Below are 135550 nucleotides of genomic sequence, written 5' to 3' on the forward strand. Positions count from 1 at the left end.
TGTGTTCAAATCGGCCAAAAATGTTTATGCACGTTTGTCATAGTTTTGTCTGCTATTTTGTGCTCCTGCTTAAATATCTAAAACCGACTTTTGGTTTAGAATATTCATAATCACTATAAATCGACCTAAAAACTAGAGTCAGAACTCTACATCTTATTTTTGGAGGTTTAATCCCAGTATTTATAATTTATCATGGCAAACATATCAAACCTTATTGATATGGAAAAGCGAGAGAGATGCTTATTTTCCTTTGATAAGCATGCTGAATATAAAATAAATCCACTTTTCTTCCTTTTTGTCCATGCGTTTAAGCTCCTTTTTTAGTTCAAATAAAATCAGATAAATGCTATGCATAAATGGGGATAAACTTGCAATTTTCCCCTAGGTTCAAAACTACCTCAAAATACCAGCAGCAAATTGTTTCTCTTATGTGTTACAATCATTGGACAAAAAAATATTTTATTGCCATGCTAGAGACAAATTAAAAGCAAATATTGGTATTGGCCAAGCAAAGCCTGATTGGTGCATCTAGTTGTAATGGCATAACATATTACAGTGATTAATGGGAATAACATTTTAATTATGCCAAGGTTTTTATTTTTTGCATTGGAAATATGAACATGACGTGTTGAGTTACGACTTCTCTAAAGTTTGTTTTAGTTGCCAATGGAAAAACCTACACCCAAACAGGTTTAAATTCAATTTATTGAATAAAAAAAAAAAAAAAAAAACAGAAAGCTAAATGCATTTCCTATTATTGAATCACTGCCTGGCTTTAAATGGATTTGTCTGGTTCAGTGTGTGAAGGAGGCTGCTCAGCCAAAAGCCTCCAAAAATGGATTGCATTTCTTAGACTTGGAGGTTTTCATTGCACAGATAAATGTGTAAATACCGTACACGTTTTAACACCTCCCAGCCTCAGTTTATTGTTTCTACATTGGCAATATTTTAAACATACTACCAAAAAATCTGGCCGACAAGAATTTTAACGCCCTCAGATAAACCGGTGATATTCAGGAAACACGGTTATCAGAGACCGACAAATACCCCCTTTATTTATAAACCGATAAATCAGGGGGAAACAGGTACGAGTTGTGAAATAAAGTGCATTTTGTGTCCAATTTCAAAAGCTCTTTTTGGTAAAAGGAAATATTTCCTGGCAGAAACGCCAACCGGTGCAGCGTTACATGAAATATATCAAAATAATCTAAAAAAAATGATTTTATTAATCCGATGGGTTCATTTTGGTGTTTATACGCCATTTTCTCGTTTACCACCCTTCCCCCTTCCTCTGAACTAATCTATAACAGAGATACTTGAGCTTGAGGTGCCAAAGATGCTTTTATGTGTAGATCAAGCGCACATACACATACAAGGGAATCAGTCTTTTGAAATCAGCATTAAACAGCAACTCTACACAAATTCTATTATGCTAAAGTCCCTGCTTTTCACTCTCACGTCCTTCTAAGATTAAATTGTTAGTCTACTACATCCTTTATGGTTCCAGTTGTTATCCATAAGCACAAACACTGCGACTGTACGTCCTGGGACATAACACTTTACATGGGCTGAAGAACACAATCGGCCTTAAAATTTATTTTACCAATATCCACAGGGTTCTACTTTCCTCTTCTCTCACCCAAGATTTTTTATGAAGCCAAGACACATTTTAGCAAACAGGAGGAGCACTGTAAAGGAAGAGCATCAATGAGACTTGCTCAAGCTTTTTGCAAACTGATTTCTATTGAAATTTAATACATGAACCCACAACTTTTTTTTTTTTTAGTTATTTCATATAATTTACACACACTCAAGAGACAATCTTAAAAGTTTTTACTTTATTAGGTTTTGTTTTTAGAACCATGATAATGGTTTGAGACAAAAAAATTGTAAATTCAAATAAAAATCCAATCAGGTATCCTTTTTTTTTTTTTCGTTTTTCTTCCTCCGTTCAAAATGTTGTTCTCATTGGTGGTAGAGACATTAAATTCAGATGATTTGGAAAGATCCCTTCAAATCAAACATCCGGCTAGACAACAACGACGCGTTTCTTAGAGAGGCCGAGCGCCCTGTTTCTCTCTCATCCAGGCGTGGATTCTCTCCTTCAGCTCAGGCACTGCAGAAACAAATTTAGGAGCAGACAAAGAAACAAAGCAGAACATAAATACATTTGAACCGATTTGCCTTAAAAAAAAAAAAAAGAACATTGATTTTTCCTGCCAATGTTGAAGAGGAGTTCTTGGTGTTCATGCATGCCTGACGAAGAGCTATCATAATAGTGTTACCTGACTCCAGCATGCTCTCTGTGAGGGGCTGCCTGTTGAAGGGGTCAGTGGGGGAGTTCAGCAGGTGGCGCAAGATGATGGATCTGTCCATAATGTTCCCCGAGGGCAGAATCACAGGGTCCGTCATCAGTGTGTCCATCAGAGGGTCTAAGGTAATATACGTTTAGGATAGAATTAGGAGGAAAAGACTGCAGAAACATAGCAATAACCATTTAAATTGCAATAAAAAAAAAGCATGTCATGATTTGCAACATAAAAATCAGAGCTTTATTTAAATCTAAGTTTAAATCTAAAGTTAAAGCCTGCTTATTGTTTATAGCAATAAAATTAGTTCACCACTTCAAATTGCATTACAATGATTCATTAAGTTTAGATCAAAAACTTGTCTTACCCATAACACCAAGAAACGAATATAGCTTAATGTAAAGCAAATGCCCGTTTTTAAAAAAAGTGTAAAATCACCCAACAGTCCCGCCTAACCGGTCAAAAAAGGAAGCATCTTTTATATGACAGCAATATTAGGAAAACATATTAACCAAATATCCAATAAAACAAACTTATTGCCTGGTAGTTTTAAATAAAGCGGTCTCCTATACAGTATATATTAAAATGTCACCGAGTTGTTAATGTGGGTCTTGCGGGTTACAAAAATAAAACCTGGCGTGTGATATTGTAACCACTCAGACAGCTGATACCCCCCGCCTCCTGGATGGCACACTCCCGTCAACTGTGGTGGGCTGGCTGGCATATCTGGGAATCAAAGGCGGCATGCAGACCACATTCTCTTTGTGGATTATATTAAGTCTGTGGTTACAGGATAGCTTTGCTCCAAGCTGTCTATATGATCTGTATGAGCTGCCAAGATCTACTGCAAACGTTTGGAATGAAGACCCTCTGTATGAGAGACTGACCTGGGGGCGGGGGTCACGGTGAAGCGGCTGTTTTCACTGAGGGCAAAAGGTTCAGTGACGCTCTGAATATGGGTTAGCTTTCAAGAGTTTTTACCTTATGTAGAATTAAAGGTTAAATATGAATTGCATTAAATCTTTGAACGTGTATATTAGGTTTTGTATTAGGGAATGATTTCATGCTTGAAATAAAAAACAACCCCAGTCATGAGACAGTATCATGACTACGATGATAGATTAAAGTCATTTTCGGTCTCTTTTAGTCTTAAAAAAAAAATAAAGTGTTTCAAAAACATTGACCCCATTACCCTAAGTACTCCCTTTTGACGACTCTTCCCAAGACGCAATGTTTATATAATTGTAAGGTATATATATTAGTAAGTAGATCTTTAGCTAGGGGTTATTAATCTTAGGAGTTGATTGTAAACATGTCTTAATGTTGAGAAACAGCCAGACATTTCCTTGTGCTTTGTTTACTTTATCATCTATGTCTACCTGGACAGGTTATACATTCATCAGTCAGATTGATACACAGAGGGTTTTTTTTTTGTTTTTTTTTTTTTTTACAAATTGTTCAACTGTTTGGGTCATAAGGTTAAGATTTTAATCTAGAATTTAAATAACTTAATCTATGCACCTTAGGATGGTGCACATAACTTCATCTATAGATTCTACATTTTAAACCCTCTGTCAAAACAGACTTGATGAGTACAAAGTGGCTTTCACTGTCAGGTGAGCGACAGCAAGCAAAAGTGGTGCCAATGAGAACGCACCTTAAAGAAAAAAAAACTTTAAAGTGCAAGGAACCAATTACACAGAATGTGAGATGTTACAGTGGAGAGGACTGAGAACACCAGAACTTATTTTACATTGTAGCTGTTACTAAAAGCCAAAATATTAGTTATGTAGATGGGGAAAAACAGACCTTTGAACTCATCAGGTGCATCACTGTAGTCCATCTCTGACTGGGAGTTCCTAGCGACTATTTCTTCCACCTTCTCGGATAGCAGCTTGAATTTCTCAATGGCAATAGAGGACTTAATACCAGCCTTTCGCATCTTGGAAATCACCTCCTCAAAAAGTTCACGGCTGTATGATCGCTGAAAATAAACAGAAACAAACATCCACATCATTAATGCTAATAGCAAAACAGCTTAAAACAATAAATACAAAATAATGTGGAATTAGACCCTAGTCTAATCTAGACTCTGAATCAAAATCTTTGATGAAAAGTAATGTGGTGAGCGCCAACCTGGTCATCTGCAATCGCTTTAGCAAAGCGGGCACAGTCTAGTTGAAGGTAGATGTCAGTGAGTTGGTCTAAGAGCTTTTTGGGCTCAAAGCCATATTTCTCTGGGTTCTCCACCTTCAGGTCCCGACACTTGGGCCCACAGAGCTGCTGAAGGTTAAAGTTCAGCATAGCAGCTAAACGAGGTCCGAGCTCCTGTGGGAAGAAAGGTACCGGCTCTGACCAATCGTCTGGTTCTGGACTTGGCATGAACAGTTCCTTAATTTCACGTATAATAAATAAAAAGGTGCATGTTATAGAACGGGCAAGTGGAAACGGTGACACTCACAGGCCTGAGGAAAGGCTTCTGAACCTGCTTGGTCAAGATGTGGAACATTTCAACCGTTTCTGTAGCCAGCGCCAGATAGGAGCGAGACACTCGCTCATCCTGAGTCAGCTGGGACTGGCGGCTCTGCTGCTGTTCCTGAAAGTTGGAGTGGAAAATTGATGAGATAAACTGTGCCGCCGCCGTTACATCCATAATGTCCGTTGTTATTACTGCATCACGGCATGCAATTTTTTAATTTAAAACAGTGATGAAGACAAAAAGAAAAAAAAACAGTAAAAGCACAGACTCTGGGCAGCTGTTCCCACTGCTCCTTATTTTTCATCTCCTCCTGAACTTCATGGATACGTTTCAGGGACTCAAGGCTCTCATCCAACAGGAAGGTGGTGTCATTAATCAGCATGTTGATGTAGCGCACAAACTGCTTGCCAGAGCTAGTGGAGAGGAGACAACATAGAAAATTGTATGAGATTGGAACTTAAACATCACTGTTTTTTTAAATGTATTAATTTTGTCATCATCAAACTGACTTGAACTCCTCCATGAAGGTGCCATGGTGGGCAATGTTCTGCCAGAGACTCTTGAAGATGGTACTGATATGGTACCGTATAGTGAACTTATCGTAGAACTCGCTGGTAGCTCCAGTGTGCTCCACGTCTAAAGAGAAAAGCACAAGGATTTAAGGATCAAGAATACTGTCATTATGTGACCGTGAGGAAATTTCGGTGGTACAACGGCTGAGAATTCACACAAAACAAGACATAATGTTCACATAGTTGAATGCGCCGACAGCACTTCCTGAGAAGCTAAAACCGTGATAAGATTTACATATTCAAGTAAAAAAAAAAAAAAAACACACAACATGACTTGGTGAAATATTAAAGAAAAACAACTTTGTTTGATGCCTGATAGAAAAGGAACGGTTGTATTTTTAACACAATAAATTACTCTGTTGAATAACTTGCAATATTGTAATGTAGCTCTGGTTTTACGGTTTATGCTCACATTTTTTTTTTTTTAATTATGCTACAAGTTCAAAGAAGTTTTGTTGTAATTACAATGAATTGTAAGAAGAAAAAATAAGAAAAAAAAAACAAAACAAAACAAAACAAAAAAAAAAAACACATCTCAGGGAACATATCCTGGTTTGATTCTTTGAAGTTTCGACCAACAAATAACACAGACACTAATGTAGTTCTAAATAAGGGGGCGCTATTTAATAAAATCTAGATCACTGTAAATAATAAGCATCGTTACACTTTGCAAGTGAGAGAAACACACTTAAGACATCATGCCAAAGTTTTCTTCAAGTGTGGAGTACAGTAACCTGACTCCGCCAGATAGATTTGCTCCGCATATCCATCTGGAAACCTTCCGTTGAAGTAATTTTGGGAAGGGGCGAAAATACTGGTTAGCTGATTGGCCTATGTTGGTGATAGACGGGCCAAATAAACCAATCAGATTCGTCGTCGCTCTGTTACGAGCGACGACGAAAACACAACCACAAGCCAAGCTACTCTTGCTGCTGCAGGTAAAGGCTCGTTAGCTCAGCAAAGAAATACTCTGTAATTCCGATAAAACTTGCTCGATAGCCACGCTAACGCTAGTTTCATCGGCTGAAGCCGCCATGTTCTTTAGACTGAACTGACGCGCTTCTCGTTGCGTCACACCTCAACCCGCCTCAAAGCCAACGCTGATTGGACGTTCGTTTGGTGAACGGCTCCAAATTTTCTTTAACGGAGAGTAGCCAGACTGATCTGCGAATGAAACCTTCAAAGCTCGCGAGATCAGGATGGTCTCACGAGGCTAGGAGTACAGTGCTTTGTAAAAAACACTAAAAGCAGATCATGGTTTCAAACAACCACAAACTTCACTGTCATTTATTTGAATTTTTTGACCAACACAGAGTAGCACATAAATAATGAAATAAAATAAACAACGTTTTCAAACAAAGGGAGGAAGGTTAATAAGTTGATCTTAACGAATAATTGATAAGCCTGTAAGCGGCAATGAGTTTTGTTAAATATTTCTGAAAGTTGTTCTTACGTCTACTAATATAATACTGAATCGTGTAAAACCAGTAGATATTTTATAGGAAGATCAGAAAACTTCCTATACTCTCATCACTTAAGCCTGGTTTATAAAGAATCCGCGGGGTCTGCATGGCGATATTACGTCATTTTGGCTTCCACGCCCCGCGGCCAAAAGTTTCCACTCCATGAACCTAGGAACATTCATAACTAAGCGTGGACAAACAAGTCCTCCTTCTGGAAGAGGTTCGTAAATATAGAAATTTTTATTAGTCGGCCCAAAAAGATCACTGTGATCAACAAATTATTAACAATTCCTGGACAGAAATCGCTGTCACCCTTAGAAGAAAGTGTTTTTTTCTACTTCTACATGTAGTGGACTCTAGTGCGCTTGGTGTAGGAGCGCAACGCTGCTCTCTACAGTTTAGGAGAATAGTGCTACTTCAGAGTAAAAGCCACACAGAGAATAAAAGCTGCAGACGTTGTGCCTGCACACTGCAAAAAGGGAACTAAAAGTAAGTAAAACTTTCTTGAAATTAGTATATTTCCCTTGATTTGAGCAGGTAACTAAGACTATTTGCCAATGGAATAAAATTTTTGCACTTAAAATAAGAACAAATCATCTCCATCATCTTATTTTAAGTGCATGATGTCTAATTATCTTATTTTTGGGGTAAAAATACTCGTTCCATTGACAAATAGTCTTATTTAGCTGCTCAAATCAAGGAAAATATACTGATTTCAAGAAAATTCTACGTACTTTTAGTTCATTTTTGCAGTGCACGTCTCACTCCATCGTGGAACGTACGTGCGTCAAGCAACCTTTAGACAGATGCAGATGTTGCATGGCTTCGATTTGCCACTGTAGTAATTACAGCATCACTAGATGCACTCAAATGGGACAAGTCAGTCAAAAGCTAATTGTTCCAATGTACAGTGGATGAAACTCACCGGTATAAAACTTCATGAGCGCAGGGACCAGGTGTTTGATAGACAACGGGTGGTTCTCCATCATTTCAGAGAATCTCTGAGTACGAGGCTGTACAGCAGGGTTGGTGACAAACAGCACCTCCACCAACTTGGCTATAAGGTAGGGGTTCCTGATGTAGTGCTGACTGCAGATGAACGCCACCAAGAAGGTGACAACATCCTGGACACACGGCTCATATAAAACCTGGGGCGAGTACCTGCGAGAAATAAAGACATAGTAAAGAGGAGCATGCTTTAAAGTATTATGTGCTATAAAATACTAATTATACATAGAGATTAAATAATACTTTGAAAGCCAATGACCTTCTTCGTTATCTAATCTTAACAGGTCTTATTGTGTCTTTTAACATTGTTCACTGTGATGATTCAGCATAGCTGTCAACAAATTAATGACCTTGGACCAATCGAACAAGAGGAGAACTTACTGCACAACAAAAAGCAGAAACTCTGCCACATCCTCAACGTAAAACTCTGGCAGAGCAGCGAAGCTTTTGGGAATCTCAGGGTTCAAAGGAAGGGTAATGCTGAAAGAAAAAAAGGAGAAAGACTTAGTGGCGTAATGCTTTTGCTGTAGGATGACATAACAGACAAAGAAGAAAAAAAAAGGATTATAAAAATCATGTAAGGGGTTCCTTTTGCATCACTGTCATGAGACCAGCATGGTATGCCGACTCACTTGGGGTAGGCGGGGTCCACCATGCGAAGTATGAGCTGAATGACTGTGCTGTAAAACTGCAGACATCTGCGCAGCAGGTTCTCGTCCAGAAGGCCCACGTCAGCGCACGCTTTGGCTCGCACCAGTTTCTGACAGGACAGTCACACACGATGACCGTCACGTCTCAGTAAATACGTTCCCTTGCATAAGCAGTCATGTTTCAGCTTCTCAGCACAGTAAACAAGTACTATAATGTCTAGATGGATCTAATTGTAATACTCTGAAATCTGGTGTGTATGTACCTTTAAGCTGGTCCCTAGCATTGGATCAATAAAGAGAAGACAGACAGTAAGAGCGTCTACCAGGACTGACCTTGAGCTGGGTTTTACATCGTTTCAGCATTTCTCTGTGCCGACTGGCCAGGGGAGAATCTTTCCATTGGCTCTCACTGTTTTTTAGCTCCTCTACAGTCCTAAAAATGTGAAACAAAGTTATTAATAACTCACAATATTTTGAATAAGCTATAACTGCGTGTCGTGCATTTTACCTGTTGAGTTCCCGGATGGCGCGCAACCTGCGGATGTAGCGCCGGCAGCACGGCAGGATGGACAAATGGTGGGTGTGAAGCGTCAAGAAGAAACACTCAGTGGGGAACTTGGGCTCTGAGAACTTTAAGGGATCCTCATCTGATGATGATCAAACATGAGGCGAGGTTAAAGTTTGCACATCACATTATACTTCTAATATTCTTTGTCTTTGCTAATTGATAACTATGTACACTGCAAAGAAATGTGTTCCCTGCATTTAAGTCATCCCTTAGGGAGCAGTGGGCGGCCACTACGTAGCATCCGGAGAGCATTCTGGCGCCTTGCTCAGGGACCCAGAGTCTGTGGGATTTGAACCTGCTCTAAGCCACTAGACCGCCACTCTTCTCTACTTTATTCTGTACCCAAGATATTTGTTTAAGCTGATTAACATACATTCCTGCGAAATTTCCCATTCCAAAATGACTTTAATTTTCTAAACTAAAATTTCTGAATTGCTCTGAAAGTTGTCATAACGTTCTGGACATCCAAGTACAAAATGTTTACGGGTTTTTATATCCAAATGTTCCACACATTTTTACCCAAGAAAATTGTGAAGTTGGTTTTCACGTCAGCAGTGTGATAAAAGGACTCCACTGCAGTTTTGGCAACTAGACCAATTTAGATCAGCCCCATGTCAAACTGTATTACTATTATACTTCAAAACTGAAATAAACTATCCTACGTTAAATATATAACTTCAAACCTTTCTTTGAAGTTATATACACTGGCCATTTTGCCCCCAATTTTTTTTTGTGTTATCCATTTATCATTACCAAGGATTGCTGCTCAATATGTAGTTATATCGATTTTGACCCATACTGCCCAGCCCTAGTAAAAATGATCAATATTTTGATATAATTTATAATAGAAACATAGTTTATAATTCAAAACACCTTAGTGTTTTGAATTATAACCGGTTAGCTTAGCGGCTACTCGTTCATTGTAGCTCTGCTGCAAGATTTTAAACATGGCTGAGAGTCGCAACAACCGAACCGCGTTCATGTTTATGAGACGAAGAGGAAGGCCTCAGTAGAAAGAAATAAGACCAGAGTGGACTTGGGAGATTATTTCATGCGACCTCCCCCAAAGAGCAGAATAGGTAAGACGGTATTGCGCAGTTACTCAAAAAGGGACTTTGGGAAACTTCAGGGAAATAAAATAAACAACAAAAAATATTGCAGACTCTACCTTTAAGCGCACCCTGTGTTTGGGACGTTTTGTGTACTTCCTGTTTACCCGACATATCCTGTAACCACTTCTACATCATGAGGCAGCATCTTGGATACCATGTTACAGTTTGCTAACTCCTAACACAGCTTCCACTGCTAAATTACAAAAAAAATAAAATAAAAATAAAAAAGCGAGTTGTGCTGTATGAATCAACCCAGGAAACCGTCAATCAGCTGATGGCTCAGTTGGCTAATAAATAATGAAGCAAAATAATGAAACAAAGAAACACAGAGCCCCCCTCTTTACTCCTCCGTTTAGTTGTAAAGGCATTGAAGGCTAACAATAAGTTGTGATGTGGAAAAATCAAATATGCAGATCATCAAAAAATATTCATTTTATCTTTAAGATAATGGTTATGGAGTAACAAGTTTAGGAGTATGACATTTTTTTTCTATACTAATTTTTCCCCTAAAAACAAAATAAATAAAAAACTATCCAGACCCATTTGCATCAAATCTATACTTCTCAAGATGACACGGGAACCCGGAGCATATTTTACTAAAAAGATATTGAACCATGACTGATGCTGACAGCAGTTGATTGTATTAGACAAGAAGAAAGCAGATTAAAGAAACAAATTAAGACTTTTAGAAAACGAATCCACGCCATGATATAGATGCCATGTAATTTTAATTTTGATTTGAAAATCAGTTATTTTTATTTACTTTGGCTATACACTAGTGTTTTCCTTTATCTCTACTTACGCAGTTCAGTCATCCAGCTTTTGAGCTCCTCCATGGTGGCTTTCAGGCGAGTCTCTTCCAGGCTAACGACAAGGCGACACCGAGGATGGAAAATGTAGTAGGGGTCCACCGTCTCTAGTTTTATCTTCATGCTCAGCTGCTGCAGCACCCATAAGAAGTTGAGCATGAAGCCATCTGTCGACACCAGCTTGTCATCAGTCTAAAAGAGTGAGAGAGAGAGACAAGAAGTTCTCACAAAACCTGTTGAAATCTTAGCAGAGGCATGCTGTTGGTGCATTCACATAAAAAAAAAAGCTTATCTTTGTGGTACTTCTACACATTTACATTTTCCCATTAAGGCTTCTGCTGCATGAATAAAACGATGGTGTGCCACATACCTGCATCTGAGCTTTCTTCACATTGTAGTTGACAAGAGCTGCCATGTAATTAAGGGCCAACTCGCGCGTTTCTCCATTCAGCAGAATATTATGGAGAATTTTGAAAAGGTCGCCCTGATAAAGTGAAAACAAAAATGATTATAGGAGCTCATGATCAGTGTAAATAAAAACAAGTAGTTAAACAAAACCGCGTCAAGACTCACCCTCGCTGACTCCAGATAGTGCTGCAATGACTGGCTGACAACCCGGGTGTTCTCCGCGGTGATGGCTGGGCCAGAGAAATACTTGTCTCCTACTTTGGTCTGAACGAGAAAACAGGCATTTTGGTTACAAATCCAACTGGTTTCAAGAACAGTAGAAACATTTTTTTATTTTAGATATAAAAAAGGTATTTTTTAAAGAACAGCACGATATTAGGGAAACAGCATTTGAGATAATATTGTTAAATGATGTGATAATGACACAAATAAACCAGTAAGTGTTGATGTCATTCTGCCTTTTCTTCAAAGCAATGACACTCGCACTGTATTGTGCTGAAGGTAGAGAAGCTGAAGGTACAACTTACGTCATCCTCTGCAAATACTGAAAGGCTAAAGAACGCCCCAAGGTAGGACAGTCTCTGAATTTCTCTGCCACTACCAGGGCTCAGAGGTTTGGGACACCACAGAGGAAGCGATGTGGCCTACGCAGAAGAGGAGTGACAGAAATACAAATTACACTAAATTATAGTAAAACGTTTTTTTTCCATGTCCTGTAACTGAATAAACTCAGAAGGAACAATTAAATGCCCTTTAGGAAATTATAGAGTATTTAATTTTATATGCTGGGTTTTTAAATTAGATAAAACGAGTAAAATTGTATTGTTTAGTTATTAGAGAAAACAAAAAACAATGAGACCATCTTAAAGTAGCTCTGGAGATCCATCCATGTACTCACCAAGTTGCACACCGGGTGAGTCTTTCCAAACTTGATTTCACAAAGCTCAGCTAATGCCTGTAAAAAAAAAAATAAACAAAACATTGACTTATTAAAACTTGAAAATAAAACCAAATATTAAAGACCTTTTACATTATAGTCCATCACCTGTCAATAAATGGTAATGTTTCACCAGTACGACTCAAAGGCTATGAAACATTTTTCAGCACACAAGAAGGCAGTGCATCTAGATGATATCTAAATATTATCTGTCAAGTAGAAAAGCTGTCCATCAGGTTTTTTTTCTGCCTTCTTCTGATTACAGCCAGCTGTACTTTTCTAGGTCTTTGAAATGTGACATTTCTCTCTTTCAGCCTCTCTCTGCAGGATTCTGTCTTCTTACCATGAGGGGAAATTTAAAGTTGTCACTGTCGAAGGAACATTCTTTCACTGCCAGGGCGAGCCCGTGGAGAATGGGAATAAAGATCTGGAAGACAGGTTGGCAAACGTTATTCGTAATAATACCAATTCACACTAATTCAGAAGATTGTCTCATTATTTGCATTCATAAACACACAAAGGGATTTTGCGAAAGGAAAAAAAAATTGTGTAGTCTTCTTTGTATTATGGATTTAAATGTAAAAAAAAAAAAAAAAAAAAATTATGATGTGTTGATTTTTATCTAAGCGCTTTTGTGCTTATCAACGTGAAATTCATCTGAAATTTTAAATTGAGTTTGTAAAGAATTATAATTTTTTTCAAGATGTACAGATATAGGCAATATCAGGGAAAGATATAATTGAGAGATTGTTGCTGAATACTACTATAACGATATTAATCATAATTAACCCACATTCTAATATTGCAATATGGCCGTTATGATTGGATAAATTCTGCAGCTCTAATGTGCAGAACGCCCAATTTACCCCCCTTTAGTCAGACATAGATGTCAAACTGATTTACTGTGATCTCTGCTTTACTACTAGTTAATTGATGAAGAAGAGACAATCAAAAATAATGTGAGGTAATCCCTTGTGGTTCAATAATAACAATAACATAATTCCAGTAGAAGCTTTATCTTTGAGTGCTTCAGAGATCCCTGTAGCTGTGTTTTTACTACCCAAACTAGAATGAGTTGGACTTAATTTCCCAGAAGTTTATATTGTATATCGCCAGCTAGTCCTCTGTGGCATCCAGAACAAGCCAGTTTTTCTGATGCTCAGTGAGTCACTCCTTCTACCGTTTTACAGTAAAAAAAAAAACTTGCTACTGTTCTCAAACATAATATCTAAACTCTGAGAAAGCTCTCAACAAGCAAATTAAAGTCACTCCCAACTTTACGGAGGTACACAACTGTTACAGATTGTAGGCGTTCAGCTCTGATAAGGGTGTCTGATTAGCTGCTTGGTGTCTGGGAGACAGTTAAAAGAGAAAGGAACTTCATTCACAAAAACAGATCGCTGGGTTTTACACACACACACACAAGGGAACCTCAATATACAAATGCGTCTGAATACGAATTGTTCTAAATACAAATGTTAAGGACGCAACCACAAGACGGATCCAGGCTTTGTTGTGCAAGTACACTGTATGCACGCTGTGCAGCTGCTTCCTGTGACCTCCTTCTCCTGTTTTCTTTTCTTTGCCGTTTCCAAAAGCAGCAGCGCTCACTTCCAGAGCAAACCAAGGTTTCTGAAAATGTCAAATGCTTCTGTGCACAGCACCCGACACAAGCACCAGTGTTAATGAAGAGTCTTTGTTTCATTGCACACCTGGAGACAGTGAAGAGATTTCTGCCAGCGCTTCTAAGCAGTTAGCACAGAAAGCCAGTGATGGCAAACATTTCCTGTTGGTTGTTGTAAATGTTGGGTTTTGGGCCCAGAGCAGAATCCTCTTGGGTGGAAAGCACACGTGCGCCATGATGCCTTGCCTTTAGTAATAATGGAAGTAGTTTGTCCTTCCGAAAATAAAATTAAAGACTTATGTGTTACGTGTTTTATCATTATTTCATCATACCCTGCTTCTAGCAATATTATAATTAGTGTTGCACCGATACCAGTATTGGACGGGGCCCCGATCCAGCACTGAAATGGTGGTATCGGTATCGGCGAGTACCAACAAATAGGGCACCAATAACATTTTGATGTTTGTATGTCACTTGAACGCAGCCTTCTCTCTCCCGACTAGTATTATACATGTTATATAAGTTCATGAAAGTTGCACTATTTTGGCATTTGAGAGCCAAAACTCAGGGTTTAAAGAGAATATTCAATTATTAATGTAATTTTACTGTCTTACTGTTGCACTACTATTATACATGTAATAATTTCACCAATGTGGCACTATTTTGGCCTTTGAGAGCCAAAAGTTTATTCAACTATTGTCACCCATTCCATGTAGGCAATAAAAAGTTCTACTACCATAAGTAGTATGCAGTTCTTCGTATATGCACACACACACACACACACACACACATCAATTTCAAACAGATGGTATCAGTAAATACTGCACAGCCAGGTATCGGGGCCAAATATTGGCATCGGTGCAACACTAATTATAATATAGGAGGAATTATTCTATTCTGTTGAAAATGATTATAATTTTGAAGGATGGGGGGGACTTGGAGTTAATTATTAAAATTTCTGTTATTTACATGACGGAAACAAATTTCCCAGGTACAAACTGTGTAATGGAACAAATTAAACTTGGATTCAGAGGCTCCGCTGTAAAAGCTCTAATGATTCTGGTCGGGTGTTTGAATTAAAAGTGTAAAGTGGTCAGCGAGAGCGGAAGGACGTGCAGCCCACCTGTCTGAACACCTCCTCCTCCAGATGGGTGATGCGCACCAGCTCCTGAATGAAGCCGTACGGGAGGTTCCGACACAGCATGTAAGGTACCAGCAGAGACTGTTGGAGGGGGCTCCTACATGCAGGCAGGAGACAAAACAGTGGAAAGAAAAACTAACAACGTCCAGCAGCAAGGCGAAAGAGGAGTTTCTATCGGGACAAAACAAACACGGACGACAGGAAAGACGGGGGGGCTGGGGGTTTCTCACCGAGGCTGGGTCAGGGCTCCCTGCAGGACAAGGGCAACATGGGAGATACACTGAGAGCGAATGTTACTGAGAAGCTGGCTGACATTTGGCTGGCTGCACATCTGGGAAAAAGAAAGGAAAGCAGAAGATAAAACACTTCTCCGGTTTTAAAATGGGAATGAGAATGTGGATTTCATTGACTAAGTTTGAGCAAATAGATTAAACTGTCGCTAATGTAAAGTAATGTCATTACATCACACCAACTAATAAAACAATCCCAAACTAAACAATGCTTTGATTTATCCACCAAAATTATTTTTTTTTTATTCATCTGGAGAATGAGGAATGTTCTCTTGCAGACAGTCGCCCACCTTGGGAGCTTTCCTCTCCTCCATGCCAACACTGTCAAAACGCTCAATGAGGTAGTTCAGCATCTCTGTCTCTTTGCACGCTTCAATGGTGAAACGGTCACTGGCGGAATCGCATGACATCCCCCCTCCACAGGCGCCCAGACTGCAAACACACACAAAAAAAAAAAAAAAAAAAAAAAAGGATAGTTAGATTACAGAATAAAACACGGCTTTGTTAGGAGGAGGTTCCATCGCATCAAATATGATCATGTTTAAGCTGTTGAGCTTAAAACTCTGGAGGATGCTGCAAGAAAACAAGCACGCTTAAAAAAAAAAAAAAAAAAAAAAGCATGGTATGCATCAGCAGAGGGCTTTAAGACTATTTACATCCAATCCTTACAGGCAAAACTCACCTTTATGCATTTATTTATACCCAAACAATGTAGAGATAAGAGCTCAAACTGCTGTTAGTGGTCAGCTGCAACACAGTACAAGTGGCTTCCAAGTTCAAAACCTAGTTGGTGTTATACTAAAGTGGGTTATTAGCATGCAATGCTGCAATGTCGCCACTGCTCTCAAATAAAAAAATAAAACACAGACTTTTCAGTTTCCTGAGAAAAGTGACTTGTTTAATTTAAAAACAACAGCAATTCAGGGATGTTTTCGGTCAAATCAAAAGATACTATATAGATCTATTAGTCAAAGACACAGAAAAGTAATGCAGCACAATAAGCTTCAACATATTTCCCTGAAATGAACGCACAGACTAATTTCTCCAACAGTCACAAAAATGTCAAATTCAATACTCATCTCCTGCTTGCAAAAACAAAACAAAACAATTGTTTAATGATCGTCCAGTGGTTAGAAAGTTGGGTGTACAGTAGTTTCTTTTTTTGTGACAACCCTACTGGTAAGCCTGTTGGAGCCACGTCAATGTGCAAAGCGTGCACAAACGCATCAACACACACCGAGCACTGGTGTACCTGGACCCAAACTGAACCTGTGAAAAATCCTCTTCCTCCTCAGACTCTTCGTCACTGCTGTCTTGAGGCATGTCAGAAAGGGCAAAAAACAGGAACGACAAGGGGCTAACAGGACAAGAAAAAGGAAGAGGTGAGAGAAAGAACCGATGGATAGGACGAGACAAAACAAATCTAGAAAAAGGTAAAAAGAAATGAAAGAAAAACACAGAGGGAAGTAGGACGAAGAGATCTAACAGCTTTAGAGATGTATTTATCAGATCCAAGCCAAACGATCGGCTACAGATCAACGCTTTTAAAGTGAACAGAATCAGGGTCTGTTACTACATTAAACTCCCGTGTGTGATTTTACATCAGCCTAACCACAAGTGAGCCAATCAGGGAGCCTATTCCTAAAAATCACTGCAGCCAGCATAGTTAAAGACTTCAGTATCAAAAATGGGACGGCATAAAGGGTCCCAAGGGAAACATTACTTTTAGCAATAATAATGCATTTGCTGCTGGACACAGGGACTTCTTTATCAACTAGTTATTCCTCAATTTGGTAGAAAACTAAGCGCTTTTGTGTATAATTACAATAACAAGACCACGTGAGCAGACGTACGGTATTGCACATGAGCGCAATGATAAAACAAGGAGACGCAACGTAGGGCTGGGCGATATGGATTAAAAAAATAAATCTCCAATTTTATCATACCAGGTCAAATTCAAAGTGCAACTAAAAACAAGCTGTGAAACATGCTTGTAAAACAAGATGGCAGCCGTGCCATTATAAACAATGAAAATATAACAAAATATTTGCTGCTAGTGGTATTACACATTGAGCTAAGAACAGGCTTCACGGCACTTGTGAACTTCAAACTAAGTTAAAAAAAAAAAGTAAATAAGTAAATGAAGTACCTCGTATTATGGTAAAAAAACGTTTCCACTTAACAATATTTTGACAATACATTTGCCTAAACATATATTCAGCATCACATGCTGTTCTCTTCATGGAAACCAATGAGTGTATTGGCAAAATAAAATCCAGATTTTCCAAAAATGAAATCTTAAAGAATTGTAAATTCGAATGAATCGATTAAATCAATTTATTGCCCAGCCCTAACGCAACGGAGCTGAGAGAGTCAGCAACGTCCAGCGGAGGTGAAGTAACCCAACCCTGTAGATCTGGTTGGTCTTTGACCACGCTGAGGCGCCAATTTACTGCGAGGCGGTGCGGGACGTTCTGCTGGCTCCTACAGCAGCTGCATCAATCGTCGCCATCTTGCTTTCTGACAGCTCCGCGGTGTTGCTGGCAGACGGCTCAACAACGTTTATGTCTGCTGATGGCACCTGGTGCAAAGCTCATTTCAGACTCAAAAAGGACGAGTAAACACTATCAGGACGAACGCTTGGCGTGTATTGTTTTATTTGAACATGAATATATGGTTTCTTGTGTTTCCTTTTTGTGGTCAAAATACGTGACAAGGCCCCTTTAAAAAAAAAAATCAAGGGGTTCACAAAAAGGTTTAATTATCTTTTATATGTTCACTGACTAGCTCACAAACACACACACAAATGACAGATGAGATACCTAGATGATGGGATCCTGTCAGCAAAGGCGGCCTGCCGAGCGCTCGGTCTGGGAGAAGAAGGCACCACAGGAAGGGTTGTGGGAGGGGGGTGGGTACCAGACCTAGGCGAGGTCAACGTAAGGGACTGGGGGCTTAAAGGTGTAGCTGGAACCGGGGTGTTTGGAGGAACAGAGGGCCCGGCTGGACTGGAAGAAAGACCAGGGAAGCTATATCCTCTCTGGACTGGGCTTAGCGGGGTAGAAGCTGCCCAGGGAGCGGCGACAGAGTAGGGCCGATATCGCTGAGAGATGGGCATGGGGGCGGATGAAGGAGTGAGGGAGTTCCTGGTGGGGGCAGGTGGGCTGGGGGGAACTACAAACTGAGGCGTGGAGGTTGGAGCAGGAACAGTGGATGTTGTGGGGGTAGAGAGAGATGGGCAAGTCCTCTCTGCTGCATTCAAAGCCATTGGATGAGGACTATCGCATCCATATAAACTGTGAATAGCATTGACAACAAGATCACCATTGGCAAAAAGGGTCTGTCGACAATGAAAGCAGGACAAAGAAAGCCACAAAAGAACTTCACGGTAAAAATTATAAAAAGGAAAAGTTTAGATTACAACCACCACACAGCCTAATAGTGTTTCTGAAATTCACACAATTCGTGTGCAAAACCCTGAGTCTGGCTAATTACCTGGACAGAGAGCTGGCTCCAAAGGACCCGGCACTGGGGCCCATTGGGCTGCCACCTTGGCTGGAGGGCTTCACCAGCGTCAGGCGGTGGTCGGGGGATTTCGCTGCTGCGATGGGCTGAGAGGTGGCGGTCAAGCTGGCGAAGGGGTTGTGGACATTTGACTGGGACGACATCATTAAGACCTCCATGAGAATCTGGCTGATGAGGTCTTTGAAGTCCGAGTACACTGCAAGATTCACGCAATTTAAACAAGAAGTTTATTCTTTTCAATATAACCAAAACTGATCATTACAGTTTTATAACTGCAATGTAAAGACAGTTGTAATGGTGAAAGAGAGGGGGGGAAAAAAGAAGGAAAATATACCATCTTTAGGGTTTAGGTGAAAATCTGCAGCTAATGAAGGGAGAAAGATGACGTCTCTGTCCTGTTCCTTCCACGATACGCGGAGGATCTTACACATCAGGTGCAGCGCCTGATCTTCAGAGACGTCGGAGTTTGCAGAGGTTTCCTTAAAAAAAGAAAACGGAGCAAGAGCTTTTAAATAATAATAAATAAATAACGTTAAACTCGACTTTTTGATTAATGCAGCCGTGTACCTTCTCAGTCAGGTTTCTCTTCTCCCTGCGGTCACTCTCCTCCACCTCCATGTTCTCAATCCCTGAGTCCACATCCACCTGGGACATGCTGAGCACAGGAACAGGCCAAGCGTGAGTTGTACAAACATTTTGGGCTAAATAGTTTATTCTAATAGTCTCACTTTGCATCCAGCAAACAACAATGGATCAATGTTGTAAGTTAACCACTGTCTGTTCTCTTGGATGAGGAACAAAATGTTTTTTTACGGCTATTTTCATATCATAAGCGAACAGAATCCTATAGGATTACTTGACTGCAAAGCAACAAAAAATAAAAAGACTTTACCTCTTTTCACAGGAGGCAGGGTCAATGTCCATGCTCTGCGATCGAGACAAACTCTGAGACTGTGTCTCGAGGCTGTTGGAGGGGGAGCTGGAGAGGGAGCTTACACCTTCGCTGCTCTGACTACCGTACGCCACCCCTGCAGGAAGACAATTAAAGCCCCAGATTATGCCAACATCTGGCTCATTTAAATGTGAAATTATCACAACAATATGTTTTTGAGGCATATATCAAACAACGTTAAAAAAGGAGTAACAGTTTTGACAAACAACTGACCTGTTTATATTTACAATCTATTAAAAAATGGTGTCTTGAAAAATATCGATACCCTTCTTGATTACCAAAGATCTTTGTTGGCAAATATCCAACTCTTTGCATGTTTCCTCTGGTATTTAGACTATTTATCCTTGGTGTTAAAGGCCAAGTTTCTGAAGACGGAAGGCCACATAGTTATCACCCTAATCCTCGGCTCCCTCCACAGATTCTTTATCAGACTGAAGTCAGGACTTTGGCTGGATTGCCATCAGGTTTTATTAGTACTTCCAGACAAAGGAAACATGGTGGTAACATTTCAAAGATTACCAAAAATCTAATCAGGGAGAGGAATCGTGTTGGGCTTATCTAGATTTAAATATCTTTGAGGCGCAAAAACAAAATGCTCTTTAATAGACTGACATTTTTGTTAATGATTTTACTTTTTTACCTTTATGTCGAAGCGTATGAGAACAAACCAGTGATAAACAACACCTTTACATCCAGCGTATGACTTGACAAGCAAACTGCTGGAGCTAAACAACCCTGAAACCACAAACGACAGCCAAGCTTGGCACTCTGCTTTTCAGATTTCCTCTGTTTGCCATACGGTTGCAGGCCAGGATTACACTAAAGATGTGTGACGGTTGCTTGGAGGTCGGAATTATGTTAACAATATTTACTGAGCATTTAGGCTACATTCCATGATAGCAAAATAGGACAAGAAGCTATATTAAGACGTAATATTGGCCCCTTTAAGTTATGATTATATAGCAGAAAGCACACCAGTGGATACAAAGAAAATGCCTGGAAAGTCAATATGTGCCTCTATAGTGCAGAAAATGGAGCAAAGCCTCAATTCCCCCCTCTGCCCTGTCGTGTCTTCCCAGGGTGTTAGACTGGTACACTGGCCGGTTGTTTTAAAATGTAAATTTTTCTAATTCTCATTTCCATCACATCTAAAGACTGCAATCATAAAGATTCCTTACAGAGTTTTGCTCAAACAACCAGTTTATGTTTGTTTTTTTATACCGTGGCTTACAGAAAACATCCCCTACGCCAATTCAAGATGAATCCAGAGTCAGGTAAAAGCTCACAAAATACGTTGATAGAGATTTTTAATGTTTGACCTAAAGGCTTGCTGGTACTTAAAGTAATCACAGTATGCCGTGTAACCAGTTGACTTTGATTACTCACCAGAGGTGCCCATAGGGGATGTGGCAGGGGTACCACTGTGGACATTGAGACCCAATGATTGAGAGGCAGCTGGTGGTACAGGTTGGGGTGAGACACCTGAGGGGCCAGGGAGGGGTCCAGGCGGAGTCTCTCTCTGTGGGGATGTGAGGGGGGTACTGAGGGGGGTGCTGGGTTGTGATGTCTGTCCTCCTGCCAGCCGTGCCAGCCGCCTTCTGCGAATCTTTAATTGAAAAAAATTATAATAATGTATTTATTTATTTTTTCAGTAAAGGTCAAGCAGATATGAGCAAGTATCAAGCAGTTACCCATTCATTGCATCATTATTTACTTTAACACCTTCAAGAACGCTGGAAATAAAAGACAATAAACTCAATGAAGATATTATATTTGACAGGTGTCCAAACAAATAATTGACGGTGATTTTTCTTTTACCACTTATCTTTTAAGGCTTTTAAATGTCAATTAAATGGTCAAATATTTTTTAAGAACAAGGAAAGTCAGTCTTTCTCTGCAGCTTTTATGTTTTTACAATCACAGAAATAGCAGGTTACATAGACTTTATATAGTATTGTTGCTGATATATGATTATCGTAGGACGTGCCTGAAGCTGAAGAAACAAAGAGTTGAATTTTATTAGGCGGCTGTAATAAGATAGGCAAACTGCCCAAGGTTCTGGAAGCATTGAGCAATGCCTTTAATGAGCAATGACCTTAAAGTAAAGACGATAATTAAGGTTTTATCTTCAGTCTCCCCTTTGGCAGTGATAACTTTGGTTGGAAGTAACAGACTTAGAAATTCAAGAAACAACAGAAGTCCAGCTTCTTCCTGCTGAAGCACTTAGCCAAGTGCCTGAGTGTTTAAACTTCATCAAAATTGCACCATTTGGGGAATAAAAAATATTAAATCAAACTCCACTCTAAATGATTTTTTGATTTACAACAGTTTAAATATTGAACACGCCTCTAATAAAATGTTTTCAGCTTGTTCCTTCCGCTTATCAGAGTTCGGATCGCAGGGGCAACAGGAGAGCAACTCAAGAAATTTGGGGGATCTCAAGGAGTTTCCAGGCCAGTCAGGATATATAGTCCCTCCAGCAGGCTCTGTATCTTTCCGTCTCCCAATGAGACGTGCCCGGAAAACCTGAGGCGTCCAGGGAGCATCCTGATCAGATGCCCAAACCAACCTCAACTGACTCCTTTAGCTCTTATTTTGAGGCGATAAATCAAGAACTTTGCTTTTTGGCTCAACTCTTTCTCCACCACAACTGACCAGAGCCCACATTACTGCAGAGGAAGCCCCAATCCGTCTGATCATCCCTCGTTCATCCTACCATCACTGGTAAAGAAGACACTAAGATGTTTAAACTTCGAAGCTCGAGAAAGCGACTGAGCCCCAATAGGGAGTCCACCTTTTCCCGGTCTAGGGCCATGGCCTCCGACTGACTCATCTCGGCTGGTTCAAACGCTGCTATGCACGCTGACAGTCATGACCCGAGAGAGCAATCAGAACCGCATCATCCGCAAAAAGCAATGTTATCCTGTGGTTCCCAAACCAGACACCCTCCTCTCAACAACTACGACTTGACGCCCTGTCCATGAACACCGCAGTATTTCAGCAGATTACCAGAAACTGCAGTAAACATGCACCAGTTCCATTTACATCTGACAATACTGTAGTTTTTTTATGCTAACCCTACTGGAAGTTTAAAAAAACTTTTCCATAAACTACACATGTCAACATTTTTCTGTGATCAATTTTCTTATTTTTCCCCCCAATACTTATCCAAACAGGACAAATGATGTATTAAATATTAGACTTTTAAGACTACATAGCCCTCATCGTTTTCACTGATATTCACTGTGTAAACTTAAACTGGCTGATTTGACCTGAAACGCAATTATATTTTAATAATTTTATTTTAATTCAGATCCCACTTCTCCATAAGTTAACGCATCCACTAAAAACACAATCCTGCTGAACCCTTTATGCCCAAAATAGGCAAAATGTAACAAAAAATAAAATAAAAAACATTTTAAGCACAGCCAAAATGCAAGGCTAGGAGGCTGACAGTAAATGTACAGCCTAATAAACTAAGGTCAGAAAAAAAAACGGCGTGCTTGTTGTGTTTAAAGGTTTAAAAAGGAACTGCCCCGTCAACTCTCCTATGGTGGTCCACTGTTTTTATGCTTGCTTGACCCCGTTCTGCTGAGTCGCTTCGCAAACATTGCTAGCAAGCCAACGTTAGCAACAGCGAGAAATGCTGCCGTTAAAAGACTCGAAATATAACAAAACGTAAAATTAAAAAAATTAAAAAACAGACAAGTAGCCACACTGCCGGCAAAAAAAAACGACCGACTGGATAAAACAGTCTCACGTCGCGTTTGTCGAAAAACACCGTTGAGCACAGATTGTATGGCTAACGTTAACGAGTTAGCGCTCTGGCTAAATGACACGGCACAGGCAATTACGATACTCTCATCGGATTCCTTCCAAATTACAGTTCAAATATGATTTTATTTTGTTCAAAACATCGAGGGACCGAGCTGCCCGACTCAGACATAACCCCTCTTGTCGACGAGAGGCGTGTAGAATTGAGCCAGCGAGTGATTGCTTTCTTTGACGTTGAGCTAACATCTCTGCTAGCTTTTGTAGCAACCAGGCTCGCTCTAACTAAGACACCCCGATGGCCCATGGGAAGAAATGGCAGGACTGCAAACGGTAACGGCAGCGTAACGACTCTTTCCTCCATAATTATTAAGTACGTTCGCCCCGTGTCACCTTACCTCATCTGCGCTCAACTCCTCCATCCCCGGCAGCTAAGTCAGCTAGCTATTTCACTTTCGGTTGCTTCGGAGTGCCAGCCAGAGCCAGCTAGCTAGCTTCGATTAGGACCGAATATGCATAGTTTCACTCGTTCAACGAATAGGTGTCAGTCGCGATTGTCCCCGGGATAAAAACTAGGACACCGGTATGTGGTAGATGGCGCGACGCGGGTCTTCCAAAGTGTCTCTCGTTTGGCAGTTTTTCTACCGAGGAGCAAACAAAAAGAAAAGTAGCTAGCTATTATATACGTCAAAATACAACAGCGGCCATTTTGGCTCTACTCCACGTCACGTGACCTCGGAGCGCTCAGGAGGAGTGTTGCGTCACTGCGTCGAAAAGATTCTCTGTGCAGAGGCGAGCCCGACGTTTATGGAGGACCAACCCAGTAATTCCTTTATAGAGCTGTTTGTTTATTTCCTTATGTGCTCGTCCTCAATAAACACGCTCCCAGAAGATGTAATTATCCTATATTATATTATCCACCTGCTCTGTCCCATCCGTTTTTATTCAGAGTTAAACTTGAGTTATAGGGCGTTAATAATAAGATGAAAATTAATTTTTACCAAAAAAAATAAGGTATTTAAGATGAACACGGATGATACACATTTTCTCCCAATCTGCAAAGAAACAGTTTTCCATTTTTATGCTGACATTTCAGGTTTTATTCATGCTAAAATGTGTTTAAATGCTTGCATTGGTTATGTCATAAAAGTAATATCTCATTTTCATACTGAAATCGTCTGGTTTGTATATTGGCTTTAGTTAATTTTTATCTATTTATTTCTGATGGAAGCAAGAAACCATGGTGCCTCAATTCAGCATCAACAACACCTCTAATGTTTTGAAATAATTGGATTTTATTTGACTGTTAGGGAATCTCAAAATGACAGAAACTGAGATGCTCCCTGACTTGTGAAAAACTAAAAAGGAGGAGTTGTCGATGTTTGTGTAAACTATTGCAAAAGTATTCATACTACTTTTTTTTATTCTTTGTTACATTACTGATTCCAATGTATTTATTAGGTTTTTGTGCACAAAAGATTGCATAATTGGGAATTTTGAAGATAACACACACACACACACACACACACACACACACACACACACACACACACACATACATACATATATATATATATATATATATATATATATATATATATATATATATATATATATATATATATATATGAAGGGTGTGGTCTGCATTTGAGGTCATCCCCCACTGAATCAATATTTAGTACAACCTCCTCATCATCAGAGATGAATGGATAAATGGTCAAATACCAGAAGAACCATCAAAAAGCTGCTCAGCATTTATGGTTTGATTGCTGTAATGATCATAAAGAGTTTTAGGTTGATTATTGCGAAGGATATAAATATTTTTTAACAAGCTTATTTTAAAATATTTTTGCAATAACATGTATTTTTTTCTGAAATCGATTATCTTATGACTTTATCTTTAAATGCCTGTCTCGTTTCGTATCAGAAACAAACTACTTGGTTGAATGGATATCATTTAAAATCTACATCTGCTAGGGCTTCCAATGATTTTGGTCTCGACTATGTCGAAATAAGATTTACGTTTTTATTCAATCCGCAATCCCCCCTTTGACTTTACTTCGGTCTGCAAATGGCCCAAATTAAAGACTGAATGGAGACTTGTTTATAAAACAAATTTATGTGACAAAATTGAAATCGTACAAAAGCAATCATATTTTTTCCAAAAGTATTTTACATTTGCTCTCAAAACAGCATGCATGGAAATTTACAGCAAGCACAAACAATTCACACTGAACTCTAGGAGCCTCAAGGAAGTATTACGAATAAAAGGAAAACTAAAAGTAGCGTTATGTTTAGTGTTCATCTTATTATCGTCAAAGCAGCTTCACCAAGTAAAAAAGAAGTGCAAGGATGCCTCCTAGTGGCGTAAATTTACACCCTAAAAAAGCTCCACACTCTCTAAAATGATGTGGGTCTTCTTCAGGGTCAGCCGTGGTGGACCAGGCGTCCTCCATCACCGGGTGAAGAGTCCTAGAACGTCTCCTACATTCCTCTTCACTCATTCCTCTTAAACACCTGCTTGCACACTTCTCCTTCACAGTACAGCTCCTGAGGTGGGAAAAGCGTAACAGAAATGTTTAATGAAGACATTTTTTTTTTTTATGAAATGTGTGAAATTTGTTTGATTTGTTTGTCGTTTGGTTCCTACCAGATGGAGCTTGTCGTCTTCCACCCAGTGAGCCCAGCCTCGGCTCTTCTTCTCTCCAGTCTGCTCACACGTCAGCTTACTTCCCTGCCATGTCACCGTCGACTGCACAGATGGCAGACAGGAAAAAAACAGAGAGAGAGAGAGAGAGAGAGAGGGTTGATCAGAAAGGCAACTCAAAACTGGGTCGGCACACGCACACTGGGAGCCGTACGCTCCCCCACATCCATCCTCACCTTGATGTGCCTGTTGTCCAGTCCCTTTGTGAACTCCCCAAACTCCTGGTCGATTTTGAAGGAGATGGTGTAGTTTTTGAAGGTGCTGAGAGTTTTGACGAGGTACTGGTCTCCCTGCTGCTCAATCACCTTCCTCAGCTTCAGCTTCAGAGCAATTTTTCTCAAACAAGCACTGATACCTGCAATAGCAGAGGAGCGCATCAGTATAGCAGTCTCACGTCTACCATAATAACACTGCTGAAGCAGTCCAGATAAATGCGACATTTTTCTTTGCATGTTTATTTTTTAACGTTGCAAGCAGAAGCAGATGTTTCAGAATTGCCATTCAGGCTGGACTATTTTTTGGATTAAAACTCACCAAGTGCTCTCATGTAGCCCTCAAAGTTGACATTGCTGATCATGTCCCATGTTCCACACAGACTGGTAGGCATGATGATTCCTCTTAGTTGCCTTCTTCGGTTTTACTCAAACCGCTGATGTGAAGCAGAGCTTTTGGGACAAGCCTCAATAAGAGCTGTTTTCAAAAACTCCCTGTGACACAATGGTGGGTGTGCCAAACCAGCCTTTTGTTAAGATCATGTGAGCAGGCAGGCGGTTATGGACAGCCAAACGTGCGGGGCAGGTTAACCGTCAGCCAGCTTTTCAAGTTATTCCTCTGATGTTAAAATGAAAGAAAAAACATTGACCTTACAGTTTACAGTAACAATAAAAATCCACTAATATTTCGCAAGCGTTTGCAGTTCGCAAGAAGATAAACATCTTTTTTGTAGACGCTAACCGGCCCACCAAAGTTTTCCTGGGTAAACTGTATCAGAGGAACGTGCTGCTGAGCTGTTGGTTCTATGAAATGGGATTTTTCCACAGCTTGATTGTTCACAATGATCTCCAGGAGAGAGAGCAGGCTTTTGATGCAAGCTTGGATCTCAAACATTAATGCAAAGTTAATCACTTTCTTCTGTGGAGTTAATCCTTTCGTTTTTATCAAGTGATATTGAAAAAGTTAAATTGTTTGTGTGATGGCATGCTAGCTTTTCTCTAATCAAAGATTTTAAGAGGCTAAAATTCATTAAATCAAACCTCGGGTGTAGAGAAACAGAAATGAATTACACATGTCATTATTTTAATTACTATACAGTTAAAACCAGATAATTACTAGGGGTGTAAATCACCAGCTTTATCATAATTTGATATTTTGTCCATTGGTTTGGTCGCGGTACGATTCCGATTAAATCTAACTAAGTTTGCGATCGGCATGATGCAATATCATCCACCCATTAAGCACCATTATTTACATTAATATCAGCTCACAAAACAAAATCTGATTTGAGCATCGGGCATTTAATTCAAATACAGCATTCTTCTAATTCTATAATAATAACAATAATAATAATAGTCCACCTGCTCACTATAGCGTCATGCCTTGTGAATTTCAAATTAAGTGTTTCTTAAAAATGATGTTTTCATTCTGCACCGATGTAACTGTATCGTTAATCATTTAATCAACATATCGATTTGGATCGATGTATAATTACACCCCTAATATTTACACGCACAATCTTTTTTCCCTACTGTCTGACAATGAATCAGAACATCTTTGTTTAGTTAAGTTAGGATCACCAATGTTATTCTGTTTGCTAACTAGCATAAAAAAAAGCCTACACAGCCTTACCATAGCCCTAAACAATTTGGGAAAGTCCAGACGATGGCGACATGTCTTTACAAGCTTTGGTTAAATGGAGGCACGCCTGCTGATGCTATGGGGCGAGGCCTAAAAAGAACAGCTTTCAAAAATGACCTCATGGAAACATTAAAAGAAGGCAGGTGCCTGAAGGTGCCACTTTATACGCTCCAAAAAGGATTAACCCGAGTCAATCTTCGCTGTTAATGTTGTGGTGTTAAATTTGCGACTTAAACCCAGAACTAAAGCAAAATACCACGATGATGGTACCAGCTGGTAGTCAGAATCCACAACATGACAGATTGCTGCTTAGAAATGTAATCAGGAGCAATACCTTCATTTTCAAAGACACGTTCTGATGAAATACAGTATTGTTTGGCCATGCTGTCCGTTTAGGTAAAGGGTGTGAAGCATACAAGCCTGAATACACCATCCCAAGGGTGAAGTACGAGGCTGGCACCATCATGCTGTGTGGATGTCCAGTTCCAGAAGGGATGGACGCATCTCACAAAATAGTTTACCGTCACAAGGGAAAAACTTTATACAGACCAACATCGAAGCAACATCCCAAGAGTTCAGTGAAGAAGTTAAAGCTTTGGAACAATTGGGTCTTCTTAATGGGTAATGGCCCCAAGGGTACAGCTAAACTTGTTAGTTCAGGTTTACTGTGGTCATCATAACAATCTCAGTCCAAGCAAGGCGGCCAACAAAATCCAAAATGTCTGACCCAAGTCATACAGTTTGATTAAAGGGGACACTACTAAAAACGAACTAAATGTTCGTAAAGCTCTATGTTAAAACATTCTCTAAAAATACAGTTAAATCCTTCAGTTAATCATACCTGGTGTAAAAAAGGAACATTTCAGTCTGCTGTAATATCAGTGAGAACTTTTGTTTTACTATATGTATATATACAGGACGGGGCTGCACAGTGGGGAAAGTGGGTAGCACTGTTGCCTTGCAGCAAGAAGATCCTGGGTTCAAGTCCACCATGGAGTTTGCATGTTCTCCCTGTGCATGCGTGGGTTCTCTCCTGGTACTCTGGCTTCCTCCCACAGTCCAAAAACATGATTGTTAGGTTAAGTGGCCTCTGTAAATTCTCCTTAGGTGTGAGTGTGTGTATGGTTGTTTGTCTCTGTGTTGCCCTGCAATAGACTGGTGACCTGTCCAGGGTGTACCCCGCATCTCACCCATTGACAGAGATAGGCACCAGCACCCCTTGTGACCCCACAAGGGATAAGCGAGTAGGAAAATAGATGGATATATACAGGATATGGGATGTGAATATATGTTTACAACTTACAAAGATGTGTTACATCCACAGGTGTAACACATCTTTACATCACCACTCAACAAGACTCCAATGAGTTGCTGGTTATGAACCATGTGAACCCCTCCCGTCCTTGGAGTCCTGTTTCAGTCCTGTCTCATAACAAACGGGATTCAGCCTCTAGTTTCTATCCTCCTCTGGAACAAACCTCCTGAAAGCCACAAACTGTTGCCCACTTTAAATCAGTGGCTTACTGCAGTTCTCCCTTAAAAGGTCAAAGCTAATTTATATTTGTTTGTTTGAAATTCCCATTTTTAGCTTCCATTATACGTTTAGAGCCATTTTTGTTTCTGTTATTTTTTTCATTATCCTGTAAAGCACCTTGAATTTCTTGTGCATGAATGGTCTTACACAAACAAAGTAGTTTTGCTTCAGGCAAAACTAAGCACAACCCAGAAACCCCAGAGACGGAAACTACACAAGACCCTGACCAGGACTGTATCCAACTAAGGATTATCTGGATAATAAGGATAAGGATATTTCCCCCCCCCCAATCTCAGTTACATTAGCATTACAAGATTAAAAAGAGGATGGCCAATGTAGAAAACAAAGAAACCAGTTTATTATTAGTACAATACAAGTGATTTCAGCTTGTGAGGGGGGGGGTGAGTGTGCGGAAAATTCCTGCTTTGTGAGAAAAAAATAAAATCATGAGCTGACAAAGGTAAAGTTGTCTCAGTTTCAAATATAGTTTTATTCAATAAAAAAATTATCCAAAGGCTTTTTGTAAAAAATACAAAATCTTTAAACCTAGTGTTTGTAGTTGAATACTTTGTTTCGAATACTTTGTTTATTTGACTCGTGCAAAAATCAACGTGAATTCTTTCAGCCAGCGAAGTTGGACAATTTCCCCAAGAAACTCATCAGGAAGAACGGAGAGCATCAATCAACAGCTCGATGGGTTTAAAACCCACAGCAAACCGGTTTTCTGTTTTCTTGTAAACATGGCGGCACAGTTTAAAAACTTCATCAGCTCGTGGAGGCGTCGCAGTATTTCTGAAAGGGTGCGAGAATCACATCGGCGTTCTTCTGCTCGCTCTCGGCGCTGTACAGGCTGTGCTCCTGAATGTAGCGGATGACGGCGTCGGGCAGCAGGTATCTGACGCTTCGGCCTCGACGCAGCGACCGGCGGACGTGGGTGGCGGAGATCTCGTTGGTCACCCATTCGTGGACGACGTGGATGTTCTTTCGGTGGCGCCACAGCTCGTCCGACTGGTTGATGAACTTGTAGGGGTCGCTGCCGCTGCGGGTGACGCAGACCACCCCGTAGCGTCCCGCGAGCTCGGCGATGTCCTCCTGCTTCCACAGATTGGGAACGCCGAAGGATTCCAGGACGTCGGCCCCACAGAGCAGCATCAGCCGAGGCCCGTCTGAGATACAGAGACAAGGAGTTCAGCTCTAATGGAACCAAGGTTTTATTTTAGGGCGCCATGGATGAGTGAATATGGATGTAGGGCAGGAAACAGATTTAAAAAATGCTTTTATATACTTTCTATGGCGTAAACTTGTCCAGTGCTGAGAAATGAACAAATCATATACCAGACTGTTTATCACTTTACTTGGATTTATATATATATATATATATATATATATATATATATATATATATATACATATATATATATATATATAAATGTGTGTATATCTGGAGCATGTAACAAAAGTAATTTCCATCTGGGATTATTAAAGTATGTCTGATTCTGATTCCGTGTACGAATGCTGTGAAAAAGTCCTTTAAAGTCTTTAAAACCTCAGAGTAGGCTACCTTAGGGGTATGGATTTAGATTTTTTTTTTTTTATGTGAAAGGTTGATTTAATGGAAAAGATCAAATCCAGGACATTATGTTTTTTTTTTACCTGCCCAGCTCTTGTTTTGCTGTCTTGTGCGATCCAGCGGGATGCATCAAATTCAATCTGTTTCTAACACCTTTTCCCCCGGGAGACGAATGTCCCACCGTCTCACCTTGACAACTAATTCAGCCTTATGGACTGTACTCTCTAACTCCAGCAGAATGCAGTAAATCGTAAATAAAAACACAATATTTGTATAATATAGATATATAGTTTACCTAATTTTCTGTGATGATCTGAACTCTCAAAGGAGTTCTCCTCTATGCGTCTCTTCTTTGCACACTTGACCGTGTCCACGTCGTCCTTGTTGTGTTCTGCAGCAAGCAGCTCCTCCTGGTGATGCCTGTGTGAAAGCAGGTAAAGCAACCCTGTCGTCAGAAGCATTCATTCAAATCCCACAATCCATTTTTCTCTCAAGACGAAAACAAAATCAAATACCATTACTGTTTGGAGCAGGCTTTAAGCAGGTAAATCCTATAAATCCTATAAAAGCATAGCCTATGAGCCAAAAACATCGCCGATAATGTATGTCAGGTTTTCAGAAGTCCGGCGCACAGAAAAAAGAGAAGAGAAAAAGAGAAGATGACTCCAAAGGCTTGAGGGATTTTATGAGTAAATACTTTAAAAAAAACTGAGGATTAGTCAGGAACAGGTCCAGGGACAGAAATGCAGAGGAATGACGCCCATCCAGAGCCTGGTAAGAAGCAATGAGTTTATCAATGTGGTTTTAAAGTATAGCATCTGCTGGCTAGTGTAAGGGGGAAAACAAACTTTTATTTTACAGAAATACTTGAGCTTAGCGCCAAAAGAGCAGAAAGCAAAGAGAGGGCAGAGGTCCAGGTACAGTCTGAAAGAGCCAGCTGAGGCGGGGAGCTTGGTGGACAGAGAGAAAGGAGGACAACGTAGCAGTTCGCCCGTCACAACATGTGACTTCGGGGGGGGAGAGACCATGTGTTTGAGGAGGAGGCAGAGAGAGCCATCCCTACTGATAACAGAGACAGAGCAGGTGGAGGGGCTTGCTGCCCGATCGGAGAGTCTGAGCACGCCGTTAATTTCAATGATCCCGTGTTATGGCCAACAAAAATGACTGATTCTGATCGGGTGAATGTTGTGCGTTTAATGGCAAAAAGGAAGCCTTTCTCAGAGATGGCAAATGAACTGCCAGCAGATTCAGAGGGTCTAACCACATTTATGAAGTCAAGTCATCTAAGACTTGTTTGGAGGACAAAAATAATATTTCTGTAAACAGCAGATTATTGAATAACATAAAAGGAATATGAGAATGAAGTATACAGTTAAGTTGACTTTTTTTTGGTGTGTGTGTGTGTGTGTGTGTGTGTGTGTGTGTGTGTGGTGTGGTGGCGGCAGATGTAGAGGGGGTGGCCCAAAAAGACTGTGTTGTCCCGGGCCCTAGCAAAGCTGTCAGCTGGCCTGCAGTAGTCAACTGGATCACTACATTTAAAAATGTCTTTGTAAATAAACTGACAGACCGGCTGCCATCACTATAGTGGTTTTGTGAATGCCATAGAACCAACACAATAAAAAATAAGACGAGAAAAATTAATTAATCCAAGACAAAAAACAAAAAAAACAAACAAACTCTGAAACAACACATGACAGCAACTGTAAACTTACCGAACTACTTTAACCGTCTCCACCCACTCTGACTGCTGACTTTCCCAGGAGTCTACTGTGATCCATCCTGAGCTTTCTGTGGCCAGTCTGGCCATCTCCACCCGGTGACAGGCCTCGACCAAACCCTTCTTTTTATAGCCATCGCCCACTGGCGAGATGATTCCTTTTGTTACGCTGTACTGACCTTTAAACACAAAGACAAAGGCAGCAAAGTAGATGTGGTTCAGTGTTTAACTCATAGTAGGACTGTGATGCCAGTTTTATCTGTGCAAAAGTAATCGTCATGACAATGCAGCGCAATTCTAATTTCCGCGATCTACTGCATCGATTCTTGACGGCAAGTATTTATTTTTTTATTTTATTTTTTTCCCAATGTCCTGTCTAGCAATGTGGCATTAAGAATTGATGTCTTAATGCCAAATACAGCTCAACAGATTGTACTTTCACAAGTGGAGCAATTAATTAAAAAAAATGAATAGCATGACGTCACGAGCTACATCCGCGCTACACCCGGGTCCCGTTGGTAGGCAAACACAGTACTGTTCTCGTCTACTACCATGACAAAACGGGTGAATTCGAGCGTACTGTTAGTTTATTTTTGCAATCTAAACAATGCCTACGACTTGTTGTGCTCCCGGTTGCACACAGAGGCATTCCAAATCGTCGGATGTACGTTTCTTTCGTTTACCGAAGGACGAAGAAAGACGAAAGAAATGGATATTTTCCATGAAAAGGACGCAGGCAGACAATCCCAATCGACTGTGGGAGCCATCATACCACGACAGAATTTGCAGTCTACACTTCATCTCCGATAAATACAACTTAATTTTGCACTGGTTATTGTTCTACTTAAATATTTATACAAATAAAAAATTAGGATATATATTTAAGTCAAGACGTAAACGTTCGTTTCGTAATAATATACGTACATGCACAATGTATGCAAACCCTCTGGCATGAGTCTGTGAAAAGGATTAATAAGACAAAAACACCAAAATAATCCTTTGTGAACAATGTTTTTTCTAACTTAGCGGTGGCGGGTCTTCCTCTTTGCTGAGGCGCTGTCTGTGTCCAACTCCGCTTTCGTATGTTACCCAAACATTTCTGAACATGTCCCGATATGAAATAATTGTAGCCGTCCAGTGGTTTCAGGGGCTTTCGTGCTCTCTCGTCTGTACTGGCCTGCGTGTTTATGAGGTAGCTGTATACGTCGCGGTCCAGAACACTTGGCCAGCATTTCACCGACTCGCTCCGTCCCTTCAGGCTTTTTCTGTGTGGATCTGGCAATCTGATACCATCAACCATCAACTTACTCTTAAAACGATCTTGTGATACGTTATCTAAAGAAGAAAAATACCTGGAGAACTCGTTGTGTCCTTTGTTTGCGTCTGCCATTGTGTTCGCCTTTTGCCTGCCAGTCAAGCGCGCATGCGCAAAAAACCCGAATCAAAACAATAACAATGAACTGGGCTATAAATAAAATTGCATGAATGGTTGGCGAACATCAGCCAAAAACAAGTGGAATACAACTTCATTGGTTTAAAGGACCACTGAGGCCATGTAAACGGCACTGATTATCCTTATTTTGTTATTTTAAGTTTTATAATCCTAAGCACTTTTTGTTAGTGTGTCCACTCCAGAAACAGTAATATTTGTTTTCATGGCAATACCTCCAAAAGTCGTTTCAATAAATGCAGCTATGTATGAATTCAGTTTCTTTCATTTATGTATTAATTGAAGACAATATCCAGATCATACACAGCCAGTCAGCCACTGGTAATGGCTGTATATTTTTCTAACAGTGTTCAGTGTAAATATCACAATGCATCGCAATAATTCAAGTATCGTGATGCATCGTGATAGAATCGGATCATGGCATGTGAATCGTGATTCGAATCGTGACTTCTTTGGCAATACCCACCCCTATGCCGTTAGTTTCTCGCCTGGTTCAAAAACGCAGCTGCACGATTTATAACAAGTGGAAGTGTCTCACACAAGTTTTTGCCTTGCTTCACCAACTTCCAGTTAATTTTAAGATACATTTTTTTGGTTTTACATATTCTAACAGCCTGGCTCCTTTGCATCTCTGTGAAATATGAATGTTCTGGTCCGTTGCTCAGATCAGTAGATTAGATCAGATCAGTCCCTCAAGGTGCGCTGCAAAAGAGGTATGACAGTAGCAAATTTAAAACTAGATTTGCTTTACTTATATGGATAAGGCTGGTGTCAACACTGTATTAAAAACTCAGTTTCTATTCTCTGGCCTTTAACATGGAGAAATATGTTTAAATGAATCTACCTTTTTTTCATTGGTTTTACTACTATCAGTTTAATAATGGTTTTGTGCTGCCCTTAAATTTTGGAAATGTATTTTTTCTACACAGCTCTTTGGTCAACCGTAACCTTGTTAGTATTGGTATTAGAGATGTCTAACCCTACAGAGAGTTATTCAGGTATGTGAGCTGCTCCTCTCATAAATTGCCCAGCCCACTGTCATTAACAGTGACACAGTTTCGCAGATGGACGCAGAATAGTTGAGCGAAGACTCTTGACGGCGCTTCCACCTGTGTCTTCCAGATGATCGCGGGCCAGCTCAAACATCCTCATGTGCATGTTGGTGATGGGGTTGAAGGAGCCGCAGGCCAGCAGGACCACTTTGGAGACGCCGGGATTGTCCATCACTCATTCTGCAGCAGGATGGAGCCTGGAGCAGACACGGCAGCTGGTGTTACTGAAATGCGATGCAACGTGGTCCCTTTAAACTCAGAAAGGATTAAAAAAAAAACCCTTAAATTTAAAGCAATCAGAAGGTTGTGGGTTCGATTCCAGCTTCCCCTTGCCACATGTCGATGTGCCCCTGTGCAAGGTACTTAACCCCAAATTGCCTACCAAGCTGCGTCTTGGTGTATGGGTAGTGTTGGCCTAGTGGTTAGAGCAGTGTGCTTGCGCTCAGAGAAGGATGCAAGTACCCGGTTCGATCCCCAGCGCCTGCACTCTGGGTCCCTGAGCAAGACCCTTAACCCCAGATTGCTCCCTGGGCGCCGCACATGGCAGCCCACTGCTCCCCAAGGGTGATGGGTTAAAAGCAGAGAGCAAATTTCGTTGTAATGTATGTTTCAATGACAATAAAGATGACATTGCTAAGCTAAGTTATTGCTAATATGTGTTAGCATCGTTAAAGTGGGACGGGCCATCGTAGTTTAGATCGTTAGCGCTATTTATTAGCGCAACCACGATTATTCAACAAAAAAGGATAATTAAACCGCGGGTTAGCAACGTATTGTCCGTTTTCCTACCCAAAATAACACAATGACGTTTACCCTGCTCTCCTGCACGAACAGATGCTACTTCCTGTACGTAACGCACGTCGAGGGCTACGTAAACATCGTCAAATCTGATTGGACAGAATCCACGAGAGCCGCACCCACGTTGTGAAGTTGGGGCATACCGTGAGCACCTTAAATCAGTCCTTAGTGGGTTTTCATGCCGTGGGTCGGTTCGCTGTTTATGGTTCTCCCCGTCAGCCTGAAGCAAAAGTCCCACGTTCCTTACGACGCGTTTATTACTGTTTATTACAAAGGCAGCGCCCGGTAAGATGCTTTGCCTTTAGCATGCTAGCTTGCCTGTTAGTGTCACTGTTATGGTCATTATAGGCGCTTTCAGTTTACTGTGTAAAAATGATTATGTGTCGTGACCAAACTTGGGTCCCACAGTACATCCAAGCTTTCGGTCGGCCTGTTTGTGGCCAGATGATCAATGTCAGCCATTCTGCTCTGGCGGCTTGTTGTTTAATTTGCTTCCTCATATCTGTCCTCGGGAGTCTGGGAGCAGGGTCGTGACAGAGAATGGCTTCGCGGGGGAAATCAGAAACCAGCAAACTGAAGCAGAACATGGAGGAACAGCTGGACAGACTGATGCAGCAGCTGCAGGACCTGGAGGAATGCAGGTGCACTAGACACGGATCAATAAACCCAGGTCTGTCTGAGCTGCCTTTATCTTCCGCTGGGCTCTTATCGCCCCCTTTTCGGTCTCTTCCAGAGAAGATCTGGACGAGGAGGAGTACGAGGAGACAAAGAAAGAGACCTTGGAACAGCTGGAGGAGTTCAACGACTCCCTGAAGAAGATATTGACAGGAGACATGACGCTGGTGGATGAACTGGGTGGGATGCAGCTGGTAGGGACCTTTAATCATGTGGAGACGTTTCTTCTTAGAGATCATTAATTGATGGCCACTCCTACTTCACCTGATGGAAAAAAAAAATATATATATATATATTTGTATTTCATCTCTTAGGCATCTGAAACATAAAAATACAGCATCAAACAATATCTTCAATCTCTACATATATTCTGTCTGAGAGGTTCTTATTATAGTTTTTATCATCTCTAAAGGGGCACAAACATTGTGCTGGAAAGGTTAACATGGCTAGCACTCCATAATCATGAACACTGGTACACCACAGGGCTGAGTGCCCAGTCTGATCCTCTTCACCCAGGACTGGGATGCCATCCACCCGTCCGACACTGTGGTTAAGTTCGCAGATCGCACCACGGTGGTGGGTCTCTTTACCGGCCATAACGAGTCAGGATGACCAAGATCTGGTGAAGTGGCGTGCACACAACGACCCGCTCCTCCACAGCACCAAAAACAGAACAGCTCATAGTATTTGGGACCACCAGGGCCAGCTTCAGCTTCAGCGCCCCCTCTCTGCGTCAGCGGTGAGGAAGTAGGGAGAGTAGAGTTACCATACCGGCTTTATTTATAGAGCACTTTAAACACCCACAGGACCAATGTGCTGTACACAGAGTAAATAAACAGCAGTCATATGAAAGCATTAATCCAATAATAAAATCATTACGACCTGAATAAATAAAACAGCCCTATGATGAAATAATGGATTAAACATAGAATCACTAAAACAAAGTCAAAAGAAAAGAACTAGGCTGAAAAAGTAGTAGAAAAACACATTGAACAATTTTAAAAGTCAACATCTCTGATGCCGTCGAAGGCCAAAGAGAAGAGCCGGGGTTTAAGCAGGGATTTAAAGTCAGAAAGTGTAGAGGCCTGTCTGATTGATCAAGGTGATTAGGAGCTGCTGCCGCAAAAGCACGGTTTGCTCAGAGCCTGCGCTTCGTCTCTGGTACATTCAGACGCAGCGGATAACCAGACCTTTTTCTTTTTTTTTTTGCTTCCTATATAGCGCCAATTCATGACACATTTCATCTCAAGGCACTTTCCAAAGTCAAAATTCAATCAGATTATACAGATTGGTAAAAAAAAAAATAAAAGTCCTGTCTAAGGGAACCCAGTAGATTGTATGAAAGTCCCGACAAGCAGCATTTATTCCTCCTGAAGAAGCGTAGAGCCACAGGGAGAGTCGTCTGCATTGTACCTGGCTTTGCAGCAATCCCTCATACTGAGCAAGCATAAAGCGACAGTGGAAAGGAAAACTCCCCTTTAACGTGAAGGTAAAACCTCCAGCAGAATCAGGCTCAGTGTGAACGATCATCTGCCTCAAACAACTAGGGGTTAAAGAAGACAGAGCAGAGACACAATAAGAGAGAGAAACAAGCACAGAAGCACACATTGATCCAGTAATCTGTTCTACATTAGATGGTAGTAGCGGGTGATCCGTCTTCCCTGGATGATGTCACAGTTAACAGAACGCCAGACCAGGTATACCTACTATGAAGAGAAAAAAAATGACAGAAAACAAAAAGTTAAAGGCTGAAATGACAAAAAGCAATGCAGATTGGAGAACAGTAGGAGAACTCAGCAGAGTGAGAGAAATAGGTCCTGATGGAACCGGCCTGAGGGAGCGGGTGGGTGTGTGTGGGGATGGAGCAGCTCGGATAGACAGAGCAGGCCAAGGCCTCTTAGGGCTTTAAAAGCTAAAAATGTACAGGCAACAAGTGCAAAGAGGCTAAAATAGGGGAATACAGTCAAACATAGAATCCTTGACACCTACGTCACCAAGAACCTGACATGGTGACTAAACACAGCTGACTTGGTTAGAAGGGATGTTCTACCTGAGAAAGCTGCAGCAGGCAGGGCTGGCTCCACGGCTGCTTAAAAGCAACACGGAGAGCATCCTCTGTCAGAGCTGCCTGGCAGAAAACAGGGAAGATGTCCCCGTGTGATGAAGACCGCACAGAAGATTGTTGAATCTGAGGTACCGGACCTGGACTCTGTGCATGCTGAGTCCGAATACACACACTCAGGTAGTAACTTCCACAGCCCAGAGGTTTTCTAGACGAGCGTTCTTCATTTGGGCCTCTGATACGAGTATGTTCTGATGATACAGTTGTTTCTATGGCTGGTAAACCTGTGAGGCAGTAGCATACAAGCTAAATTCAGTCTTAAGAGAAGGGTTGAACCTGGTTTTATGCCTGAATGCTAAGAAATTGAAGTGTATTATTATTATTTTTGTTAGAAAAACAACTTTCTGCTGCAGGATCACTCCGGGTGAGAAAGTAAACATGTTACATAAGAGAAATGGAGATTAGATTCCCAGAGACCGTTTGAAAGTCATATTAGATTTTTAGATTAGATTCAACTTTATTGTCATTACACAGGTACAGGTACAAGGCAACGAAATGCAGCTCAGGTGTAACCAAAAGTGCAATAGCAGCAAGTGCAGGATAAACAATGGTTCCATAAGTACAGGACATGGGTTATTACTGAATAAATATAGAGGTGTATACTATTATAAACAGAAATTTACTGATAGATTTGTCCTATGAATATAATATATAGGTAACTAGTATTGTGAACTAAATTTACAGCTGGATATGTACCGAATATAATATACAGGTGGATATTACTATAGAGTTTTACAGATATGTACAATAGCATAATATACAGATGATTATTATAACAGCATTTACATGTACTATGAATATATGTACAGATGGCTATTACTATAGGCAGAATTGTGAGCATAATATACAGGTAGCTATTACTATAAAATGAATAAATAAAGTTTGGACAGAAGCTATTTAAATTAAAGTGCAGTGGAAGGTAATTGCATATTACAGTTAAAGTATGGTATTGCAAATGTATATGTCAACAATTGGTACTGTGAATAAACGGTCAGCAGTGCAAATCAATATTCAGTCATGGTGAGTAGTGCAAGATGCATGTAAACAGTTGTTACATAGAGTAGTGCAAGATGCATGTAAACAGTTGTTACATATGAGGATGCTTTCTAAAATGCCAGAATGAGACTTAACAATTTTACGATGATTAAAAACAAGCGCAAAACCTAAAAAAAGCCTTTTTTTAGTGAACGATGAAACCTCTTTAAGAGACAAGAGAAGAAGCCCAGCTGCCTTTATTCAAGCGCTAATAAATGTCGTGTCCTGGATGACTGAGAATCAGCACGGATTAAAGAAGTAAACTTTGTTGTTTATCTTTTTAATAGCTGGTAATAAGAAGTTTTTGTTCAGGTTAAAGCCTTGTTTGTAATATTGACATATCAAACATGATTGAATAATCAAATTAATTAATAGTAATGAAATAGCCTTGTGTCTATTATGAGATTCTATCAAATCATGTTAAAATCTTGTAATTATGAGACACAAGATAGGATCTTATGATAATATCTCTGAATATTGACTCACCTAATTATGAGAAGCTCTCATAACAACGGCTCAGCTATCGCGTAATTGCGTTTCAGCTTCTGACATATAGTTATGAGATTTGATCTAATCATAACCAAAAGGTATTCCTAAATCTGGCCTTCAGTCTCATTATTGTGAGATACAAAACATTTTTCAGCTCAGCGGCAGCCGTGGCCTTGCCTAGACGCATCATGAAGGGAAAGTAACGAAATGTCATGACGGTTTGTCTGATGTTAGACTTGTTATCTCTGTCTCCATCAGGCGATCCAAGCTGCCATCAGCCAGGCGTTCAAAACCCCCGAGGTGATCCGGCTCTTTGCCAAGAAGCAGCCAGGACAGCTGAGGACCAGACTCGCCGAGGTTTGAGCCGCAGCTTCGAACGCGCACCGATCAGTGACCGAACCCATCAGAACCTTCTGCTGATAACGCTTTTACCTGTGGAGGCACCTCTCAACTCTCAGTGCCCTCCATTACCAGAGAGCGAGTAGTCGAGGTTTATCCAGCCCCACACACAGCCGTGGATTCGCTTGCTTTGGTGAAAATCAGACTAGGGCTGGACGATGTAGAAAAAAATAATAATTGATAAAATATAAATCATATACATCAATATTGATAATAATCAACAAATTCAAAACATATATTTTAAGTGCAACCCTGGTCATTTTAGATCTTAGATGCTTAGAGACCTATTTTTAGATCCAGAACACACAAACGCTGAATTCAAACTCACCTCTTTATTCAACCAACGTTTTACCAAAACTGCAAGTATTTCAATAGAAGGCGTGTTCGCTGAACACTTTGAAGGGGGCGGAGCTTAGTGACGGAGCGTTCCTGGTTCTGCATTTGTGATTGGTTGGGAGGATGTAGTGACTGTAATATTAACCTACATGATAGGCTAGAATGTAAACGTAAGGAAAACTGTTATTCTATTGAACTTTTTATTGACCCTTTTTTTTTCTATCATCGATATACGTCTGTTGATCGATATATGTTGTTATTGAATTATCGTCCAGCCCTAAATCAGACCGCCAAAACCCAGATCAGACCCTGGGTCAGATGAGCCGTGCTGTTAGACAGGTGGGGAACAGGACAGGTTGCATGATATGAGATGTTAGGAGAAAGCCATGAAAGATCACACATTTTCTCACAATTTTATTTTCTCTGAATCGTTCCCTCAAACTCCCACAGTGTGTTTTTAACGCACTGAGCTGTGCTACCGCTGCTCGTGAACCCCGCCCAGCCGAAAGCTTCTCGGGGGCCTTCTGGCAGGAACTGCTTCGCGTTTTGCGCCGCCGAATCGCCGACCGAGCTCAATGACTCACTGCATGGTGTGTTTGTGTTTGCATCGCCTCGTTGTCCCTGAAAACTGTCCAACCTGCGCCGCGCGACGCTCCGGGCAGATGGACCGAGACGTGATGGTGGGCAAGATGTCTCGGGACGTGCACACGCAGCAGAAGATGGAGATCCTGACGGCCCTGAGGAAGCTGGGGGAAAAGGTGACGAGCCTCACACCGCGCAGCGCCGCGTCGTTCACTGGCTTTCTGCCCAAGTGTCCGCGCAAAAGCCCCGCTGCGCTTTATTTAGGGCGGCATGACGGCGACAGAAGGATCTTTAAAAACATTGTGAATGATTTTTGTTTTTCCCGACAGCTCACTCCAGAGGACGAGACGTTCCTCGCTGAAAACGCCACGGCTACTCTGAGTCAGTTCGAAAAAGTCACCGCTAACCTCGGTAAACGCAAAACACGATTCTTTTTCCAGGGACATTCTAAAACGCTTAACGTTGAAAAAGCTTAACGTTGCTTAAGGTGGGAAAACAACGAGGAATCATCACCAAATTTCGCATGGCCATATCTTGTCATGAAGACTTAAGCCTGTCAAAAAAAAAAATAAATAAACTGAAATCCAACGATTATAGAAGATATCTCACATTAACATTTTCTTCTTCATTGGCGCCTATGGCGAGAAAAAGGCTTAACGTGGTTTAACGTACCTAATCAACGATCAATGATCACCAAATTTCTCTTTCATATTGCTCCTAATAAGCACATAAAACTGTCAAAATGTCAAACCCAAAGTCCAATTATTATGGACGTTATCTGACATTCATTGAGGCCTATATTAAAAGAAAAAAGCTTAACGTGGTTCAATGTAGCCTACCTAAACAACGCTCAGTGATCACCAAATGTCTCTCTCATATTTCTCATCATGTCCACGTAAAACTATAAAAAATATCGAACCCACGTTAAGCCTTTTTCTCGCCATAGGCGCCAATGAAGAAGAAAATGTTAATGTGAGTTATCTTCTATAATCGTTGGATTTCAGTTTATTTATTTTTTTTGACAGGCTTAAGTCTTCATGACAAGATATGGCCATGCGAAATTTGGTGATGATTCCTCGTTGTTTTCCTACCTTAAGCCACGTTAAGCTTTTTCACGTTAAGCGTTTTTTACGTTAAGCGTTTTAGAATTTTTCCACACGTTGTTCCGTTTTGTTCCAACGTCAACCTTCATCCTTGTTTTTCCTCCCTTTTGTTTTTCAGGCTCAGAAGACAAAATCATGGCTTTAGCTAGTTCTGGGGTGAAAACCAAAGTATAGACGGCGTACGAAATGATCATTTTAAGTCATTGTTGTTCTTAGTGAAAAAAGAGATGTGCCAATTTATCAGGTTTTGTATGAAAATCGGTGCACGTTTTAGTGTTTCTATAGAGGCTAACGTTTGTTTGTTTGTTTTTTCTAACTTTTGTAAATGTCTTTTATTTGTCCAAGTCTGTAAAGTTGTAATATAACAGGTACGAACGTGTGATTTGCTAAAACCCGAACACCTGCAGATGAATGTAGAGGGTGATTTGGGCCGTGTTGGGTTTGCTGTGTGCCGTCTTAAGGAGGCGATTTAACCACGAAATGTTCACGACGCAGCTTTTAATTAAACCGCCTGAAGTTCTCTGGATGAAACAGAAACACTTGATGAACCTGGTCTTTTATTTCGGTTCCACCAACTCGTCATGAGGATGAATATCATGAGTGTTAATGATTGTTTTGAACTGTTCTTTGAGTGGAATGACACAAGGGCTGGGATCACAAGTTTGACTTTATTGTGACTTTGTTCACACCTACATGTGGTTCAGGTTTCTAATATTTACATTCATACTTATATTGGTGACATGTTAGTCGGAAGTGGCGCTGGTTCTTTGGGCAGAGTGCGTGGAATAACGAAGCAGGGTGACTACTACTAACTACCTCTTCAACTATAGCTCAAATCAGCAGCTGGATGATTGAAATAAGATAAGATAAGATAGGCTTTATTGATCTCACATTGGAGAAATTCACGTCATGTCGGCTCAGAATCAGTAATCATAAGAAGGAGGAGTCAAGTAGGACGAGGTGCATCATATATATATACAGTGTGTCCTCGTTATACCATGGATTCCCTTTATGATTTATAAAGTGTTTACAGAATTTGGAAAAAGTTGGGTGTTCCGGCAAAACGATCTTCCCAAACACACATTCAAACGGGATTTGGAGACTATAGAGCCCATTAATGAACAAAAGCCAGGAAACCAGCCGGGTTAAATGAACTCTGCCAATTCTAGAAGATTTGATCAATGTAGCCGGCCAGAGTTATGCTGGAAGCTTGTTGGTGGCTACAAAAAGGATGAGGTATATGTTTCTTATGGGGCATTTATCTAAGTGGAGGTGCATGTGAATATTTCAACCTGTATTCATATGGACAATTTTGACCCATTTTGGATTATTCAAAAGAGACTAATTTTAAATGTATGAACCAAATTCTTATTTAAAAAAAAAAAAGAAAAAAAAAAAAAAGAAATCACAGAGCTTTTGTGTTGTTTGATTATTCCATGTTGGAAAAAGAATGAATCCCTAAAAACCTCAAATCAAAAGCGTATGTAAACGCCTGACTTGTAATGCACATATATTATAAAAGGGAGCGTTTGCTGTGAGAAGCACAAAGCAGTGCAGAGCCAATCAGCTGCATATCGATCATGTGTGAATTATTATGCATTACACATCTAAAAGCACAAGTATTACACACTGGATTATACATGTTCTCCCCGTGCGTGGGTGGGTTCTCTCCGACTTCCACGATCCAAAAACATGGCTGCTAGGCTAATTATCTCTAAACCGACCTTGTGTTGCCCAGTGATGGACCGCTGACCCTGCTTCTCTCCCAATGACCCCTTCACAATAAGGCTCCCTTTATAGAGGCTTATAAATGGTTTGTAGACATAATTTAATCTGTAAACACTTTAGAAATCATTGATAACTGTTTATTCTGCATTAATAAAGGGCAAGAAAGACTGACCGGCTCCTTGCCAAATAGTGAGGCAAATCCAAATGTAATATATTTTATCTAGAGTTCCTTGACTATATATTTAAGTCTAAAGTACAACCTCGTAAGCCCAATAAGCCTTTGGAAACATAATTCTGTACCATTAATACTTTGTGTCATGGTAACACAAAGGCTCCCTTTGATAGTTGTGGATGTTTATAATGTAGTGATAAAGTATAATATTACATGATACAGAATTATGTTTACAAAGGCTTATTGAGCGTACAGGGTTGTAGACTGAAATATTTAGTATAGCAAATGTAGATTAAATATATAGAATTTAAAACATTTGGCCAAATATAGATTTGGCTCAATATTATGCAAGAAACTGGTCAGTAATGTCTCTTTCCCACCCTTTAATAATGCATAATAAACAGTTATTAATGATTTTTAAAGTGTTAACAGTTGATTTAATAACATATCTACAAACCATTTATAAGCCTTTATAAAGGGAGCCTTATTGTAATGTGGTACCGGAAAGGAAACCCTTTATTTCTTCTAATCATTAACCACAAAAGTTTTTTAACAACTTCCAGCATCTTTATACTGAGTGTCCAAGAAGAGTATTTCCTGTAGTCTTTTAAAATACTCAGTCTTCTTGATGCCGCTTGTTCACTGATCTTCTCTGAGGCCTTCACAGAACAGCTGGATTTCTACTGAGGTCTAATCACTCACAGATGGACTCCGTTTACCAACCAGGCGACCTCTGGAGGCACCTGCTTGCACTGGATTTCATTTAGGGGTGTCAAAGTAAACAAGGCATGCCACACTTTTCAGATTACTTGTACATCATTTTTGAAGACTATGTGAAATTTCCTCCCACTTCATAAATATAAATTCAGCCCGATAGCAAACAGGTTTATCACCATTTACCTACTTTGTAGGTTTGTCAACTAGTAACTAAAGTGTCATTGCTCATCTCTGAGGAGATTTTTTAGGGCTGCATAATATTTTGCGGATATATCGTCATCATAACATCAGTGTGAGCAATATTAATTCAGCAAAAGACGGTTTGGAGGGCAGTAATTGGTGGCTAATGTATTTTAAGTGTTATGACCATGTATTTTACAGGCTAACATAATGTTTAGCCAGTTGGACAGTCTCATGGCAGCAGATACTCACACCGGACACAAAGGACATTGGGTCAGAGTGATGGAAGCACAGGTGAGACATGGAGGAAAGAAGAAAACTGATATCGCAATATTTTCCAACATCGTTCAGCCCTATTTTTTTTTTTAAGTATTAACCTGCAGTTTTCTCTTTTATTTATCAATCTTGCACTATTTTTACTCAACACCAGGGGGCAGCCTTGCCCAAGGCGTTCTGCAGCAACACGGCAGGGTGTGTTTCTCACCGGTGGCGCATTTACTGTAACAACGCAAATGAAAACAAGAGGAGAAAGTGTTTCCATCCCATCAGTTCATCCTTTATTGTGTTTCAGAGCATAAGCATCAACTCCGCTACAATCCGCCTTTTCCGACCGGTAGGAGAGTCAGAGCAGCTCCGACAAAGCACAAAGGAAGCATCCAACATTTCTGCAGACATCACAACCGTTCGTCCATTTGAGCAACATTTTAAAGAAAACAGAACAAAAAGAAAAACAAAACCCAAAAAAAAAAACAACAATGATCTGGTTGTGGAGTGTGATGGATGTGTGAAACAGACAATCTTGAGTATCGGTCGTGCATCACAGCTCCTCTCTCCGTCTCATCCCCCTCACGGGACATTCACAAACGTGTGGCTCATGCAAAGTTGATTCCTAGTGGCGGCGTTACGTCTCTGGCTGCGTTTTATGGTAAGAGGCGACTCAAGAGTCATCGTGGAGGGCCTGTGACCTTGGAACTGGACTCTGAACTGCGACACGTTTTTGACACGATGAAGATTGTGAGGGATTTCGGAGCCGGCGGGCGTTACTGCGGTTTGCGTGAATTTCATGCTGCCCTCAGAATCACTTCTCAATAACTCGAGCAATAGGACGCTGTTCAGAAAAGAAAACAAACAAAAAAAAAAACAAAAAAAATCACCTTCCACTGTACACCGACTAGTACGCCCACGTTATGCTGCCAAAGCGATTTCTTTATGTACTGTACATCGTTTAAAGGTGGATTCAGTACAATATCTATAGAAGATACGATATGGATCTACTTTCTCTACACATCAACAAGGACACATGGTTTCTATGTAGAATGTCTGTACTTTCAATAAAACTAGCGATGGACTACTGTCACTACGAGCTGAAAAAACCCCCAACATCTTCTCAGCTTTGTAAGAAATCTAGCATCAAACAATAAAAATAAAGAAAATGCCACAAAATAATAGAGCGTGGATAAGCAAATTATCTTTTTTTTTTTTTTTTAACTGTTAGACCTGCTAATTCTGCAATGATTGGCGAAAAGGCACTCCCATCTCAGCTGGCTCAGACCTGGCCCCGTGCTTTACGTGTCATCAGGGAAGGGAGACTGGTCGATGGACAATTAACTGGAGATTTAAAAATAATAATAATAATAATAATAATAACAATAATAAATCAACCCTTTAAAAGAAGCTCCGTCTCCATGAAGAAAATCAGATTTGGCCTCTGAAAACAGACTCATGCAAAAATATGTAAAATAGCCAAAGTCCAGCCTCGGATGCTTTTGGTAGACGCCTCGTCTGCACCATGCAATGCCCCAAATCTGGTAGTAAATAATGCAACTTTTAGTACCTCGCACTCGAATAAAGCGTCAAAAGTTTGCCAACATCTGCTTTTTGACAGACAATAATAATACATATATCCTTTTTTTTTTTTTTTTTTTTTTTTTTTATACACAGTGACGGACAACTGTTTCTGAGAGGAGACACGCTGGACACGTTTTCCCAATCGATCGTGTAAGTTTTAGTCTTAACTCCAGCCGGAAAATAAGTTTACCAAATGTAAACAAATATGTTGGAGCAGCTCTTCCAGTACGGTTCCATATACAATAAAAACCTAGTGGTCTACGGTGAACACAGAAGAGTGAAACAAAAGGTATTTTTAAAGTGTTTTCCTGCTGAAATACAGTCGAATCTGCGGTGCGTTTGGAGCAGGAGAACAAGTTAAAAAAAAAAAGAAAAAGCATCAAACGTAGAAATAACTCGAAGCTTAAACAGCCGTACCGTGAAGCAGAAATTCTCGCTGCGCTCCAAAAAAACCCAAAAAACGACCCAACCCCAGTAAAGCTCGGCGGGTTCAAAGGATTGTCGCTCCTTTTTCCTTCGGGACTCAGAGAGAGCAGCTTGAAAGCAGCTGAGCGGACCTCTGCTGGCAGGAAGTTCAGCACCTACGTTTGAAAATCTAGTTCGCAAAAAGTACCAAATGCTGCGAGCGTAGTGTAATTGATCTAAAAAAAACGATCAAGAGAAGGTTCCTTCTGTACAACAGCGAGCTCTACCGGGAACATAACAACGTGAACGCCACAAGTCGAGCATCGCCGCCTGTGCAAGCAAGGCGAAGCGAAGCGAGGGACGTACCGAGGGCCAAAAATGCCGCAATGCAATAAATAGGTCGTTAAACAAATATTTATTTATGTGATCTGTTCAACAATATTCAAGGAATTAATTTAGCTGGAATTATTTACCGCTTTCAATATTGCATGAAATATGTAATTGAATGTGGGAATGGTTAATTAAAAGGTGACTTTTTTGTTAAAAACATGAATTATTACTGTATTTGTTTCAATATTTAATAGCCCTGTGTTTTTTTCTATCAGTCTGACCCATCAAAGTCAGTAGGCGGAGCTAACATGATGTAAGGCCGAGGTGATTGGTCTGGAGGAACCCCACGACGGCGAACGCTACGAGACACTTTTACCTCCTTAAGACAGCGGAGGTTTTTCTCAAAAGCTTGTTTTCTATTCTTGGTGAATGATTTAACTCTGACGTGGAAAAACAAAATAAAACTGTCATGTAAATTTATCAGCTGTGATACTTAAGGTATATTTTACAACTTTAATTGCTTTAGTTGCATTTTTGGTTGGACAAATATGATAACTACACCTTACCATAAACCAGAAATGCCTAATGTATCAATTATGATACAAACATAATAAATTCTAGTCCTATTAATTTGTTTTAACAATTTCAAGTATATTTTATTGTTCTTTAGTTGTTTTTCTAGTGAATTTCTGCGTTTGTTTTAAAAGGCTTATAATCAAAAACCTTTTGGTTGGGAAAGTCCTGTTCAAATTCAATTATTAAGTCAAATGAAATCAAAAATCTTAAATAAATGCCCACTAACTCCTAATTGGTCAGTTATGATACAAATTGCTGTTAAATCCGCTGGATATTTAAAGACGCATCTGATAAACAGGTACATTTTTAAAATACTTTTCTGACTTTTATTTCGTGTTTTAGGCGTTAAATGGTTTTAAACTGTGATGCAGACACAACAGGTTTCATGATGGCAGGAAGTCTGAAACAATAAAATAAATAGGAAAAAAATTGTCTATGAATTTAACATTTAACATTTTATGTTTAAAATGTAGAATTTTCACATCAAATTCTGTAATGCATAAAATTATTGACATATGTATGCGTAAATCAATTCATTCTTCGTCCATTAAGTATCACAGAAATAAACATTTATTTGTCAAATGATTTATTTTTGGGACTGGGGTCCTTGATAGTAGCGGAGCGGAAACTGTCAAGCCGTTCTGCTCACAAAAGCAAAAGAACCGACTTCACTCTGCAGAAAATAACGAAATAAAAAGAAAAAAACGGACGCCACTTAGTCATGGAAACCTCCGCGCAACAGTCCTGGGTTTCTCATCGCGAGGCAGACTTTAAAAAAAAAAAAAAAAAAAAAAAAGCACGTTGGAACCGCTTCAGCAGAAATTCAGCGACATGCTACAGCCGGCGGCGACACAAATATTCTACATGACGTACTGCGTAATATCGGACCCTGCTGAGCGGGCTTTCACTAACACGCCGACTAATTACATCGTTGTTTTTATATTTACAAAAAACAAAAAAAATCTTCAAAAAGCGATTCGTTTCTCTACACGTAAGACTTCCCGAGTTTCCTCATGCACTAAAACAAGGAAAATAATAATAGTAAAAAAAAAAAAAGAGAGAGCGAGACTGCAGGCGGGCTACCTTGTTAAAACTTGCTCCACTGTGGACCACGATCCGAGAAAACTGAAGTCAGCGGCAAGCGACCCTAAAAGCTGAAGCCAAAAAGGGACAAAACGTGGGGAAATCTAGATGGGATCTCCTCGTGAAAGCCCAACTGAGAACACAAAGTGCAAGGGCTGGCTTCCTCACGCACTCCACAAGAAATGTAGGCCAAGTTTTCAAGGGAATCCAAAGAATAATAAATAAAAACGAGAAGTAGAAATCAGCAATCCGGTGATGACTACACTACACTGAGTACCACCACGAAGATAACAACAGGAAAGCCTTGACCATATACGCTGAAGGACTTTTTTTATACTTTTTTTTTGTCCGTTTTATTTGATTTTTTTTTTTATATCATGGCTCCTAGACATGAAACTGCATGGAGGGGTGCGTAAAGCGGTGACTGTGGCTTGGTTACGTGTGTTTCAGAGCATGTGTGTGTGGGGGGCTTGGTGTGTCAGTAGGTGAGAGTGGAGTCGTCCCACTCCAGCTGCTGCTGTCTGCTGGTCCCCTGCTGGTCCTCTGGCTCCCCGCCCTCCTCGTCCTCGCTGCTCTCCGACTCGGCGCTCGTGATGTCGTCTTCCTCCTCGCCGTCCTCGCTCTCCTCCTCCTCTTCCTCCTCCTCCTCGCTGCTGTGCTGGTCCTCGTACGTCTGCGTGAAAAAAGGGGGCTTTTAGTCGCCGGCGCTGGTTATTTTCCACCCCTTACTTTTCGTCTCCTCTCGTTCCCCGACAAGGCATGAAATGCGGAGTTGGCCTGAAAGCTATTTTGAGCGTTAAGAGGAGGGGAAATGGCAAATGGGTGCAAAAAAAAAAAAAAAAACGCTAAGATGCCGTCTGGATTGCAGCTGGCAATGCCTTTATTCAGTCTTCAGGCAACGTACCCTTTCCTGACGACTAACAGGGGGGTTTCACACCCGGCGCTGCTGCAGCCATTAATCCAAAGTGCCTCTGGTACAGCATGGGCGTTTGGAACGTTGCATAATTGATTAAAACTTAACAGGCTTTGCTAATCCATTGGAATTGCATAAAAAACGGGTCAATATTTAGTAATTTGTTCACATAGACTGCAGCATCGTCCAGTGTGAGATATTCCTATTTACGGGGTGCTTGCTCTTTTTCCAAATTAAAATTCCAGACTTTTTCCAGACTGATATTTTTTTCCCCCCCAAGACCTTAACTTTATGTACTTGTATACTTGTGTGCCTACTGCCTACTTCATTGGTTGAGATTGTACAAACTGTTTATTAGAAATGTTCATTTTTATAGGCTAGTATTCAATGAACAAATGCATTATTCACAGTAAATTATGCTTTTACTGATGAAAACGTTTCAAAACATGAAAATCACAAGTAGTGATTGATTCCATTAGGCTAATACAGTACGTGACCAGTTAGTAAAATTATAGTTTTATAGCCTACCTTCCTATTTCTCATTTCACAATGCCTTTGAGCATACTGTAAAATTCTACCACACATTTTTTTCCCCATACTTTATTAAGACATTCACACAAAATTCAAGACTTTTCAAGGTCTGGAAAACAGTGTTTCAAAATTCCATACTTATTAAGACTTTCAAGACTTGAGCAAGAACCCTGTATTTAGTTGAATACCAGAGTAGAGGGCTCCCCTATTTTTGAAGATAGTTTGATGATGTTGTTCTTTTTCACATTTTGTTAAAGTAAAAGCACAGACCTGAGGTTATTTAATTGGGATTTAATGGGAAACATCAACAGAGTATTGCAGAATTGTGTAGTTGGGTTTTCAAGAAATCATGGAGGGCATTTGTGTTCAACTAAAGGTTGCGTTCAGAGCTGCGGGTCTTTTAGGGCGTCTCTTAAAAGGTTTGCACCAGTAGAGACTCAAATGTGTGTTGGACGTCTGTCAGGTTAAGTTTCATGCATTTAGGGTTGTATTTTTTAGGGTTCACAGCTTCTCATATGTATGCTAATTAATCTACAAATTCAAAACGATCTACTAATCCTAAAGGAAGGGTTTTCATTGGCTGTAGGCAGACAGTGATCATAATTAACAGAAATAAATGCGTGTAATTAATCAATATAACCTGATTTTTGAGGGCGACAGTGGCGCAGGAGCATATATCTGTCTGGACTTGATGAAGCGTCATACAAGTACAGCTCATTTACCATTTTTACCACATCACAGAGTGGACCGAGTTCCTGAAAGAAATGACATTATCAGTGGTGTATTCCTTCTATTCAGGACTTTGGACTTGTTTATTTTTTAAGCTTCTCTTTCTTTATTAAATATATTTATTTTAGCTTCTATTCTGCCTTCAGCTGCCTACATTTGGTCCTCCTTAAACTCCTGATTATCAGTTTTATAGAGGTGAAGCTGGTGAAGCTAAATGAAGCGTTTGAAGATTGTCTCAAACCCTTTTAAACTCAACATCACGTCGCTTCGAAGTGTCAATCCAGAGCAAATCGACTTTAATTAGACGACTCGGCTTCCTGCGCCATTAAACTGCGAATAAAGCTGCAGAGTCCCAGTATCGTCTGGCCCATGACAACAACCTCCAAGTCTCGCCTCAGATGCTAAACCAGACGACTGGACTTTGACTAGGCCATTGTAACGCTTGAATTTGCTTCAACCTCATGTGTTCGGAGTCGCTCTGCTGGGAGGTGACGCTCCGCCCAAGCCGCCAGACTTCCTACAGCTGTTTTTCTTCTTGTCACTCTTCAAAACAGTCAATTTCACACTGCAAATAGGGAACTAAAATGAAGTAAAAATTTCTTGAAATTAGTGTATTTTTCCTTGATATGAGGAGCCAAATAAGACTATTTGCCAATGGAATGAGTATTCTTACCCCTAAAGTAAGATAATTAGATTTACTGCACTTGAAATAAGATGATGGAGATGAATTGTTCCTATTTTTAGTGCAAAAATCTCATTCTATTGGCAAATAGTCCTATTTACCTGCTCTAATCAAAGAAAAATACACTGATTTCAAGAAAATTTCACTTACTTTTAGTTCCCTTTTTGCAGTGCATTAATTCATTACCGGAATCTGAAGACGACTGGTTGCGCATTGCCATTTATTTGGGAGTACTGGAATAAAATGGCCTGAGTACAAACGAAGGCAGCACTTCAGATTTTTAGTCGTTGCTCCTTCCTCTCTTAATTTTGCCCAGTTTTCAGCATTTTGTTTCATAGAAACGTCTGAGGTGCAATTTTTCTTGATATTTGTGCACCACGGCTCTATTTTTGGGTCTAAACAACATAAGCTACAGCAGATGGCTTCAGTTGCATAAACGAATGAACGGGCAGGAAAAAAAAATGGAGATAAAATAATGTCTTTGCTAATCTTTCGGAGAGTTCAGATTACATTTATGTTCAGCCGATAAAAGACGCTGAATCAATAAATGGTCATTTTATCCTTTAGGTTTTTATTTATTTATTTAATAGAAACAGGCTTCATGAAGCCGATTTGCCCAGAATGTGATTCCATTTTATTTTTACCTATATTTATTTATAGCTGCCAACACACTGACTCAAGATTCTGTCGCCTGCAGCAAAAGCAACAAAATGGTCACCAAACATAAAGCAATGATGGTTTCATTCCTGTTTCAAATGTGACTTCATACATCTGCAACTATGCCCCCCCCCCTTCCATCCCCACAGGACTGTCAATTATCAGGGCTTAGATAAAAACTAGGACACAGTCACAGCCTCACACAGAATAACTGAGCAAGTCTGAAGCTGTCTGCTGCAGCTGAAGCCTCTTTTGTTACAGAGTGACACATTTTGTTTCATTTTGCTTGGCTGCACATTTATTTTTTCCTGCTTCTTTTGTGCCTTTACCTCCATGGGGTTGACCGTGATGGTCAGGGCCGAGTCGTCCCAGTCCATCTCGTTCTCCTTGCCGCTCTCCTGGTCCCTGACGGAGCGCTGGTGCGCGGCTCGGATGCGGAACACGCCCATGAAGATCATCAACACCAGGAAGCTCACGCACACCACGATGACAATGGTGGCAGCGCTGGGCACCACTGCAAGGGGAACACGAACGCAGCACCGATCAGAAAGCAAGCAGGTTAGCTCTCCGGTCTGATGCAGGGAAAGGTGGAAGAACGTTTCAAGGACAGCGGCAGCGCCAGGCTGCGTCAGAGCTGCACATGACTGTGTTTTACGGGCTCAAGGTGTTTGTGCGTTTTCTTTAAATAGCTTTTGCCGTCTCCACTTTCCCCAAAGCGATTCAGAGATGTATTCTGGACCCAGAATATTTGTCAGTGCAGAGGATGACAGAGGCCAGAATAAAAGGTTGAGCTGAGAACATGGCCTGTGCAGATGTCACGGACTGAGCTCAAGTGTAATCCCTTAAAGCAGCGCCATAAAATAAAACTAAACTCGTATTTCAAGCACGCCCTACTTTGGCTAAATACGCTGTAATCCATCTACAGCGACGCCTGCCCCTTAACAGACCAGACACTTTTCAGGAGACTGAATTATGCAGATTTGATTTCACCATTTAGCATCAATACCATTTGAGAAAAAAAAAAAAAAAAAGCTAAAACAGCTTGTGCAATATGTTTAACACAGTCCTTGGGAAGCAGTGTTGATATAACCATCAATTTAATCTAAAATCAAAAGTATAAAATCTTTAATCAAAGTACAGAGCCTTGCAAAAACATTCACCCCGGCTGAACTTTTTTCTACTTTTTCACTTAACTATAAACTTCAACGTGAATTTTAAGGGACAGTCCAACACAGTAGTGCATAAATCTGATGGAAGGACAAGGATACGCGGTTTTCAAACTGAACCGACTCTTCGTAGAACCGCCTCTCACTGCAACGATAGCTGCAGGTCTTCTGGGGTACGTCTCCACCAGCTTAGCGCATCTTTTTTTTTTTTTTTCTCTTTTTTTTTTTTTCTTCTTTTTGGGTTTTCTTGGTGTTTTGTGCGAGGTGTTGGGAGGTGGTGGTGAGGGGTGTTGTTGTGGGGGCGAAGGGGGGGAGTATGGTTTTGGTTGTTGCTTTTCTTTTTTTTCGTTTTTTAGTTTTTTTTTCTCTTTTTTTTCCCTTTTTTTTCTTTTTTTTTTTTCTTTCTTCTTTTTTTCTTTCTTTTTTTTCTCTCCTTTTTTTCCCTTTTTTTCTTTCTTTTTTTTCTTCCTTTTTTTTTCTTTTTTCTTTTTTTTTCTCTTTTTTTTTTTCTTCTTTTTTTCTTCTTAGCGCATCTAAATATTTCCCAATTTCTCTTTGCAAAACAGTTCAAGCTCAGTGAGATTTGATGGAAAGCCTCCCCGAAGCATAATGCTGCCACCACCATGCTCAGCTTGATGTGCAGCGTTATCCATCGCAATTTGGCAAAACGTTACATTTTTAGTCTCTTTCAAGCAGAACACCTTCCACATGTTGTTTCCTTCCCCATCCACTTCACAACTGTACGCTACTTTGTGTTGGCTTGTCACCTAAAATGCCTTATAGAATATACTTGGAATGTGACAAAATGGGAAAAGTTCAAGTAGTGTAAATAGTTTCTTAAGGCAAAGCCATATATTAAAAAATATAGTGGTCCTGAATAACATTTGTCTAACTTGAATCTTTGTGATTTAGCCTTTTTTTATTGAACTGCATGTAATTTATTCTCTTGTTCTGCTTCTTTCTCACTTAAAAAATTTATAAATGCTGCACTGGATATAATCAATGTATCCTCTTTTGACAGCAGAAGTCAGAGGGCCTGTGCTGTTTATCTTCACAAACCCAGATTCAGATGAAAAACGAGATTAAATCCATCAGAAGGACAAAATCTCTAAGGACGGCTAGTTTGAAGAAAGGAACATTTTGCTGTTTTTTAGCAAACACAGCAGGTAATCGTTAATTTTAGGTTTATACCTGTACTACGCTATACTAGCCTTCAATATATTGTGTTATTGAGAATCTTGACGTTATTTAGGGGGGATAATGTTCCTCTCAAAATGTGAGTCGGGGTGTAGGGAGTAACTGTAATCAAATAGGGTCTCCGGTTAATACCAATCCCAAGAAAATACGCTTTTAGACCAAACACATCATCATTAACACGGTTTTAGCTATTAACACATTTCATGTCCTGCTCATAGTCGAGTACCTGAGGCCTGGTGAGCGTTGGCCAAGTTGTGACCGGACAGATCCCCCGAGGCGTGATGGACAGGGTTGATGAAGCTGGGCGCCACCATGGCGTTGTTGACATGCTCTACGGGATTGGCTGTGTGGATCACATTCACCTGAGGAGAGGAGAAAACCCGCTCGTAAACTGTCCTCATTTTGAGATGACCCTCGTTTATAAAAATGATGGTGGCGTGCCGTTAAAGGTCCGTAATCCTACCTCAACCTTGAAGTCGTTGCTGATATAGCGGCCGTTGAGCTCAGAGCAGACCAGCTTGAACTTCCTGTCAAAGAGCGCTTCGGTGTGCCAGTTCTTGTAGCGGATAAGGTGCAGCACCTGCTCGTAGTTGGCCATAGTGTTCACGCCTGGAAGACACAGAGGAGCTGCTGTAAACAAAAGCTCACTGCTGCGTAAAGCTTCGGCAAACTGTAACTACGTTCTAGTTGGTGTATTACTGGTCGGGTTCTGCCATTTGTACCATTTATCACGAGGCCCAGGTTGGATGAGCTCATCTCCAGGGCGCGCTGCTGCAGCTGCGAAACGTCCACCTCCAGGCTCTCGTGCTCGCTGTCCAGCTCGTCTCCCTCCACAGAGACTTCACACGAGTCCAAGTTGTGCATGATCTCCTCCGACACAACCGTCTCTTGAACTGAAAGAAACACAAGGAACAGGGAAAAACACCGTTACGTCTCTATACCAAGAACCTGACACTACGCTTTAGTTAAAAAGTTCATTAGGTTGAGCTGGAAATAGTCACCAAAAGTAAGAAATGCTGGTCGGTTGCTAAGGCTCAACAGGCGCTGGTAAATGTGCAAACTGAATCCCTAATGACCAGCTGACCATTTTAGGATGAAAGTTCACACCGCCCAGGAAGGATCCTAAGCAGTCGACTAATAATTAACGGGTTCGGTCCAAAAATATCACTAGGCTCGCTGCTGTGTCCGCCACCCCGAGCACTTTGGGATGTCAGGATGAGGGAATATTCATCAGTGCAGATTGAGCGTATGCATAGTGTACCATTAGATTAGGCGGTGTCATTATTAGATCCTTGCTGGGAAATTTAAGTCCCGCTTGTGTAGATTTTGTAAACCTGATGCATATGTGCACCATTAATTTTTCCTCTGTGGTTCGATGCTGAAGTATTTTGTAACGTTCTGCGTCGGGGTCTTTAAGCCGGATTCCAAATTGGATTTTCTACAGTACCAGATGAGGAGATATAAGCGATTCTGGTTGTTTGCATCTTTCGGAGTATCATCACATGTCAAAAAAAAAAAAAAAAAAAAGGTAGAAGCTCAACAGTGTTATGGGGATAACTGGGAATGTTTGTGTTATTTATTGCATAAATCGGTCATGACCTGTCATCTCCTTTTTAGTGGCCTAGTTTCATAGCTTTAAATGCACTCCATATTCTCTGTACTTTTTTTTGCAGCAAATAATTTTCTCTGGCAAATAGAATTAAACATCTATTGTGACCTGGTTTGCTGTCTGGTCATGAGAGGTGGGTCAGATTAAAGCAGGTAAGAGCAACTGATCTTACTAAGCCCTTCTGTCCCATATGGCGCGCTGCTCACAGCAGCACATTGCATCTCAGTGTATCTGTGTCGACTAGGGAGCATGTCTATTGTCCTTCCTCGTCTTAACTCATGTGGAAGCCTAACAGATGGCCCGTCTGATCACTAACCACACCCAGAAATAAACAACTTATCTCTTCCATCAGTCGCTCCGTCTCTTTGTGTCGGTGTAATTCCCTCATCCTCCAGGCAAAAATCATTAACTATACCAGCTACAATGCATCTAGAGGGCTAGAAACTGCTCCTGGAGGCCCTTTCAGCCTCTGAGGTTATTTATTTAAGAAGAAAACAAAACTACATACGAAGGAAGACTATAGATCACAGCTCAGATCCAGACATTCAGTCTATATAATAAACAGCTTAAACTACACCAACATCACGGTTAAAAATACATACCTACAGTCACGGTTAAAAGAAAGTTTCAGTCGAGACGTATAAAACATAAGTACTATACAAAGAATAAGCCAAAGTGGAAATATTAGTGAAAAATTAAGTAAACCCCCCAAAAATCTGGATAAATTCTAGACTCTGCAAAATACTAAATGTTTGTCTCTACCTATAAAACTGTAAGGCGGCATCTAAAAGCGTCTCTCACCTGTGGGGTCATCGTCGGTACCCTCTGCTGCTTCGGACTCGGCGTCGACCTCCATTTCACGGGTGATTGTGCTCACGATGCGAAGCTCGGGGAACAGAGTCACTCCTTCCTGGCTCTCGAATTCAGCGGCGCTGCGAGCGAAGTGGTCGATGCCGCTCAGGCTGATCTTCGGCTCCTCGGGCTGCATCACCATCACGTAACCTTCGGCGTCTGGCACTCCCACGCAGGCGTCCTCGTTCAAACACCTGGGGAGGATTGAGTAAATAACCACAAATAAGGGAAGGACACCAGGGCAGTCAAACTTTTATACAGTAGCAGGCCACACACTATCAAGTAGGAGGGTGCACTCATGCCGGTGCCTGAGCCCCGGAGGGGAGAATTTTGAAAAATAGTCTCCCTGATGTATTTTGGAAGCTTTCAAGACAGGTGATTATTTAAAGAATAGAGTCAGAGTGCATGTTTTAAATTGAATAAAAGGCAAAAAAAGAAGTGAATGATCAATTCTTCAAAAACAACCTTTGTTTTTTTATTATTATTCTTAAAACATTATTTTTTCACATGATGTTATCATCATGTTTTAACAAGGTAAGGTAATCTCCATTTGCATAAAATTAGTTTAATTTGAATTACTAGCACCACATAAAACAGATCAGATCAGGTGAGGTCTATTCATCTTATTATTATTATTCACAGTTCTGTTCTAAAAACAATCGTAACATATCTTCACGAACCAAGTCGAATTTTTATGATAAAAATACAGGGTTGGAATTTAAAATTGAATTTACATGTTGAATTTATTTCAGTCATATTGCTCTTTCGAAATCTCTTATCTCAGTTTAATTTCACTTGCACTCATCACACACACATGATTTCATATCATCTACGAGGATTCTAGAGACGAACACAAAATGCATCCCTTGAAAAACTTCGATAATTTGCTGCTGTAATATTATATTATATGTAATATTATAGATTTTTCAGAATAAAAAGCTAACAGATGTGCATAATCAAAAAATATCAGAAATACAATTAAAGAGCATTAAGTATTGTAAGAAAGCCCATGCTGTTTCTGGATAAATACATTACTGTATGAGTTAAGTTCTATTCCGTTTTATGCCTCTTTCCTTGTAAGTTTGAAATGTCCCATGCTCCTAAATGCACCATAGCTTTCTGACGCTCGTGAATGCATCACACTGGTCTATGAACGCGGTGCTGTGCACGATTGATCTTCCGCTTAAAAAGCTTTGCAGTTTCAAAATTCACGTCGGCTCTCACGGTTTTATTGCACTTTTCGGCATTACACCGGTTTGTGTTTTGATCGGAAAAGTAGCATCTCGGTTGGAACAAGGAACCCAATCACTCGTTAATGTTGCTCTCAGCGGAGACAGATGCAAAGGTGATTTTTGGGATGTATAATCGGGGAAAAGTAGGCGGCGGCAGGAGCTGCTATAGACGGCGATTTGCCGCCGTTGACCGGCTACTTTTGACTGCCCTGGGACACATATTCTCTAATCTAATAAAGACATGTCCAGTCACAGAACGGCTAAGATTACAAGAGGACAAGACGAATGACGACTCTGGAGTGTGGAGAACATTTGAGGCCCCCCTTGTGTTTGTGAAAAAGCTACGACCAGCATAGAAGTCCAGCATTAACACATAACGGTTTACTGGTTGAGGTAAATAAAGTGTTGCCTCTGTTACTTACTTGACAGTGGTGGAGATGCGAAGGTGCCTGATGCCTGGGGTTGGGAACTGCCGGGAGTTTAAGTAGGAGATGTGCTGCATGACTTTCTCAAAGGCACTGATGTCTTCACCTTCCACAGTCAGAGAGGACTGGTTGGGGTTGAAATCAACCTAAGAGAAGGAAACGAAGTAAAGGTTTGCTTAATTTGGCCCCAAAAGTTCATTTATTCATCTAAATAGATCTTCCCAGGGTAAAACTAAATCTCTGGAAGCTGAATCGTAACAAGCAGTGCAGTTTTTGATTCGCTTTTACGTAACGTGCAGACAAACTGGGGTAAAGGTTACTGCAAAGGATTATGAGACGATTAGAACATTGTTTGCTCCTTTTCAGTCTGCTTTTTAGCATAAATAAACTTCCTAATCATTTCCTCCTCTTCTTACAATTCACACATAAAGGCATCTTGTGACAGAAGCTCAATAGAAATGCAACAAGAAATGGGCAGGTGACCACAATGGGACAGCGTATGGGGATTTTCAGCCTGACTCAAACTCCAAAAGCTAAACTATAGCCAACACTCTTTAGTGTGGAAGTTGTTACTGACGGAACAGAAGACTTGCTTTTCAGATATTTCAAGCATCATTGTGGTGTTTGAAACAAAGTCAGAGGATGCACAGAGAGGTATGAAGCTCCTTAAAAGGAACCTATTTTTGATGACATATTCTCACATTTCTGTTTCATTCAGGCCACAGATAGAGGAAGAGAGCAAGGCTTTTCATTGTGCTCTGCACAACATTCGCATATTTGCACATTTTGCATCATTGCATCTCCATTTAGCATTACAAATGCTGTCGAACTCTTAGTTTTTAAATGCATTTTTGCACAAATGCCCTTTGCACAATCAATTCTGTACATACAAATGGTTTTTAAAAATACTCACCTGTACACTGTGACTTCTCCTGCATTGCCTACATTTAAATTGTTTACTTTTAAATCACTGCTGCACCTTATACTGTAATTTAATTTTTACTGCAATTTACAAGCTGTATGCAACAACATTTTATTACGTATGCACTCTGTGCATACAAAATGACAAATAAAGTTGTCTAAGTCTAAGTCTAAGATAACAGGAAGGCTGAACAAAGGACAGTTATATATAAGTTACAGTATATACAGTTATAATACTGCACAGTTCATTATTTCATCCATTTGAAATGGATGTGAAGCCTACTGGATTTTGTAATGTTGGCAGCCTGAGTCAAGGTAAGGATCTAGATTCTCTAGGGAATATGGTTGATGTAATGCTAGCCACTCCGTCCAAACTAGCCACATCCTAAACTGTTAACTTTGTAATATTTTTTGTCCTATAAGGTAAGAAAAACCTTGTTTGACAGCAACTGCTGTTTAAGTCGACTGCTCTCACACACAATGTGATGTTGTCTCTGCTCTGCTCGACATGGAAAGGTGAGACAAAACATATTTGTAGTGCTGTTCTGTCGTCTTCCTATATTATAGTTCTTACAAATTACACGTTATGTAATATATTATACAGAAAAAGGCACGGTAGAAAAAAGCGACAAAGAAAATCACCAGTAACACGCTACAAAATTCAGCATCTCTTTAAAAACCAAGCGTGTTTAACTGAACAGACCCGCCTGCATGAGTCACTCTGCTCCCTCACCTTCACCGCTGAAGCTACTTCCTCAGGCAGCTGAACGTCGAGTCCTTCTTTGCAGGTGTACAAACAGTCGATCACCTTCTTGTTCTCCAGTTTGCCGGAGCGGATGATCAGGCCTGCGAGGTTCCCTCGGAAAAACTGAGCCATCCGGGCATTCCCGCCTTGTTGCATCAGTTAAAAGGATGGGAGAAAGGGCACAGCAGAAACGAAAAAAAAAAAAAAAAAAAACGAGTGAGTTACTCAGGGAGGGAATCAGCAGATTTCACGTGTCAGGGCTGATGATGCAAGCATGCTGTCTGGGTGAGCAAAGCTGGCATGAATGAAGTTCATGCAAGTTAGTGTATGTTGCCCCTTAAAGGCCTGAGGCCCAGAGGATGAGGCAGGCTGATGATGGATGAGCTCATGTATGCCATCAGCACATGCAGCATGTAAATCAATGAAGTGGCTTAAAGTGCTAAGACACTTTAAGGAGAGGAAAATAAAATAACCTAGCTAAAATGTCAATGAGATTGGTCAAATAAAATCTGCAGCACTGAGCCTTTATATCTGTTTTCATGTTTATCGCTGATCAATGAGGGCGATTAATTCAGGGTTAGCCCCAAACTGTCCATCCTAAGGTCAGACAAACAGTGGGCGATGTACTTCTAGTCTCCTTCAGGTTTGTCATCTGATACGTAGGAGTTTGGACAAGGTCGCACTTTGACTAGAAAAGTCAGCATGGACAAAAACATGCAGCCAGGCAGGCCAGAGTTTGACGTGTTTTTGTTTTGTCCTTATTATGTTTCTATTACTGTTCTGCTGCTGACAGCGCATCGGCCTAAATAAAGGAGAAACCTATGGGCCGATCAACATCTACATAAATGATTAGAAAGAGGAGGGAAATGAAAGAAATAAAACAGGTAGGACCGCATCACAGAAACGTATACATGCTGCAAAGACGACTGATAAACAAGGACAATCGGCGATCTTTCTAGAATGTTTCTGTCATTCTAGTTGAAATGGTGTGAAGATGCACTTTAGCTGTTAGCATGGTGGGGGACATTGTGGACACATGGACATTCATCTGAGGAGGAAGGGAAAGACTTAAGCAACCTGAGGTGGTCTCAGGGCCTGTCTCAGTGTCATTGTCATGTCCTGAGTTCTCTGTAAGGGATGGAAACGAGAGAGCAGGGAAAGAGAGAGGGAGGAAGATTGAGGGTCTGCAGGAGAGATTCAGATGCTGCAGAATAAGGTCACGGCGCATCGACAGACATTCCCCGGGAGAGCAAAAACAACATTTCTAGACTAAACATAATATAAAACAGACTGGTTCATATTTCCCCCAGAAAAAGCTGATTAAATACCACTGCTAGAGTATATTTTGACTATTTTATTATCAAAAACTGTGTGATACACAAAAACATAAACTACAGCTCCCTGTAAAAGTATTCACACCCCTCGAACGTGTTGTAAATCCACTCACAAGCGCAAACTTTAAGGTGTTCATAAGCAGGTTAGAGTCCAAATTTCTAAAGGAGTAACATGTTGAAAAGTGTGCGTGTATTTTTATTCAGCTCCCACTGCCCATGCACCCTGGCAGCATTATGCTTTGTAATTAGGGCTGGGTGATGTGGACCAAAAAAAAAAAAAAAAGATCTCAATATTTTCTAGGCTTAAATTTATCTCAATATGATTTTCTTATCATAAAGTAATTGTAAAAACGCATTTCTGAATCAAAGCTTTATCCCAAATGTCTCACAGGCTCATTTTCTAACAAACAGCTGGAAATAAATATGAGAAATGGCTGAAAAATAACCTACAGGAATACATAGAAGTATAATTGTAACGCAACGCAGACCATCTCGATATAAACGATATAGTCTGATCTTTTATCTGTTTTTTAATCTCGATATTTTTAAAATCTCTATATATTGCCCAGCCCTAACGGCAATGCTTTACTCCAGCAGGGGCAGGAAAGATGATCAGAGTTGATGGGAAGATGAATGTAGCTAAAAAGAGGGCAGCCCAGGAAGAAAATGTGTTACAGGCTCCTAAAGACTGGGCTTGACTAGAACTGAGGTTCACCTTCCAGCTGAAGAACAACCCCAAACATACGGCCTGAGCTAAAGTGTGTTAGATCGGCCCAGACCTAAACCTATCAGAGAATCTGTGGTAAGACTTGAGAATTAATGTTAACAGATGATCTCCACCTAATCTGACTGAGGCCTAGTCCACACATAGCAGAGTTTAAAAAAAAAAGACAAATCTCCCCTACACCGTGTTTAAAAATAATACCAGTTTTTAGAAAGGTTTTCTAAGTTTTTAGAAAGGTTTTCATCCACACCAACCTGCAGAAATATGCCACTGAGCGTTTTTTTAATATAAAATATGACAGATGCATACGGGGCAGGGTACCGCAAAACTAAAACTTATGTCAGCCAATCAGAATCCTTCCTATTAGGAATGAATCATGGCGCCAGGATGTTCGATCTATGCTGATAGACAGATAAAGAAGTTGAGCTTCTTTTAAACACCATATTAGAATATAAAGTTAATAAAACTGATCCAAAACCGGTGGTGGCAGCGTTGAACAGCATTGTGCCTCTGTAGTGGGAGGGAGAAATGCAGCTGATCTCAGAGCCCTCTTTCTCCTCTGCCCCTCACTGTAGTGCAGCAGTGGGGCTTGTGACCAGATACAAACATAAAGTGTCTGAAACGATGTAAAAATCAGCACTTCTCTGACAAAATTCATTTCTAACTCCACCGTATGGCCAAGTGTGTAAGCAAAGGTCACACAAGTGTGACGCAACGCAGCAACAGCCCATGATGCACCGGACATTAATATCCATCTTTTCACGTACACAGGCAGGCTAAAAATTTATAAATCTCCACTTTGGCCGGAGTTTTTAGGATCATTCGTTTTATGGGATGTATAACGCCATTTATGTGGGGCTGAAAGATCTAGCTGCATAAAAATTTCTATTTTTTCCCAGATATCCTGCTACGTGTGGACTAGCCTTGAGGTCGAGCCAGTTCACAAAAATGCAAGTCACTACACGTACAACGCTGGAAGATGTAATTGTAGCAAAATGTGATTAAAAAAAACAACTTTCTTTCAAGGGGGGGCTGAACACAAACAGAAACGTATCATTTTGCTTAGACTAAAATATGTGCTACTTTGTGTTGCTGTATCACAAAGTAATCATCTCTGAAGCTTGTGGCTGTAATATAACATGTGACAAACGTTCAGGGAGTATGGATACTTTCCTAACACCCTGTGAGCCACACAAAAATGAGCTTGTCCATTTATAAAAGGTAAATCTTTAGCTGCTGTCCTTCAGAGTCTCACAGTCCTGCCCTCCTAGATGCATCCCTGCTCCAACACACTTCAACCAAAAAGGGGGGATTAACTTGTCAGCACGTCGTCAAGTTCTGCAGAAACTAGGCAAACTAGGTTCATTTGATTAAGGCGTGTCAGAATGGAGGTTTATCTAAGGCTACGTTCACACTGCAGGTCTTAATGCTCAATTCCGTTTTTTTTTGTGAAATCTGATTTTTTTGCGTGTCCGTTCACATTTCCAAATATATGCGACTTGTATGTGATCTCCTGTGTGAACTGAATTCGTTCAACCTAAGTGTCCCGCATGCAACACTCGAGGACGCGATGACGTCACACGTAGCAAGCGTCCTCAGTGTTTGTGGAAGTAAACATGGATTATAATGCTGACGCGCATTTTGCGGCCATTAATTTATTTTCTAACTGGAGCTTTCCCTCCATTGACTGGTCTCCTCATTGTAGTCCGCTATGGGTGTCGTCTTTCTTCCCGCTTCTGCATAGCAGGACGCAGAATAGTGACGTTTGTCGAGTATCGGTGACGTTCAGGTCGGATAAATGCGACCCGGCCGTACAGACACAGGTCACATTTGAAAAAATCAGATATGTATCGGATTCAGGACCACATATCCAAGTGGCCTGGGTCGCATTTGAAAAAATACGATCTGGGTTGTTCAGACTGTCATAAAAAGATCAGATACAGGTCACATATGGGCAAAAAAATCAGAATTGGGTCACTTCAGGCTGCAGTGTGAACGTAGCCTAAAAGTTGCAGGACAGTGGCTCTCGAGGACTGGAGTTGAAGACCCCCGATATAAGCCAGGAAGGCATGATGAATGAGAACATCTACCCTGCCAGCAGGCACCGACGGTGAGCTGCGTCTCGATCTTAGAGGGGTGCAGTGGGTAGTCCTCTGTGACCATGAAGGGCTCGAAGGCAGTCCCATCAGCAAACAGGGAGACGGTGGGGAACTCCACGTTGAGCACGTAATGATGCCACTCTTTGTCGCACACCTGTAAACACGCCGGCGACAGCACATGTAAGCACAACGGATGCGTCTCTGAAGCGGCACACAAGGCTTGGCCTGAGAGGGCGGCTGACCTGGTCAAGTTTCCAGTGGAACTCTGCTGGCTTGTAGTTCTCTGCCTCCGACGGATCCTGGCGCAGGAGAAGGATTAGCCTGCAGTTGTGGACGTAGAGGGAGTAGTGGTGTCTGTTCATATCTGCAGGCGGGAAGAAAAGGGAGAAGATCACGTTCAGATCCGACTCCCTATCTAACCTCTTTAAAATGCAACCGCAGCTTAATTAAACTTTTTAAAAAAAAGCAGTTTTCACGTGATCTGCTCTTCTACTAAGCTGTATATTCTGGGGGACCCATCACTACATGATTACCTCTCATTATATAGTCGAGTACTTATCACACTGCAAGAAGGGAACTAAAAGTAAGTCATGCTTTCTAGAAATTAGTGTATTTTTCCTTGGTAAATAAGATGATCTGCCAATGGAATAAGATTTTTGCACTTAAAATAGGAGCAACTAATCTCCATCATCTTATTTCACGTGCAATATATCTAATGATCTTATTTTAGGGGTCAAAATACTCATTCCATTGGCACATCATCTTATTTACCTGCTGAAATCAAGGACAAATACACAAATTTCAAGAAGATTAGACTTAGTTTTAGTTCCCTTTTTTGCAGTGTATAGTTGTTCTTTCCTCTCTGTTTGCTGGAGTGCAAGCTCTTTACAATATAGATCATGTGTTTACTTCCTGAATACAAGCCTTAACACTAATTGTTGCATAACCATTATTTCCCACATGTATACTTGCAATGTGTGACATGTACAAAAAACCCTAATGAAGCATTAATCTTTAAGAAAACAGCAATTTTGTACTAACGCTGCTTGCAAATACTTGCGTTTGCTGCTTTTGCTCTCATTAGTGCGGCGATATTTAACGTGTGGTGAACCATAAAAGTGGGATTCACGCTTTCATGACTCGGTGCTAAACGGAGGTCACGAGTACGAGAGCATCCTGTCCAGGGCGCAGCCGCTCTGATGTAATCCTTCTTATATAAGCAGCCGAACTGAAGCCGCCTGCTTCCCCTCATCGCAACGCAGACTTTACAGCGGATAAGATCAAGGCGGCTTTTGACTGGACATATAACCTCTAACAGAAAACAACGTGAGGTGAGAGAGGGAATCCAAAAAAAAAAAGAAAAAAAAAAGATGAGTGTTTATGCGCGCTGGGCGGTCAGCTCAACACAAACACTGATTATAGCTGCAGTCTGAGCCAGAGATACAATGGCTATTTTAATCCGATGAACCAGCAGACCCCGCGTGTGCAGCAGTCATGAGATACCAAGAGAACCTGTCGCAAGTTTGACCTCTTTAATAGCCCCCAGATATCTGTACATTTGTTCTCAGATGCATTTTGTAATTCTCAACAGAGAAGAGCTGTTTTTTTGTTTTAGTTTTTTTTGGCAGATGTTCAGGCAGTGAACAACACTTCTTAGACCTTTACCCGTTTTGTCAGAGTTACAGAGGATAGTCTCCTTTTCGTGGGAGCCGGGTCCATGTCTCATCCACACGGAGATGGTGAAGGGCTCCTTCAGGTTGGTGTTCACCAACCCATCAGGCACCTTGATGGCCTGGGTCCCATTGAACTCGAACACCTGGTCGCTGTCGTGGCCGTTATCTGTGGGCAGTCCCACCGTCCAGTTGGCGGAGCTGCTGGGTGCAGGAAGGAGCTCCACGGTGCCGGAGCTGGCTCCTAAAATACAAGGAAAAGTAGTTAAAGTGCCGCTTGTCTGCTTTCCTGAAAAATCCTGTTTACCCTATTAGTCAGTTTTGATGGACATCCATTTCTTTGCAGGTTTGCATATTCTTTCAGAACATGGATTGAATAGAGCTCTGTGAGTTGTACAAATCTTGGGATATTGTCTTTTAAAGTAACCCTGCTTCAAACTCAGCTCCTTGGTCTTCATGTTTGTTCACTAGGAAACCTTTGAACCATTTAAATCAGGGATGGGCAACTTCCGTGATAAAGAGGGCCACATTTTTTTCAGCACGACCATTGGAGGGCCACATGACCACCCACTTCAAATAATTGGATATGAAAGACGCTACAAATTATTCTCAATAAGAACAAATTTTAGATGAATTTATATCTGTATGTTTACTGCACCAACATGTAACTATTTTCTGCATATAAATGCATTTTAAGCAAAAGACAAACCATTTGCTTTAAAAAAAAAATTGAAAAAAAGGAATTTAAACTCCATATTAATGCATTCAGGAGCATGGGTCATTTCAAATTTACAAGAAAAGAGGCATAAAACGGCACAGAACTTAACTCAAACAATAATGTGTCTATCCAGAAACTGTGTGGGCTTTCTTACAATATTGAATGCTCTATAATTGTATTTCTGTTGCTTTTTGATTATGCACATCTGTTAGCTTTTTATTCTGAAAAATCTAATGTCCCATGCTCCTGAATGCACCATAGCTTTCTGACGCTCACGAATGCATCACACTGGTCTGTGAACGCGGTGCTGCACGTTTGATCTTCTGCTTAAGACAAAGCTTTGCAGTTTCAAAACTCACGTCGGCTCTCACAGTTTATGTTGTGTGTGAATGACAAGAGACCAAAAAAAAAAAAAAAATTACCCATGTCCATACTTCTTCCCATTTTGTCTGAAAAATGTGACTTTCTCGTCAAGTTTTCCCTTTATTCCACTGCTAGTGGCCAGGGCTCTTGACTTTCTTCCTAGCTGTTGCAAAGCGGCCCGTGCCCGCTATTGTTGGGTACGCCCCCCTATCGGTCAAAAGTATAATTACATTTTTAATTTTTTTTTATCATTATTAAATTATTATTGATCAATTCGCGGGTCGCACTGAGTGATGACGAGGGCCGTGTGCAGCCCCCGGGCCGCCAGTTGCCCATCCCTGATTTAAAGCATGCAGTTAATTTTGAAGGGAAATTGGTTGCGCTGGTTTTTATTAAAGGGATGGTGATAAACACTTTTGAGTTTCTCGGGTGTAAAAAAACACAATTTCTTTCCAGTTCGCACAACAAATCCACAACTTTGTGCTGGACTATTACGTGAAATGCCAACAAAATGCGTTGGAAGTTTTGTGAAATGTAGAAAAGTGCAAGCAAAGCTCTGCACAAAGGCAAGAGTCTAATTTTAAACGCTAATCCTAAACATTTCCAGCAGAGGATTTATTTACCGCACAGCTTGTGCAGAGACTTCTCGGAGTAGGTATCGCGGTCGCAGCCCTTTCCAATGTGGTTGGTTTCCAGTTCAATACTGGCCCGGATGGAGGTGATCGGCACATCGCACGTCTCCAAGTGCATGCTGGGGAAAAGGGCCAGGCTACCTGTGCCCGGTTCATACTCAGTCCTCTTATTGAAACCTGAAAAACAGGAAAGAAGAAGAAAAGAATTAAGAGACCTTCCTCAAAAGAGCTGATTTTTGGTGAGCTACCAACACAAGGTTCATGTATTAATCAATGACGAAGGAGTTTTATAACAGTGATAAACTGTGTAGACTGTGTCATGAAGTCACTTTGGGTCAGCAAAGACACCCCAGAAGAAGTTTTGCTTTGATACCTTGCCAGCTGGGTTTGCAGGTGGGCTTTATGCTGATTTTGACCAACACGTCCTCAGAAGCTCGGTTCTTTCCGCAGTCGTAGGCCGTCACGGTCAACTTGTACATGTGCTCTTTGCCGTAGCTCAGCTTCTCGGTGTTCTTAATAAAACCTGATAAAGACAATAACAAAGGGGAAGAATTCTGTATTCTGACCACTTTCTGATTAAACTAAAATTTGACTAAACTTAAAAAATACAGCAGATAAATTACATTAAAACAGCAAACATATATAATTTGTTTGGTTAAAAGCCAAAAATACTCTTTGGTGGCTACAGAAGCCTAACTTTGTTTTTTTTTAACATGCTACACTAATTTAGATCATTCAAACAAGCCACTGCAAACGTAAAGGGTTTAGGGCAGGGGTCTGCAACCTTTGGCTCTGGAGCCGCAAGTGGCTCTTTGGACCTTTCCATATTTTTATTATAATGTTGATATGATATGTGTATATATATATATATATATATATATATATATATATATATATATATATATATATATATATATATATATATAAAATGATAATAATAATGTAATAAATGCAGGTTTTAGCAGTTTTCTTTCTTGGAATAATTGCTTTTAATTTTCACAACAGAATGATGCTGAAAGTGGCCGTACTATTTAATTTTTTCATTATGTTGGAAATTATGATTTTTTTTTTTTTTTTTACATCATTATCCACATATATTAACATCCCGTCCATCCTCTTTTTTTAAACCTCAAAACAGACAAAATGGGCATTTCTGTACCGATGACAACATATTTCCCACAGGAGATGTTTATCAAGAATTATAACTTGCCTTTTTTCAAAAGGCCAGGCAACGTTTGGGGCTCTGAACGAGTATAATTCAAGTGGACTGTAGGCAAAATGTCTCTTTAGACTGTAAAGGATGCAGCCCCCTGGTCTAGGGCAACAGCTGATTCCCACAAATCTTTCATGATCAAATTCCAACTTTTTCCAGACTCAAATTTTCAGAGCTCTCAGTCCACTTTGGACTTGTTTCTAAACCATGAATGCAAAACTTCACAATGAACTACATATCTGTATGGACTCTGCATGGCAAATATGTTTCTCTTTTTATCTGACAGATCTCTATTGTGTTCTCTTTTTCCACATAAAAATATGAGTAATAGACACAATCAGAGATTACCGATCCGTGTGGATGTTTATCTCTAGAAGCCACTCATTATATGTCCTAAATGAAAACCTTAAATGAATAGGCACTGTGATCTTTGTCAACACAATTCATCCTCTCAGCTGTTTGCTAATCCTTTTCCCAAGCAGGCAAAGGGACGAGGATGCTCCATGAAGGTCCTCACCATCTTTGTCAATGGTAAAGGGCACATCTGGTGTCACTATTTCATAGCTGCAGATTTGGCTGAACTGGAAGGAGCAGTCAGCATCCACCGCCTCCACCTTCAGGATGCTGTCGTATTTCTTCCCCTCGATCACGGTGGCTTTGTATGTTTTCTCCTTGAACACCGGAGCGTATTCGTTGATGTCGTTCACCTGGATGTGGACAGTGGCCCTGAGAGGAACAGGAACACAGTTGGGACATCAGCTAGATATTCAACAATGAAAAGGACATATTTCTCTAATTATTCTCTATGAGCTTATATTTGTCTCCTTAATACCAGGAGTTTAACTCTAAATAAAAAGGCTTATCAGTTTCATTTTTGGTTGTATTTGGATTGTTTTGTTTTTCTATAACAGACTGTTAACAGAAAGCAGTTGGCCTCAAGAGCAGGAAACTAATTAGCTCTTATTCTGGATTAAACATCGTCATCCGACTTCATCCGGGACCTGGAGGACACTCGAGGGCATCAGCTGGTTTCAAGTCAAGCAGCGCTTAATAAAATCTGTTGATTTATTGTCTGCTAGTAAAAAAAAAAAACACTTCATTCACCAAGTCATATATACCAGACAACAATTAGATCCTAACAAGCACTCAAGAAAGCATCTAATTCAAATGATTATTTTAACACTGTCTCCCTTTAAAATGTTACATTTGGCTGGTTACTACAATTTAATGGGGTTTAAAGTAACTCTAAATCTGCTATGAACCTAAAGTCAAAAAACATTAAATGTTGTTTAATCACATCTGCAGCATAATGAAGAAATAAATGTACACACTGAGAAAATACCCAGAAGTTTTAGTAAAGATGATCTCAGACAAGCAACACACACCATACCAGAAAAAATTCAACAATAAGCACAAGCAGTTCATTTAGGCATTTGATCTGATTTTAGAAACCAGAGCTGCACAACTTATTAAACTGCAATACCTATTGCACCTTAAATATGTGCAACATCACAATCAAAAAGTACTGATTAGATGCAATAATTTGCAGGCTACAACATTTAGGATGCAATTTACCCCGGCTCTGCTTGCTATCAATATGCAATTGAAACCACATTTACATACACTGAAAAAGAAAAACCTTTTCCTTAACAGGAAAGAAGACTAAAATGATTTATATTTGTCAATTAATAAAGAATAACTTTTCGCCTATTTTTGTCAAAATTAGAACTTTTTGTGAGCTTCTACCATTTGGCAGATTGAGATGTTTCTTCAGTATTTACACATAATTTAAATACTTGGGATTTGTTTTAGCTGGGTAATTTGTGTGCATACATTTTCCACGCTGAAAAGTAGCAAAAACTGCATTTAAATCAGCCTAATGTCATAAGGGGATGTTGTGAAGAAAACTGCACTACATCTCCAATCCAGTGGGTGGCAGTATTAAGAAAACAGAGACCTAACAAGCTAAACCTGACCGATAATCCTGTTTCCTGCCATCTGCTCACAAAACAAGAAGGAGAATGCACAACTTTTGTAGGTCCTCTAGCTTTTGTACATTTTCTATCACAAAAGTGTGCTTAAATATACATCTCATTTAAAGCAGAAAACAACATCAAGAACATTAACAGAAGTCACAAGATTGCAAGAGTGTCCACAAATCTTCATTGCTAAGCACATAAATCCATCCCTCAACAATCCAAGGGTAATCTGAAAGGCCTACCCCCAATCAAAGGGTTTTTATGCAAGAAAGTGTGGACTGGGAAAATTAAAAGTACAGTATTTTTCAGACTATAAGTCGCATCAGTCAAAAAATGCGTCATAAAGAGGAAAAGTTGCACCAGACTATACATATTTATTTATAAATTAGTTTTACACAATCCCAACACTAAAACCTGACTTTTAAACTGAAAGTTGTCAAAATTACGCTGAAATTAGACGATGAGCGTAACGGTGCTACCTGTTAAGCTAACAGCATGACACGGATGTTTCAGAGCAACATAAAGCTCACGTGCATCAGCAAAGTTGTACGCCGCCCAGACAACAGACCTGTAAGCTAGCGCTAGTTGTTAGCTTCACGCTCAGCCTAATAACAGGGTTCTGTCTCGGTCTTTGTTGTCTATAAATTCATGTTTTAATTAACTTTTAAGTGGTACAGGAGCAGCATATACTAGAGAGCCCTATAGCAGTAAAGTTCACTCGTTGGTTCATGGTCAATTTGAATTACCATTCTAAATTGATATATAAGTTGCAACTGACTATAGGTCACAGGATCGGCCAAACTATTAAAAAAGGGAGCGCCTTTTAGTCCGAAAAATACAGTACTCGGGTAAAATTGTGTCAAAATGCTTGGAGGGCTTTTTAAAATCCCGGGTAATGGCTGAAAGTCCCTGCAATGCAAAAGGAGACATGGTGTCCTTTTATTGTGATACATCTACCCTGTGAAGTGCAACAGTCTCTCCTACAGCAAAACACCCACAACATGACGCTGCCACCCCCAGACTTCACAGTTGAGATGGAGTCCCCAGGGTTGAAAACTTTCTCCTCCAAATGTAATAATGCTCACTGTGGGCAAACACTTCAATTTAACTTTCATCAGACCATGGGACATGTCTTCACAAATTAAGGCTTTTTGCCATGAATGAATTTGCAAACTGGAATTTGGCTTTCATGTGGCTCTTCGAGTAATGGCCTCTTCCTCACTGGGTGGCCTTTCAGCCCATGTTGGTGCAGAACTTGTTTAATTATACTCTTACACCAGCTTCAGACAGCCAATTCTCATCTCCCCATGGTATTTCACTTCTGTTCAGGGACGACGAGCACATTTCTAACCAGACTTGTGGAGGTTCACAATTTTATTCCTGATATCTTAGCAGGTTTTCCCCAAAATCCCACACAGCAAAGCAGTGTGTTTTTGGTGTGCCTTAAAGTATAGCCCCATGTTACTTTATTTAATGCAAACGTTCTGACATTAAAGTCATAAACATCTTTCGGTCAGTATTCTGGCACTAATGTAAGTATCTGGTTTCAACTGTAAATATTTATTATATTAACCATGTTAAAGTCCTAATGCTGGTGAAGATTCTCAGTCATCCAGGTCATGGTCATTCCAAAAAAGTAAAAAACAAAGCAACTGGACTTGTTTCCGTAGTTCAAGACGTTTCGCTTCCTCCCCAGATAAAGATGCAGAAGTGAATTTCTCCATTGTGAGATCAATAAAGTTCAATTATTATTATTATTATTATTATTATTATTAAGACAGGCCAACAACAACCCTAACAACTCCTCGTTACAGAGGAGTGGACCAGTTTCGGTTAAATCTGCTGCCTTAATGTCTTTAACGACCGTCCATTACTAAGGGGTGGTCCTGTTTCCGTTTAATTTGCATGTTATCTAAGACATTACAAGGCCTGTGTTTGGCAGTAGTATAAAGCTTGGTACACCACATTACTCCAGACTTTTTGAAATGAGAAAGCTTCCTGGAGAGGAGGCAAAACGTCTTCAACTACGGAAAACAAGTCCAGTTGCTTTGTTTTTTACTTTTCTTTTGGAATTAAAGCCCTAATATAAACAGTCTATTATAACAAGTCACATATCAGTTAAATCAAATAAAGGATCCTCTGAACGGGCTAAGTTTGACTCACTTGTGTGATTTCTTCATGTTGGCTCCATCGGGACCCTCTCCACAGTCGTAGGCCTGGATGGTGAAGGTGTGCTCCTTTTGCAGCTCACAGTCAAGCTTCTCCTTGGTCCTGATGACCCCCTCGCCAGTGGACTTGTCCAGGACCACTGCTTCAAAGGGGACGTTCTGCCCGTGGATCCTGAAGCCGCAAATCTCACCTGAACACGTTGAGAGTCAAAAGACAGCTCGCTCAGAACAGCTGGTAAGAGCGGCATTTGAATTTTTTTTAGATAAAACTAAAAAAAAGAAACAAAAAAAAAATAAAGGGACTGTGTTATCTGGAGGATAAAAAAAAAATCGGATACATCCACGCAAAATAAAATGAGCAGCCACAGATTTTGGGAACCGAGGGAGGGTTGTAGGCTGAGGTGCATGGAGTCTGTGGAGGAAGTCAAACTGCAGATCATGTGGGTGAGTAGTGGGGAGAGGGTTTATCGTTTTATTTTAATTTCCAAGCCACTCGAAAACCAGTGCATCCAGTCATGCAGGCAGAAACTGAAAAAAAAAAAAAAACATGGACAGGCATTTCACAGGAGTACTCAGGATGTTGTAATAAACCAAAGTTGTGGGGGGAAAAAAAAAGCTTAATAAGTACAAAGATAAAGGCATTGAAAGTAAGTAGAACTAGGTTACAACTTACACTACGGATAAACAATATTAACTAAAAATTAAACATAAAGGTGATACAACACCAATACATCAATCAACACCCCCCCACCTCCCAATAAAATCTGTAAAAGAAATATAATTTCAGAAAACACTTCCAGTAAATAGTCTTCCTGTGTAATTCTGCCTGCCTCTCATCCAAAAACAAATCCAGAAATCATACAGAACTAAACCAGCACAACAACAGGATCTGAACAAAAAGCTCTGGATGAGAACTGGGGTTAGAAATATCAACTTGCTCGACATCCACATCAAATGACTGCAGCCATGCTAATGGTGGGGGATTAGTGGCGGAGAGTTAACTCAAAGGAGATCCACCGAAGCGAAGGGATGCAAAAAACAGAAGCTTTGCAGCAGAGAGAGAGAGAGAGAGAGAGTTTGCATTGGTTAACAATCTCAGCAAATTCACAGAAGTCTGCAGGAGTTACTCTCAAGCAACGTAGGAGAGAAACAGTCCAAATCAATAATCTATTAATAATCTATTTTTTGCTTTTATTGGTTGTCTTCATAATTTGGAGTCAACATCCGCTAGGATTGGATTTCTCCATGAACACTTTAAAAAGCTGCCATGTTGCTTTGACTGAATGCGCTGGAAAAATTGCAACAGAATGACAGAGAACTCCTGTTTTCAAGGCGAGCTTTGTTCTCCAGGTGACAGCTGATAAACTGTTAGGGTCTGCAAACTGCAATGGATGTCTCATGCACAGATATTTCTAAGAACAGTCAGCCCCACATCACACTTTTCATCCAGCTTTTTTCAGCTCTTTTAAAAAAACAAAAAAAAAACAACCCCAAGGTGAGGAGAACGAAAACAGCAAAAAAAAAAGAAACCAAACAAACGAGGAGGTCAATTACAGAGCATGAGAGGAGTTTCTGTGTAAAAAGTGGGGATGCTGCTTTTATGTTAGTGGGTTAATAGTAAAAAAAAATAAAAAAAATAAGCACAAGGCAGAAGAAAAAAAAAGCCCACGATCACCTTCTTTAGTGAGGGTCACCTCAAAACTCTCTACATGGAGGGGAGAGGAGATAAACCCAGATAAGAAGAGAGTTAGAAGACACGTTGAGGAAAAGAAGAGACATACTTGAGCTGCAGACTGACACCAAGAAAAGCTCATGATAAGCAGAAGGGTCTCTCCAAATTAAAACCAGCAAGGACCTGTTATTTTATCTTAGTGCGTGATCTTTTTTTTTTAACCTGGAGATGACAATAAGATGACAAACATTATTAGAACAGAGAAGAATCCCACTTTCCAGTAACTGTACGTTCAGAGTCATTGAGGAAAACCTGTCCTTCACACTTTTATATTATATGCAGCAGGCAAGAACAATTTGTTTCTGCTTGTAATAGACAGTCCAGACGATCCTCCACATTCTCAGGGGGGCTGGATCTGATTTTCACCCTCTGGGGAACATATTTCACCTTAGGAAGGACGAGCGGGCTCAGCTAATAGATGGATTGCACATTTGAGGCGTATGCGACGACGCAGCAAGCATGGCCTCTGTGGAAATGGCAGCCCTGCTGTTTAAAACCTGAGAATTTGAAAAACCTCTCAGCAGGGATCTGAGGAGCCATAACGCACTTTAAGAGGAAACGCATCTAGAACTCAAAGTTTATTCACAACTATATACAGGACTGTCTCAGAAAATTTGAATATTGTGATAAAGTTCTTTATTTTCTGTAATGCAATTAAAAAACATGAAATGTCATACATTCTGGATTCATTACTAATCAACTGAAATATCGCAAGCCTTTTATTGTTTTAATATTGCTGATTATGGCGTACAGCTTAAGAAACCCAAATATCCTATCTCAAAATATTAGAATATCGTGAAAAAGTATACTAGTAGGCTATTCAACTAATCACTTGAATCGTCTAATTAACTTGAAACACTGCAGGGTTTCCTGAGCCTTGAAAAACACTCAGCTTGGTTCAGTAAACTAAATCACAAGTATGGTAGTGGTTAAGAGACGACATAAGATTCTCACAGTAACTGGTGTACTGACCATGGCATTACTGTCCTTGATTGGCCTGCCAATTCCCCTGACCTGAACCCCATAGAGAATTTGTGGGGTATTGTGAAGAAGAAGCTGAAAGACACCAGAGCCAACAATGCAAATGAGCTAAAGGCCGCTATTGAAGCATCCTGGGCATCCATAACACCTCAGCAATGCCACAGGCTGATTGCCTCCATGCCACGCCGCATTGATGCAGTAATCTGTGCAAAAGGATTCCCAACCAAGTACTGAGTGCATTCATGGACATTTTCAAATGTTTGATTTTGTTTTGCTGTTATAATTTTTTTACTTGGTCTGAGGAAATATTCTAATATTTTGATATAGGATTTTTGAGTTTTATTCAGCTGTACGCCATAATCAGCGATATTAAAACAATAAAACAATAAAAATGCGATATTTCAGTTGATTTGTAATGAATCCAGAATGTATGACATTTCATGTTTTTTAATTGCATTACAGAAAATAAAGAACTTTATCACAATATTCTAATTTTCTGAGACAGTCCTGTAAATATTCATACCGTGACGGTCAGTGCCAATGTTTATGTTCGCTAAAACCTAATATGCAAACCCGTAAGCAACTTCTCCCCTGCTCAGTATCCCTTAAATCAGTGCCTCAAGTGCTCCTGTCCTGCATGCTTTAGGCGTCTCCTTGCTGCCACGCAGCGGACCTAAACGACTGGATGACTAAAAGGCTTCTGCAGCACTTGATGGAGGTCAGGCAGTCATTTGAATCAGGCGAGCTGGAACAGAGACATCTAAAAACATGCAGGACAGGGGGACATGAGGGCCAGGGCTGGGAAGCACTGCTTTAGAGAAGCAGGGAGATCTAAAGCGTTACCGTCTTGTGTTAGAGCACGACTCAGATGTTTTATTGGATTTCTGTCTGGATCATGGCAGCACGTGAATATGCTTTCATATAAAGCATTACGTTGCAGTTCTGGCTGTTGGATCGTTGTGCTGCTGGAAGGCAGGTCTTGTGCAGCCTCTCGAGGACAGCCCGTTATAAAGCTCATTAGCTTCTCGTAGCAGGATGATCCCGCCACTTCCAGATGTTTGCCATGTCCCCTACTTTTTGCTTGTAGCTGTAAACAGGACGTCTGGGATCTTTTTTCCAACCATGGCTTCCTTCTTTGCCAGAGAGATTTGTGCAGAGCACCGCCAGTAGTCGTCCTGTCGTCAGCTTCTGCTAGCTTAGCCGTGGATCTCTGCAGCTGCCTCTTGGCTTCTTTTCAGTGAGCAGCCATGTTGACGTGCACAAAATGTCACGATCGGACAGAAATGTATGCGGAATAAAAAACAAAAAAAATAAATCGGACTGTACCGTTTAAATGGGAACGTAATCAATTAACCCGATCATAATGTGCGTGTAAATGCACCTGGCTTTATTCGGACTAGAACCAACCTGACATGCGCAGTTATCAAATTTCCCTGAAAAAAAAAAACACAGAAGAAGAACTTCCCTCTTTGCTGAGCGACACAAAATAGCAAACAAAGCAGAATTACACGGGTTTGTTTGAGTGCCCAGGTTGAGCTTGTAAGAGGTTCTAATTATGGTTGAGTTGTTACTAAATAAATAATAATTATGAGCTTTTTTAATGTTTTAAACATAAAGGTTTTATCGACAGTTTTGCTTCCCGACTTATTTCCGCCGCTCAACAAAGCGGAAATACGTCACATTTACGCCGGGCGCACATGCGGATTTGGGTCAGTTTGCCAAATTCTGAATAACTTGATCCTGACCAGCGTTTATATGCATGTTGGTCGGATTATCATTATCATATCAGCATAAACCATTCGGAATACAATTTTATCCTATTGAGCTTAATCCATTCAAAATGTTCCGATTGCCGTGTTTATATGACGCGTTTTTACTCTGATCGGCCCTTTATTCCACTACTTTTGCCCATGTAAACATAGTTAGTGAGCTCCATCCATGTCTTGCAACTGTTTCCACCTCTTTTCATTTGTGATGAATATACTGAACCATTAACAGTTGAAAGCTTAGTATTCATTGTTTTAAAACTCAACGCTGCTTTAAATCTCTCTTCACAAATTCAATGCATGTTTGCGGTTTTCAACCCGGCTAAACGTGGAACAATTCGTGGAGTATGAATGTTTTCATAAGGCGCTGTGTAACCCATACAGCGGCTCTTCTTCTATGGTAAACACCGATTTATTCACTGTGATCTGGCTTGTGCATGTATTTGATTGGGCCTCTGAAAAGCCCGTGGGTCGGCTTAACAGGGAACCCTCTTAGTTGGCACAGATGGAGGGAATCTGGCACGATGGAGCGGCTCACCCCTGCTTCCACGTGAAGCCAGACCGCTCGCTCTATCTCCACACAGAGAGAGAGAGACGGTTCACGGGGACACGCAGTCCGTTCATAAACGCTGCTCATCAAAAGGGGTGCCCCAGTTAAAAGAGGTGGGTGCACCAAGCTGTGCATTCATCGCTAATTTGCTGTGAAGGGAGACGAACATCATGCAGAGAAAACGAGTATTTTATTCTGCTGCTCTCGAGGCTTTTTGTCGAAGCCGGCCATCTTTAAAACGGCAACAACGAGGAGGTCCGCTTCAGAGGAGCTATCCCCTTCATGCTTCCTTTTTTAGGAGAGACTGATGTCAGAAACTAACTCGGGACAAGTAAATGTGAGATTAAAACGATCGTATGAAGAGCAACAAGAGCGGTGATCACAGTGAGCAGCGGATAAAAGACTGTTAGATCATGTGGGGCTTTCAATCCTGACCAAAGTCAACGCTGATGTGATTAAAAACACAGGAGCAAACGCTTTTCTCATTACATCAAACTCGTAAAACTGTGGCTTACCACTGGGAAGAACAAAAAAACACATTTAGATCCGATCAATCAGAAGGGCCAATCTGGTAGTATGGCAGCCAGATGCCCATCAGTATAAAAGGCGAGTCGTTAAAATCCTCTGCTTATGGATGCCTTTGAGTTACCCGTGCGTGCTACCACAGAGTCTTAGACCACAATTAAACCAACGAGGTGAAGCCGAACAGGTCCTGACCTCCTCACTGCTGAGTCAGCTGCTCTTTAAGACGTAAAAATAAATAAATAAATCACACAGTTTATCTCAGATACAATCCTATCACGGGAAGAATTAAAACTTATACATATTGAAACAAGCTGCAGGGAGAAAGGACCTTCATAAATTAACCATGACGCGCTTGAGATTTCAAAGCCGGCCGTCTTTCCCTTTTTTTTATTCGGTGAGAATAATGAGTCTGACGTATGAATAATTCATCGTCTGTCTTTATTTATTAAAACACCGCTGTCTATGACTCACGCGGCAACGGAGGAACGTTGCTTTCTCTTTCGTTCGATCTGAAAGTGACCGGAAAGTGAGCTCAGCTACTGGCGAAGGAGCAGCGGCTTTCTCTCTCACCTGCGTAGCGTAAGGGGGCGTCTTTGTCCAGCGCAATCAGGGGCGGGTCCAGGACGACCTTGTCGTCGTTCTCCGTCACGATCCCGTGGTACGTCGTCTCGATCCAGGGTTTGTGCTTGTTGACTGTGGGGAAGCAGAGAGAGAGAGAAAAGGTCGTCTGAGAACTAAACAAGCAGAGCATCGCTTTGCCTTGGTGGAACATATGCAGATTTATGTGGGGGATCTTTCTTTTTTTTTTTCGTTATCTTCTAAGTTTTCTCTCATGCTGGTGTGACTTTTATCTCCTCCCTCCCCCCTGTGCTGTTCGGATACATTTTTAATGAGGCTGGGGATGCTTTTAATGTTATTTTTAGATGCTCTACAGATGGAGACACAACCTGCAGCAGAAACCACGGACCAATGAGGCTCACTGCAGAACAATTAAAGCAAAACCCCGTCTCCACTTCTATCCTCATCTGCATTACCGCTCAACCCCAAATTGGAGACCACATTATTTCAAGCAGATAACAGCAAAAAGAGTGTCTATTTTAATTTTTTCTACCTGTGTAATGTTCAGACACAGGTCAGCTGACACAGTGCTATCGGATAGATGATCAGGAAGCGGTCAGGCTAATTTGTGCTACAGGAGTCGGGCCGGTTTGGGGTCCCTGTCCGATCCTGCTGCAGCTGGCGGCAGCAGGAAGCGCCGCAGTGAGTGACATATTTGGGCCGGCTTCAGAGAACAGCGGTGATGCAGGAGAAACGCAGCTCTCTTACAGCCATCGGGCGCTCCCTCCACCACGAGGCGGAACGACGGCGTCAATGTGCCGCCTATCTGCAAACGTGACGCTAACGCTGGCTGACAACAGACTGGCAGGGAGAGCTGCGATGACTGAGCTAATCCAGACAGCACAATATTAGGCAAATATGCAATTGTGATAACGCTGTTGTTGAATATTGTGAGGACAATTATTAGAAATCTAAAAAACTGTGTGGGTTTTCCCCCACTTTTTGCGGTCCTGATCCAGTTCCAGTTTGGTTCCTCGGGAAACAACCGCAGCTGCGGCTGCGGAAACACTGCCAGCAAGAACAGAAGTTTGTGTGATCCTTTCTGTTGCTATCCCTCATAAATGATTCAAATACAGCCATGGCTTTCAGTTTTTGACGGTTTATTTGGGCGTTATTCTATTCCATCCTCAAAAAGCTCCTCTGGTTCCTCGTGTTTCTGAGTCGGCATTTTGTTCGCACCAGTCAACCTAGCTAAACTGTTGTGGTGATTTTATTGTGAAATTCACCAGCACTTTATCCTGTCTAGAGCCCGACGTTTCCTGTTTGGCTCGTGATATTCAGGAGCTTGATCCGGGGTCCGCTGCGGCGTTCAGTCAAACTTCCTTCTTGCGGACCCGTAGTCGAATGCGACTGACGTGAGTGCACACACGGATTTTTAATTATTTGGGTTCCTTGCAGCGGCACAGCCGTATCAGGACCACATTCAATCTGAGCCCGGGGTAAATTATTGCAGAAAGGAGTGGATAGGCTGTAAATAAAGAGCCTGCAAAAACTAGACTGTAAGGATGGATGGACAGAAAGATGGCAGGATGATGGATAAACTAATGGATGGACTGAAAAACAAGGAATGTTGTAGAATTTGTGAAGTTGACCAAAGCTGGATCACCATTTTATGCTTCATCCAGACCTTCTGTAATATTCTGAGTTCTGTTCTGGTTTATGTTAGTTTTTAGTTTTCCTTCTCTCTCCTGTCTTTTATTATCTGGCTGTTTTTGAGTTCTGTCTTGTCTGGATTCTTGTTTAGATTCTTGTTTACTGTTTTAGTTTATCCTGTTATGTCTTTAGAAGCTTCTTAGTTTAGCTTTGTTTTTTTTTTTGTTCTGTTCTTGTTTTGAGCCTCAGCACTGATGTCTGGTCTAATTACTTACTCTGCACACCTGCCTAACTCCACCCCTGCTGCAATCACCTCTCACCGGCTTCACCTGATTCCACCTCCATATAAACTGCTGAGACCAGACATCAGTGCCAGGTCGTCTTGTTGAGTGTAGGTGAGTCTCCTCTTGCAAGTTTTGTTATGTTTTGCTTTGGATTTTGAACCACCTTATCTCCAGAAACCTGTGCCATCCCGTTCTGTCTGTTCCTGCCTGGTCTGCCCCGAGAATCCGTCCGCTTCAGTGCCGTCTTTTGGATTGACGGTCCTTTTTTTTTTTTTTCCCCTGTTTTGCTTTTTGTTAATAAAAGAAGATCAAACTGAACCTCTACTGGTCTGGCTGAATTCTGGGTCCGCTTTCTCTGTTCATTACACCTTCACAGTAAAAGACGGGCCTTATTGGCTCCATTGTCTGCCTATATGACCAGACTTGAGCACATCATGGTGCTGTAACATTGAGCATAAAGAAGTAGGACTTCCAAAGCAACACGCTCAGTTTTCAAAGCGGGGTGGCTGGGTTGGGATGACTCTGTCTGGACCCCAGTCACTGAAACATTACGAGCCAAATCAACGAGGCTATTGTTAGCATGTCACAGATCCACCTGGCAAAGACTGTTAGAAATTCACACTTTGTAAAATGGTTATAGCAAATATTTGTTTTAGGTGAAATGATTTCAGAAGATTAGTCGTTTTGTCGGGCCCACGGTTTCTATTTTCCATATCGGACAATTTCTTTACTGAATTAAAACTTGGGCGGGGGTGGGAGACATTATTTTTCCCCATGCATCCAGATCAGATCAACAAAACACCAACTAGAACTACAAGCTACTCGGATCAGGAATAACACAAAAGTCTGCTTCACTCTTTAGAATATTACATTAAAAAATAACTAGCACTAGAAGCTATTTAATTTAAGCCAGAGAAGAACGCTGACCGGTCCTACTGAATTCATGGAGCACGCGATGTTCCCCTTTGAAATGATTCAATGTGACTCAACCAGCCATTGATGGCAACAACCTGCTGCTGCAGCCGACACAATCAATGGCAGGAAGTGATCGACCGCAGCACAATGTTGCCAAATGTTACGTCGGCTGCAGCTCCGTGACATAATCCATCCCAAGTTCAAAATGTCTTTCATTATCTACCAGAAGTTAAATCTTTTTCATCAAGCGAAAAGATGCTTGGGCTCCGAGATGTTCTGAAGTGCCTTTCAAAGACTTTTTTCTTGCAGATAAGAAATCAGAACGATAACTTGACAAACGACTTAAGCATCAATTATTACATTCATGAGTCCCCCCCCCATTATAGATGGCTTATATAAAGAGTTTATTGTTATTCTGAGGATCAGGAAAGCTACTTAAAACCATGTTTCAATAACGGCTCCGTCCACAGAGGAAGACGAGCTGTAACAACACGTCCCAGAACGTTCAAACTTCATTTATCGTGACCTTAAGAGTTTTTATCACACAAGCTGCTACGTTTGTTGCCAGCAGCGAAGCCGTAGGTCCGTTAGCCACTTTTTCTGAGGCTGTCGGATTAAACAAAGGAACCAGAAGCTTTTGCTGTTGAGCGTGTCATCTGTTAAAGTTATGTACTCTGACATATCAAAAAGGATTGGATTCGTTTTCTTTCTTCAAGTGATCAAGTAGCTCAATTTCACTTTCTTTCCTCTCTCATTTTTTTTTTTTTTTTTACAAGTGCGTGTCTTTACTCAACCCAGCCCGCTGTAAACTAACTAAAACAAAGACTCTGTGAGGGTCAGAGAGGTTAATCCAAACTGAATAACTCTTTTTGTTTCTTTTGGTGAGTGCCTCATTTTGCAACGAGTGCACACGCATTGAATAACAAGACATTTTAAGTCCTATGGCCTAAATCTTTGCTGCACATTGGGCTTCAAACACAAAGAAGGTCGTAGAAACAACTATGCATTTAGGAAGGATGCAGATGTTCTCGGATGGCATCAAACATCCCCTTGGATCGACCGCAGTTGTGTGATCACATAATGCGGTGTGATTATCAATGATTGCACCATCAGTGAAAGTCAATTACAACGTACTTGAAATGGATTGGCACGAGCCACACCTGACAATGAAACTGCATCATGAAGATGAGAGAAAGCAGTTACAAGGCGATTGAAACTAGCAGGTACTCTCTGCTTTTTATTTTTTACACTGTAATAATAAAGAACCTGCAAAATAACATATTGACATCACACAGTTGGGTTGCAAAATAAAAAGGACATACTAGACAAAAGAGGAGCGCCCGAAAGCCTGTGGCAGTCAAACTAGAAAGATTATCTAATCGCTGAATAATCGACTTAAAACCATTGTGATCAAACTAGTTTTCACTTCATGTCAGACAATATTAAAAACACACACTTCAGAGCCAAATTGAGACTTTATTATTTTTATGACAGGTCTGCTTAAATCCCAAAGACAGGATTCAAACAGGCAGGATTTAAATATCAGGGGCGCTTAATATGAAAATGTTGTGGTGCTTGCGAGTGATTTGGAATTGATCAAGTCCAATAAATGACTTTGCTAAGTGACTCGTGAGCTGAAGTGAGGTGGATGTGCTTAGACAGCTTGCCTGGGCCAGACCGCTGCACTAATCAGCTTTAGTTTGCACAGTTCCCCTGAGCTGGGTCACATGTGGGCCTCTGGTTGGACCACGAGTCGCGCGTGGCTTTCATCTTCAAGCTTTGGAGAAGCGGGACTGCTCCTGAAGAGCGGTTACTGCACATTTTTAGTAAAGTATTTACTGCTGGTGTTTCTATTGAGATCGTGCTTTAAATATATGGCAGTATATATGGATGGATGGATTGAAGAAAGGTTCACTGACCAAATCAGGGGTGTTTTCAGGGTCACTGGGCCCAAAGCTGTTTCATTTTCAGGAGACAGCAACCCAGCTTTTAAGGAATCTAAAAATGAAAATGATATTGAACATGCCGTACCAGTTCTCTGTCTTGGCTGGGTTTTGATCAACGTACATTATTGTGAATAACAAAAAAAAGAGGTTTACAACAATTTTACTTGGTTTTCATTTTTTTGTTCGATGAAATAACATTTTTGCTGGGAAGGATAATGAGAGTTTATGGAAAATCCTTAATCTGAATTTCTGCTCCTTCCGTCTGGCAAAAGTTGTTCTTAAACTCAGAGAAACTATGTTTACTATGGTTGACATTTCAAAAAGTAGAACCTGGTATAAAGTGGATTTTCTTAAATCTCAGACAAATGGTAAGATCGTACAAATACATTTATTCGATTTAATCATGATGAGAGCTTTCCGAACAGTTGAATAAAACGGACTCTAAATATGTTCAGGCCTTCATGAGCCTGTTTTACTGCAGATCTTTCCAGCCCTTCATTCCTCCTGTGAAGAAACTGTTTTCATTTGGCGGCCTAATCAAAATAGTTAATAAATAAAACAGTCTGTTGTTCTCTACTGGACATGTGCAGCCTTGAATACTGAACATTTTCTGTAGAGAAAAAGCTGTTTTAACTTGTGGGATTAAAATATAACCAAACGCCTCGTCCTGAAGCTTTCTTGGACCCTCATTTTGTTTCCTGTTATCACTGATAACATTTTAGTTATTAAGAAGTGTATGCATAAAACGGTATCCTTGTTTAATAACTTAGGTTTATATATTACATATTAAACATATCATTCAAAAAAATAAAACTGTAAACCAATTAATCCTACACTTATAATTAGTTGTTATGATCTATTATTAGCACTGCACCTTTAAGACATGCCTGTTTATAATCAGGGAGGGTCACTTTTTTATTAAGAATTTGACCAGCGGCAGGAATAAGAAACGTTGTGATCTGAAAGTCCTGTCAATGTCTTTAGCTTATTTTTAGGAATAAATGCTTTCATTTTCACTGAACTGAGGACCATATGGCCTATTTTTGATGCAAATCCAGCTAGAAGCTCAGAGAAGTGGTTCCTACTGGTTTGTATATCACAGCCAGAGCATTTTAAGTCCAGCTGAAAGTCCCTCTGCTCTCCGTTCCTCATCATGACCCTGGTGATGCTCATCAGAGTTAACCTCCACCTCATGTCCTGCTGGTTGGATACAAGTGATTAGCAGTAGGTTACATTTAGTCCAGGTTTCCCCTCTGACTTCAGCCTAGAGCTGGGTATCATCTAGGATGAGCCGATTCCATAAGATTCTCATTATAGCTCAGCTTGATTTGATTTGATTCCAATATCAATATTTATTCCTTTCAAACTAATGCTCAAAGTCATTCAATCAACAAAACCAGCCAAATATTATATTTATGTTCAATTTATTGAACTTGTTATATTAACAGGAAAATAAAGTGCATTTGGTTGAATGCATTTAACGTATCACAGAAACCAAAAATGTGCCCAAAGGTCTGATTTTAGGGACAAATGCGCTTCTAATATCCTGTCGGCCGTTCCGCAAATTTGTCTCACTTGCACTTCCTCGCTGTGAACAGTAATGGCGCGATGTAATACCGCCCCCTAGTGGTTGGGAGATATATCGATGTTGAAAGCCATAATATCCATAAATTGTTTTTAAAAATATCAATATTAATGTTTGTATCGATTTTTATGCACGGGCCTACTTCAGCCTGGGTTATGACTCCCACTTGTTCCTGCGCGCGGTGCACCAGGCTCACTGTGACCGCCAGTCCGTCCACGCCTGTGCCCAAATAAATTATGGTAGCGACTATATAGAACACAATAACTAATCTGATAGTTGTTAAATAAAATAATTAAATCTAATGCCCCATTTTTTGGTCTTTTTAACAGGCATATATATGTCTTGTGTCGTTAGATCCTGGGAGAAGCACAAACATCAGCCCAGTTCTAACGATGGGGCTGGAGCAAAGATCTTAAAGCCCAAACCTAAACGAAGGAATCTTCCATCAACTTAGCTTTGTGAGGCAAGCAAAGTCTGACACACGTGACTAGTTCCCAACAATGGCCTGAGATCGGCAGCCCAGATCCACTGAAACAAGAGTCAGCGCAGCTCCGTTCACAGATGGCGAAACTGTGGGAGAATGTGAAGCAAGCAAGCGTCAGCAGGAGAAACAAAAGAGGCGAACCCACACAACAAGTGACACATCCAAAAGCTCAGCTACAGCGCTGCCGCGCGCTGCTGGTGACATCCCAAAGCCTGCCTCCCTCCTGTGCGTACGGTAAATAAAATGAATCCTGCAACATTTCTTCTAAAGCGTGGAAGTCATTGTTGTGAAATGACCAACTCTGACGAGACAGCTTCATGACAGCAAGCCTCCAGTGAATAGAGAAAACGTTGGTTGTTATTGCTCGTTCACACGTAAAAAACAAAAGATGCAGTTTATTTAGATATTATTCTGTGTCTCCTATAAATCCTATTTAAGTCATTACATGTGAGCAAAAGGGAGGGAACAGTCATACAGAAGGGTAATACTTATGAAGTAAGCATGAATTAAGATTAGAGAAGACAGTTTTGAAGCAATGCACTCTGGGAGGGAACTACATTTCACTTGGAGGAATCCAGCACTCAGAAACTAAGTGTAAAAACCCAATGTGACCCAGCTTGTAATACCGTCGTTACCGAAACCTGCAAATTAGGATGCATTCACATCGGTGGGCTACTGAGTCCTGCACCAGAGTCCTGGCCAATCGTGTTACCCAGCAAACGACGCCAGCAGCATTTAACCCTAAAACAAATGCCGCTTCATCCACTCGCAGGGAGGCGAACAACGGCCAGCACACAAAACAAGGGAGCCCCCTGCCAGGTTTTTATTGTACGCACGCGGGGGGAGAAGGTTTGATAATAAAACAAGCGTACAAAAGCACGCCGACATGATAAACAAATGTTGACTTTAGGAGGCTTAAACCTGCTTCAAAGAGAGGAGGAGCTTTAACAGCTGGTAAAGTGCCTTGCCTGTGAGTGTTGGTGCCAAAGTGACCAGCTCTGCCATCTGGAGACGGCCCTTTTCACGACAGGGCGGCTTTTTATGAGATTCCTCCTGTGTGCGACAAATGACTCGCCCACTATAAACACTCTGACTGTGATTAGTGATGCCCTGATCCGTGGGACGGGGGTCGAAATCGGGCGGATCTGATCGGCGCCGGTCAGATAGAGCAACATCAGATTATTGTTTGTTCATTAAATGCATCAAAACTGACAACCTGGACTTCTTCTGGCCTGTAAATGCATCGACCACCAGCATGTGCTTTGATGCTTCCTTTTTGAGTTTAATTTAATAAATAAAAGAAGGATTCCCTCCATCAGTGTACCCACAGGACATTTTGTTCGACTGGGGTCAATATTTGTTGCATTTAATTATTCAGTTTTTAAAGTTGGACTTTTTTTTTAAGGTTTATGAGTAAAATATACTCAGCCTGATTTTTACAGTGAGATTTGGTGACTTTACTTGCAAAGTCTAACCATAAATAAGCAACTCTGCAGATTAGTCAACGTTGCTAAATTTGAATTGTTTGAATTGTAAACAAGGATTCAATGATGGACTGACTGAATTATTTGGAGATTTTATACTAATTAGTTTGTATGCATGAAAGCCTCAATTTACAGAATAAATAACGAGACCATATTTCCAAAGCTTCTGTCAATAATCTATACTTTGCCAGGACGGGCTGTCTAGATCTTTCTGAAAGCTTTAATTAAATTCTGCATGACAGCTAATTACAAAACCTTTACAAAGAAAATTCCTGCGCTTTAAATCTTTACCGATCGACACTTGTCAAACAGGGACTGCAATACCCTATCACAGTTTGCAATCTCTGATACTATGTGAAAAAGGCAAAGTGCACTTTGCAGTGAATGTAGTAATGCTCCAAACATTCACACGGACACAAAGGGAGAGCGCCTTGTCCGTCACTCAACGCTAACCTATACAGTTTGACCTATTAACCGTGTGAAACGCTTCCTGTGACAATGTTAAAGACACAATAGGTCTTGGTAATCCTGAGATTCAAAAGGCCGCCGGCTCAGTGACTCCCCGTCTAAACCACTGCTGTGTACCTCTGTGCCGTGGAGCACAGACAGAGGCCTGCAAAGTCCTTTAGCTTATTTCATGATGGATCAGCACAGAATTAGGTGTTGGTGATGTAAATATATTACAAAAGAATAAAAAAAAAAGAAACTGAAGAAGACTGGTATGTGCATATGCATCCACCACCTATGCTATGAGGCCCCATAATTAGTCATATAAAGTCCACCTGTGTGCGATCTAAGCACCACATGGTCTGCTGATATAAACAGGACTTTTCTGAAAGACCCCAGAAGCTGCAGCACCACGAAGCCAGAGGCATCCCACCATGGAGACCAAGGAGCTCTACAAACAAGTCAGGGACAAAGATGCTGAGAAGAACAAGTCAGGGTGGAGTCATAGAAGATATCCAAATATTTGATGTTCCCTCGGAGCACCATCAGATCTATCATGTTTGAATGTAAAGCGCCTGGTACTGCAACAAACCTGAAGAGCCCTACTGCAGAGACTGGAGGGTCTGTCCATGGGACCACAATAAGCCGTACACGCCTTAGAGCTGGTCCTTTATGGAAGAGAGAAGCCAGAGAAAGCATCACTAAAACTAAAGTGTGCCTGCAGATGTTCTCGGATGGCATCAAACATCCCCTTGGATCGACCGCAGTTGTGTGAATCACATAATGCAGAGTAATTATCAATGATTGCACCATCAGTGAAAGTCAATTACAACATACTTGAAATGGATTGGCACGAGCCACACCTGACAATGAAACTGCATCGTGAAGATGAGAGAAAGCAGTTGAGAAGCTATTGAAACTAGCAGGTACTCTCTGCTTTTTTATAATAATGTTAAAGTACATATAGCAGGGTGCTTGCTCTTTTTCCAAATTAAAATTCCAGACTTTTTCCAGACTTTTTTAAAACTGATATTTTTTTTCTCAAGACCTTAACTTTATGTACTTGTATACTTGTGTGCCTGCTGCCTACTTCATTGGTTGAGATTGTACAAACTGTTTATTAGAAATGTTAATTTTTATAGGCTAGTATTCAATGAACAAATGCATTATTCACAGTAAATTATGCTTTTACTGATGAAAACGTTTCAAAACATGAAAAATCACAAGTACATGAATTTCACATCAAACAAGTGTTTGATTCCATTAGGCTAATACAGTACGTGACCAGTTAGTAAAATTATAGTTTTATAGCCTACCTTCCTATTTCTCATTTCACAATGCCTTTAAGCATTCTGTAAAATTTTACCATACATTTTTTCCCCATACTTTATTAAGACTTTCACACAAAATTCAAGACTTTTCAAGGTCTGGAAAACAGTGTTTCAAAATTCCATACTTAAGACTTTCAAGACTTGAGCAAGAACCCTGTATAGGCAACCTTTATTTAAAGGCGTTGGAATGGCCTAGTCAAAGTCCAGATCCCAAGTCAACTGAGAATGTGAGGTTAGACTTGAAAAACGTTGTTCACAAGCGAAAAGCATTCACCATGAAGGACCTGGAGCGGTTTTACCTTGAAGAATGAGCAAAAAACCCCAGTGGCAAGATGTGGCACAAAAGCTGTATGTAAATGAAACGGTGCAAACTCTCAAATCAGTTTTAATCTCAGCTCGTGGGGCAATAAAAGGCAGGAAAAAAAAATGTCAAGGGGAACGATTACTTCTGCAAGGCCCTGTATCATTAAACAACAACTCCAATAACACGTGGCAGAACATTAGGACCATTTCCCTAAGAGACAATAAACAAAGGCCTTATCCTGAGCTAAAGGGTTTTCCACACATCCATTAGCAGCGTGAGCCCGAGCGCTCGTCCTGATGAATAAAACACGTCACATCAGTCGGGCCGCGGGGCTGCAGTTCGCTCAGGAGAAATAACCCAGCCGTCCACGCCGCAGCAGTGGCCTGTGATTATCTGATGAGGGTTTATGATACCAGCAAACCACAGAGGGCTTGTTGTGTGATAATGATGCTGCAGTCCCGTGGTCTCGGCTGCGCTGCGGCTCCGCTTCGTTAGTTTAGCCCAAGGGTTACGGCAGCGGTCCGCGAATCATCACAACACAGGTACAGCTCTAACGCATGTTATATGAGGAGCCCGCACAGCGATCTGGTGGAAAGGAACGAACAAGCGGCGCTCTGAGTTTTTGCTCGCAGCGGTCGTGGCTGTTTCGATTGAATTTTACCCTGTGATTGAGGGAAAGTCCCGCTGACAGCAGGCAGAGAAAATGCATGTCTGCGAGGCCAAACGGCGGCTCTCTGGGGTACACACACACGTAGGAAACTTAAAATGACAAACTTCCTCGTGTTTTAGGTGATAGACAAACTTTAAGGAAGCCCATTATTGTGAGGTAGAAGGCAAACTTTACATGGATCTTCATTTATTTTAGAGATTAAAAAGAACAAACACCTACATGTTGTGTTTCAACCGGCTTTGCACAAGTATGGACCACCGATCCTACCGTCCACTGCCACAGATCGCGTTGCGCGTTGTCCTGCTGGAAGGCGCACCTCAGCTGCAGGGCCAAGTCTTTCCCAGCCTCTGGCAGGTCTTCCCTCCCTGACAATCGCTTCGTCTACCCTCCCATCAACTCTGACCTGCTCGGGGAAAAGCATCCCTACAAGATGATGCAGCCGCCATCATGTTCGGGAGGCTGATGAAACCCCAATGATTAGAGTTTGTGGTTGTTACTGGTGTTGCACCGATACCGATACCAGTATCGGCCGGGGCGCCGATCCCGCACTAAAATGGTGGTATCGGTATCGGCGAGTACCAACAAATAGGTCACAGATACCATTTTGATGTTTGTATGTCACTTGAACGCAGCCTTCTCTCTCCCGACACTCACTAGTTCTACTTGATTCACTTTGTATTAGTCTTTTTCCTGCTTTAATAAGGTAGCAGCTTGACAAAGCCATGATAGCAATTATTTTACGTCCAAGTAGTATGCTGTTCTTCATATATACACACACATAAATTTCAAAGTAATGGTATCGGTATCGGCCGATACTGCACAGCCAGGTATCGTATCGGGGCCAGAAAAATGGCATCGGCGCAACACTAGTTGTTACTGAACAAAAACTGAAAAAAAGTAAGAATTACAAACATTCAGTGTTGTAGTACTCAAGTCCGAGACTCGAACTCGAGTCCGAGTCATTAGCTAAATTTAGAGACTCGTGACTTGACTTGGACTTGAGCACTGATGACTCAAACTTGGACTCGGACTCCTACATTCAGATCATTCTGACTCGGAAATTGAGAAAAAGACTCGACTTTTTTTTTTATATCATTAGGCTATAATTTTAATATGTCATTAGAATATTATATGCTGTTTTTTTTTTAGTTTAAAAACATGTAGGCTATGCTTACATTAGTGTGGAACTTGGACTCAACTTGATCAATAAGGACTTGACTCGGACTCGACTCGGATTTTCTTTTAATGACTTGGACTTGACTCGGACTTGAACACTGGAGACTCGAACCTGGACTCGGACTCGAGGCATAGTGACTTGACTACAACACTGCAAACATTTAAGGGTTGTGAAGGCCTTGTGTTTTACTGTTTCAGTATATAATAAGCCCTAATGTGTGCAGCTAAACTTACATCAAACATCCTGAATAATCATTTTATTCTCTGAGGTAAATGTTTGATTACAAGCATTGTTAATAAATGAAGGAGTAGCATTAAAAACGGCTAAGTGAAGGCAGTGTTAGTGGCAGCGGGCTCTCCAGAGTAGGCTGACAGCCTCATGGTTTGAGGCTAAATAAAGCCCCTCTGTTGCCTGGTTGTTCATACTTGTCTTATTAGCTGGAGCGGCACACTCAGCAGCCCGGGTTTATCGGCGCTCAGACTAAAAACGTCAGACTTTCAAGTGTTTCCAGGGCTGTCTGGGACATTTTGAGTGCAAAAAAATAAAGCTAAAAAAGGAAAGCGAAGGACTCTTGAATATTTAAGAACGGGGTTTAGCGGGAGCAAACAGGTGTACTTTCAACAAGAACAGCACGATGCCTTCTGGCCTCTTTTTTTTTAAGTCAGCAAAGACAAACGGGTGCTGCGGCTGAAATGGTGAAGGTCTGCGGCACGTGTAAATTTGTTGAAAAAAATTAAATTATGCAGAGAAGCCGGAGCAGGAATGAATCGATGAACAATCTGCTCCGGGTCCCAAACAGCAGGCACACCTCTCCGTTTGTCAGCTCGTTGACGCCAGTCGCTTCCATCACAGACCGGGGACTGTTCTCCGAGGCCCAAGAGCCCCGAAAGAGGAAAGCCGGGGGGCAACGGGGGGCCCACACTCCCAAAACACACAACTCAAGACAGGAAAAGCTTCCCAGTTCCCCTGCCAGGCAACAACATCTGCTTGTCCGCTGTGCAGTCTCAGCCGCCCAACGGCGACAGCATGCCGTGGACGACCGCAGAGCTCTCCTGGAGAGGGGGGGGGGGGGTAACACAACTCAATCAGCTCTCTGTGTGCGACGAGGACCACAAGACGACGAAGGCCCGGAGTGGCTGGCCTGCAGCAGGTAGCTGGCTCTCTGGTTACCCGTTTCCCATGGAGCCTGAGTGAGAACGGCTCCGCTGTGGCTCTCTTCTTTCTCCTGGAAACAACAGGACTCAGGGGGGAGGCAGCTACTCTGCTACCTGAATTATGATACTGTTTGACTCGCAGCAAAATAACTCAACGCGGGGTTCCTGCACACCTTGCGTTTACATCAAAAACATTAGAAAGACATAAAAGTCCACCAAGCTTTATTGACAGACATCACCTTTGCATATTGTCACTTACTCACGAGGTAAGAAGTTCCACTTAACTCGTTAATTTAATCATTGTACTTGGTAAAAGGTTTATTTTTAATGCCAAAAATAGTTTTTCACTTTAGTGTTAATTTCTTTAAAACATTTACCGATAATGAAGCCAGAAAACATAAAAATAGATGGGAACTTGTCAAATGTTTATCCTGAAAATGTAATTTGTGCATGAATGATTTCATTCAATGTGAGTGAATGTGTGTGGGGGGTGGGGGCGTGGGAGTGTGGGAGGGAGGTTTTTGGGTTGGTACATTGACTGTGTAAATCTATTCTGTGCTGTGATTTATGTTGATTTAATGAAAAAAAAAAAAAAAAAGAATTTCGACTTTAATTGAAATCATTTACAAAATTATATTTTTGCTTTAAGATTTTATTTTTTTATGGAATTACCCCCCTACACTGATGTTTTCCCACACACACACACAAAAAAAACAGCTTAACTAAGCACTAAACTGAAGGCATGCCCCTTTTCTTGGTGACTGACAACTTCCAAGTCATCCGGCCAACTTAATATTCACAACTCAGCGACCCTTTCTCTACGGTTCACCGCCTCCATTCAGCTGCTAAAGCGACCAACGAGCGGAAAGTCACCGCCCGAAACCCAGAGAGGGGTCCGGCAGGTCTCAGACCCTCACAGGCAAATTAGCAAATCAGAACGCCTCGGCATTTTAGCAGCCGGGGATTATCCAATGCGTGCATTCTTGAGGGGTTTTGGGTTGTGACGTCCCAGACAGTGAGCACACTGTGGCGTGCCGCCCCGCCCTGACAGCCTTTCACTGTGAGAAAACTCCCCGAGAACACGCTGGAGAACATGGACGAGCCTCTCTGGTTGGTAAACAATCTGGCACACCACAACCAAAAGGCTTCTGATCAGTTTACACACGTCTGCAGCTTTTATGTCTGAGCAAATATACAACAGATTTGAACAGAGTTGCATTTAAACCATCAACCAACGGTCCTGTAATTGCATTTGAACATTGACCCAACCTGACAGGCTGCTATTCTAAAAGTGATTTCTGTCTGTTAGAGTCAGCGCCACTTTCTTATTCCCTTTATTTATAACTTATTATATTTTGCCAGCATTGACTTCATCAAGCAATCACAGAGAAAAAAGTCAGATTCCCGAGCTCAAACTTGCTATTCAGCTTTCTGTGCTGTTTTCTCACTGAACTCAGTTTGACTTCTCCTCCACCTCCAGATACACACGGTATGTTTGAGCTGCGCAGGGACCGACATTCTTGTTCAATGATTGCTACTAGCTACCTTTTGCAGGTAGAAATGCGGTGTTACTAAATGTCTGTGAGAAATGAATGAGATTAAAAGGCCGTGGTTTTCACTAGGCGTAGGGCGTTCTCTACTTACTGTTATCATGACACGAATTTGAGTTTATCTCGCGATAAAATCCAATTAGTGGTTTTTGAAAAACCCCAAAAAAACTGCCAGGATTGTCATTTTTGCTATTTTGTCCTGTTGGTTCCTTGAGAGCGTCGGCAAATAGACATACATTCAAAAATATAATTAAATGCAGTCACTGTGTACAGTTTAGTGATAACAATAATGCTTCTTTATGTATTTGGAATTTTGTTTTAATGCGTTAGAAGTGCCATTATTCAATGTCTCTTTTTAAGGACAGCATTTGTGTTTATTGGGATTTAATTGACATGCGGTCACAGCCACACCTAAAAGAAGACCACGCGAGTATTTTATCATCATTTCTATGGTTATCACAACAACGGCACAATATATCGTGATAAAGCTTAAAATCCACATCGCCCACCGCTAGTTTTTACTGCATTGACACATATAATATGAGCTAGCTAGCTGTGTTTAAAACAAAAAAGCAGTAGTTCTACCCAGTGCCGCTAAAATATGTCTATGTTTCTAAGGATTTTTTCAAAAAAGATCACAGTTTTGTTCCGCTTTGCCTTCCTTAAAAACCACACATTCCTTCATTTACCTTTCGTTTGTACATTAATGTCAGCGGAGCGTTCCTGAGCAAAAGCAAAACTTGCGAACAAAATAAAATAATCCTGTTATTGCCCCTAAGTGGGGAAATAATGCTACGTCAGCAGCAAGTAAGGGGAACAGTCTAATGTTACTAACAATGGCATGGTCAGATTAAATGAAATGTGCAACTTAGAGCTGCGAACCCTAATGTGCCCAAGGCGTGCATGCAAAATTGTGCATAAAAAAAAAAGCAGAATACCAAGAAACAAAACGTAATAAACTGCAGCGATGTAAACAACTTCTTGAGCTTGTTAGTAGCGGTGACGGTTATAAAGTCCAACAGCTGCTCTGCGATAAGGCTTCTCCGTGCACCCATAGGCTGCAGCAGGCTTTAGAAAGCCCTCCTTCACACTCATACCCTGCCTTTAAGCCTTAAGCCATTATCGTCTTGACATCTAACATCGTCATTGTAGAGGACGAGCGAGTATGTAAACCGATGCAAAAATGACAGCACACCTCATTGTCCCCGGAGTGGCATGAGAGGGGCGAACAACGCAGGCATTGTCAGCCGAGTGTATTCGCATAGTTTCTAATTGCCGCGACACAGAGCCGTGACTTACAGATCAGGCTTAGAGTGGCCTTAAGTGAAAACACGGGAAATATGAGCTCCCTCCGCTTCTAAAGGGGCTGTTCAGGTTGGTGGTGGGCTGTTTATCTTGTTCCCGGGATTTTCCGACCGATTGAGAATCAGGGTGTGCAAAACAGAAATAAAAGTAGGTGGGATGGTAAGGATTACAGTATTTCTTTTAGCAAAGGAGTATCTTGATGGTCACGCATGGAGGTCCACCGATCGTGCTTTTCATGGCCGACACTGATTTCCCTGAGAGTCTTTATCCTCAGGGGATATGACAGAAAACCAGCTGCTGCTTCTTTCTAAGAGATGCCAGTTATGAATACAGCGGAAAATGAAATCTGGTATTTTAAATCCCCATTTTTCTATTAAGGACATTTCCACTAACCTGACTCTAGCCAGATGCATGTCTCGCTCCTCCTAGCTTCACTCACATCCATCTGGGACATCTCCCATAGAAAGTGATTTCTCCAACCAATTTTATTGTCTAGCCAATCAGGACGCAGGGCTGGAGTTTCATAGACGTGACGTAGTGGAGAAGCGACCGTGACGTGAGACTGATTCAGATAGCAATGGCAGCTCACATCGAGGAAGCAAGCGTTAACATTGATGCTGCTATTTCTTCCGTGTTGTCCAATCTACCTAATATTGTTTCATTAAAAGAACATCAGAGAACGGCTCTGAAGGCTTTTTGTTGGTGGAAATGATGTTTTCGCCCTTCTCCCGACCGGCATTTGGCAGGTTTTGTTTTCCGGGGCGCGTCCGTGGAGCGGTTAGCGGTTAGCGTGAAACCATGTTAGGAGGCCTTTAGTCCTCAACGCGGTCGGGCCCGGGATCGACTCCGACCCGCAGCGCTTTGCCGCCTGTCTTCCCCCCTCTTCCTGTCAGCTCACTGTCAATAAAATGCGAAACACTAGAGCCGCAAACACATTAAAAATAAAAAAAAGTTTTGCTTTTTCCTGTGTCGCTCTCACAGCGTCACGGGTTAGCTTCAGTGTGAGTGGTTGAAATAGCATGTCTGTAAAGATGACAGACAAGTGGCTTATCCAATCATATGCAAGGATTTTTAATAAGGCCCAGCCTTCAATAAAGGCAATTCCTATGGAGATGTCCCAGATGGATGTGAGTGAAGCTAGGCGGAGCGAAATCCATCTGGCTAGGGTCAGGTTACATTTCCATAACCTTAATCTGATTTTTAGTAAACTATTAACGGTGTATTAAAGTACATGAAGGCCAATAATGGCAGAAAGTGTCCTTGCACTTAATGCGTAGGAAAAACAAAAATCAGCTTTTTTTTCAGCATTTGTCCCGTCAAACGTCAAACTTGCCAAAGTCGACGCAAGGGAAATAGGCCGACTTTTGATACGGCAATGCAATATTTTTAGTCTTTTAATGAGAAAAGTTGATGAAGTTATTTCCTCTTCCCGTAAAGATGCATTAAAGCACACACATGTGCGGAGGCTCGGACTGAAACCCAATCGTGTGACTTGGGCTCGGAACAAGCGTCAACAATGCGAGGGGAGCCTGACAAAGCAGGCTGTCCAATTTGTTCGACTCGAATTGACTTCATTCAGTGATGAATGAGCCACGAAACTTCCCAGCAGCCCCCCCCCCACCCCCCTGCAGCCACTCCCTCTGTGGGGCTGCCTGCACAGAAGACGCTGACGTTGCATTGCAGCAGACCCCACGACTGACTCGGGAACACGGGGACGAACCCGGCAGCTGCTGGAGGGGTACAGCAAAAAAAAAAAAAAAAAGAAGAAGAAGAAGAAATAAATTCATTACAAGGGTGACATCTGGAAAAGAAGCGAGAGTTTTTCAACGCCGCAGCACAAGACGGATTCATCCCCCGCTCTGAAATGATGCGCGCTCTCTAAACGAGAACCCCGATGTTAACCAGCACGTCTGGACTGAACCTTCAGCTCCGTCTGTTTTCTACAGAGCCGGCATGCAGTCGTCTCCTAACAAGCTCTCAATACCGAGAAACACACAGAGGAGGAGGAGGGGGAGGAGGGGGACAAACCGTTGGGAGTATTTGGCTTCTTCGTCTCTCTGCCAGATGGCCTGTAATAAAAATAAGATAGGCAGGTAACCTTTGGTTAGTAAAAGATAAGCCCTCCGCTGAGAGTCGCTCCAACAGGTTTTCCTTCCTGATAGGAGCGGGGAACGGCAGCAGGTGCATCCTGGGACGCTGCCGCGTCTCCCCACAGCACTGAGCAACGCCGGCCTTCTTGTCCTTTTGATTGATGACAAAGCCGGTGAAGTTACTGCGGAGCATTCTCAGCTGCTTGGCGTGGAAAACTTGGAAAAATAAATAGAAACGGGCACGGATAGAGGTTAATCTGTTCCCTGTTCAGTCGGGCCTTTCCTTTCGTGAAGCTTGACGCAGAGCCTTGGCACCAGCATGCTGGGGGATACGCGCGATTAATTCGAATTTACAATTCTTAAGGATTTCATTTTTGGAAATTCTGGATTTTATTTTGCCAATACACTCATTGGGTTTCCATGAAGAGAACAGCATGTGATGCTGAATATATGTTTAGGCATAATTATTGTCAAAATATTGTTAAGTGGAAACTTTTTTTTACCATAATACGAGGTACTTCATTTACTTATTTACTTTTTTTTAACTTAGTTTGATGTTCACAAGTGCAGTGAAGCCTGTTCTTAGCTCAGTGTGTAATACCACTAGCAGCAAATGTTTTGTTATATTTTCATTGTTTATGATGGCACGGTTTCCATCTTGTTTTGCAAGCATGTTTCACAGCTTGTTTTTAGTTGCACTTTGAATTCAGGTCAACTCCCTGACGAAATGCTTGACATAAAAAGCAAGGTTTTAAAATAATTTCTTTAATTTCTTTTTATGAAACAAAAAGGAGGAAAAAAATCTATTAATCAGATTTGGTATGATAAAATCGGAGATTTATTTTTTAATCCATATCGCCCAGCCCTATGAAGTCCGCCAGGTTTTGCGTCTGTTTGGTCAGCACACGGTCGAGAGGCATCAAATTGTCTTTAGAAAACATGGAATAAATCAAGAAAACATGAAGAACTTAATGGATAAAAATACAGAAATGAATATCACACCTTGGATATAGAGTAAATGCTCAGAGGAGCAAACTCTAGAATGATTTACCGCTGCATATCAGGCAGGCTTCTCCTTTGACCATTTTTAAATCTCTTTTAAAGACTCATCTTTTTTCACTTTGGCTTTTAATACGCTCTTAGTTTTTAAATTCTGTACATACAAATGGTTTTCTTTTTTAAAAATATTCACCTGTACACTGTGACTTTCTCCTGCATTGTTTACATTTCCATTGTTTTACTTTTAAATCAGTGCTGCACCTTATACTGTATTTTAAATCTACGGTAAATTACAAGCTGTATTCTTGCAAAAATGCCATTGCACAATCAATTCTGCACATAGAAATGATTTTAAAATACTCTCCTGCATTGTCTACATTTAAATCACTGCTGCACCTTATACTGTATTTCAATTTTTACTGCAATTTTACAAGCTATATGCAACGAAATTTCATTCTATACGCACTCTGTGCATACAAAATAACAAATAAAGTGGTCTAAGTCTGTCTACACAAGAGGATGTTGGTGTTTGTTGATTTGATGCCAGTTTTTTTCTGTTTATTTTCCTATATTGTTTGTTTTTTTAATCAATGCTACTGAATTTTATGCTGTTTATATTTGTGCTTTATGCACAGCACTTTGGTCTCTGCGTGTTTAAAGGACTTTATGAATAAAGTTGGACTGGATTGGAAAGATGTAACATACCAGGGGGTTTGGCTTTAAAAGGCAGAATTAAAGGGAGACGTTAAAGGACCTGTGTGGTTTGTCAGGAAAAGAAAAGATACATCCTCATGGTTCCGGAAACATTTTCTACTTAGAAATCCCCTATTTTTTTTTCAGAAGTCTTAGATTAGCACAATTTCAGATATGGAAAGCCCAGAAGGGATCATCCTGAATTAATCACGGATTCTTGAAAACACCGTTAGTGACCTCTGTCCTTACATCTAAGCCAGACCCGGGTGAAGAACCTCAGGTCAAGTTTAACACCCTGATCTATGAGGGGCTGGAGTGAATCAATGAGTATAAATCAATAGAAGCACTCTATAGTTCATTTGATTCTAGATTTTATCTTTTAGATGTTGAAATCGGTCAAATCTGGTAATTCAAAAATGTCTTCAAGCTCAATTTTCTCTTCTCTTTTTGCCTTGTTACTTATCCTGAGTGAAGCGATCAAACCAGACTTTTCAAGGCTGCTGTCATAATCAGCGCAAACAGACACAAGTCTCCCTGAGCATGGGGGTAAAATGTGGGTAAATAGGACTGGAAAATAACCTGCTAATTGGTGCAAAGCACCGCCGACACACGTGTACCACTGGGTCCCTGTGGACTTTTATTTCTACGATGGTACCAGGAAGAATCTGCACAGCAACTGCTAAGGAGAGACCTGAACGTTAGCAACTAGACTTTGTTTTTGTTGTTGTTTTTTTTACAGCAAATCTGGACCCGATCAAAGAAGCAATCCCTAGAAGACATTGGCGTCAGAAAAACAAATACTCTCCAGCCTGAATCATTAATGGTCCTTTAGAATTTCCTCCAACATACATGGACTTTGTTGTCTCTTTCTTATTAAAAAGGGAGCTCTGGTTGCCTCTTGGTTGAAGAAAAGGTTACTGCACATTTAAAAAAAGAATCAAAATCAAATTTAATGGGTTAGCATCCCCTCTCAGCCCAGCTTGAGAATGCACGCCCAATATTCCCATTTCTGACACATGGATCTACGCCCCAACAACAAAAGGCCGGAGGTGGAAGCTGCCCAGGCTTGCTGATACATCCACACCTGCTTTCTTACACACACCCTGGATCAGGAAGCTCACTCTGGAGATCCAGAGGATTGAGCTTAAGGATAAAAAGAAAACAACGCACACAGTATATAAAACCACGCAGTAGAAGCAGAGAGGGTTTATCTCTGAAAAGGGAGGAGCAGGGAGGAGGAGGAGGGAGGAAGGAGGGAGGACCTCCCTGCAGCAAATAAAGACATGCTGCAAAAGAAGGCAGCAGCAGCAGCAGCAACACTCTCTGGACTTTCTGCACACTTTCTGCTCACAAGCAGGCGCAGATCTTCCTGCTGAAGCTCCACGGCGCATGCATATTTTAAATCCACCGACAAAAAAATGCAACAAGGACATGTGAGCGGAGAGATCTGCAGTGCGCCGCCGACCAGACGCCCATCACGATGGGACACACAAACCCATTCATTCGGCCCCCCTGCTGGGGGGGGAAGAAAAAAAACAAAAACACAACAAAACAAAACACGGAATTCGATATAATGAGTTGCAAACATAATATTCGCACTTTTTGTTAAGGAGCTGTACATGGAGTACCTGCAAGGAGCGAGTAATAATGATGTATAAACTCTGCGGAGGGGAGGGGAGAGAGGCTTGCGTTATTCCTCATTTAAAGAGGCGAAGCGACTAGAAAAAGAGCCCAAAAATAGAAACAAATGCAGATGAGAGAAAGAGGTTGGAGAGGGGGGCGTCTTTATTTTATTTAATCTGATTAAATTCAAGATGAAAAACAAATGTTACAACGTGATTATACGCGTTGTCGTGGTTGAGGTTACAGCGGGGCTCGCACTTGCCACCCGCCGGCCACATCCATCCGCTGCGGCGCCGCACCGGACCCGCCACCATCCCTGAACAGGTTAGCGGACCTGGCATCCCGGCTAAAGCTCCCCTCTTTCACCTTCACGGCCCCCCCTCCGACCAGAACCAGGAGGCTCCGCGGAGACGAGCCTCCAGCCCGAAAGCTGGCGCGAGCCTGTCAGGGAGGCTCGCGCGCAACAACAGAGACAAACCACGGAGACGCTGCGGGGATGAATCCCAGCTTTAGTTACCTTTAGCTGCCTCCACCGCGCATAGTAGTCCGAGGACCAGTCCGACCGCGGATGCGAATCGTTTATTCCCTCGGAACCGCATCCTGACTTCGAGTTCAGCCGCGGGGAAGTCGAACACAGCCTTCTTCGGTGCTCTTCAGTCAGGCGGAGCGTTTGCGCTGAACAGGAAAAAATAAAAATCCCGGGGATGAGTGTCGGTTACCAGGGCAGCTCTAAAATGGCCGTCGTCGCTACCGCCGCTCCGCTCTCTCCTCAATCACTGCTTCTCTCGCAGTTTTCTGCCGGCTGCGTTCACGGACCGCCGGAAATCACGCCGACGTGTCCCGAACAAGCGCAGTTCACGTTTACACGAGCGAGATGCTAAGCTTTTATTGCAGAGAAAATATAAAAAACTCTTAAGAAAATACACAAGTGTTATGTAGACAAAAGAGTGTCAATAATAGATAATTCCCAAAACTGGTGTTTGATATTTTTATTTGATTGAAATAGCAGTAAATCCTCACTTTAGTTTTTTTTTTCCGAACCCCCAAATACTCACAGTAACCAGGGGAAATCATTATTTTTAAATTAAAGGAGGGATTTCATTGCTGAAGAATTTTCCAAAAGCAAACATGCACCATTATTTGTTATATGTAAAATAACATTCTAGTCTTTATGATTCAACTTGCAAGCAAAAATATGGGCGGATACATTATGGAGCTCTTTGGTAGATGGCCGTTAAAAAAGATTCCCTGTTATTAGATTTCTTCAGATTTTCCTTTTTGTTCATGTTAGTATTAGAAATAAAAGTAGGTCTTTTAAATCTAACATGAGTAAATATAAATAGCAGTTTTCAAACAAATATTTATTTCAAGAGGAAAAAGGACTTAGGATAAAAAAAGTAATTGCTCCCCCAAACCTAATAACCCGTTGTGCAACCCATGGAGGTTTCAGGTGTCATAAAGTATTTGCAGTGTGCCGCAATGAGTCTTTTAAATAATTGTGGATGAATTCTGGTCCACTTTTCTTTCCAGAATGTTTAAATTCAGCCCAATTTGATGATCATCAAAGGCCTGTTTAAGGTTTAGTATTGGTTTTAAGTCCAGACTTTGAGCAGGCCACTCCAGGCCTTCATTTTGGGTTTTTGTTAGTTTTACCATTCGGAAGTGAACTTAATGGTTTGCTCATTGTTGACCATTGTCCTGCTGGATAACCAAAGAGCTCTTGAGCTTAACAAACTGATGGCCCGTCATTCTTGTTGACTATTTGCTGGTGCAGAATTCATGGCTCAATCAGTCGCTGCCAGTTATCCATCCCATAAAGCAGCAAAGCAGTCCCAGACCTTCACACATGATGTTCTTTTTCTGAAATACTGTGCTGGCTTTACACAGTATGTATGTCTTGGGGATCTTTAAGATTTCATGGAAACATTCAGAAGCAGAAAGCCTGGGGGCACGGTGTAAAATCAAAGCAACGAAAATACAGTATGTAGAGGAAAAGTTTGAGTGTCATTCCCGAGGAGTGAGAGTTTGCAACACTGTCTATTGTTCAAATATGTGCTGTTTTTAGTAAAAACCTGTAAAAATGTACATCTTAGGTCACACAAAAAAGGTGTGGAGAAATACGTTTTCATTGTATAGAATCTACGCTTTTTTATTAATTAGTATGCTTAATAAATAAATACTGCATTGGGGAATCTGGGAACCAAGCCCCCAATATTGACTTACTTTAACAAAGAAAATAGAATGGAAATGCAATACAAGGCGAAGAAATAAGTAGACTAAAAATACAAGATTAAAAGTAAACATAAAGTGAGACAAGAACAGCACACAGGTACTGATATGCACGGCACTGACCTGACAACTGGGTCACAAGGTACAAAGAGATGAGCAATCACCCCCCAAAAAAACTAACAAAGGGGCAAAACTGTTGACTGTTGGAAAATTTTCACATTAAGGAGAAACACGTGAATGTCCAACTGGAGATACATATAAGTTTAAAACTGTGTGAGTGATTTGTGACGGATCAGCATTTCTTTGGGGTCTTGGTTGACAAGCATAGAAGAGATACATCTTTCCTGAGCTTTTACTATCAAAGACTCAATGACAAGCCCCTAAATAGTGTGCTTCAGCTTTCCTTGTGTTTATTCGTCTTTCAGTCTTTGAAACACATCAGCGGACGAAACTGTTCACTGTTGATTTGCCGGTTTTGACTAAATAGGAATTGGTCATGCGTTTTTACCCAAATTTTTTAAACCAACCATTGAATGCAGACCGTGCTGGTGGATACAATTTATATATTATATTGTTCAGGCTGTGTTAATAACTGTGCAAAGCTTTAAAACATGCAACAACCTAAAGGTGAAACAAAAAAACAACAACCTGAATGTGATTTGTTGACGTCTCTTCTACCTGTGTGTAATGTTTACGCCGCCACTTTAACAAAAATTTCCTCTGTCTAAAACAATGTATGTTCCTAAGCATGCTTTGCATGTTTTGCTTCCAAATATCTGCCGAAGCGGCTGAGAAAACTACCAGCTGTCATCTCGCTGTCTGACTGACTGAGTGTGCAATGATGCAACATGTGCTTAAAGTTTTAGACCACAGCTCGTGGTGAGGAAGCCTCCTGTTGTTTGTCTGGATAATAAAAGCTCTTTTGTGTTTTATTATTACCCAGAATTATGCTATACACAGATAAACTGAAGCATTACAGCTAAATATAAGATATAAATCATTAAAGACAAAGATAAACTCGGCTTTAATCAAGATGCTTCTCTTCAGAACAACACTGCTCATGAGCTGCTTGCGCTGTTTTGTGTATAAAGCAGCAAACAGGGGTATAGTTTCTGTGACAAGACCGAACGCGTTCACATTTACTGAATGGATTGGGAACAACATTGGCCTTCGTCCTGTTATGTATTTTAAATGTCTAGGGCGCTGTTTGTATTTCTGCCCAAGTCTGGGGGTGGGAATATATGTGCAAAAATGTCCACTTAAAGACATAGATACCAGTAGTCCAAATCCCGAGTTTGAGCTTTGAGATTGAAGGCATCACAAGTCCGAAGGTGGCCAGTGACGTCAGTGGCAGTGCTGCTGTTATTGTGGGAACATGCAGCCAATTTAGCACAGACGGCTAAACTGAGAGCAAGGGCTGGGGCCAAACGCCTCCTCCAATACAATCCAGTTATCATCTTACTGCAAAGTGCCTGGCTGCATGAAACACAGCGTTCTACAGAGGAGGATCGGGCCGCAGCCTGGTTTTACATCTGGTTGAGTACTGCTGCCTGACAATTTGGCTGTGATCGAGAGATATAAAATAAAATTGAATTAAATACAGGACTGTAAAAAAAATTTGGTAGATTTTCCACACACAAATGCTTCACATTATCAAACAAATGTTAACATCAGCCAAAAACAACCTGAGTTAACACTGTAACCGCAGTTTTCTGAGCTTAAGAGAAGAATATCCGAATCAACCTACCAAAACAAATTAACTGGGATTAACTGCATTTCTTGGAAAGCTCGATTATCAGACACAGGTTACTGCCAGAGCTGTGGAATAAAGAAATTACTAAACTAGAACTTGCTTAGCAACATGAAGTAGGATAAAAGAGCCAAAAGACAAACATGTAATCTAAAGAAATGAAAGAATAGATTTTGAAAAAAGTTATTGACATATTTCAGTCTGAAATAGATCAGGAGCTTTAAATTGGGACTCCAGCAAACCACATTCAACGCTATTATACACAAATAACAAATAAATTAAACAGGAATGAACCTCCTGAGAGTGACTGGCCATCCTAAGGGACTCATTTAAGCCTCAATCCCAGAAAGACAGAGAACAGAACGAGACTGGACAAAAACAGCATCAATGAGAGGCTGCTGCTGCTGACCAAAAAGAGCACAAAGGTCCGCCTCGATGTTCTTACTTTTGGAAAAAGTTCTATGCACATCTGGCATAAAACTATCAAAGCATTTCAGAAGAAAAACAATGACATTGTACAGACAGGGAAACACGGTGGTGGAAGTGTGATGCTCCTGGGCTGCTCATGCTGCCTCCAAACCGGGTCAGTTGCTGGAACCACTGAGTCCGCTCTCTGCCTGAAAATCCAAAAAGGAAAATGCTGGCCCTCTAGTGTGTGAATTTCTCCTAATAAATTAAATCGTCAGGTAAAGAACACATTTTCTATTTACTCAGGTTACCTTGGGCTTATATTAAAGCACGTTTGATGATCTGAATTACGTGAATATGACAACAAAAAAAAGCAGAGTTAGTCCGTAACGTGGCTTTAATTTTTCACAGCCATGCAAATTCTTACAGGAAAGATGGAAGGTGTGAATCTAAAGGACCCTGGGGCTTATATTTGCTCCCCAACTCACCCCACGGAGGGGCACTGACAAAAAAAAAAAGCCCACAGTGGAAGATCACTTCCAACCATCTTTCTCGCTGTAACACTACTACAACACATGCATAGCGATGTGAGAACGGCGGCTTCCTGAATTGCAAATTGGGAGCTACTTTTTAATCAACACCATCCGAAAGGGATAGCACCCCTAACGAGAAGACGCCGAGCAATCACCGAGTTACTTCGGCACATACGTCGCTAAATCTACATCACACCAAGCGACGTTAACATGCATTCTGCTCGTGCAAATGCAGCCTTGTTTTTACGCCATCACAACTCATAGAGAAGCACACAAAAACATTGTCTTAGCGAAAACCTTGTTGTGAGTTGAAGCATATTCATTCGGTGCGCCCAGCAGCCGTAACAGCGTAAAAGCATTTTTCTTTTCATTTACCTCAAATTCAAAACAATAATAACATAAAATAGCGTAAATCCAACCAATACAATCCTTGAACGTGTCCAGCAGGGTGAACACTGATGCTCCACGGGCCTGACAGCTGCAATCGTCACATGTTAAGAGCTGAGGAGGATCACAGTGTTGTGAAACCACAATTAAGCGACGGGTCTATAAACAGAGAGAGAGTCGACGGATTTCAGCGCAGCAACAGAACTGAAGAACAGAGCTTTGTTTGTTCCCGGCTTGGCACCACATGAAGTGGTGGTGTGGGGGGGGGAAAGCGAACATTTCCTTCTCTCACAGATGTCCAGCACTCCAGGGAAGAGATAGTGGTCATTGTCATGTCTTTGGGGAACAATGCTAAGCAGTAAAAAGGTTTGGTGGAAAGGTGTGAGACATCAGTGAATAATCAGAACGGTGTTACTTCCACTAGAACATCTCACACTTGGCTAAAAGCGCCCAGTGTTCAAGGATTGCCCTGCCTGTCGATCCATTGTTGTCTGTGCTTAGTGTAAGCTCTCTGGCGGTCCTTTTGTACTGTGAAGAAGGTGTAAAAAGCTTTTATTTCCATATAACTTTAATGCACGCTGGATAATTTAGGGAATTAAATTAATTAGGATTTTTCCCCCATCTTCTTTTAGCTTTATGTATATTGTTTACAGAAACATTTATTATATACAGAGAAATCGCATCTCTTGTGTGTGAAAACACAAGTGTCCACATCCTTTAAATGTTTCATACCAAAAGGAAAATACATTTATCCACCACTTTTTTTTAAAAAAAAAGATGGAAGACCTACATTTCAGCATTTGAAAGTTTATCCTACGTGCTAGTAATAAACGTCAGTGCACTGCTGTATGATAGTGCTGCTGTCTCACAGCAAAATGTTCCTGGGTTAAAGTCCAGCTTTTCTGTTTGGAGTTTTCCTGTCATCTATGTATGAGTACAGGGTTCTTTAGTTATTACAGGTTCCTCCCACTTTTCAAAAACAGGTAATTTAGGTAATTAGTCACTTTAAAATTACCTGGGTGTGTTGCTCTGTGATGAACCGCCTGTTTAAAATTTACCTCGATTTTTGTACAAGTGGCTTCTGGAGATCGGCTCCAGCCACCTTAGACTGTGCACAGTTCAAGCGGTGATAGAAGAAGAATGCTTCTATGCCTCATTAACCAATGAAAAGGGCCTCATACAGGTGTTTTTTTTTTTTACTCTTGGCGGTGTTTACACAGCCGGCAAAGATTTTCAAAAGCTTTTTTCTGTTTTATATGTTGTATATAAAACAGAGCAGTGCAGAAAATAAATACCAGAACAGTGTAGTTAAGTATAGAAGAGCATGGCTTAGTATAGTATAGTATAGTATAGCATAGTATAGTATAGTATAGTATAGTATAGTATAGCATAGCATAGTATAGTATAGCATAGCATAGTATAGTATAGTATAGTATAGTATAGTATAGTATAGTATAGTATAGTATGGCATGGTATAGTATAGTATAGTATAGCATATTATAGTATGGTATAGTATAGTATAGTATTGCATGGTATAGTATAGTACAGTATAGTATAGTATGGTATAGTATAATATAGTATAGTATGGTATGGTATAGTATAGTATAGTATAGTATAGTATAGTATAGTATAGTGTTGTGAATTGTAGAATAGTATAATATAGTATAGTACACCATAGAGGAGTGTAGCAGCATAGCATAGCATAGCATGGCATAGCAAAAGTATAGTAAAATAAATACCATCTACTGTGGTAAGAAGACTTTTGTATTTCATTTAAGTATTGATCATATTTTGCACCTTTTCCTTTTAAAATAACAAAAAAAAACAGTTAATGATTTAGAAGATTAAAAATGACATGTTATTATGATGGAAAATGGTTAAAAACACCTACTGTGTCATATCAGCAGGGTTGTATGACGTTTTTTGTCTGTGCATTACCGCTGCCTTCCAAGGTGCGACTTAGTAAGGTCACTGGCAGGTGTGCTCTGGTCGCTGCCCCTTGGATCTGCCACCTGGACCTCCACATGCCATGCGTTACACACCAACGATCCACCTTGTTCTTATTCCTCCTAGAACAAGACGACTAACATCATCAACAACCCGGTCCATGCATCTCACCCTCTCAACCTCAACCCTTGTAGATGTACTCATCTTTGTGTCGAGATCTCTCTCTCCATCTCTGACAACAGTGAGCCTCCATCTTCTTTCAGTCCACATCACAATATTTGAGGCTCCATCTCCTGCAAGAACCACCTACCTCTTCTCAGCGCTCTCCTGGAACCATCTCCAGATTTATTGTATCAATAATATCATCCATAGTTATTGCCTGGGCAAGGGTCTCATTAACAAACACCATGACACTTCGGCTGGCTGCTAAACTTATTCTAAGCTCTTCCAACTCTTTTTTATTCTTTAAGTCATTTTAAGTTCCTCACTGCAGTAATTACTTTATCAGAAACATTAAAGCGAGCTGCACTTACAGGGCGGGTTGGCAGCAAACAGAGCGAGGATAAGGCTCTGCTTTTATCATGAGAATGAAAGAAGTGAGCACTGCACACACAGCTGTTAAATACTGTATTTCCTCTCCTTATTTCCAGATTCCAGTTTGAGATGTGAAGAAAGGCTTTTCCCTCCCAAAAGATGAAAAAATAAAGAAATCTTCTACTTTATGAATCAGAATCAGAAATACTTTAATAATCCCAGAGGGAAATTACAGTCTTTCCTATTTCTAAAAGTAAATTTTCTGCCAGAGATTAACTCTGATATTAGAATGTTATAAAACCAAAATCCTCAGTGTTATACAATTACTTCCTAATGACTGCCATAACTTTAGTTTTGTGTTAATGTTGTATATAAACCAAATCAGTATAATGGAGCATCTTTTACAAAGAAAGAGCTTACTTTTGAGAGGAATCCAAGTATTTAATGGTTAGAGGTAAGAGTTCAAATAGGTTATATAAAAGGATTATAGCTGTTCATCTGCCTTCTTTATATTCCACATTTGATACACAAAACGGGAACTCTACTGTTTACTGCCTGATAAATGTATTGTTTGTTTTTGGAAACATTCATTTTTGTTGAGCCATGCATTTAATAGGATGCTGATCTGATTTTGAGTATTTTATGTACGGAAAGAATTAAAGGCTGAGATTCCTTTCAAACTTCAACAGAGGAATGTGAGTCTTACTAGAAGTTTTAGATGTTATCAAATACTTAGAAATAAATTGTTTATAAGCCAATGTGCGCAGGGGTCTGCAAGCCGCACAAAAAACTGCAGTGATGCATCTCTGTCATCCAATTCTCAAAATTTTCCACAGACATTCCTCATTGCAAAGAGTTGTATTTTTTATTGCGTGGTGAGTGAGAGTGTGTGTACTGGGTCCCTTTTTTATGGGTAAGAGTGTTTGCATGTGGGGGCACTAGGGTGGGAACGTGTGACTGTGTACCTGGTTTTCTGTCTTTTTGTCAGGTTGGGTTTGAACTGTCCCCTCTCATGGGACATCTCAGGTCTTCACTAAGTGTGGAGCCCATCTCCTCCCAACCTGCTCTCCTCTGTTGGTGGCACCTTGACCCGCTGATGCATCGGTGGTCCTCGGTGTCCGGGGCTGGGGGCGCAGGTGTCAGCCTGACAGCTGCTTCATGGGGCCTGGTCCGCGTAGCTATGTTGATGCCCCGCTGGAGGGCGGGGAACCCCTGGGCGTTGGGTCTCTGGGCCCATGGCTGGATCTGCTCTGGCGTAGCTGGCTGCCAGTGGAACCCATGGGCGCATCGTCGCAGCTCCCGGGGGCTTCGGCACTGTGGCTGTTGGGGGGTTTCTTGGGGCTCCTCTCTGCTCTTCCCTGGGATGAGGGAGTCAGCTCTTCCTGTGTTGGTCCCTCTTGGGCACCTTTGCTCTGGGGTCCCTTTGGGTGTCAGGAGATCTGGTTTTCCCGGCGTCTGCCTCTGCGTTCTGGGGGGCGAGTCTTTGGCTCCTCACAGCCACTATTAAGCATTTTTCTAATGGATAAACCTTACATACACAAGTGCAATCTCACAAACACCAACAAGTGCTTAGAGTCAGGTGCTTACAGATCAACTTATATACAGAAAACCCCTATTATTATCTTTAGCTGTTTATACATCACGTATTAAATAATACTGTGTATTTTTCAGTGATGGTATCAAGATGTTGGTTGTTTGTGCCTGTAATACTTTATCGGTTTGTTTTGCCATTCTTTTTATATCTCTCTTTGCAGGTGTAGAAGCAGACTCAGTAAATGTTATATTGCTCTTATACTTTCCTCCCCTCTTTCTTTTTTCTTTCTTTCCTCCCTTTTAGCATTTTGTCTCATCTTTTTCTCATCTTTTTTTCTCTCCTGCCTTCCTGTTTAGTGTCCATTTAACATGAAATTGTCCCAGTATAAAATCTAATAAAGCTTCTTGCATATATAAATCAAGCTCAGCACTATGGCGAAAGCAGTAAGGCTCCACTTGTGAAAATGTGTTGGGCTCTCTTCGGCATTAACACAGCAATTCTTAATTCTACACTGCCAGACAGGGTATGTAAATAAATAAATGATTGCATTTTTAAATTTTTGCGGGCAAAGAAAAGAAACCAGTTTGAAGCCGTCAATGTTGTTTTAAGAATGAGAAAGAGAACTGCTGCTGGAGACGGCACACTGAGCACAAAGCTGGAGTGAGTGGGAATCAGCAGATGGGGGCTCGATAACCCTCGCCGGATCCTTCAGTCCTCTTCATCGGGTCTCAAGGATCCTGCAGATTAGGCTGTCTGTAAACGTCGTGATCCACACTTATGAGACCTGTACGTCAGTCGAATCACTGGAATGTGACGCTAAACATTTTGATTTTATTTGCTTTTATAACAGATCTGAACAAAATAACTTCTCTTGCCACATTGCTGATGTGAGTGTGTTGCAGTTTCCAGATGGGGATCCGGTTGCTTGGAGTGCTGTGTGTGTGGGTGCCACGAGTTTGAGCTTATTGTTTTTAGGAGCTTGGCCCTTGAACCCAACAGAAGGTCACCCCTGACACTCTGTTGGAAAGGTTCACGCTGCGGGTCAGCACGGCGACACACTCTCACCTCCTTGGCTTTATTGCCTCCAAGTATTTAGGGAGGGGAGACTGTCATGGCTGTCACTATATGTCCAATCAGTCATCAGATGTGGAACGGTCCTCCTGGCTCCCTGGAGTCGTGCATTATGAGCAGAGAAAATTAAAAGCCTTGCGGACGGCAGCTGATGAATTTCGACATGAAGGACTTTGTAAAGCTGGACTGTTCAAATGTAAATTAGTGGGTGGTAGCAACTGCAATGTCTGTAAACATGTGTTTTGAAAGAATCCCTTTAACTCTTCAGCGTGCTCTTGCCTTCACTACACGAAAGTTGCTAAGCAGCTGAGCAACAATACCTGAAGCATGGCTCTGGTCCACTGCCAGCTCACTCCTCCGTTTTTATACCCATTGTCACTTCCTATACCCATTTTGTACCAATAAACAGTTTCAAGCCCGGATGCCTAGTTTAGTTTTCTTTCAAGTTTAGCATTTTCATGAATTATGGAAACAAGCAGTCAAAAAAGTATGATGTATTTCTAGTAATATAAAAGCACCATATTTCTATTTATTTTGGCACTGATACTATATAACCAAGCTGACTTATTTAAATTACGAGAGATAATCAGCCTTGATAAAACTAAAAATAATACGACAGGACAAAATTCAAGGTTGTGAAAGTAGGTAGGAAACGTCCTCCAGAAAGTTACAAACTGATTTCTGAAACATCTCATGACAGACAGCTCCATTACATACCTGAAAAAGGCAGAATGCACAAAAAAAATGCAAAGGTATCAATCAACAGGGTGGCGAGTAGACCAACATCCCTGAAATACTTGACAGAGAGGAAAGACAGGCTAAGAAAGGACCTAAAATAGTGTACAGATGTGGCATTGTGCTAAAGTTTCAAACTCCATCACTAAATTCTTCTTAAATGGTAAATGGCCTGGACTTGCATGGCACGTTATCAAATCCGAGGACTCCAAAGCTCTTTACACTACAATCAGTCATCCATTCATTCATTCATACATTATTATAATCAGTACTGAGCTACATTGTAGATTATAATTTGGTTTCAGCGAGGCAGACCTTTTTGCCGAACATTTTAATGTAGTCTTGGTTATTGTTCTTTCCAGACTTTCTAAGACTTTTCTAAAATATTAATTCTTTGGGCTATGAAGGTCTTCTTGAAAGCAAAAAAGGAACAACAAGGTTGGCTGTCCACACTTTCTGCTGTGATTTTAACTATCAGAGCTGTCAGTCCCTGTGTTTTTCACTTCAAACAGTAACTGAAGCCAACAGTGTCAGGTCAAAATAGATTGATGTTACACTCCTCACTGTAAATCAGATGAAAAGATATGGACAGCCAAATATAATGTTTTTTTTTTCTCTTTTTCTTACAAGAAAAAATAGGGAGGTTTCTAAAAAACATAAATACAACTTTCAATTGAAAATGTTCAATTTCATATTTCACTTGAGAAAGTCTGAGGTTCTATATCTATACTCTATATAAAAACCAGTATCAAGATCAATACAACTGTCTAAAGAACACTTGACAGCCAGATTATCCAGATTAATACTATGTTCATTTGCACCAATCCAATCCTCTTTTGTTAAAATGTATATATTCATATTCTCAAGAACAATATTTCTGTTGACCTTTGCTGTTTATTGTGCTTGAATGTCTTCATTGGGAGCAAAGTGGAACTAAAGTCAAATTTTTAATGCATAAAGCAATTTGAGGATTAAAGCTGATCCCAATTGTGTTAATTTTCTCTTCCTTACAAAATTCTGCCTATTTTCCTGTCCTCAAAAGACTTTACAAACCCATTGCGTAATAGCATTAAAAAAGTACCACAGGAAGGCTGTTACATTTTAAAATGTATATATCTAGCCTCAATATACATGCATTTACCCAAATGTATCATTGGTGAAGTGGCCCTTGGCAGGTTGCAGAGACATGACTCTAACTAAACATATCCCATCAGTTCATCTTAATTCAATTCAGTTCAATTGAATTTTATTTATATAGCGCCAATTCATGAAACATGTCATCTCAAGGCACTTTCCAAAGTCAAATTCAATCAGATTATACAGATTGGGTCAGATTATACAGAATGGTAAAAAAAAAAAATCCTATTTTAGTTTATTTATATATTGCAAATTCACAACAATTGTCATCTCAACGCACTTTGCAAGATAGACACATTTAAACGAGCTATAAGAAAGATATTTTCTGCAAAATCAACCTAAATCATTCTCATTTCTCACCTGGGATGGAAGTAACATTTCCTATAAACAATTGGTCCTTTCCATCAACAATGTTTTAGTCACTTTTTTCTCTTTTCAAACCTAGAGGAACTATTTTAGTTCAGAGTGTAGCCCGTGTCTACTTCCTGGTTCCTGATCCAATCATAGGAGAGGTCCCAGGGTTCCCAATACAGAGAACAGCATTTGGTATTTTATTTTGGCTAAAGAGCAGCAACCTGCAAACATGGAAGCCAGTAAGAGAAGCAGACCAGAAACAGAACAAAATACAACATCATATACATGTCCGGTGGAAATAAAAAATCAGTGGCATTTCACAGCAACAACGGACCGCTGAGTAAAAGGCTGGTCTCCGTGAAAGATATTGTGTATGTGTTGTTCGTATTTTAATCACTAAGTGCCATTATTACTTATAGCTCCTTTAATTCATATCCAGAAATAGGTAAGCTATCAATTGAATACAACACAGTGATGTAGGCAAATTCAAATTCAGTTATGTGTGTTACTAATACAGTGCAGTCAGATTTAGTTAACGATAAAATGTCCCCTGATAAAGCATTTTGTATCTAAGGAAGCCCAACTATTTCAGTCATTTGATATGGTAGCAATCCCACCCCAACAAGCGTGGATATTTCAGGATAAATGCACTCGCCTTGTCAGAATTGTCAGAGCTCAGTTAAATTGGTTGGTTTTCTGGTGCTGACTCGTTTTTTTTAGATGTATGCGTTGCTTCATTATCCAGCTGGAACACTGAGTCATGTCAAGGTTTCTCTGATATGATCCAAACCGTTACTCCCAGATGAAAGGAAGTTGATTAAGATGTACAAAAAGCCCTGAGCAACCAAAGCTCCAGCCTGTCAGGAAGTAGAAGATGCTGGACAAACAGTGTCGCTATTCTTATAGTAATATCATCTTTATTGTCATTAAAACATACATTACAACGAAATTAGTTCTCTGCTTTTAACCCATCACCTTTGGGGAGCAGTGGGCTGCCACTGTGCGGCGCCCGGGGAGCAATCTGGGGTTAAGGGTCTTGCTCAGGGACCCAGAGTGCAGGCGCTGGGGATCGAACCGGGTACTTGCATCCTTCTCTGAAGTGTTTTTGTGACACTTGTGGATCACTTTTTGCAATGTAGGCTTACAGGAAAGGGTGTTTGAGAGAGGGAGAAAGACATGCAGCAAAGGACCTCAGGCCAGAATCGAACTCGGGTCGACCACGGCGATGACTAAGGCCGTATCTGGGTTGTGCTCACTACCCCTGTGCCATCGGAGCACGGTGCAAGGAAAATAGTTTAACACCAAAACCAGCCCGGAGAAACTCTTGCTTTAAAATAAAACCTGATTAAATCTCATTTGAACAACCTAAATTTTTTATTTGATTTTTACCTCAAATGAATAGTGACTGAAATCTTAATGTATGCTTTGTGTTCTCTGGGCACACTTGGCCCATCTTGTCCCCGTCATTACCGGGGTTCCCCATGTCTTACCCTTGTTTTGTATTACATTGTACTACTCTTAATTTTCAGGATTTGAAATTAACAACCTTTATTCAACCTAAGCCGACTGTGAACAAGGTCTTATTTACTATAACAACCTGGCAGAGATGCAGCAGTGATGGCCAGTAATAAAAGCATATTGCCCTAAAACTGTATTTTATACTGTATTTTAAATCTACTGTAAATTACAAGCTGTATTCTTGCACAAATGCCCTTGCACAATCAATTCTGCACATACAAATGGTTTTTCAAAAAATACTCACCTGTACACTGTGACTTCTCCTGCATTGTCTACATTTACTTTTAAATCACTGCTGCACCTTATACTGTAATTTAATTTTACTGCAATTTACAAGCTGTATGCAACGAAATTTCGTTCTGTACGCACTCTGTGCATACAAAATGGCAAATAAAGTTGTCTTGTCTGTCTAAAACACGTTTAATAAAACTCATTTGTTAGATCAGAACATGCCTCAAACAAAATAATGCCTGTCAGCGCACATTAAACGTCTGTCCATGCAGATGCATAAAAAAATTGACATAAAAGTAAAAATAGACATTTATTATGAAAAATTATGGTGGAGACATGTAATTATGATTGTAATTATCACCTGGTTTTGTATAAAAAATGTGTCATGCTTGTTATTTGCAAAGTTGATAAAGTGGTAGTCCTGCAAACCCAACGTCTAATCTCTCTGCAAATCCTTCAGTGATTTTGATCCCTATTATTTCGTCCAAGCTCATAATTAGCCTGTGGTCACCCACACAGTGGATGGAGTTAATAACACAGGTGCAGAAGCAGGACATACAGCCCACCCACTGTAACAGCCCCCGATGCGAGACACGTCCTGTGATTAAAATCTGTGTCCCAGTGTTTCTGTGCTAGGAAAGTCTGGTGTCCAGACACGAGGAAGTCAGCAGTTTGCTCCTTCATTACCCTTAAAGAAGGTTCCTATGGTGAGTGGGTCATATGAGAGCGTGAGAGGAAAGAAAGGCTTTTAAATCAGTGTCTGGGCCAGCTCCATTGCCATGAAGCGATCTTACAGGCATCACGGAACAACAAAATGATACAATAAACTACATAAAAAATTCCTATTTTAGTTAAGATCACCTGCTCACTTACCCACATGCTTTGATTCACTTAACAAGGCAGAAATATTCCTCCTCAGATTGGGGTTCATCGGTTTAGCTACTGAAACACTGCAATCTGTTCCTGGGACAGGATATCATGATTATCAAAGGTAATCGCTTGCATATCTGAGGGTCTCCAGTCAGATTGGTGATGTTGAGGCACGGGTCCCTTTGCTGTGTTTCCGGCTTGCATTCAAGCTGTTTCTAATTAAGCTGTTACCCAGCTATTAACTAAAATTAGGGACGACCACTTTATCAGGTCACTGCCCCAGACAGAGAGCAACTAAACAGTCAGTCTGCCGCTTGTTTTTTTTTTTTTTTTTTTAGAGGACTTGTAGGCTGTTAAAACTAAAGTTTGCTGCTGAGCTCTTCAGAATCAGCTCATCAGCAACGCGCAGGCCGCTCCCAGTGCACCAGTTTGGTTAATTATGTTTATTTGTTACAGATTTTTGTTGAGCTTGTGCTTTTCATCTGAATCCCGTCCAAGTTAAAAGGCCAGTAATGCAATTACTGATCATGCTGGACGGCTCCCTGTGCTCCCTGTTGATTGAATTTATTTGATGAGTAAAAACCTTCAGCTTCACTGATGTGATGCAAACAGAGGGGGCAGAAACCCCCTCCCCTCCTCTCCTCCCCCCCCCCCAGTCCTGCCTGGCTCCAGGAAGTTCTCCCTGCCTCCCGCTCTGGGGGATTCCCTGGATTATTCCTGGGCCAACCGCGGGGTACAGTTGAGTCATGGGTCAGCCATGACTGGTCATTTTCTATAATAGGGGCATTTACAGGTGATAATTATCAGGCACCAAAACCTCAGATGGATAATTTTGTCCTGGAGGAGTTCAATTCGGAGCTCCGGTCCCATTTTGGAAAGATAGAACTGGTCCATCCTGCTAAAAGATTTACATTTGAGTATGGAAACCATTCAGCGGTCATCTGTTTAGGAAGGTCCAAACACACAGACACTGGAAACTCAAGAAGAGGCTTGACACTGTGTCCTTTTGGTGTCCACAGTAGCTACACCAAAAGGTTTAGATACGGTCAGTTGATCTCGCCATTCTTTCGTAAAAACAGTTTGGGAAGATGCTGAGATTCTTTATAACCTCCACCCAAGAAAAACAGCCATGTCATTATTTTCTGTGAATAAATTCAAGGATGCTGACCCATAACCTTGGTGCTACTGAGGACTCCATGAATTACAGCCAGAACACACTCAGTCACACAGCCGTATAGTGAGCACTGAAGGTACCACTGGGATGGCCTACACTACAAGGAGCCGAAAAACACTTGCAGATCACTGTACTAGTAATATAGCCACCAAAAGCACCTCGATCACCATGTCCCAGTGGGAGGGAGACATCTAGGCAGACCCAGGACGCCGTTAGGAGCCACATTGGGATCACCCAGGGTGAGATGCACAGTTCCATCTCAAAGTTCAAAATATTTGTTTAGGACCGGCCCGTGCTCTCCAGAAGACCTTTGTTTCCTCAGCAGGCAAACTGCTGTGATCCTTCACGTGAAGAACATCCGTGCTGTGGCTCCAGGCCAGTTTGATGTTCAGAGGAACACCCAGGTACTTAAGAGTAACCTTGCCTGTCTCACGGTATTTGTGTGTTCACAAACACAAGAACCCCTCTTGCACCGCCCCGGTTTCAACCGTTTAGGTTCAAACCAGAAATGGTTCGGGCCAATCACGTAGCAGTGTTGTGGTTTGAGGTGGGACATACCGGTGCAACAAAAGCAGTAGCTACCGAGCCCACAGCTGAACCGGCGGCACAGGAGAATGCACACGTAGCTCCTGCTATCACCTCTGTTCCCTCACAGTTTCATCTTTGAAAGAAGAACAGCAAGAAGTGCCATGACTGGCTTACGTTGTTGTGGTTTTTCATGACGCCTGCTGCTCACATTTTCATTCGATGCCGTGATTGGCTTAATAAAAAAAAAATATATATTGGTAGGCGGGCACTAGGTGTCGCTTTGCCCAGTCATCTAGTAAAGTTCTGCTGAATGTCCCTCCTTTTCCCACACAGATTCAATAGAAGCAGTCCAAGATTGATAATGTGCAGAACGCAGAGTGCTACACATTATCAGCCTCTTAACTTAAGAGTCCCCTATCTCAATTCCTGTTGCCTCCATGTTCAGCAGTGTCAGTGTGATCAGCACCGGCGGAAAATCCACCACAGGCTTCTTAGATTTCCCTGCATTGATCTGTAGTCGGTTGCACGGTGAATCAAATCACAGCCAGCCTTCAGCTGTGTGAAGAAAAAGGTAAACAGGGGTGTTAACTGTTTATTGTGCAGCACCAAGGGAATGCTTTATGTAGATCTAACTACACAGTTAACACTACACGCTACAGCGTGTTTGTAAATATATCCTTGTTCATGGGGTAAGATATGAGTTTGTCAGTGACTAAATCTCTTAACAGATTGGTTTTGGCACTCCCTGTCCCTTCCTGTGATGAAATAGGGGCCAGTTTTGGTTTCCTATTTGCTGAAGACGTTACACAGTCACGTATTCCTCTGTCTTTTTTCATGACCTTTTAATCATTGATTTTTAAATCCTTCAACATTGTTTCTCCTTCTCTTCCCAATGCTACCTCTCCCAATCTTGTTTTTAATTTCAGTTATTTATTTATTTTTTGCTCCCAGCACAAACTCCATTAGAACACAAACACTTTGTGCATTCACAATCACTCCTCGTTGTTTTTCCTCTCTACCGCTCCTCTCCTACCTTGTCTACGTTTCAAAATGCGTCACTGCAGGTTATGAGCTGGGGTGTCAGTAGGGGGGGGGTGAGGAGCATAATTCATGCCCAACTGTCACCGCTGCTTGGAGGTGAGTAAGCACACCTTTCCCCCAGTGGGATAGTCGGATCCATCTATAATCCAGCATTAACGTCAGCCTCGCACATACTTCAACCGGCTGCACCTTTAGCATTTTACCATATTTAACTTCGAGTCTAGACAAAGATGAATTAGAGATCTCTCAAACTGTGTTACATGAAGCAGAACGCACCTTTAGATAGAGATGTCAATGAGTAATAATACTTGGAAGAAAACTAATTTCTCAGAGACGACAGTGACACGGGCTTCAACGCCCGGAGGTTTGGGTGTATTTTCCACAGAGGGTACAGTAAACTTGGGATACTTCTGGAAAGAGGCGTTTATAACTCTCATTGTGGCTATTTCACTGAATATACAGGACTGTCTCAGAAAATTAGAATATTGTGATAAAGTTCTTTATTTTCTGTAATGCAATTAAAAAACATGAAATGTCATACATTCTGGATTCATTACAAATCAACTGAAATATCGCAAGCCTTTTGTTGTTTTAATATCGCTGATTATGGCGTACAGCTGAAGAAAATTAAAAAAATCCTATCTCAAAATATTAGAATATTTCCTCAGACCAAATAAAAAAAAAAATTATAACAGCAAAACAAAATCAAACATTTGAAAATGCCCATTAATGTACTCAGTACTTGGTTGGCTTCATGTCCTCAGAAAAGAGGACATGAAGCCACGGCCAAGTTCAAACTTTAAATGGAAGGCCATGAATTCCTTTATGTAAGCATATGAAGTTCTGATCCTTTCTTTCATTTATTTATTTTTGTCTACTTTATGTCATCAGACAGCCTCTTTTGAAGGGATTTCTTTATTCCAAGGCTCAGACAGTAATAAGGCCAGGGTGTGGCTTGTGAATGTGAACTCAGCTTTTCCCAAAAAAAAAACAAAAAAAAAAAACATTTACATAATTGCAGTTCATTCACCATTAAACAGCAATTACTTTTCTACGCGGAGCCAGGCTGAGTCGGCTATTTTTTCCTTTGATATTTGAAATGTCTCTTATTCATCCTGTTTTTTATGTTTTTAGCTTTGTATCACTCTGCATGCTCCGACTTGCCCGTCAGCTATGGCTGCTGATGCACCTGAATTTCCAAACCTAGGGACAATAAAAGATATTTCTGTTGAGCTCAATTATTTGAAAAGTGCTTTGGTTTTTTACTGAAGTTATTTATGTATTTGCTCGACAGTGGAAAGCAGTTAGAAGTGGGGGGGAAAGCACAAACTGAAGAACCCTGTAAGAGGGCAAATACTTTTTCACAGCACTATATACCTTAACTCCTAACCTCTGACCGGCCCACGACCCGGGGTAAAATTAGCCCGGACAGAAGATGCAGCAGCACAGGAGGTGAAGTGTGACGCCTTCCCTTTGGCAGATTCATTTCATAACACAAACAAACCAAACTCGCCTTCCCCCGGCCCACCGATACGTTTCAAAACAGATATTTCTGTATGGCTGAGTTAAATAAGTGGCTCCCGGCACCGTTCCCCCCGCCTTGCGTCAACCCCCGCGGATAAATCCGTCCGGGATATTTCAGGAATCTGTCTCAGGAAAAGATGATCCTGGGACAGCTGCCCATCTAATTTTGAGTGCAGGTCAGCAGGATACGGGTGTCTCAGCCATGGATGGCCGAGAGACGGCTGAAAATGAAAGATAGTAAAAAAATAAAATAAAATAAAAAAAAAGCAAACAGAACGGTGCATTTTTTGCAACTGCTGGGCACGCTTTTCTCAAGGGACCTGGAGGAGGTCAGGACCCGATCCTGACACTCAGCTCGTGATCCACTCTGGCGGTTTCATCCTCTGTTGCCGTGGCAACCGCACCTGTGCTCAGGTAAAGAGCACCAGACAGTGGCACCTTTCTTCTGCGATGAGACGGTGGAGATACGCGAGCACCTCCGTGCGTGTGCGTGTGTGTGGCAGCAGCTCGGCTCGTAAAACAGCCTTCAGCTATGCGATGCTCGGATGCAAACAGGTGCTGTCAGAGGCGCTGGTGCTGCTGCTGCATCAGCTGTCACTAATGGTGTCCCATAAAGCTGAGCTGGATCATTACAGCGCATCAGCATCAGAACGACGCTGATGTACGGAAATGCATTGGCCGTCTTGCTCCTCTGCTGTTTATTTCCATAAATCTGTGGGAGTGAGCGTGTGCTGTGTGGCTGTTGCATATACTGTAGGGATGTGCCAGTACCAGATTTCTTCAAACCAAGTACGATTACAAGTGCTTCAACTTCAGTACTTACCGATACCGAGTGCCGATACGAGTACTAATAAATGCCATTAACTCTTCAGAATAAATGTTCAAATTAATTCTGAGGCCATGAGAGAACTCTTTGTATTCGGCGTTGTGTTGTGTCTTAAAATGCTTTATCAGGTTACTTGTGTTGTAACTGCCAGGGTTTGTTCCTCCTCTTGATAACTTTGGTTAACATATTTTGCAAATAGCCTTACTTTTGTCGTCCTCGTTTACTTGAAAATACTTCCAAATAGCGGACATGGCTAACTCCTTCACCTTTTTTGTGTTTACTCCCTTCTTCTCTACGCTCTGGCTGGCAGGTTCTCTTCTTCTCTGTTTTCTTCTTCAGTTTGATTTTCTTTTATCTTGTTTTATAGCTGCTTGTAGTATCTGATCGCAAACTAATGCTTTCTGTTAAAGAGAAAGGTATGCTAGTATCCGGTCCTGTAGTATCGGCACACATTTAGAGATACAAGTACGAGTACAAACACGCGGTATCGGTATCGGTAACGGTACATCCTTAGTTGCAAACCAGTATTAACTTCAGATTGTCTTGTGATCTTTCTTAGTGGTCTTGGCTCGCAGCTTTAAAGGATTTTTTTTTTTTAGACATCTATCAAAAGGTTTCTTTGGACCAAGGCTACTTTTCAGTCGTGTTCAGTCCAAATCATGCCAGCAAGTTGTTGTGCTGCTAAAAAAAAATGGACGAAAACGGATAAGCGTAGGATAATAAAAGAAGAACCAGTTCTAAAACCTAACTACAGTAGATGGAAGTCATGTCTTTAAGAAAAAGTGAAATAGTTAGAACAGTCTAGTCCTCACTATTTTGAGGATTGTATCAACATCAGAACAAAAGCAAAAGACCTTGTTAAGGTCCTGGCTTTAACCGGTAATAGAGCGTCATTATCCACAGATTAACTAGTTCTCTCCTAGAAAGAAACGACACAAGCCATCACTTCAAAAGCAACGCAAAGACCAAGACTACCGTGACAAAGACTTTAACTTTGGGGGCCTCCTCCCACGGTCTGATGAAACTAAAATCTAAAAGTTGGGCCACATTGATCATTGTTATCTTTGGTCAAAAATGGAGAGGTGCGCCACCTGGGAACACCAGGCAGCGCACCCTAATGTCAGAGACTTTTAACCCATTTCTTTGGCTGACAACCTAACTCAGTACAGTGGATCAAACTCCCAAACCTGTTAAATCAGCCCAGGCCTGGATTGGTCCTTATCTTATTATTTTTATTTTCAAACACCAAGTAATTCAGGTGATTTTCAGGTGAGAGTCATTTTTCAGTGCATTTCTTACACTTCAATTTCAATTTGCTGCTCGAAAAACCCCTGTAGTTGAGTCGAAAAGTCGCGTTTTTTTTTTTGTTAATTAAACAAAAGATGTGTTAGTGTTCAAGCCTATGATTCACAGTTTACATTTTATTGGTCATTTCCAGGATTGCTTCCTGTTAACATGTCCCAACAAGGTCAATCCTCCCCTGCAGCAGCAGCAGCAGCAGCAGCAGCAGCAGCACTCGCTCCGCCTGCAGAGACTCACGGTGTCAGCGCAGGCGTCCGGTAGCAGACAGACAACCACGGTGCCGTGATGGATGTCCGCTCCGAAAGCTCCTGCTGAGAGCGCTGAGTCATTCAGCAGATTCCTGCCCATCAGCAGGATGCTCCACGGCTCCAATTATTTATCCGGGGGTCAAATGCCACCAAAGAAACAAACCTACCTCCCAGTCAGTCTGTGTTTTGCCTCTGAACGGATGCGGACCGCTGGTTTACAGTTTGCTACAGTCAGGAGATGATCTGATCCAAATCGAGGAAATGAGCCAGACAAGCATAGTAAAGTCTGTCTCTCCCTGAACGCGTTTGTGTTTTTTTTTTTTTTTTTTTTTGCAGACTCCATCATCTGCTGAGAGGAGAGCCGAGTAATAAATACAGCTTTGAACTTGAGAGCTCAGGGTCTGTTTCATTAATCAATGCTGGAGCTGCGGCTGCTGCTGGCTCTGCATCAGTCTTTCCCCTCCCCTGCCTCTCGCCGGGGGGTTGGGTGGGTGGGTGGTTCTCAGGGGGGTAACATATGAGGTTCAGCTTTTTAGGATTCCTCCTGCAGAGTCTGCGTCTGAAACGGGATCCCTTTGGGGAACTTTGATTTTATTTTCACCTAATCCGAAAGAAATGGATGCTTTCGGGTGTCGGCATTTGCAAATAAAAATACTGGGACGAAGTTTGACGGTGAAAATAGGCGAATATATCTTCTGCGGGGTGTTATTGTTGTAATCGGATCATTTCTAAACTTTGTCTAAATTTATGCCGGTCCTGCAGCAACAGGATGCACTCGGCCTTATTTTAGCAACCATGAGACATACTTCAGGCCTGCTGGCATTCCCTCAATCTGGCTCTGAGACAGTGGCAAGGACTCGACGTTTTGAAGCTCGAGTAATCATGTTAATATCTACCAATCCACAAAAAAAAAAAAAAATGCCGAAACATTCTATTTTTCATGTAAAAAAAAAAGGTGCACGCATTAAAATTATCCCCAGCGAGAGAAATCTGTGACTTCTTCCTGCATCCTTTGCAGAAACCAGAGACGTCATCTAGTACATATCTCTCCCCTCAAAGCTCGTGACGTGCACGCGAAATCCATCTCAGGTGGAGAAAGCGGAGGAGTGGGAATCCTGGAGGTGGATGGTTATGGTAATCCTGAGAGTATATTGTGGAAATAAGCTTCTGTCAAAGCGATATCACAGCCACAAAGAGCCGGAGCAGATGGCGGGAGCCTTCAGGCTGGGCTGTGCGTCATGAAGCTCAGGTGGGCAACAGAACGGAAACTCGCAGAGCTTCCAGTGACCGATACCGTCTCTCGTGGTTTGTGTTTGACTGCCTGCTCACTGTATAACTAGCCAACACTTGAACCGACACAATCACCAGACTTCTTCACTGTGTCGCAGGATTAGGCTTGTTTTCAGATTAGGTGCCTTGCAACAGCGTTCACGTTTTTTGTCGTGTCACAACCACGCATTTGACTTTGGGCTTTGATAAACACAAAGTATTTCTGTCCTTTGCAAATAAAAACCTTCAAATGTATGGTGTGTGCATTTATATTCAGCCTCTCTCAGTCGGTATTTTGAGAAACCACCTTCCACTGCAAAGACTCCTGGCTGTTGTTGCGTTCAGTTTGCAGTCGGAACTCGGGAATCCAGGCTTCCGGTGGGAAAAAGCAACAATGATGGTTGGACTTGCCCCCAGGAATGCCGGAGACATCTTTCGAGGCCGATTGTCGGACCCAACATGGCGGCTCCTCGCATCAGCAACAGTAAGCTGTGATAAAACGTCCATTTTACAAGACAGTTGTAATCAATCTAAAATCAATGTTACACGTAGAGGCTACAACTCTGAACCGAACAAATTAAAAGTGCTGTTTGCTTGTGGAAAGTACGGCTTTAAAGGACGTACTTTAAAGCCGTACTACGAACAAAACGGCTTTCCTGGCCGTCCCCATTTTTGAATCTTTACATTTCCTTTCTTTTCGTTTTGGAGTCCCAATTTCTCTGATTGCTTTAAATTAAACACTTTTTACTCTGGTTTATTTTCGTTTTCCGAGGCAAATGGAGTGCAACGTAAGCCTCCAAGCAGCTTTACACATTTACAGGCTAAACCTTTTGCTCATTCTTCTTTGTAAACTAGATCACGGTCAGTCAAATTGGACAGGAAGAGTCTGTAATGATGAATTTCAACATATTCTCATTCAGACTTACAGGTCTTGACTTTGACTGGACCATTCCTACCATGTCTTGGAAGATGAAACTCAGTTTTAGGTGTGTTGCGGCTTTTAACAGGTTTCTGTCCGGGATTGCCCTGAATTTAGATTCACCCATCCTCCCATCGCCTCTGACACCTCAGGACGATGTTAAGTTTTCCTCCAAAACCCTGAAGGCAGGATTTGAACTTCTTGTGCATAGGCCAAGAGGCTCGGTTTAGCTCTCATCGGGCCAGCGTCCTTTCTTCCACTTCTTTGCCGTGTCTTCTACTTTGCTTCTTGCACTCTGAAAGTGAGGGCAGCTACTGGCTTCCTCTCATCATCGCCTTCCTTCTTACCACTTTTGCGTGATTCGGGAATCTGGGACACATCTTCTCGCCGTCCCCAGAGTCGGAACAACAGAAGGAAAATCAGGATACCATTTTTAGCACGGCATGGCACCGCCTCATGCAACAATATGTATCCTTCCCTTGTTCCAAAATGACTAATCATGTAATATTTTTGCAAGAGCTTCAAGAAAACCATCTCGATGTTTGTCAGACCCTGATAAAAAATAATGATTACTCCCTTAAATTAAATGTATAAATGTATAGATCATGTACAGGTGAAGGATCTCTTTTTTTTTTTTTTTTAAACCATGTGAGATTTAAACGTCAAGTTTTACATGGATACGCTTTGCATGAGCAAGCGACTGATCAAGGCTGATGAATTAAAAAAGGCTCCATTTCCTCTGTGGTGAAAACTTCAGACGGGTGCGAGCTGCAGGACCTGGGAGCAAATCTCATGCATTAGTCATGAAGTTCAGTGTGTAGTTGAGAGCATGCCCGGCTTTGTGTAGGACTGTGAGTGATTCTGCAGCGCCGTGTTACACCACGCTCCTCTCTCTCTCCTCCTCCTCCTCTCTGGATCCCTCCCGGCTCAGCTTTAATATGTTGAGTCACAAAGTGGGAAGGAGGGACACCTCCCTCGCTCCTCCAGCCGCCATGCTCGCGCTCTTAGCTCGCCTCGTGCTTTGAAGATGAAAGGTGCAGGCGATCAGATTATTTTCCAGTGAAATTGCATTGATCCCACTTAGATTTAACAGGGCGGACGTATTTTAGGCAGAACCGCAAGACGGCTCTGAGTTTTCCTCCTTTTATAAATGACTCTATTAGGAGTTCAGGTGTACAAAAAATGGAAAATATTAACTTTGATGCCTCCGTCCTCCATCTAATATAATAAATGAATGTTAATCATGTCATTGTGTTAGATTTATTTTTTTGTTGGTTGGTTAAACCTAATACTGGACAACTGTCTCATTTAAAACTACATTATCAAACATAAAAAAACGAAAAACAACAAAAAAGAGATACTGAGCAAATTCACAGTAAAGTTTTGTAGATTTTTCCCCTTCTTTTTATAGTTACCTTAATTATCCATCCATTTTCCATTTTCCAACATGCTTATCCCTGTTGGGGTCGTGAGGGGTGCTGGTGCCTATCTCCAGCTGTCAGTTTACACCCCGGACAGGTCGCCAGTCTGTCGCAGTAACTTAATCATCGATTTGTATAACATTTTCTTACTATCGTTTTCTTATTAATTCTGATACGGTTGAGTTTTGTTTTAGTTGAATGTTTTACAAAATTTCTCATTGCATTTTCATCCCGGTTTCCTCATTTTGTTTTATGTTAAACAGAAAAAAAAATGCATCTGCTGACACAAATAAACAAAAAAAGTTGTGAAAAATAAGAAAAACTAAAAAAACAACAACATTTGTTCTTCTCTCTGTTGATCATCCGATGGGGAGCTTTATGCCCTTTAAAGTTTTTCCAGACAGTATTTCCCAGAACATCTCAGCCATCATGTGCACGCAGGCTGTGTGGTCTACATGGATTTTGCTCAGACTTGCTACTGAAAAGGACCATGAGGGCTTCTAGTATAGGCTTCACTACAGCTAAACACAAGCAGCTGGGCAACCTGTGGGGGATCTAATGCAGGTATTTAAAGAATGAATTCAAACTGCTAGTAGAGTAGTTCAGCAATCTGAAAGTTGTAGGTTTGATTCCAGCTTCCTCCTGTCACATGTAGACGTACCCCTGTGACTGTGTATCGGTGTGTCAATGTGGCTCTAGCTTAAAGTGCTTTGAGTGGTCGGTATGACTAGAATAGTGCTGTAGAAATTCAATCCTTTTACCATTTAATACCTAGAGTTGCATTATAGACCTATACAGGCATCTGCTGTGGAAACATTATGTGACACACAGACATTCCCAACTGTGTCCCATTCCTCAGTCCTTTTCCCACCAGGATGGGCCGCCACATCCAAATCCTGGCTGGAATGACTTTTCCTTAATGCATAGCTGTAAATATCCAGCCTTTATTATGCAAATATGTAATAAGGAACTATTATCCTCTAAGTTAGAGAGAGTCAGTCAACAAAAAGTAAAGCAGCCATTCCTCATGTTCTTTAAGGGGCTCTATCTGTGCAGGGGCTGTTTAGATGAAACAGATTGTTGTGAGGCGGAGATGAGGGGCCCCAATGCATGGTAGACTCCACCGATCACAACTGAAGATTAGAGACTAACTTTGTTTTTTGTTTTTTTTAAAAAAACAGCGCTGAAATGGCAGAATGCATAGTCTGCAAGCAAGCAGGCAGAACACGACTGTGAAAGCAAAAGTCGACCCAAAAGAGCAACATCAAAATGCAATCTATTCAATTCAATTCAATTCAATTTTATTTCTATAGCGGCAATTCATGAAACATGTCATCTCGAGGCTCTTTACAAAGTTAAATTCAATCATATTATACAGATTGGTCAAAAATGTCCTATATAAGGGAACCAGTTGATTGCTTCCAAGTCCTGACAAGCAGCATTCACTCCTGGAGAAGCGTAGAGCCACAGGGAGAGTCTAGGAAGAAGAAGACGGCAACCGGCCTGATCTGGTGAGAAGGAGCTGGATTTAGTTGGAGAGCGGATGACACACTGCAAAAAAGAACTAAAAATAACTAAAAATAAGTCAAATTATCTTGAAATTAGTGCATTTGTCCTTGATTTGAGCACATAAATAAGATGATCTGCAAATGGAATGAGTATTTTTGACCCCTAAAATAAGATAATTTGATATACTGGACTCTAAATAATGATGATGATGATGATGATGATGATGAGCTGTTCCTATTTTAAGTGTAAAAATCTCATTCCATTGGCCAATCATCTTATTTACCGGCTCAAATCAAGGACAAATACACTAATTTCAAGAAGATTTGACTTATTTTTAGTTTTGCAGCGCAGATGTAGGGGAGGGTGAGACAGTGAACAAAACTCGGGCCAGGGTGAGGAGTGTGAAGAAAGCAAAACCCATAAAAAAGAAAACAAAAGCAGTGCAAGATAATTAAAAAAATCAAGAAGATCTCATCATCTTGACACACACCTAAGGAAACTACTTTACTGGCAACTACAATCAAATTGGAGGAATTTCTTTTCTGTCTTTTTTTTTTCGATCCTTGTTATTTCTGTCTCTTTATCTTTGTTGTTTCCCGTTCATTTCACAAAGCCCCCCCTAATGCAGCAGGAGGACACCCTGACACCCTAAGGCGACCAGACCCACCCTCCCACTGTACCATTCCTAACAGGAGCAGAAAACAAACCATGGCACAAAAGTATTATTGCAGAACAGCATGCTGTTCCCAACTTTATTCTATATTTCAGGCATCGTGTGCTAACTGCTTAACAGCAAAAAAAACTAAATTTGAAACACATCCCACCTCCGGCAGAAGGTTTTGCCCATTCTAACAAGTATTTTTTAGCACAATTTAGTCTGTTACGTCATCAGTTAAATTACATGAACTCTGAATTCAGCTGGACTTCATCCTGTTGAAGGTATAGAGCTCAATAAATCAGGCTGCAGATGTTCATGAAACTGTCTTAAGGTGTGGATTCAATGTATCTAAAAGGCAAAACCCTAAAAAAAAAGCCTCAGGAATAGAGATTCAGATTCATCTTTGACCTGAGCTTGTATTTTAGCACAGGTTACTGTATGTATTGCAGATGCTTAGGCCTGGAGAACTGAAGCTTGTGCATGGAAATCCACCTTAACATAAAGTCTGTGGCAAAATTTATCAGTTAAAAACTGTGAATAGACCATAAACAATAGATTTTGCTTGTCGACCGTCACAGGCAAAAGCCACATTTAACACTCCGTGCATCATGATATTTGCAAACTATTATGATTAATCTTTCCAAAATTAACTAAAAGGGATTTTGCATGATGGAATTAAACCAACAACAACTCAGAGCTGCTGCAGTAAACCAACACGGGCTGACACAGTTGCGTAACGCGACATGTCAGAGCTGGAAGCAGTTATGTGCTGCCGGCTGCAGGGTTCCTGAGCTCTGGATCTGATCCGTCTGACATCAGATAAACACAACGTCAGGGCTCACGTGGATGGAAGGGTGGGGGGTGAGCTTATGTTGCTGGAAGGCGAGGAGATGTGCTGCATGCTCTCTCACAAGGTGCACTCTGTGCCAGCCAGCCAGCGGGAGACAATTAGATGCAATATAAGCGGGGCACTGCTGGGCCTGTGTTTGTCTGAGGCCGTGTGGTAACACTAATGAATGTCATCGACACAGTGGGACAGAGAAATCTGCTTCATCATGCAGACAGATATATCAAATTACATTTCAGAGACGTCTTAAAATAGCTGTTTTCTCTCTGTTTCATTCATTTCATTTATCAATAATTCATTTCTTTTTGAAAAATTGCTTTAATCTGCATATAAACAAATTGCTTATTTCAGTGTCTCCATTGTTTGACACCAGGATAGTTTTAATTAAAAAAGTTTAAACTTGCTGCTTTTCCTTCTCTAAGGCTGGGGGGGGGGCATGCAGGTATGCAGATGGACCCCAGACACTAAGATAGATAGAGAAACCCACCCAGGATCGCAGCACAGGCGCATCTAGGATCAGACCTTCACAGAAGCTTAGACTCCGACCAAAATGTGACTCGCAAAGATTGTTGTGCAAAAGACCCCTTTTGCTAAGATAAAAAAAAAACTTGACATAATATCTTTCAATATTTATCTATAGAAGAGAACAGCCCTGATTGGTTCAACAAATTTGTGTGAACAACTAAAAGTTACATAGAAGTGAAAACCAGGCCTATTGTTGGGCTGCAAACAATATAGAATATATCTGGAGCAAAATAAGCCTTAGAATGAATATATATTTTATTTCAGTAGCATAATCTCTAAGTAAAAAGAAAAAAAAAACCTTAAAATCTACTTTCATTTTGAGTGTATCTATTATTTGAGGGGAAAATATATGACCTTTTTTTTTTTTTTAAATCACCTGTGCCACGCTTGTTGGCACCCCAGCTGTTAATACTTTTTCCCACTGCCCTTTGGCAATAAAACAGCAGACACATCTGAGAGTTGCAGAAACCCGACCCTCGGGGACTTGAGTTGAAGAACCTGCTCTAAACGGTCCAGAATCCTCATGCCTCTGGTTTTTATCTGAGACCTTTACTCTGGTTCTTGCTATTTTGAGTTATTTCTGTATTTTCTATGTCTAGTTTGAGTTATTCCGTGTTTCTGTCATTAGTCAAGTCTCTTCTCCTCTCTGCTCCTGGTTTCCATGTCACTTTCACTCCTCTGCATGATTTAAGCTCTCTGGTGGCTTTGCTTCATTGCTGGACAGTCGCTGTTTCCCCTTATTTGCAGGATAACATCATATCCTGTTTGGGACATTATTCATGAGAAATACACGACTTTTACTCGTTATCAGATCACTGTTGGAGTCCTCTAGATTTTTATCTCCAGTCTCACGGCATCTCATACGGTTTTTGGGACGACGCTCTCGAGCAAGCCTCCTAGAGCCTTTAGAAGAGAAACAAGCATCACAGATCTTCCATCAGACCTAACAACGAGCATCAGGGGCTTTTTAATCTATGTGTTGTTTTGTGTCAGATCGTTTTGTTGCTGAAGAAAGCCCACGGTTCCAGTAGTAATTAGCAAACTCCACGTGTGCGTTGGTGATGGATGGTGGGACTGCTTTTACCTTGCATCACTCCCAAATAACCAGTTTGCATCTAGATAGTGTCTAATTGTTGTCAGGGTGACTTGGGCGCTCCCCCAGATAAAACTCAGCGCTGCTTTTCTCTAACTGAGAGCTTTATGGATTATTTTACCTTCCTTTTCCGTCCTGCTCACTGTGCATTGTGGGAAGATAAATACAGGCCGGCCCTGTGCCTGGTTTGTCACAGCTCTGGTTTTTTTTTACACTTTTTCATCTTTATTTCTGACTGGGATTGGGAAGTTTAGGAGAGTAGCTATTTTCTTGAAAGGAAAACACATTGACTTTATGTGAAAGGCATATTTTATCTTTTTTTTTTGTCTTTCCCATTTCTAAGAGAGGTGAAAATGGGCCTGTGCCATTTCCGGTATAAACTATATAAGGAAGTCATGGGTTGCCAATAAAAGTTGCAAGACACTCTGATCAACTCACAATTGTAGTACAAAAAAAATTATAAAAAAATGACAAAGCAGAAGCTTGCTAAGATTGGATGTTGTGAACTGATCCGCCCCGCCTGTTTCAGCAGATCACACTGAAAAAACATGTCTAAAAATAAGTAAAGTTTTCTTGAAATAAGTGTATTTGTCCTTGATTTGAGCAGCAAGTTTAAATGATCTGCCAATGGAATAAGATTTGTCCGCTTAAAATAGGAGCAACTCACGTCTCCATCATCTTATTTCAAGTGTATTTTATCTAATTATCTTATTTTAGGTGTAAAAATAATAATTTCGTTGGCATATCATCTTATTTACCTGTTTAAATTAAGGACAAATACACTAATTTCAAGAATTTTTTTTAAACTTATTTTTAATTCGTTTTTTGCAGTGCAGGGCTTCTTTCAGGCCACTATGGTGGCTTATCGTGAGTTCACTGCAAAAACGGATCTAAGAATAAGTAAAATGTTCTTGAAGTTAATGTATTTATCCTTGATTTGAGCAGGTAAATAAGATTATCTGCTAATGGAATGAGTACTTTGACCCCTAAAATAAGATAATTAGATATACTGTACTTGAAATAAGATGATGGAAATGAACGGTTCCTATTTTAAGTGCAAAACTCTTATTTCATTGGCAAATCATCTTATTTACCTGCTCAAATCAAGGACAAATAGACTGATTTTAAGAAAATTTTACTTATTTCTAGTTCCGTTTTTGCAGTGTTTACACTACGACTATTGTGTCACTTTCTCTAGCTGCCAGATCTGAGTCGCTGCCAAATCTGAAATGTACACCTTTATCTCACAGTTTAATCATATGTCTAAATGTGACGAGAAGCTTTGACCTGAGACGGTCCGGGAAACCTAGCAGGACGGATGCTGCTGCCGTGTTCACTGACTCCAGCCAGACCCAGGTGGTTTCTGAAAGCTCTGAAAGCACCATTGATGGATGATCCAACACAGCTTTTAACAAACAAGGGATTTACATATCCGTGTGAAATGATTTAATGCAAACACTGATTGGAAAACAAATTTAACAGTAAAGCATCAACAAACCAGACTAGAAATGGCTGCTGCTGAGCGTGCGTTCTTGTGTAAGCTGCTGCAGGAATGATGAAATACTGGCTGACGGCTTGTTTGTTTTTCCCCGAGCTTGTCGCCTCCTAATTGAACGATTATTATTATTTTTTTTCATCTGTGAACCAAGGTATGGGAACAGTGAACAGATGCTTGTCATTAGCACAGGGAAACAGGGATTCCTCTTTTTTTCTAAAGCATGGTGGCCAAGCAGCAGCCTACTCAGAGATCTGACAGCATCTGAGTGGAAAACGTGTGAGGCTGTGGATGGGTGAGTGGAAGCAACACGGCTCAGCGTTTTTAAAAAAAAAATGTTTAAAACTGCTAAAATTGCTGTGAAAACTGCTGTTGGTATACGGTTATTTAATTCTTACTACTCTAATTTCCAACACTTGGATCTAAAGGCATCCTTAAAACAGAAATGCCTCATGAGGATTGCTCAGTATGGCATTTCTAAATATTCAGTCAGAAAGGGGTTTCTTCATGGTTTCTTGTTTTTATTCAAAATTAGTTAATTTAAAACATATTCTAACTGCTGAAAAATAAAGATGTACATTAGAAAAAGGGAGGTTTTCTTTGTCGCCCAGATTTGGTGTCACAACATTTTATTTACCATCTCTTTATATTTCAGTTTTTTTCAAGGATATGTATTTAGATTTAAAAAGGGTCTCATCCATAGAACAACTAATTTAATGTTATTTTCTGTAAGCCTGAAAATGTCGTAAAGCCTCAAATTGATTTGAGCTCATCTAAGATTATCTTTCTTCAGTAGTCATGTAGGTTTTCTAGGCTGTTGTGTAGATAACAAATATGTTGCCTTGCTAATGTATTTTCACTTTGGCAAGAACGGGAAAAATATGTACCTTTAATAGGTTACAGTTTCAAAAAGTTGTGTATTTTATCTTGGTTTTTATGTGAAAGAGCCACACAAAGTAATGCATACTCCAAAGTGGAAGGAAAATGATGAATTGTTTGAATTTTTTGTCAAATGAAACTGAAAAGTGCGGTGTGAAATTATGTTCAAGCCAGCGGAGGTAATACCATCTCAGTGGAGTTTCAGCTTTAAATCTTTGATGCCTTTCTCTAACTGCTTTGCCTATCCAAAGACTGAAAATTCTGCCCTTATTTTGTTTTGCAAAACAGCTCAAGCTCAGTTTAAATGGATGGAGTGCCTGTGATCAGCAATTTTAAAGTGTTGCCTGAGATTCTCAGTCAGATTTAGGCCTGGACTTTGACTGGGCCATTTGAACAGCTGAATATGCTGTGGCTACATGTTTAGGATCGTTGTCATCCTGGTGGGGAGCCTATGCCCAGCTGCGACTGGTCAGTTGATTTTATAGTCACAACACAAGCTTTTTTTTTGGGGATTGTCACATTTTTATGATACCTTTTATTTCAGGTGTATTTTGTCAGATTTTTCCTTGGTTTTCCTTTTGGCCACTGGGATCTTCTGTTTTTTAAGGT

General features: G+C 41.0%; 5 protein-coding genes across 12 annotated transcripts; 1 reads left to right on the top strand and 4 right to left on the bottom strand.

Annotated features, from left to right (window-relative positions):
• Positions 1 to 1322: 1322 nt before the first annotated feature.
• ube4b (ubiquitination factor E4B, UFD2 homolog (S. cerevisiae)) lies at positions 1323 to 24358 on the bottom strand. Of its 3 annotated transcripts, XM_021309477.2 has the most exons (29): positions 24017 to 24358; positions 21234 to 21453; positions 19788 to 19923; positions 19463 to 19550; positions 19230 to 19374; positions 18866 to 19091; positions 18193 to 18666; positions 16623 to 16727; positions 15661 to 15802; positions 15311 to 15411; positions 15063 to 15177; positions 12659 to 12742; positions 12277 to 12333; positions 11906 to 12022; positions 11544 to 11642; positions 11341 to 11454; positions 10964 to 11162; positions 8990 to 9128; positions 8815 to 8914; positions 8464 to 8591; positions 8213 to 8311; positions 7749 to 7984; positions 5298 to 5424; positions 5057 to 5201; positions 4771 to 4905; positions 4446 to 4637; positions 4119 to 4293; positions 2286 to 2432; positions 1323 to 2116 (listed from the first exon to the last, which is right to left on the bottom strand). In XM_021309477.2, exons 1-29 carry the CDS (start codon positions 24038 to 24040, stop codon positions 2052 to 2054), a joined length of 4134 nt encoding a protein of 1377 aa, XP_021165152.2. In that variant the 5' UTR covers positions 24041 to 24358; the 3' UTR covers positions 1323 to 2051. The 3 variants fall into 3 exon arrangements, with proteins under 3 accessions (XP_021165152.2, XP_035992619.1, XP_012705904.2); XM_036136726.1 differs by lacking the exon at positions 16623 to 16727 and having other exon boundaries at positions 24017 to 24357; XM_012850450.3 differs by lacking the exons at positions 16623 to 16727; positions 18193 to 18666 and having other exon boundaries at positions 24017 to 24356.
• A 1363-nt stretch (positions 24359 to 25721) lies between these two features.
• Positions 25722 to 27050, bottom strand: rbp7a (retinol binding protein 7a, cellular). Its single transcript, XM_012850449.3, has 4 exons — positions 26860 to 27050; positions 26502 to 26680; positions 26269 to 26370; positions 25722 to 26168 (listed from the first exon to the last, which is right to left on the bottom strand). Exons 1-4 carry the CDS (start codon positions 26930 to 26932, stop codon positions 26115 to 26117), a joined length of 408 nt encoding a protein of 135 aa, XP_012705903.1. The 5' UTR covers positions 26933 to 27050; the 3' UTR covers positions 25722 to 26114.
• A 3124-nt stretch (positions 27051 to 30174) lies between these two features.
• nmnat1 (nicotinamide nucleotide adenylyltransferase 1) lies at positions 30175 to 36371 on the bottom strand. 2 transcript variants are annotated; one of them, XM_021309474.2, is made up of 5 exons: positions 36316 to 36371; positions 35560 to 35699; positions 32996 to 33179; positions 31579 to 31703; positions 30175 to 30879 (listed from the first exon to the last, which is right to left on the bottom strand). In XM_021309474.2, the coding sequence occupies exons 2-5, from the start codon at positions 35672 to 35674 to the stop codon at positions 30479 to 30481; spliced, it is 825 nt and encodes a 274-aa protein (XP_021165149.2). In that variant the 5' UTR covers positions 35675 to 35699; positions 36316 to 36371; the 3' UTR covers positions 30175 to 30478. The 2 variants fall into 2 exon arrangements, with proteins under 2 accessions (XP_021165149.2, XP_012705901.2); XM_012850447.3 differs by having other exon boundaries at positions 36292 to 36371.
• A 48-nt stretch (positions 36372 to 36419) lies between these two features.
• lzic (leucine zipper and CTNNBIP1 domain containing) lies at positions 36420 to 43578 on the top strand. 2 transcript variants are annotated; one of them, XM_012850446.3, is made up of 7 exons: positions 36421 to 36585; positions 36816 to 36941; positions 37034 to 37169; positions 40880 to 40978; positions 42019 to 42114; positions 42268 to 42349; positions 43160 to 43578. In XM_012850446.3, exons 2-7 carry the CDS (start codon positions 36841 to 36843, stop codon positions 43213 to 43215), a joined length of 570 nt encoding a protein of 189 aa, XP_012705900.1. In that variant the 5' UTR covers positions 36421 to 36585; positions 36816 to 36840; the 3' UTR covers positions 43216 to 43578. The 2 variants fall into 2 exon arrangements, with proteins under 2 accessions (XP_021165151.1, XP_012705900.1); XM_021309476.2 differs by lacking the exon at positions 42019 to 42114 and having other exon boundaries at positions 36420 to 36585.
• A 2794-nt stretch (positions 43579 to 46372) lies between these two features.
• Positions 46373 to 103240, bottom strand: clstn1 (calsyntenin 1). Of its 4 annotated transcripts, XM_012850442.3 has the most exons (19): positions 102963 to 103240; positions 80764 to 80886; positions 76315 to 76344; positions 74635 to 74830; positions 71010 to 71218; positions 69653 to 69802; positions 69271 to 69456; positions 67562 to 67810; positions 66139 to 66260; positions 65888 to 66050; positions 62817 to 62867; positions 61728 to 61885; positions 60071 to 60219; positions 58366 to 58610; positions 56678 to 56848; positions 56419 to 56564; positions 56182 to 56317; positions 53922 to 54106; positions 46373 to 50753 (listed from the first exon to the last, which is right to left on the bottom strand). In XM_012850442.3, exons 1-19 carry the CDS (start codon positions 103042 to 103044, stop codon positions 50559 to 50561), a joined length of 2946 nt encoding a protein of 981 aa, XP_012705896.2. In that variant the 5' UTR covers positions 103045 to 103240; the 3' UTR covers positions 46373 to 50558. The 4 variants fall into 4 exon arrangements, with proteins under 4 accessions (XP_012705896.2, XP_012705897.2, XP_012705898.2 ...); XM_012850443.3 differs by lacking the exon at positions 76315 to 76344; XM_012850444.3 differs by lacking the exon at positions 62817 to 62867.
• Positions 103241 to 135550: the final 32310 nt, after the last annotated feature.

Source organism: Fundulus heteroclitus, chromosome 1 (genome assembly GCF_011125445.2).
Source record: "Fundulus heteroclitus isolate FHET01 chromosome 1, MU-UCD_Fhet_4.1, whole genome shotgun sequence".
Lineage (NCBI taxonomy): Eukaryota > Metazoa > Chordata > Actinopteri > Cyprinodontiformes > Fundulidae > Fundulus > Fundulus heteroclitus.

Coding starts and splice junctions, on each gene's coding strand:
- ube4b (XM_021309477.2), bottom strand. CDS start 24,040: ATGGAGGAGTTGAGCGCAGATGAG. Junction 12,743..15,062: donor AGGAGGAGGTGTTCAGACAG/GTGGGCTGCACG, acceptor CCTGTCTTCCAG/ATCTTTATTCCCATTCTCCA. Junction 11,455..11,543: donor ACTATCTGGAGTCAGCGAGG/GTGAGTCTTGAC, acceptor TCACTTTATCAG/GGCGACCTTTTCAAAATTCT.
- rbp7a (XM_012850449.3), bottom strand. CDS start 26,932: ATGCCTACCAGTCTGTGTGGAACATGGGACATGATCAGCAATGTCAAC. Junction 26,681..26,859: donor GGGCTACATGAGAGCACTTG/GTGAGTTTTAAT, acceptor CTGCTATTGCAG/GTATCAGTGCTTGTTTGAGA. Junction 26,371..26,501: donor TGGACAACAGGCACATCAAG/GTGAGGATGGAT, acceptor CCATCTGTGCAG/TCGACGGTGACATGGCAGGG.
- nmnat1 (XM_021309474.2), bottom strand. CDS start 35,674: ATGGACAATCCCGGCGTCTCCAAAGTGGTCCTGCTGGCCTGCGGCTCC. Junction 33,180..35,559: donor CGATCATCTGGAAGACACAG/GTGGAAGCGCCG, acceptor TTGTGTTTAAAG/GTCAGTACAGCGTAACAAAA. Junction 30,880..31,578: donor AGATCATCACAGAAAATTAG/GTAAACTATATA, acceptor TCTGTATCTCAG/ACGGGCCTCGGCTGATGCTG.
- lzic (XM_012850446.3), top strand. CDS start 36,841: ATGGCTTCGCGGGGGAAATCAGAAACCAGCAAACTGAAGCAGAACATG. Junction 37,170..40,879: donor AACTGGGTGGGATGCAGCTG/GTAGGGACCTTT, acceptor TGTCTCCATCAG/GCGATCCAAGCTGCCATCAG. Junction 42,350..43,159: donor AAAAGTCACCGCTAACCTCG/GTAAACGCAAAA, acceptor TTTGTTTTTCAG/GCTCAGAAGACAAAATCATG.
- clstn1 (XM_012850442.3), bottom strand. CDS start 103,044: ATGCGGTTCCGAGGGAATAAACGATTCGCATCCGCGGTCGGACTGGTC. Junction 69,457..69,652: donor CTGCAAACCCAGCTGGCAAG/GTATCAAAGCAA, acceptor CCTGTTTTTCAG/GTTTCAATAAGAGGACTGAG. Junction 66,261..67,561: donor CTGTAACTCTGACAAAACGG/GTAAAGGTCTAA, acceptor TCCCGCCTGCAG/ATATGAACAGACACCACTAC.